At 40.1% G+C, this 132915-nt stretch overlaps 4 protein-coding genes across 17 annotated transcripts; 1 reads left to right on the plus strand and 3 right to left on the minus strand.

The window, feature by feature from the left end:
- Positions 1-1116: 1116 nt before the first annotated feature.
- Positions 1117-8734, minus strand: sdad1 (SDA1 domain containing 1). The gene is made up of 22 exons (XM_049604699.1): positions 8539-8734; positions 8327-8431; positions 7420-7518; positions 7177-7287; positions 6715-6786; positions 6507-6607; positions 6359-6416; positions 6202-6276; positions 5972-6073; positions 5810-5879; positions 5599-5702; positions 5302-5359; positions 5074-5132; positions 4899-4975; positions 4657-4754; positions 4454-4530; positions 3915-4044; positions 2433-2524; positions 2153-2343; positions 1924-2008; positions 1416-1577; positions 1117-1313 (listed from the first exon to the last, which is right to left on the minus strand). Exons 1-22 carry the CDS (start codon positions 8626-8628, stop codon positions 1266-1268), a joined length of 2064 nt encoding a protein of 687 aa, XP_049460656.1. The 5' UTR covers positions 8629-8734; the 3' UTR covers positions 1117-1265.
- Positions 8735-9308: 574 nt separating this feature from the next.
- On the minus strand, positions 9309-15440 carry LOC125906276 (uncharacterized). 2 transcript variants are annotated; one of them, XM_049604785.1, is made up of 3 exons: positions 15240-15440; positions 12607-12983; positions 9309-11397 (listed from the first exon to the last, which is right to left on the minus strand). In XM_049604785.1, exons 2-3 carry the CDS (start codon positions 12950-12952, stop codon positions 10400-10402), a joined length of 1344 nt encoding a protein of 447 aa, XP_049460742.1. In that variant the 5' UTR covers positions 12953-12983; positions 15240-15440; the 3' UTR covers positions 9309-10399. The 2 variants fall into 2 exon arrangements, with proteins under 2 accessions (XP_049460742.1, XP_049460741.1); XM_049604784.1 differs by lacking the exon at positions 15240-15440 and having other exon boundaries at positions 12607-13157.
- Positions 15441-16770: 1330 nt separating this feature from the next.
- Positions 16771-70102, minus strand: ptpn13 (protein tyrosine phosphatase non-receptor type 13). Of its 6 annotated transcripts, none has more exons than XM_049603696.1 (50): positions 69749-70102; positions 64313-64432; positions 60912-61078; positions 59002-59067; positions 56625-56810; positions 55775-55862; positions 52559-53191; positions 46678-46770; positions 44260-44359; positions 43368-43584; positions 42241-42315; positions 41950-42121; positions 39878-40028; positions 39588-39726; positions 38435-38587; positions 37765-37947; positions 37476-37638; positions 35816-36251; positions 34977-35083; positions 33347-33400; positions 32675-32764; positions 32403-32510; positions 32152-32283; positions 31171-31655; positions 30587-30703; positions 28543-28636; positions 28333-28418; positions 28067-28235; positions 26434-26648; positions 26224-26322; positions 25741-26123; positions 25486-25645; positions 25235-25390; positions 24867-25038; positions 24505-24715; positions 23485-23570; positions 23335-23396; positions 22876-23031; positions 21848-22013; positions 21563-21652; positions 21312-21418; positions 21163-21218; positions 20962-21059; positions 20487-20635; positions 20204-20284; positions 19724-19814; positions 19254-19591; positions 18963-19178; positions 18800-18862; positions 16771-17388 (listed from the first exon to the last, which is right to left on the minus strand). In XM_049603696.1, the coding sequence occupies exons 2-50, from the start codon at positions 64425-64427 to the stop codon at positions 17311-17313; spliced, it is 7812 nt and encodes a 2603-aa protein (XP_049459653.1). In that variant the 5' UTR covers positions 64428-64432; positions 69749-70102; the 3' UTR covers positions 16771-17310. The 6 variants fall into 6 exon arrangements, with proteins under 6 accessions (XP_049459653.1, XP_049459652.1, XP_049459656.1 ...); XM_049603695.1 differs by having other exon boundaries at positions 30572-30703; XM_049603699.1 differs by lacking the exon at positions 32152-32283 and having other exon boundaries at positions 30572-30703.
- A 7407-nt stretch (positions 70103-77509) lies between these two features.
- mapk10 (mitogen-activated protein kinase 10) lies at positions 77510-127653 on the plus strand. Of its 8 annotated transcripts, none has more exons than XM_049604301.1 (14): positions 77510-77819; positions 95474-95571; positions 97904-98073; positions 105335-105464; positions 105916-105974; positions 107141-107279; positions 108190-108355; positions 109832-109903; positions 114240-114422; positions 117396-117520; positions 118339-118365; positions 120876-120939; positions 121099-121176; positions 125130-127653. In XM_049604301.1, exons 3-14 carry the CDS (start codon positions 97952-97954, stop codon positions 125270-125272), a joined length of 1308 nt encoding a protein of 435 aa, XP_049460258.1. In that variant the 5' UTR covers positions 77510-77819; positions 95474-95571; positions 97904-97951; the 3' UTR covers positions 125273-127653. The 8 variants fall into 8 exon arrangements, with proteins under 8 accessions (XP_049460258.1, XP_049460259.1, XP_049460256.1 ...); XM_049604302.1 differs by having other exon boundaries at positions 95474-95562; XM_049604299.1 differs by having other exon boundaries at positions 95474-95545.
- Positions 127654-132915: the final 5262 nt, after the last annotated feature.

Consider the following 132915-nt stretch of genomic DNA (forward strand, 5'->3'; position numbering starts at 1 on the left):
ATTTGTGAACAATATTTGTGAGGAAATGGTCTTTTGTGTGTATAGAAAATGTTTAAGATCTTTGAGTTCAGCTCATGAAAAATGAGAGCAAAAACAAAAGTGGTGCGTTTATATTTTTGTTCAGTGTATTTGTCATAATTAACGTATGAATTCCTGAGCCACGTTTTGTGAGGTCACAATGACCTTTGACCTTCATCTGCCAAAGTCTAATCAGTTCAATCAGTCCAAGAGGATGTTTGTGCCAAATTTGCGTAAACTCCCTCATAGTCTCGCCACCAGACAATCAGAGATCTCCGCCTTCTGATTTAGTTAAGCAAAGCATCTAAAGACTGAGATGTGAGTCTAACTCCCTCAAGGCCTTCTTGAAATATCACATTCACAAAATAATTCGGACGCAATGTCACAGTGACCTTTTGCCACCAAATTCTTATCTGCTCATCTTTGAATCCAAGTTGAAGTTTGTGCCAAAGTTGAAGAAATTCCGTTCTGTTCTTGAGATATCACGTTCATGAGAATGGGATTGACGGATAGACGGACAACCCAAAAACATAATGCCTGCACGGAGGCATGAAAAAAAAAAAAATCTATATAGCTACAAAACACTGTACTGTTGGTGAGGTCCAGGCACATAGACATGAAACGGACATGCCTAAAATATAACAATTTGTAAGAAGGAATCACAGCAGGGTAAAAAAAAGGTTTGTGTAAATCTTAACCCTGTGTTTTATACATATATTATGACTATATTTGGATGGGATCACATTAGAACAAAGATTTGGCACAAAATTCAGATATCTGTAGAGTTTAAAGGTAAAGGTTTACACTCTGTCAGTGCCTGTTGTCTAATATACAACTTAACTAGGGGCATGTTCTCCGACAAATGGTAATACTCTATTCATCTTTGGAAAGGGAAACTAAAGCTGTCCAAACTATACTATTATAGCTAATTTTCTTGTAATATGAACTATGACCAATGTGAGGTCATTTATCAGCTGGAGAGAATCAGTCAGCTTTTGTAAGAGGGAGTAAGAGCCGCAGCATAACCAGAGCAAAATAAGATAGCATACAGAAACCTTTACACAATAATTATCAAAGTTTATTTCAGAACAGTGTGAATATATGCAGTTCATCTGCTGAGAATAATACATTAATAAACTATCCATGTTTTCCAGGCTTCTTGAAGGATGTACAATAATATATGGCATTGTTTGTGATGGCCATCGGATGGCCAGCGCGAGGCAAATATAACACTATGTCCATGTGTCCTACTTGTGCTGCTTCTTCTTTTTCAGGAGTGCATCCCGTAGAGCAATCTGTAGAGGAAAATCAAAATATTTTCAGTTGAACTTTGTATTCAATAAAATCAATGTATCCACAGTAAAATACAGCAGCTATTTCCAACAGGTGTGACATACCTGTTTCTCTCTAAAGGAACGTTTGCCTTTGGTTCTGACATTCTGACTGTGTCTCATCATCATGAAGTTCTTCGTCCTCCTCTTCTCCTTGTTGCTGGTGCTGGCATGTGGGTTCAGCTTGGTCCGCTTCCTGACAAACTCTTTCCGGTCGGTACGTCCCGCCTGGAAAATCAAATTCATCATTAGAGCTGAAACAGATAGTTGATTAATAAACTGTTTGATCAACTGATCATCAAAAACTATTTTAATCATCAACAATACAAAGAAATCATCTGATTTTTCGAGACCAAACATTTAATCAAGAAAATAATCTGCAGGCTTAAAGATAATCGAAATAATAGATATTTGCAGCCCTACACATCAGTACTTGCTGTCACAGTATATAGAGTGTCCATGAATGACTTTCCAGAGTCAACAGTGTTGCAGCCATATAAAACAACCATGATTTCACTGGACATGTGACTCTAAGAACAGTTCAAATCCTTCTATAGTGAGCATAAGGTTTTACCATTGCTGTTGCCAGGCGTGTTTCCTTGTCTGCTTTTGGTTTCTTATGCAGTTTCTCAATATTCCTCAACGTCAGCAGCTCCCCTCTGAAAGGTTTGGAAACAAATAACACAAAACACCTCAGTATGATCATCTATCAAAAGCAGTAATCACAAAAAATATTCTGAAGACAACTTCCTCTTTGTAAATGATGTAACTCTTTAAGCTCCATGTTCAAATAGTTTTCTAACCTGTTGTCGTCCTCATCGTCAAGTTCCACATTTTTCCTTTTCTGGCCCTTGCCCGGTGCAGCGTTGACCTCCTTGGCCAGCTGGACCAGACGGATCTTCTTGAAGTCATCTTGAGTGAGCAGTCTGCTGCCACTAACCGCCGCCGCTTTGGCTTTTCTTTCCTCGACTGGCATATTCTGAAGTTTCTCGGCCTTATGCAAACACACACATAACGCTCGCATTAAAACAAAAACATAATTAATTATCCACATTTTAATAAGCTGTGTGATTTTATACTCACCACTTCTGTCGTGTCTTCATCAGACGAGTGGTGAACATCCACCCACTCCCCATCTTCATCATCATCACTAATACTGGCACTCTCCCATCCATCTGTTGTACAATATTAAAAACACACTTTAGACTAATATTGACTTTCTGTATACACATATACACAAAGCTACGGCTAGGTATCGTTTAAAAAAAACATACGATACCATCATGAACACCAGGACCCTTTAAAGGGATAGTGCACCCAAAAATGCAACCATTATCTGCTCACCCATATGCCGAGGGAGGCTCAGGTGAAGTTTTAGAGTCCTCACATCCCTTGCGGAGATCCAAGGGGAGAGTGGGTAGCAACACAACTCCACCTAATGGAGGCTGACAGCGTCCCAGATTCAAACGTCCAAAAACACATAATTGAAACCATAAAATATCTCCATACTGCTTGTCCGTAGTGATCCAAGTGTCCTGAAGCCCTGACATAAAAAGGTGTTCGGAAAAACGTCATATGAACTCTGTTTTTAGCCTCACTGTAGCCTGTAGCTCTAACTGCCTCTCTGTGCACCGCGCTCATGTGTGTGCGCTTGCGCGAGACCATGAGACATGGGCACCGCGTTCATGTGTGTTCACGTGCTTTCACTGGTCTTGTGCGCACACATGAGCACGGTGCCCAGAGAGGCAGTTAGAGCTACAGGCTACAATGAGGCTAAAAACAGAGCTCAAATAAAGTATTTCCAAACAACGTTTTAAGGTCGGGGTTTCAGGACACTTGGATCACTACGGACGAGCAGTATGGAGATATTTTGTGGTTTCAATTATGTGTTTTTGGATGTTTGAATCTGGGGCGCCATAAGCCTCCATTAGGTGGAGTTGTGTTGCTACCCCTTGGATCTCCGCAAGTGATGTGAGGACTCTAAAACTTCACCTGAGCCTCCATCGGCATATGGGTGAGTAGATAATGGCTGAATTTTCATTTTTGGGTGCACTGTCCCTTTAAGTGATATCAATATCAATACAATATTTGTTTGTTACCTTTTTAATCTACTTCATTTAAAACCCATCATGTGATTAGAGTGGTGTGTAGTATAGATATACTTGAGAATGTTTTGATGGCATCTTGGCACACAGAACTGCAAACTCCATCAAAACATACTACTGTGGGAGTGTGAGTAGGACCATAAAATCTAGGCTGACATTGAACTGACAGTAGAAGAACTTCTCTGGAGACGGCAGCAACTGAGAGTCTGCTGATCGGGCAGGGAGTCTGGACAGTCTAGGATTAGACCCCTGGCGCAAAAAGGATTGCATGTGAGTATCATGTATCTGGAGACTTTTTGATCCTACTTGGTACTGGGTTATTTTGGCAGATAAGTTAAGGGTGTTGAATAGCAATACCCAGCCCTACACAGCGCACTGTATGAAACTGGACTTTGATATACAGCTCAGTTCAGCCACTTCCATCCCATTCTATGGATTCCATAATACAATAGCTGCTCACCTTCGTCCTCCTCTCCCTCTTTGTTCTCTTCCTCCACCTCCAGGACTTCAGCTCCAGGGATATAATCTTTAGCCTCCAGCTCTCCGTAGTCTTTGATCTTGGCCTCTGCTGATGCCTCTGTGGGTCTCCCCTGGATGACAAGCAGCAAAGTTCACAATTACTTACATGTGAATATACTACATAGTAGTGCTTTGTCAGTGTTGTATTTCTGGATCTATTGCCACTATTCTCCTCTGTTCTCAAAATAATAACAACAACATCTTTGTTTACTATGTGGCCATTATTTACCCACCATTCAACATCATATCTCAGGAGCAGAAAGGGATACATTTGATCAGATACTGAATGTTAAAACTGTGCTTGTTGTATTGGTCATTTATATTGTTGGGGGGGAAGATGTGTGTGAAGCATCTATGTTTACACAGACATGGATGTAAACTGTCAGAGAGACTTGACTGGTGCACAAAAGCATACAACTGCAGGGTGGTAATTTTTAGTTTAAAATGTGTCGTTTTCAGCCAAATTCACAGTCGGCTCACCCTGTCCCTCTTGTGCAGCATCTGAGGATTGAGACTCCTGAACAGCTGGATCAGCCCTCTGGCAGACATCATCACATCTGAGGACAAACACAGACAAAAACATGTTCTGTGAAGAAAACATATGTGCACACATATGCACATCTCCTTTAATTGGTACATTCAGAGCTGTGAATGTGCAGGCGCAAGAAAAAGCAGTCACTCACTCTTGTCTTTGTGGGTCTTGTACTGGGCCAGGTCCTGCAGCAAGTCTTCAGTGATAGCAAGTGGACAGCGGCCTGCCACTTCCTTAATGGCATTGATACTTGATCACAAAAGAGGGTGAAATTTATTAGAACAATGAAAAGCAATACTTGGTAACTACAAAATAACTGTTTGTATTTAAATCATTTTAACCAAAACAAACTTTGAATAACTGAAACACAAAGTAGACGAGGCTGCTACTCACCCCACAGTCATCACCTCCCCAGAGTTTCTGTCTGTCACAAAGTTGTTGGCAATGGTCATGATTACAGGTTCGATGATCTGTAAAGTGGGAGTGTGCAAGAAGTGTCAATACTGGAGTCCATGTGTTAAATACGGATGTGCTAACTCACAGAATAAGTCTGTAGATGTTAACGTACCTCTGGTGGGACGAGTTGATGGGAGGCCTGGGCAGCACACAGAAGAATCTTTGTCACCTCTAGAGAGACAGGTTTGTTTAAAGAATCTCATCAGAAGAGGTTCATTTAATTAAAGCCCCATGTAGCAGTGAGGTTACAGAAGTGAAACTTAAAAATCAAATAACATTTCTACCAACAGGTAGCCTTCAATCCTACACACTGGACCTTTACTTGGGGGTTATTTTTTACCTCTTTGATGGGGCTGTAGAAACCTCTGGACAAAGGGATAGAAATTGAAGAGGAAAAGCTGGAAGAGAACAGAGTATTCAGCATAAAATGTTTTATTCAAATACATGCGGAGTGCAAGGCATGAGCCCCATAACCCAGGAGCAGTCAGTACTGTTGCTATTGTCACGTGCTACCCTTGAAAAATGCTGGCAAAGTTTATTCCTTCACATTATTTATGTGCATTCTGCAAATATTCATGAGGGCCACCTCTAAGTCATCTACCACTGATCTACAGCTGATGAGAGGCACATCATTTACCTCGTGGATTCCAACCAGTCTGGATATGAGATCCATCATCATGATCTTGACCTCGAAGCGCTCTTTCGAGTTTTCCAACTGCTTCAAGAGTTTCTCTGAGAAATCTTAATAAAAAGACATATTTCAAATGAAAGTTTAGTAAATTGTAGTAGTAACAACACTAAAGAAATGTTTGTTCTGCAATTGTTATGAAGAAAGCAGGTGAGCCTACCTTGAGGATCATGAATCAGGTGAATGGCAGAGAAATTAAACACTTCTGCTTTCCTCTTTTTCTTGTGTTTCTGCCCAAAGAGTTAAAAACAATTAAGTAAGTGCATTTGAACACAAATGTAACAATATGAGCTATGACCCTGAGTAGATATGACAATGTTACCTTGAGGACTTTCATCGCCTTTTCCAGCTTCTTCTTGTTTTTGGATGTTTTCTTGCCAGTAGAGTATCTCACCTTCAGGTCTCGCACTGATGGCCCCTCCTCCTGAAAGAAGACTGATTCTTAACAAACACATTTGTACATCGTATCGTGTGCACTGAACAAAAATCACTCCCTTCCAGACTGAGAGAAGCATCCTTTCTCTAACTACTTCATATGTTTTTGGTACTTGCCTCTGAGTCTGAATCACTGTCATTTTTCTCATCCTCATCTTTGCCCAGAAAGAATTTAAGACCAGCAACAAGGATCTAAACAGGAAGAGAGCCAGGTGAGGATGTGCAGAGTCACCACAGTTACAATATGACAAGTAAAGCATTGCATTCAATATACCTTTGTCACCTTGGAGAAGCACGCTGTTGTAATGACATTAACTGTTTTGGCATCATTCCTGTGGCATACAAAAAGACAATCACATTAACGTAATGAAAAATAACAAGCATTTCTTGTAAAATAAGTCCAGTGTACAAATAAAACTCACCATATGTTTCTTTTGTACAGCTCCACCATTACATCTAAAGAGATCTTTGCTGCTATGGGATTACTGTCTCTCAGCATGGTGTACATGAAGTTCTGTAACGTCTGAAACACACATTAGATAGTGAATGCAGAGTATTTTTTTAGCTGCTGTATCACACAGTATTTCACACAGTCAAACATGTAGAACACAGGTGAGTGTGTGTACTTACTGTGTTAACCTTGTTGTTTTTGTGCTTGGCATTGATGTTTTTAATATCTGCTACAATGTGTGTGTACAGAGTCTGTGGGGAGAGAAAAGCCAGTGTTTAGTTTTGACAGGTGAGGAGGGAAACAACAGAAGAGCGCATGCATATGCCTATATTTACACTCACATAATTGTTTACCTATGTAAAAAGAAAATATATCAGTTCACTGATCATACTGTGTTATCTTTGTAATTATATACACCAGCAGAGTCATTAGAAATATTGTGTGTTTTATACCTCACTCATTTTTCCCCATCTTTCTTCAAAAAAATGAACTTGATTTCTAACTATTGTGGATATGTTTTTCCATTTGATTTATTTCATTTACAAAATCCTGACAATTAGAATTGATTGAGTTATTATTGTCTAACCAGTTCCAGAGAATTTTACTACTGTAAATATTTGAGGGCTGTGCTGTACTCTAACCTTTCTGAGAAGTTTGTCGTGACATCGCAGCAGCTCAAAGAAGAGCTCCAGGAGGCCGGTGGGGTCGATCAGATCTTTATTCCTGAGAAGAATCAGTGCTTTGCAGAAAGTCTGACATGAACATGAAACAAAAAAAAAAAACATGTCAATGCTAAGAGACAAGTCATTTGTGTAAGTGTCAATGAACTTATGTGTTGCAAGTATGAACAATTACTCGATATGGACAGCCACAGACGGTCTCACCATTCTTAGGTCTGGCTCGAGCATCGTGTGGTGACTCATTAGTAACTCAGACAGCTCTTGTGGAAAGGTGGACAGGTGCTGCAGGTAGCAGTGACCAACCTGAAGGACAAGAACAAATTTAACCACGCAGCATAGAGGAGGTACGAGGTACTTGTACCTAACTGAAGTATTTTCTCCTTGATACTTATATTTTACTACATCTCAGGAGATAAATACTGCACAGGATACTCAACCACATCTATTGGACAGATTAGAACTTTTTGGATTACAGTTTTTAACCTTCCTGTCCAGTGAAACCTATGTATCTCCCAATGTGCTGCTGTCAAATGTTAGTGGTAAGCTAAAGGATGTTTAAAGAAATTTCTCAAATGTATCAAGCTAAATAAACTCTTTAAAAACCCTCTTGAATCAGATAGAAAATGCATCATCACTAAACTGAAAACAATGCTGTTCCTCTGACACCAAAAAAATGGAACTTTTTACAAATATCTGGTTCTCACAGGACAGCGAAGCTACAAATATATGATGATCTCAGAATATGATGCATTGCTGTAGATTAAACAGTATATGTAGAGGTTAAAATTAGCAAAACCTTAAACATCTAAAAGAGTAAAATGCAGCATACACACTAATCCAGCAGCAGTATTAATCCAAAAGCATCATACATCACATCTTACTGCATAATGAGAATGTACAATTGATACTGTAAGGACATGATGCTGATAATAACGTAAGGATCTAAATGCAGGACTTTTACTTGTGGTATTGAGTGTTTTGTTTTTGTTTTTTTTTTTTACAGTGTGGAAATAGTACTTTTACATGAGTAAAGGATCCAAAATACTTCTTCCACCACTGCAGATCGCACATACTTATGAATACAAGCTTGAACACACACACAGTACGGTACCTGAGCGAGAAACATGACCAGATCGGCCAGCTCCTTGTTCGGCTTGTCAGGCTGCAGTTTGAAGATCTGTACATTGGACTGGTAGTGTCGGTACTGCTGCAGAAACTGTGCAGAAACCACAAGAGATAAACGATGACTGCCCAGCTTAAATTCACAAAAACAACAGGTCGACTGACTGATTGACTTTAGCACTGCTGGCTAACAACACTTACCTCTTCTACGTAAGACTGTGGATCTCTCTTAATAAGATTTTGCAGCTGCGGCAAATTGTTTGGCAGTTTGTTGTTTTGTCGCCCGGACATGACTCAAGATGATTTCTGCGAGTATGTTGAGAAAAAATAGGAAAAACGGCAGAGTTTACTAAGCAAGCGTGGCCAATGTGTAAGCTGCCATAACTTGCAGTTGGGATACAGCACGTCACGTCCGGTGAAATCGTAGGCATTTCCGGTTCGAGTAAAATGGGCTGTTTTTATTTTTATTTTTTGTTGCAGCAGCATTAAAATATTCAGTCTTGTGTATCTTTTTATACACTTCGACAATTATACTTGCCTTCTTGGTCCACGGGGTCGTGAGTAGTGACGCGATAAGCAGGCTAGCATTAGCATGCTACTCTTTCAAATACAGTAGCCTAATTGTGCCCAAAGGGATACGTGCTTACCTTCATGTTTAATAGTACTGTCAATAATAAGATAAAGGGAGAAATATTTAAATAAATAAAACATTATCAAACAAATTATTAAACACTATTATGGGGAGACACTACAGGTACAAAATAGTTTTTTCAAGCACTTGGGAATTTTGAGATTTAGGGCTACACATTTAGGTCTATATTTTATTTCATACTTATGTTCCAAAAAAATATATATATGCCAAAAGCACATATTTGGATTTCAGCTTACAATAATGCATTATTTGCATATTTAAACACACAATTAAAGGACCTTAGCACTTGTAATACAAAAAATAATGGGCCAGGTTTAATGCACATCTGCATATGGGTTTGATAATAAGTGTGCCATACATTCAGAGAATCAGAATGAAACCTTTGGGCTGTTATGCATACACATACTGTCACAGTTTAATTTCTGTTTTAAGAATAAAAAGATGCACAACATGTTGGCTACAGTATATTTTACTACAAATGAGAAGTACAAAACATTCACAGAACATGTCATATTTAAAAAGCCCATGACATTAAATGTTAAAGGTGGTTACAGATTTTTCATGTTCCAAGCAAAACAAGTTAGACTTTAAACAAATGTAAATACTATATAAACAAATGTAAATATGAAAAGTGACCAGGATTGTGTTGTTTAACAGGATCTGAGGGTTAATAAAATGCTGGCACTAAATGCACTTTTCACATTCTGCACAACAAAACAAAAACTGCTCATGTAAAATCCACAACTCCTTACGTTTTGATGACAGTGATTCAGACTCAGAGGCAAGTACCAAAAATATATAAAGTTGTTAGAGAAAGGATGCTTCTCTCGGTCTGGAAGGGAGTGATTTTTTTGGTCAATGTACATGTTAAGATATACAAATGCGTTTGTTAAGAATCAGTCTTCTTTCAGGAGGAGGGGCCATCAGTGCGAGACCTGAAGGTGAGATACTCCACTGGCAAGAAAACCTCCAAAAACAAGAAGAAGCTGGAAAAGGCGATGAAAGTCCTCAAGGTAACACTGTCATATCCACTCAGGGTCATAGCTCATATTGTTACATTTGTGTTCAAATGCACTTACTTAATTGTTTTTAACTCTTTGGGCAGAAACACAAGAAAAAGAGGAAAGCAGAAGTGTTTAATTTCTCTGCCATTCACCTGATTCATGATCCTCAAGGTAGGCTCACCTGCTTTCTTCATAACAATTGCAGAACAAACATTTCTTTAGTGTTGTTACTACTACAATTTACTAAACTTTCATTTGAAATATGTCTTTTTATTAAGATTTCTCAGAGAAACTCTTGAACCATTTCAGATTTTAATGTCACCGCTGCACAGTTTCATTAGTTGGTCCTGCATAATGTTCTTGACATTCGTGCTAATACAGTCCACTCATGTTGATCACTGGTACATCAATGTGAGTCACGAATGAATTCCTCCCTTAAATTGACGAGAGCAGAACATATTCTCAGGATCTTGTTTATTTGAAGAGCCATGGTGTTTGAAACCACCTGTGTTAAAATCTTGTAAACTTTCAAGCGTGTGATTGCTCTTTCAACATCAACTATTACATGTGCAGTTTGTCCTATGTATGTGTCCTGTTCCTCATTTCTGAAAGAGTACATTACTAAGTTAACATTTTTCTCATTAAACAGCAGATCTTTTATGGAAGAGCCATGCTCTGCCATGACCTCATCTCCAGGCATTAAGTAGTCTAATAATCCTGACTCAAAAGTTATATATTTGTCTGTGCATTGACCTAGATATGCGCTAGAGACGAACATGATAAGTCCACATGGAGCAACAGCGACCAGGTACTTCATTTTGTCATAATAATGGCTGTATGATTCCCCTTTTGAATCAAGGTCTTGGTTTTTTTGTAAGAGGCAATCAGTGCAGTGAACAATACATGTTGTATTAGGAAACTTCTCCTTAAATGTTTCAGGCATGGTTGCTTGAATAGTTTCTCTTGGAAGCCACGGAATCAGAGGTCGCAAAACTTCATCCAGTTTGTCAATCCAATATGAGATGATCTTGCTAGCCATGCTCTCTGATATATAAAACTGCTTGCTCAGATAACCTGTCACATGGTTGGTCCTTAATTTCATCAGTGTCATGAGAACTTGATCTTGCACTGACATTGGAAATGCATTGCTCACATTTTTTTCCAGTGTTGACACAAGAATGTCAAATACCTCCAGGGATATACCAGTGTGGCGCAAAGCATCAGAGTTGTTTTGAAGCATGGAGTACCTAAAATCACCACACTGAGTCGTCTTGTCCTGCACATTCTTCCTGCTGCCCACCATGCAGTAATCATGATCACGTAGTGCAGGGTCCATGGAGGGATGTGCAGGAGCTGAGACGCCAACACAGTCTGAGACAGCTGAAGTGACGTCCATCAAGCAGTCTGACAAACACACAAAATTATGGCCAGAGTTACACGCACACCTGGAGAGTAAACACTGCAGTCATTTATGTAAAACATATAGTGAACATCTGAATCTCTTCTAAGTGAATAAATAGGGGTTGACATAAACTGTGCTGACATATACAGCATCAACACAAGCTTAATATTTTAAGTTTTTAAAGGTAGGACTATAGGGCTCGAAAGGGCACGTGGTTGCGCAATGCATTGTGGGTCGGAAGCACTATTTTTACTGTAACTGTTGTTTTGTTTACGTTGGAAAGAGAGAGAAGAAGTGAAGCGAGAAATAACACAACAAAAATGGACCGGGCTGAGGGGAAGTCTGACGGATGGTACCGAGACAAGCTGGACCCCACCGAAACTGGACTCAGAATTTAAATGACCTCCCGCCGTTGTCTGAAGTGGGGCTAGTCCTCTATCTTGTCAAAAGAATAAGCTATTATACTGGCGACAAATTTAGGAACGCCAAGTCCTTCAGGGCTCATGGTCAGTCAAACTTTGGCTGGGTGCAGGACCTCCAAATTTTCCACTCTAAAGAGAAAATTCGTCATTTCAGAGGTATGTAAACTTTACATGCCTTGACTGCACTGTGTTTCACCTCCATGTGGTGCTGCCTGTTTGCTTGCTCAGTTTTTGAATAACATATCTTGGTGTCTACTGGACCAATTTGTTTCAAACAAAAAATATTTTGAAGCCTGAAATCCACTCTGCATTTATGTGGGAAATATTTAGAGGCTTCTCTGTGACTTTTTTTCAGAATTGGGGCATTTTCAGACTCCTTACATCTCTAACTCTCGTCATACAAAGGTGGGCTCAGAGTGGAAAATTTGTTGTTTTTTTATTTTCTTTCATTTGTTAACCACAATTTTGTATTAGTTTACTACTCCAGAAACCCCTGATAAAAGAGAAATATTGTATTTGGGTGCATTGTTAGTGACATCAATATGTGTATTTTGGGGCGTTTTTAGATGGGATTAAATGTCCTGACTACACAGCAAGTCTGCACCATTTTCACTAACAACAAAACACAACCGTAGTGTCGCGCAACGTAAACAGACTTTACAATTGCCCGCTAAACCCACAATGCATTGCGGGTTTTTCCCCACTTCCGCAACGTCACCCTTTCGAGCCCTATTGAAAGAAGGCTTGGTTGCTCAAAAAAATAAGCAGCCTAACGTAATAGAAATTCACCTGAGTTTAATCCAATGTCCACATCGTGGTCTCCAGCTTTGGACAAGATGTTGTTTCCGAGCAGTTCTTCCAGTATGTCGCAAAAAGGCCACACACGATTGTATTCATCTGTTTTCTTGACGTTGTGGTAGTTGTGTTTAAGGTGCTTCCACCGGACGCGGACCTGTTCTGCCGTCCTGATGAAACCGGCCTCATTCAATCGCTCAGAAGTTTTTATAAATATTTTCCCGTTCCGCGTTTTCCGACCATCCAAATACTTCAAAATGTTAAGCTCCTTTAGCTGTTGGAGCATGAATATAGTTTCCTCGTCCGACCAGAAGTGTATCTTCTGCTTCTCAGTCGCCATGGTGTTTGTTGGTTAGCTTTTCCCGGGGTTACTGCCATAGATATCACATACATGATTATAATATCTAACCGCACTGGTATGAACTGAACTGCTGCAACGTCATCTCCTTCTTCATCCGGGTGAAAGCCCGCGAAGGAAAAAGTGGCGCATGCGCATAACGCCGAGTCCAGTCGGACTGAGTGGATACCATAGACATATATACATAGACGCCGTATTGACTGCCGCTGCCAATCAGAGCCGACGTCCTCGCCGGCCGCCATCTTGGATGGGTCTCGCTTCGCCTCCACAGTGCATTCACTTCTATTGAGGAAGGAGCTGTATGCTCAAGTTAAATAGAATAACTCGCTGAATTTTCAACTGATTTTCACGCGGTTTGGTTTGTTACAAACGGCACACATGTAGTTATGATACAGGATGCTTTCGTACATTAAAATGCGGGATTTCATGCTTCAATACTTTCTGCAGATAGCAACAGCATGTTATTTAGGTCACAACAGTTATTTTATTCACCTCAACCCCAGAGTGGGATACACACACACACACACACACACACACACACACACACACACACACATATATATATATATATACACACAGTATTTATATACTGATAAACCTACTGTATAAACACAATACAAAACACAGCATAGCATATTACGTGTAGCACACCTTTGTGCACATATTCACTCTTCCACCAGCTGTGCTGCAAATATCCCCTGCTGCTCATCCTTCTGTATCTTTTTTCAAATTATCTTGACCACAGTCCCATTTTCATAGTTATAATACCAATACCAAAATTAATTTCAGTGTTTATGTAAATACTGAAAATGTTTTTTACTACTTTTGAGGGATCACAGCAGTCAGTGTAATAAGAATAAGAATTATTCTTATGATTATAATAGAAAGAATTATTAAGTCTGATGGCTGTGGGTATAAAAGAGAGTGTGTGTGAGAAATAAACTCAATCAACAATCAAGCTTTTTCTTTATTAAAATATATTAATAAATTTATTAATATGCTATACTATGTTTTGTATTGTGTATATTGTGTTTATACAGTAGGTTTATCAGTATATAAATACTGTGTGTGTACATATATATATTCCACTCGGGTTGAGGTGAATAAAATAACTGTGTTGTGACCTAAATAACATGCTGTTGCTATCTGCAGAAAGTAATAAAGCATGAAATCCCGTATTTTTAATGTACGAAAGCATCCTGTATCATAACTACATGTGTGCCGTTTGTAACAAACCAAACCGCGTGAAAACCAGTTGAAAATTCAGCGAGTTATTCTATTTTACTTGAGCATACAGCTCCTTCTTCAATAGAAGTGAATGCACTGTGGAGGCGAAGCGAGACCCATCCAAGTTGGCGGCCGGCGAGGACGCGCTCAGGCAGTCGATGCGGCGTCTATGTATATATGTCTATGGGTATCTCCTTCATCCTTCATCTCTGGCCTAAGGTTGCAAAGTCAAGGAAGATTTATGGTGGAAACTTTTTTTTTTATCAGAATTAACTGGTATTAAGAGGCATTAACGAAGAATCAGGAAAATAAAATGTAAATATAGGGATTATTGGCTCGAGCTGTGTTTACCATGTCATATGCAGATTAGGGCTGCATAATATGTTTTGTTTAGTTGTGATCACAATCTGTCAATTTGTATCAGTAGAGGACCGCACCTTAAAATGTAATTATCATTCTTGATTTTTATTGGTGCCTTTGATTATCAGTTTTATTTGATAATCTATTAATTGTAAAATTTTCATGCAAAAATGGCAGAAAATTCAGTTTTTTTGCCTCTCAAATATGAAAATTTCCTGCTTTGCTCTGTTTAATACTATATTACACCTAATATTAGAGGGTTTTTAGACTGACAAAACAAGACATGCAACGAAAGCACCATATGATAAATCGATCAATCCACAAAGTAAACGGCAGATTAATTGGTGATAAAAAATAATCCTTAGTTATAGCTCTAGTGCGAACTTGGGGTTTCAAGTGGTTACGGTTCATTGCATGTTGTATCACTGCAAATACACATTAATGTTTGTTCTCCCACATTAACTTAGAATCGTTGCTTTTAAACAGATTTAATATTAGTGAGGATTACAGTTATCTACATCAGTGATGGCTAACACAGTTTTGAAAGTTAACGTTACAGTATAAAGTTTTAGATGAATGTCATACATAATTTGGCAACAGATACGTTATTTAAGCGAATAAAACAAAAACTAGGTATGGCTTTTATATCAGCTTTGCATGATAATCCCCCCGCGAACAGTACCTAACTTAATGTTATCCTTGGTCTCTTTCAGGGAGATCGGTCGGGGTGCAAAAGAAAATCTTTCAGCTTCCTTGAATTGTTGTGGGTCAGGTTGAACCTGTGCTCGTTTTAAAAGCAAGATAATGTCATTTATGAGGTACGTAAATAGCTAATATTACTTTTTTTTAGGCGAGCTCTGTTCGACATTGGCAGGCTTCTTCTTCTTTTGATTATATGGGCGGTTGTTGAATCACTTCCGGCTTTCGGGCCTAAACGCTTGGTTGTAGAGTCCCTGCCATGACCACAACAGTCCACAAGATGGCGGTGTGGCACAACATGGATACTGCCAAGACTGTTCTTCATGACCAACCACCTTTAGGTAGTTTTGGTTTTCACAGGGTGCAGCCAATTTTAAAAGCTACTTACAGTATTATTTCTCCCCATAAATATTGTAATTATCACTAAACTAGTCTCTTTATAGGTATTATATGAGTATTTACCATTATATCGTCATGCCACTAAATTGTTTGTACTTTTAGTTTAATGTTTTAAAACGGACACTGGTAGATTATCAAGAACACCACCTAAAACTCTGAAGACTATACTTGAGTGTAACTTTTAAAACTTGTTATGGCTCTCTGCATTATTTCTACAAAGAAACTTTGTTACCAAGTAAAATAATTTAGAAACGTTGGACCTTCCAACAAATTAGGAACCCCACCTCACTCAGATGACATGCTCAGGAAATGGGACAGCTGGTAAGGTAAAATGGGACAATCACGTTTGTTTGTTTTGTAAATTTAGAAGCTGTTCTACTTGAGACCCTATAAAAGCAGTGTCTGTATTAACACATCAGACCTGCAAAGAGCCGAAGAAAGGTGAGATCCAAAACTATCATGATAGACTTTTTGGGGCACAGGGCAATGTGTCCAGGATTATTTTACAAAGATATGATCATGAATTTTGGCACCACATGGGGGTGAAACTGGGTTAAGACAACCTATTAGTGCAGCAGTGTCTCCTGCTTTCTGCTACAGTATTCATAGACAGTAACACTGTTCCATCAGAAACCTTGGGTGTGTATTCATTCATGTTTAATGATTTCATGCAGGTGAAACATAGTAACATGATCACCTGTTAAATATGCAGTCCAATGCAGTAAACAGGCAAAAAAATATGGAGCTCCCAATGTTTAATGTTTGTGTGGACTGTGACATGGATTTGTAGATTTAAAATACTTCTATGACAGCCTCAGCACAGGCTCCATATTATAAGCTTTATTATTGTATTACTGTGTGCAGTAACTTATGTAGAGCATGGAGTAATTTTCAAGTCATCAACTTGTCGTAGCTTCTCTTCCTCGGACTTTTCAGTGGCTTTTGTTGGTCAGGAGCTTGAAAAAGATGTAAGAGGTAAATGGTCCTATATATAAAGTTTAGAGTGTGATGGTGACCACTTTACACAAGTATGCTAAAAGACTATATGCACTAAAATTACAAAAGACATGGAAATATTTGCTTATATTAAAAAAACAACAACTTTCCTCTACACAACCTTTAAAATGTATCCAGTTTAATTTTCAGGAGATGAATATGTACACTTTTAATTTCATCATTTACCTCAGGCAGTGAGCAATTACTGTATAATAGATTTACAAAGCAAATACTGACATAGTATTCTGTCAAGGCATGTTCCAGCATCAGAATAGGATTCAAAATACACAAGTACAATTTTGTTCCACATAAAATACGAAATCATTGATCACTTTTATAATTATTTTAGAATATCCAAGAATCTGGGAGCAAAAAACCCCCCATTATTGTTCTCTTGTAGGTGACAATAAGAAATACAATCAGCAGTTCTTGTAAATGCATTGTAAAGGAGTAGCAGCCAAAGAGAGAGAGAGAACTCAAAAAGCAAACATAAAAATATAGACTTCTTTAAGGGATTTACTCTTGAGGAATATTTTAAGGCATTTTCAAACATGTAGTGTAATTTGGCAATTTCTGCCTGTATCAGCTCTCCTCCATTATTGTTTAGCTCTTGTAAAACAGTCACCCAGCCTACGTGATGGCAGCATGTGGTTTTCCTACTATCCTGAGATGTTTTCCTCTGCTTGAAGGCATCTGAGGACGTAGAGGATCACTTGATAGCAGAATATATACTGGTCCTGTAAAAAAGAAAGAGGGAAATGTGTGAGAAAACATAAACCAAAAGGTGTCACAACAAAACAGTTTAGAGCAAAGAGCAAAGTTTGGTACTCTTCACTTGTTTTAATTTGCTTTTAATGTTTAAATTCAGTTTAGATTCAGTTAGTTTCCTGAGTGGGGTTGCTCATTTCAGTTTAGATTTCTTAGTTTAAGTATTAGCTTTAAAAAAAATGATAAAATAAACCCTGAATATCAGGGTTTATTTGTCAGGGACAAGATTTAAGAAATCCAGAACAGGTATTACAACAAAAACAAAACACTTTGAGAAGGCGATTGACTCACAGTCATGTAGACATCCCATGCTAAATATAGATATGAACCAGTGCCTCCTCGTGTTTGTTGTGGTGACAAATTTGACCAAAGTGACAAAGACTAAAATTATAGACATTTTTTTTAATATTAGTTTGTTTTGTAAGTACACAGTATTGTTTCAGTTAGTTTTTGTGTTTGTCCATTTTAATTTAAAGGGATAGTTTAGAAATGACGTTGTATGAGGTACTTATGCATAGTCAATGTATTGACTAGTAGATAACAGTCTGCACACCTCCAGTTTGAGGATGCAGGCTGGAATCAGACATGAAAGCTAAGCAATGCACTGCTGTGGATGGGGCAACAACAAAACATATTTTAACCACCTAAAAAAAGTCCCATCTCCAAAAAAAAAAAAATCAATATCAGGTTAAGTGTATGCTATACCAAGAATATTTTCACTGTTAGACAGCGACTTCAGACAGGGAACTGAAGCTGTTACATTGCTTTCTCCAAAGCCAGACTCCATTGAGAAAAACAGTGATTTTACCTTGCTGAACACAGAAACTGCTGGTCTACCGCTGCCTTGAAATAGTTTTTTGTCTTATTGTGTGACATTAGTGTTTGGTTAGTTTGGATTCATTCAAGTCAAACAATAACACTAACTAACTAACCAATCCAGGCAGCGGTAGACCAGCAGTTCCTGTGTTCAGACAGCCCAAACTACTCTTTTTGTAAATGAAATCTGGTGGCTTTAAAGAGAGTATAGATGTGTTGGAACGGGCTGTCAGATTGTAACGTTAAGTTGTAAAAAATACTCTCAATATAGTGTACACTTAACTTGTTATTGATTTTTTTTTTAGGTGGGACTTGTTTAGGCAGCTAAAATATGTTTTGTTGTTGACCCCTCCACAGCAGTACATTGCTTAGCTTCCATGTTGGATTCCAGCCTGCCTCTCCTAACTGGGGGCATGTCAACTGTCATCTATTGTAGATAAAACATTGACAATGGATAAGCACCCCATACAACTCCACTTAAAAAAATCTGAACTGTCCCTTTAAGTTAACTAAAATAAACTCAGTTAAGAGTTAAGCTACTTAAAATCAAACATTAATACTCACCTCTGTCTGGATCATTCCCTGTCGCTGAAGTCTCATGTTCCTTACCACATCTGAAATATCAAACTACAACAAAATGTTAATTAGTTTTGTCCTACTCAACAAAAAACAAAACAAAAAAACAGAGGCTTCCTTATAAACTAATGTAAACAAGACGTCTACTTACATCAGCATCTTTACTGATGAGCCCCAGAACCACGTCGATACAGATGAGGGTTCCTGATCGACCGATGCCTGCACTGCAGTGTGTGATTATGGGCCCTGACCGATGAACGTGCCTCATGTAGGAAATAAACGTGAGCAACTGCTCAGGTTGTGAGGGCGTCCCGTGGTCTGGCCATCCCGTGTAGTTCAGATGAGTTACGAGCTGTGTTTCATTGGTCTGAGGATGAAGAAACTCTTAAGTTAACATGTCCATTAACAGTGTATAAACGTTTAAATCTGTGTATAAACTGACCTGGACATCTTTGACCTCGATGAGCCGGATGACAAAGTTGTCGAGATATTGGTCTTTGATCAGCATGATCTGCAACCTGTCGTCCACCATCTCTGCTGTCCTCGGCGTGTCAGGCCAGTACCGCTGACATTTCACTTTCCCTGCCTCCACTTCCTGGGTCATCATGGCGATTACATTAGACTTTTGCTCCCAGACCATCTGCCAGAAGTCACCCAGAGTGGTGGGTAAGGGACCCTGACATGCAATGTACATGTAGTTCTCATCCTTCACCGGCATCTTGATGAAGTTGGCGTTGATGTAGCCACCATCTTTGCCCAGCATAACGCGAGTTGTGTCAACTGGAAGAGAAATGTTCATAAAAATCTATTATTTCACATCAGGGCCAACATTTTGGGTATCCAAACTTATTGAAAAGCCCTAAAGTTGGCTATGACACACTGTACAAATAACACATTTATGACTTCTCTTACAGGGAACAATGTTCTTGTAACGGTTCTTCTTCTTGTTCTCCTTCGTCTGACCTATCAAACAGTCGTCCAGTGGCTGCAGATTCTGAAGATTCTGCCAGGAGGGAAAACAGATGTTCAGAAAAATCAGACAATTAACATGAGAGAAATGTGTAATTCTCAAAGCACCTGCAAAGGGAGGAATGCACAACTAACTGCACTGCCAAGCAAAAAGCATTTTGGTGCTCCTGTCCCAATATTGAAATAAGGCAATATGCTTACACTTGGCACAAATTGGACCCTTTCTATGCAAATGAGCCTCATTGCAAAAACAGGCTAATTCACAAAAGATCGGTATTAATAGTTAAACAGAGTTAGAGTGAAATTATTAGTGTCCTCAGAGAGTTAGTAGGTGTCAATTGCCAGATTTTCCAGTGATCAAATACAGTGCCTGAAGTTTTGAGGAATGCCTCCGCATCTTGTGGTTGAGGACCTGTAGCTTACACTCTGAAAAGTTAAGTTTTCTTTTTCTCTCTGCTGTTGTTCTTGGCGCAAAGGCAACATTTCTACTTGTAACATGGTTAACTGCAATCAAAAGAAAAAAAAAATAACAGGTCAACTTGCACTCAGCTGCAAAACCTTATGGCTGTGTTTGCATTGTAATATCATTAGAACAATATCTTTTGTGATTCAGACCTTAAAACAGGGCGAATACCAGATCAAAGTGATGCACAATTCATGATGCTATCAGCGGCCGCAACCAATTCGTAGTGAAATAGATTCTTACTTCAAACTCTTGCAGCGGGACTTTCTGCTCCAGGAGCCCCCTCATCATGCGGACCACAGTGTTGAGCTTGGGTCCTGTGTACTGGCCATCAGGGACCACTTTGACGAGGGGCAGAGAGGTCAGCTCATCCTCTGTGATGATTGGTCCGTCTGAATGAATGAACACAACAGTTAAAGCTGAATCACAAACTTCAGTGCTGCAAAAGTAGTGGCCCGAAGACTTTCTTCAGTTACGCGAAATCTGGAATTTTAACACATACTGTGTATTTTTTAACCACACCTGACCCTGTAAACACTACCACGAGGAGACAACAGACTGGCCTGTGTGGAACAGACCTATGACTTCCTCTTTATTTAGACTCCATGCTCATTGCTCTCACTAATTAATTAAATGTTTGAATCTAGGTCTCATTTGCCCACCTCAATTTTTAGAGTCAAATTTCAAAGAAAAGAAAGAAAGGAAAAGTTGCTCTTACCATCTCTTGATCTAGAGTTCATGTTCTCAATAGGCAGTTCATCACTTCCCCATGTGATTTCATCTTCCTCTGGCTGTCCAGCACTCATCTGCAGATAGCTGTTGATTCAAAAACACAAACAGCGAGATGATAAGAAGAGAGATGTGAATATATTCTTAGTCTTAATTGTGACAGGTGTATTTCCAAAATGCTAAATTTTACTTTTCATTCCTCGGATCATCAACATTTTCCTCTTGCCATTCCACTTTACGGGAACTCTATTGTGAAGGAATTAAACAGACAAAAAGATCAGACTGAGAGTGTATATATAGTTTCAATCTTTCATTGAGCCTGATGTTTTTGATTTGTACCTCAGGGGAGTCTTCGGGTAAAGAGGAACCATCACAGTCTGTGTCCTCTGAGAGCTCAGCACTGTGCTCCGTCTCTCTTTTCCGTTCTCGTGGATCATCCTCATAGTCTGTGAAACATGGTAGTCCAGTTTGTGATGTTTACAATTTTAAATTTGACTTATCAATTAATTCATTTTGTTAGGAAAATTTCAGAACATTCAACATCGTCCAGCTGAGATTTTCAGTACATTTTCCAGCCTGTGTGTAATTACCTATCGGTGGTATGGGAGGGAAGCTGCCAGATTTCAGCTTATCATGGAAAGAAAACAGCTTCGTCTTTGCTCCACTGTCCTCACTCAGATCTGAAAGCAACATGAAGGAGAGTGGGTTGAGTTCAAAAACAAAAGGTCAGATTATTACAAATATTAACACTAGTCACAATTATTTTTTAAATAGACAATCAAATTAAAAAAAAACCCGAAATGGGAAAAGGTAATTATCGGACAAAACTTCTGTCAAAGGCAGAGAAATCTCATGTTCTGTGTGTCTGCTTGTACCTGTGTTTCCATTGCACTTGTCAGAGTTGATGGGCAGATAGGCCAGATATGTGTTTGGGTTCTGGTCTGGTGGTCTGGACACTATAAGATGCACCAGGCCTTTAGCTTTACGGATGGTGGTGACAGCTTTGGTGTGGGACACGCCTGTCATCAGTTCATCATTCACCTGCAGGAAAAACACAGACAGAAAATTCACAGTATTTAATACATGTTGGGCACAAAAACAAAGCATGCATGCAGCATTACAGAAACTAGAAATACCACCTCGCGGTTGTATGCCTCCACAAACCTGTCAAATTGCACTTAAAGTTTACATCCATGTCTATAAAAACATTAATGCTTCACACACATGTTCCCTGCAGCAGCACAGAAGATCTATACAAATGGCACAATTTGAAGGTGGGCACCCAAGATTAGTGTCACCAAGTATCTGACCAAATGTCTCCCCTCCTTTTTCTGTGTTTTGACATTGAGTAATGGCCAGAAAAGTGTTTTTGCAGAACATTATGATGTCACAGTGAAGGTGACCTTTGTCCTTGTGATTATAAAATGTCATTACTTGTCACTGTTATATCATATTGGACATTTGTGTGAAATTTTGACATAATTAGCATATGAATTCTTGAGGTATGGCCAAAAATATGTTTTGTGAGGTCATAGTGACCTTTGACCGCCAAAATCTAAACAGTTTACCGCTGAGTCCAAGTGGACATTTGTGCCAAATTTGAAGAAACTCCCTCATGTTGTTCTTGAGATATCACATTCACGAAAAACAGACAGACAAATGTATAGACAACATGAAAACATAATGTTGCCTGTGCGAGGGCATAACACTGTTAACCACATTGTTCAGTTTTGTAACATTTGTCATTTTATTTACATTAAATTTAGTGTGGGCAGGCGTCAGCAGTTAAATGCATTTGGCAGAAATCTAAACAGTAAATGATATCCATTAAATCTTATTAAACAGAAGTACACATATAACTATGACCTTAAAGTCTGAAAAGCAAATGTTAAACATCACTCACTTTCAGCAGCCTGTCTCCCACTTGCAATTTGCCCGAGGCCTCTGCTATCCCTCCTGGTGTGATGGACTTGACAAAGATCCCCCTCTCCCCTCCGATGACAGAGAAACCCAGACCTCCTGACTGCAGCTTCTCCAGATCCAGCCTTATGATCTCCTCCTGTACATTTAACAATAAATATGTAAACACCTTTAATATGTGAATTAAGAACTCTTATAGCTTTGATAGCGAAGAAGGCAGAGCCAATGAGGTAATGAATGCTATTAGATATAAGCTTGGAGGCAACAGTCAAGCTTTCAGCAATCACAATATTACTATGATGACGAGAATATTAGTACAATATATATCCATTTGTCATAAACACACGCAATATTTTCTAGCTGTTTACTTGAAATTTCTAAACAAAGAAAAATTAATTAACGCACATCAATAGAGCAAAAAATAAAACTATTTTTTAGTCACCTCTAAAGGACAAAGTGCTGCAACACCCTCTGTATCTCTCGGATCTTCTCCTTTGAGAAACCCTTAAACAGAAAACAATGTTGCAATTATATGTTAAATAAAAGACAACCAACATCTTCACAGGTGACACCTTTAAGATCTGAAACATACCATTTATGCTGGATGAAACCTTGGGACTAATGTTGTTGTTGAGAAAAGTGACACTTTTCTGCCCAGGATAAACAGGCTTTCCATCCCTTTGAGAATGAGAAAAACATTACAATCACACACTTATAGTATCTTGAGCTTAAAATATACCTTTGTAAGATCAGTCAGATCAAAAACACTGATTATATTTACATGCACACTAATATCCCACTATTTTACCACATGACAATCTTCTGATTTTGATACAGGTCATGTAAACAGCATATTTACTTTGGATGTTCTGAATTATGCCTTTTTCCAAGTGTAGCATTTTCCGATTAAGACGTGGGATATGCTGTTGTTCTGGTTTTAGGAGCATTCTTTGGACATGTACATAACGCAATCGGAATATGCGTCATCACTGGGGTTTTTACCGCAGTTTGTGACGCACAGCTTCTTGCCTGTATGGTCACTTCTGTGCACCGTCATGGATGTGTTGTACACAATCAAACTACCCAACAGTTTGCGAAGTTGTGGGGTAGAAATGACTGCCCAAAAGAAAAGTCCACATTTCTGGTTGGAAAAAGAAACAAACCTACTTTTTAACATTACGAAAGACTTGGATATCAACAGGTTTTTGGATACAGCCTACACAAATATCACAGTGCCAACTTTTTCAAGAAAGTGGTTGACGGGTTAAAAGAGGAAGACTGTGCTTGCCCAGTCGAAAACAAGTCAGCCACTGGTGGAAAGCCCTGAAAAATTCCAATTTTGACGCAAAGAAGTGAAATGACACAGGTGGCTCAAAGCGTTCCACTATTCTTAATTGTGACATGATGAACAAAATGATAGGGCACATTAATTGGAGTATGCACAGCTGCATGTAAACAGGAATATTACTAAAATGTTCATGTTTGTTAACCATGTAAACACCTTAGTAAGAACATGTCTTTTTTGGCATAAGGGCAAAAACTGGAATATTTTGTGCAGGTAAACACAGTCACTGACTTAACAACATAGGCTACACATGTTCTGTTTGACTACCTTGTGGCTTTGAGAGTGAGGTTGTCGAGGGACAGCTCCAACAGTCTGGTGCTCTCACTGAGAGTCAGGTCCTGCGTAGGAGCACCGCTGATGTAGTGGATTAGATCAAGTGGTCTCAGGCTGCCCTCCTTAAAGGCCACTGAACCGGGATGGATGTTTTTCACAAACAAGACATCGAATACGCTGTCACTGCCACCATCCAGTTCCAGACCTGGTTACAGAACAGGGAGCAAAACACTTTAGACTTTAGATGAAGTACAGAATCTGGAAATGCTGCAAGACCTACAAACAGACAGTATACAGTGCCTGAATTTGAATTGTGCCAGACATGTTTAATCTTTTTAATGAAGTCTGAGTCTTACCTAGTGGATCTTGGCTGCCCTTAAAGCAAATGTCAGGCAGCAGGTGGGCCTCTATGGGGGGCTTAGGAGGCTCCAGGACCCTCCCCACCACCAAATCTACAACACGGGGGGCCGCACGCACAAGATTGACCACCTCGGTGTGGCCCATATTGCTTACGTCTGTGTTGTTCACCTGGAGATAGAAAATAAAAGATTCAACCATTATGAATTTAAAGGAATAGCTTGACAATTTGGGAAACACGCTTATTTACTTTGTTATAGAGAGTTAAATGAGAATATCTCTACTACTCTCGGATATACTGTGCTACTAAATTAGCTTTGCATAAAGACTGGTGGCAGGTTGGAACAGTAGAGGATTAGGAATGTACCATAATCATTCGGTCTCCAGGTCTGAGCCTTCCATCTCCTCTGGCTGGATCTTGGACAATGTCATGGATGTAGCACCCATGATCGTTACCTTTGGTGAGGGTGAAGCCCAGGCTGCCTTTTTCTGACTTCACCAAGGAGACCTTTAGCTCGACTTCCTAACAACAGAAATTAATCTCAGTTAAAGGAATTATCCTCACTCTAAATACATGTTTAAAATTTAGATCTGCATTTTCTCTTTCTCAGTCCTTACCGGGACAAAGTCCTCCATGTCCTGTCCATTGCCGGACACGGTGAGGTTTAATGGCAGAGGCAGTGGAGGGGGCAGAGGATCAGGGCTTGGGGCATTGGGGGACGACACCATGTGCAGGTGGGATGACTCCAGATCAGATGTCACAGGAGATGAAGGACCCCTACCCGAACAGCCACACAGATACAATTATATGACATATCAGAGAATATAATTAATGCAGATGATATGAATATTATTTTAACACTGTTCGTGTACCTCTTGCTGAGGTCTGATCTCGTCATCGACAGGTTTGGGGAATAGAAGGCTGAGGTGACGGTGTCGTCCAGCTGACCAGTGCTGTCGTAGCGTCCCAGTCCCAGGTTGCTGCTGGGGGTGTGGTAGACACTCCGATCCCAAGTTTGCCTGCTATGCTCCACAGGGCTCGGGCTGAAGGCTTCCTCCACCTCCTCATCCCCGTCGGTGCTGTCGCTGTAGCTGTTGTGTCTGCCAGGGGTTTTGTGCAGCAGCCTCTCCAGGGCTTCCTCCACGGGGCCCTGACTCCTCTTGCCTTGTATACCCGGAGGAGAGGCTGTCCTGCCAAAGCTCAGGCTGGACTCTGCCTGGGTCACTGGCTCCTTTCTGGGTGATGGCATGGGTGTCTGGGAGGAAACCAGGTTAAAGTAAGTTTCCAGCAATCAATAGTACTTGAAATGCCCACACTGTAGTAGGGACAAAAAAGAGCACTGTTCACTAATTCACCAAAGCTGAAGTGTCCATTTCGGGAAGAACTCCATATTCAGGTCGACAGAGGAGCAAAGTTACTTCCTGTCCTGTTCCTCGCAAGGCTGATATCACCTCCTATATGAAGGATTTAAAGGACACAGACATTACATTCCAAAACATTCTTATTCAACTTCATTACCATTTATGTGAGTGCATTGACTGCAGCAGGAGAGAAATCTTGCTTACATGTTGTGAGAGTCCTTTGAGGGGCGTCTGATTGACCCGCATGATGACGTCGCCCACGTTAATGCGACCGCTCTCTGCAGCTGGTTGGCCAGGAAACAGCTTTTTAACCCGCACCATGCTGGAGCCGGGAGGTTCGTCAGGGATGTTCTCCTCTCGACTGAAACTAAAGCCCAGCCCTGACGTGTTTTTCAGCAGACACACCTCAAACACATTATCTGTGGGGACGAAGACACGCAGGTGAACTGGATATTCTTTCCTGTCCAGATGTGTTAACACTGTGATAAACTGGAAAGGAGTCCAGTGTGTGTACCCTGTCAATCTATCTTTACTTTCACAAATGGTACAATCATATTTAACTTTTTAAAAAGGCTGCTTGATAGCACCAGTTTGAGCTCAAGCTAGATCCTCTATTGAAGAGAGTGAGTTACTGAAATTTAAAACACCTCTAAAACATATTGACAAAGCCCCACTATTTCCCACCATATTAAATGCTAGGTCCACATTTTCCTACCTCAAAATTACAATCGCAAAGATCTTTTTTTTAATTATTTTTGGTGGCACTCATGGCGATATACAGTAATTACATGCGTGTTTTTGGATCTCTGTTCTCAGTAAATCTGATCAGTGTCACCTGTGTGATGTCTGTCGGTCTTTGCTTCGTGTGTTTAAACATAGTTAACGTTCATTCACAATGCTAGCAGAGACAGGACTACTGCATTAGCCCCGCCTGCCCTCTCTAGAAGACCAACCATTGTTGGGTGATGGTAAACTTGAAGCTAACTGTGCACCGCTTATGATTGTTCTTTGAAATTTCACCACTTCAGTTCAGTTATAGGCTATAGATAGTGACTTAACAGAATTTTTTTCAAATGAAAAAAATTGAGATTATTACTTTCATACAATACCCACATGCCAATATAGACACTGAAAGCGCTACTGGTGGCCTTAAATGTTCCTCCTGTAAGTGATCCCTCCTTAAAACACTTCCAATGTCATTGATGGAGACAAAATCCAAAGTCTTCATTCTGAGCTAAAATGCCATCTGAAGTTCGGCTAAAGCTAATATGAGGTTTCAGCAGTCTGAATCACACAAATCAAGCGGGTGTCTTCCAAAATGACTGTCTAATTAGTAGCTAATTCCAGCTTTATGTTACTAATCAGCCAGAAAACACCGTCTGTGGCTCACTAAAATACAAAGTCAGAAATAGATCGACATAACGTGCCACATCTACAGCAGGAACAAAATAAAAACAGCTAATCTTAGGAAAGCAATATACTGGTCTTCTGGATCCAAACGAGCTACTGAGCTCTAAATAGGCAGCAGCATGCAGCTAATGGGTTGTACACACACACACACCCATTTTCTTTTAAATGAGATTACAGCAGGTTACTTTGTTTAGAGAGACCAAAGTGTTTTGTGTAACACTGTTAAAGAATATATGAGCTAAATAAGTGTTTTCCTGTTTACTTTTATTATTACCTTGTGGACTCTTAATATTTATACTGGGCAGGATGGGATTAGGGACACATTAGGGTATACTAAAATGGATTAGCTTTAAATATTTGTTACTTAAGAAATCAAGTTTATAATCTTGCTGCTTGAAAATCATTGTGTGCCGTGTTGTCGCCTCACCTTTCGTAACAAAGCTGTACTCTGGTTTTTCTTTGACCTCAAGTGGCTGCTCTTTACTCTTGGCCTGGTCTTGGTCGTTGCCAGAAGTTCGTGGCGTGCACTGAGGCGTGAGGGGAGCATGGACACTGTCTGCAGGCAGATGACCCTTCTCCAGCAACAAGTGCACCGTCTGAAGTGGAAAATGATTTGCTTAGTGTGAGTGACCAGCTGGGGTCACGACTAAACAGCTTGTCAGCAGGGCGCTCATGTTAAATGTCATCCCTCACCTGCCCAGTGTCTCTGAGAGCCTCTACTGCTTGTTGATGAGTGGCTCCCTCCAGACTTTTTCCATTGACGGCCACCACACGGTCACCTGAGCATAGGGCAGACACAAGAGGAGTCAAAACAGATGAAGACAGACACTCTTCTTTTGTTCCAATAATTCTGAATTAGTTTATAACTAAGTCTTTCTGTTTTATGTGTGTTTAGGCCGTCACCTTTCTGTATCCTTCCGTCGAGCTCAGCAGCTCCTTTTGGTATAATGGCTTTAACGTAGATGCCTCCATGTCGAACAGTCGTGTTGACTCCTCCCTAAGAAATAAACACACCTTTAAGTCCAATCAGCTAAAGTTAAAATAGCTCCTTATGTATTTCCTATGGGGTTTGATGGCATGTGTGGAGGTTTTGTTTTCATTGAGTATAACTGCTAAATGATAAATGCTTTGTCTTTACCGTGGGTTCAGACATACAATTTCAGTTCATTACAAATACTATTATTATAAAAAAATATACCAACCAAAGTTCACAAGAGAAGTATTTGAAAGCCACTTGGCAAAATCATTCAGGACCAAAGTTCCCCTAAAGTTCGTACTGTGGTTTGTTAGCATGCATGTTTTGTGGACCTGACCACAGATCGGGGTTTTGTTGATGCCCGTGTAAACAGCACAAATAACTGGCTCAGATTTAGGTTTAGTAGGTGTTGCCAGTTATTTAAAAATGCCATTAGCTGCTTCATGCCTGATGAAACACAATTCAGCAAAAAGAAATCAAGCGTATTTGTTTTCAGTAGTTACTTTTCTTTCGTTGTCTTTCACAGGCGCTTATCTCGTCTGTGTCAGTGGAAAAGCTCACGTTACAAAGAGGGAATTCATTTTTTCATGCTTCTTTTTTGATTGTTGTGTCCTAATAATGTCCTCAATATTTAAATTATGCTTTAGATTTTTAAGTTTTCATGCAAGCTAGACAAAGCTTTTATCATATCACAATTATGAATTATTCACAAATGAAAAAAATCCCCCACTGTGATGTTATTGACAAAATTACCGCAAGGTTAAATACTAATAATCAGAGACAATGTCCATTTGGTTATGGCAGTACTGACAATGGGTTTATTGTTAAGATGAATTTCATGGTGATTTCAATACACACTCAGTCTGTTATTATTCTCAAACATTAATATTTGACAGACCTCTGGTCTGATGACACACAGTCAAGAGATTTGTTATTGAGTGTTATTGTCAATCAATAAGGTGTTCAAATTTTATATTATAATAGTTTTAATTATATTGGTGGCACTCCAGTAAGTTTAGAAAGCTCATTAAAGGAATATGTTGAATTAGTGAAGAAAAGCTGTTTTCTTGCATGCGTCCACAGTGAGCGAAGAATCCAAAAATACAGAAAATTCTTGATGAGTTGGAGTGAAAGAGGTCTGTGTTTAACAACAGCAAAACAGCTGTTTCCAAACACTACAACTCATGCAGTATAACCTAAGTCTCATTTATCCAGTCGTATGCTCAGTACTTCCCAAACACATGAATCTTCACTGAAACCTTACTATTTAAAACATTTCCACATGAAAAGTCTTACACATGGACAAGTAGTGCGTCAGGGCAAGCACATGCATTTGTACTCTGTCAATGGAATGCAGAAGTGGAGTTTAAATGCAAGTGCTTGCCCTGATGCACTACTCAAATGCAGATGTATTTTATATGGTAAGGTTTTAGCAAAAATGCATTTGTTTGGGAAAAACTGAGCATGTGACTGGTCAAATGACACCTGGATTATACTGTACAAGTTATGTGAGAGTTTGTAAATAAATGTTTTGATATAGTTTAGCTGTTGCTCAATGCAGCCCTTTTTTGCTCCAATTCATCAAGATTTTTTTGGATTCTTCGTTCACTGTAGAAACATGCGAGAAAAACATTTTTCTTCAAAAATTCAACGTAACATGGGGTGAGTAAATGATATACAAATGATCGTTTTGTGGGTGAAGTATTCCTTTAACAAGTCCTGTTTAAACTGTTTATGGTTCTTACTGTAAATGTACTAAACATACTGTATGATTTTATTTTTAAAAAATCCTTATTGATTAAAAAAAAAGGCAGCATGCAGCAAGAATCAGGTGGACAATAATCTCACAAAAGCTTCCAGAACTGACAACAAACCGCGTTATAAAAGCAAACCAAAACCAAGCAACATTTAAACAAGATGAAGGGGAAAGGGGTCAAACAAAGAGAGGGTGAAAACCTTGCCGAACAGTACCGTGACACTTATGCCCAGGCTGCTGTCTTTTTTAGACAGCTCAACGTCAAATAGTTCTCCTGGACGGAGACTATTGACCCCTGGGGCATTACCATTTAAATTTTCCATGATGTATTCCTGCAAACAGAGAACAGGGTATTAAGTTGAATTATCACAAGCTGGAACATGCAGAAAGAAGAAAGGATCATGGGAGAGTGAGGAAGCTGAACTAGGTAACGCTGAGAGGAAAATGAGCAGATATCACATTCAAGGAATGACATGCAGTGTAAAGGTTAACAAACTGCCTTGCATTGACATTGTACGTGCAATGACAGGCAAAGGTTAAATACAACAGGCAGTTAGTTGTGCCAAGCATCTGACAGGTAATGTGTAATGCTTGTTTGTGGAAGAAGAACCACTCTTATCATGCTTCATTAACAAAAAACTTTCTTTTTTGCTCCACCAGGATTAAAAAAAAAACAAAAACAAAAACGTTTGTGAGTTTGATTCCTAGATCTCCTGAGTAGACTGACTACTCTGTAGGATGATGTATAAAAGCAAAGAATCCTTTTACACCAATGAATTCATAAACACAAAGGCCGCACCTTTTTGACTTTGAGTTTCTCTTGACTACTGGAATATGTCTCCTCATCCATGTCTGAATCCCCAAAATCAGAATGCTCAGAAACTTTGGGAGCTTCTGACACTTTAGCTTTTCTAGTTTTGGGTGGCAGAGCCGGCGGCATAGGATCCGAACCCACATTAGGTTCTGGTCTATGATGTTGGACAGCGGATGCAGGTTTGGCAGTAGCTGTAGCTCTTTCCAGACACTGCTGAACTCCATTAGCAGGGGGTGGGCTGATTTTAGCAAGACTGCTTTTCCTGGAGTCCTGAAAACTGGGGCTGGTGTGCTGGTGGACTGGGGAGGAGGTGGATGAAGGTGTGCCAGCACTGTGGAGGGTGGGGCTGGGGCTTCCTGTTCCCATCTGCTCCTCTGATGAGGTATCAACGTCCTGTTCTCTTTTCTGGCCAGAGTTAAGTATCTTCAACGCAGACTTGGCTTGGTAGGGAGTGTAGCCTGAAGAAGAGTCTGTCAAAACAAGGAAGAACAAAAATAGCTGCAGTTACATGGACACTAATCACAATCCAAGTGAATTGTTGACATGGATGCAAGATAAAGTTATGTAATAAAGCACCAAAAGCCCCAAAGCATTTAATCATAATATAACCTTTTGACTTGTGCAAACTGGTTCCACCCCCTGTGAAATGTCTACTCTGACAGAAACATAACAGAGGTATAAGTTTATTCTCAACCACACAGAGAAAATTCCCATTAAACCCCATTAAAAAATTCCTTCTAATCAAGCAGATCAGGTCAGTCTCTTCCAATTGAGGTGGTTACATGGTTACACAGTGCAATATTAGGGTCCATGTAAACGCACCTAATGAGATTAGTTGACAAGTCTAGAAGTCGGAGAAAACACTGGTGATAAAATCTTTATATTACGACAAGAAATAAATAAGTCCAAGGCATAATAATTTGTACAAATACTAACAAAACATCACACTCATATCCCTGCTTTTACCTTTGTAGAGCCTCTCTTTGGGCTGTAACACCATCAGAGAAACATCATCGGGAGCATTTTGGAGAATGTCAACCGTGGTGGCATGAGAGAGCCCTTCTAGCTTCATATCATTCACTGAGATCAGCCGATCACCTGCAGCAACATTACAGCTGTCACGCTCACGCTAGCACTGCTGACAATTCTCACAGCAGATAACAAATTTTAAATAACTACCCTTATTGAAGGAAGAGTGCAGAAAAACACTGTCCTACCAGGTTTGAGGCAGCCGTTGAGATCAGCAGGACCCCCAGGAGTGATGGAGCTAATGATGGTGCCGAGATCCATACGACCAGAGTTCTCCCCTCCAACAACCTGGAACCCTAGAGAGCATGCAAGCACAAACAGATGTAAACCTGTAAATATATTCACTTATTCAAACAAAAAACATATTGGGAGTATCTGTCAACTCTGACAGCTGAGAAATGGCAGCAGAGGTGGTGTAAAATTGAGTTGTTATTTTAGGAAAGTGCATATACACCCTTACCCAGGCCATATTTCACATCTTTCTTCAGATTTACAGTTGTGATTTCTCTCTCTGGAGATGGCAAGGTAATGAGCTTTTTCTTGAGGGACTCTGTGCAGCACAAAGACACATGGCATTTACTGGAAAACACATGGACTCTGTAATTTCTGATTGATGCATATCATTATAATTTGGATAAATTAATTTCTGAGGATATACAGTAGGCCACTCTGAGAGGATTAGTATATCTACACTGTAAGTATTAATCAGCTCAGGCAGGCGTACAGTTTTGCTGAAGGGTTCCTACTTTAGCACTGTTGGCTAATGGGCCTGAAAAGAAGGGTTAAGCTAGGATGAAAGGGAAGGTCATGGGTTCAGTGCCAAGCATGAAGCTATTAAATGGTGGGAGCGGTGCCAGCTCCACAGGCAGGCAGCGCTGAGAGGACAGAGACTCAATTCTGTATTATATAATTGTGATTTAGAACACAGACTTTTTTTAGTTGTATATCCGTACTTGGCCGTGCCACGATCAGCATATGGTTCAACAGATTGAAGAGGGGGGGATTAAAAATGTTACAAAATGAGTGAGAGCAGTTAGATATTTCCTGTGTTTTGACATTATAATGTATACAAAGCATAGAAATCCAGAGTCTATGTGGATAGGGAAATAAAAGACAGAATTCTGATACGTACCGTTAACAGAGGCTGGGGTTGAAGGTGGTCCAGAGGAACTGTGCATACTGACACCTGGGGACAGAAACACAGGAGATAAGCAAGGCCAAGCTTTAGAGAGCAATTAAAACTTCTTGTCTGCCTCTCTGCCAATTTACAGCCAATAATATAGGAACGTGTTTGTGGAATAAATAATCAACACATAAAGAAGCCCCAGCATGATCAGGCCATTATATAGACTAGACCAATATCATAAATTTGCCTCAGGGGGCTTTACAATCTGTACAGCACAATACACCATCCTCCTTAGACCTGCTTTGGATGAGGACCCCCCCCCCCAAAAAAAAATGTTTAACTGGGATTAAAAATGAAAGAAACCAACTGAATATGTAGTGAAGTAGTTTTCTCCTGCTGGAGTTCCCTCTCAGCTCATAGACTTTACATTGTGATGACATCACAGATTTTTAAATCGCTTTTCTGGAGAAAAGTTATACAAATATAAAACCTCCACTGATCAAAAATTAATAGTAGAAAGAGTCATAATTGACCTTATCTCCAGTTCAAGGTGTGCTGTCAGCAGTTTTACAGATGTTTCTTTTACAATAGTGGCGTATGGGGAAAGCAGGTGTTGTTTTCACTGCAATACCATGAGCGTCAACTGCAAAAATTTGGAAGCAAGGCTGAGCAGCGTCCCAGGGGTACTGGGATGGATCCCTCTCACAGGACAGTCAGATGTGCAATAGATAACATGTGTACAGAATATTCAGTACAATAAAATTACAGTATAGAGCATTGGTACTTAAGCAGTGGTTCGGGGGACCCCCGTGGATCCTTGAGGGAATTCCAGGGAGTCCCCAGAAAAGGGGGAATAGTTCATTTTCACTATTTATTTCACTGTTGATGTGAGCCCAGTGTGGGAAAGATTCATAAGGGAGACTACTCTGATCGTAAGTTTAACATCCTCCGCAGTTACTGTAGTTGACATTGGCAACTATAGAATTCTGGTCTTAATCATATCTGACGACCAATATCTTTTGAGATGGAGGTCCCTGAAGCCACATCTCATCAAATTGGGTCCATGACCTAATGTATATCAATTCAAAGGGCCTTGACACAAAAAGGTTGAGAACCACTGATACAGACAATCAGGATAGCATATTATGTGAAGTGAACAAAATAAACAAAAGCTAATCTTGGACACAGTAGGGAAGATATAAATATCTTTCTGGTGTCTGTATAAATGTCTGTTATTTTTTTTTTTAAACTGCCCTTATGAGTATTAGTTATATTCTCTAAATAAACTAAAGGGATGTTATTTCTTGCATTTCCATAAAAGTCGTTTTAAGAAACACAATGTAATGTTCCCGATAATGGAAATAGGTTTCTGTACACCGGCTAATAATATACCACGGATACAAAGTATTGAATGTAAAACATGCCACCTGTTTTTCCTACTTTCTGCTGACATGTCACAGTGGAGCCAGACAGGTGAGAAGCATCAGACTTATCTAATGGAATAGAGCTGGAGCTGCAAAGAACTACCATCTTAACTGCTGATTTATATAAGAAAAGGCGTCCACTTCAGATGGGAACTCTACAACAACTGCACTCTCCTTCACCAGAGAGATGCTTTATAGGTCAGCATCCTCACCTACTACATATGCTTGGCCAGTGTCCTCTATGGAGGAAGAGTCAGATTCTTTTTTGGACCTGCTGAGACTCCACACCGGGCTGCTGTGGGACACTGTGCCAAAAGATCTGAGAAGCCGGAAGAGAAAGAATAGAAGATTTAGCCTGAGGAACGGGGGCAGAGGAATAAAAAAGGATCCTGAATGTAAAAAAAAAAAGGAGAGCTTGGTTTAACTAAACACTTTCCATTCTTTGTGCATACAGAATCCTACTGGACTTATATCACACATGTCATCTGTAATGCTGACACGAGAGGGAGCAACTGGCATAAAAACAGTTTGTTAGTCATTTGAAATAGGAACACACACTGGTGAGCATAATCACACAAAAACACAGACATAAGGGTGCGCACACACACACACACACACACACACACACACACACACACACACACACACACACACACACACACACACACACACACACACACACACACCCCCAGAGGTTTAATTAGAGTCTTGAGGTAGAGATGTCTGTGTCTCTGTGGTGTTAGGCGGAGCTATAGTCCCAGTAACAAGTCCTCACTTAGTAACCTCAGCCTGTCCTTAAGTGAGCTTAGAGACTCTGGCACTGCAGGCTCTGCAGAGGGCCAACTAATAAACACAAGATCCCATTTCCTTAACTGAGCATGAAATATGATTTTTAAAGGAGAAATTAAAGGACTGAAATAAAATATTCTAGTTCCTGCATAGTCTGATGGAATGAAATACCAAAGAAATAACGTCATGATTTTATTGTGAACTGCCCCTACTCATATACGAGTGTATTTAGGCTTCAACTTAACATTTCACTTCAGCTTACTTGTCCTGCTGGTGCGAGAGGGAGTCTGTGTCAGAGCTGGCTCTCTGGTGTTGCTGGAAGTGAGAGGCCACTTGGCCGGGTTGTGCCTGACTCAGTCCACTGTGCGACTGGCCACGATATGACTCTGCCACCCTGTGCTCAGAGGACTCTGGCATTTGTCCCAGGTTGTGGTGGGAGCGGCTCATTATCCGTGGATTGGAAAGGACCGTGGAGGCCACTGGATTGAAACCTGGAAAGTGAAGCTCATCTTGGACCAATATTGGGCCAGACGGTGCCTTGTGGAGGGCCACCTCTGAGTAGGAGATCCTCTTCAGGTGGTCTGGGTTGGAGCGCGTCGATAAAGTGGGGGCCAGGCTGCCTGAGCTCACCGTCCTCCCCACTGAGTCTCCACTCCGAGGGTCAAGAGAATACTGCAAACTGCTCAAGGGGGAGTTCTCTGATTACCAGAAAGGACATGCAAAACAGAAAAGAACTGCTAGTTAATAAGAGTAATCAGGGTTCCTACAGCTTGAGGCAAGTTAGATTTAAGACTTCTGAAGACCTTTAATGCCACTTGGAATGAAATTTAAGACAACAATTACTTAGGATTAGGGACAGTTTTGTCCAAATGTTTATTGTAACATAGAACATGACTTGATGGGGTAATATGTGGTGTTTGTTGGCGAATTTTCTTGCCTTGATCCAATCATGACAAGGTTGGAAAAAGGTTTTGCTTAAAATATACAGAGGCATTTTAAAACCACTCAAGGCCTTTTCCTAGATGAATGAATTCAATGCCTTTTAATACTCTTTAAGGATCCATGGGAATCCTGATAATGATATATTTGTTTATTAATATAGAAAAAGTAGGAGGCAAAAATGAAAATATAATAAAGCAGGGACATTCCAAAGAGCTAAAGTGTTGATCTGTGTCATTAACTCAGCAGTCTGATGGAATTTATTGTCTAGACAGATAAAGCAGGTACTGTCCTCTGCATCTTTAGCTTACTTTTTTTTGTTTCTGGAGATATCCATCTTAATCACCGAGCTAACGTTCGAGCCCATCATCAACTTATAAACCTAGCTGGAATGTTAAGTCAGCAATCTGGTGGGAGCATGGGTGTGATGTAGACAAAGTCGTTCTGCCAGATGAAACAAATCAAACCAAGCAAGGCGACATGACAAAGATAAATCAACAGTAAAAGATCGACCCACATGTTTGATTCATAACTGAAATAGGTTTCATAGGTTAGACAACGGACATGATGATTGACATAAAATGGCAAAGACTATATGCATTTCTATTGAAAGCAGTGGAGTTTCTACAGGTATAATAACTACTTGTATGTGAATTCATTGAAATAAACTGCAATTCTGAGAAACGGAAATGAGTGGGCATCAGCTATTATCTGGAGAGGATATGTGGGATGGCTGACACATGCAGCTGCTGCTGGAAACAGTGTAGTTGAGTGTTAACATCATCAAGAGCTTTGTCTTTTTCAGGACACTGTGTTAACTCAATTTTCAGCTTTCTGTGTGAAAACATTTCTGCTGCCTGTTGACCTTCCTCTCAGTGAAAATATATGTCACTCCTAGCTGGCTAAATATTCCCAACTGTCCGAGGCCATCTCATGTGACCTCTTCCCACTTTGACATGTACAGCTGCTCACTTCTTTCCTACCTAGGTCTTGCAGCTCCTGGTTGTTTTGGCGGGCCTTCATCTGCAGGTGGAACTTGTGCTGGTCAGAGCAGAGCTGTAGCAGATACTGACAGGTCTTATTGCTGTCTGTCTGAAACAGGTGCTTAATCCCATCTGATGTATTCTGGAGGCAAATCTTCTTTTTCTTTAGGGTGACAAGTTTAACATTTAAGTGAAACGGAGGACCATCTGGGCAAAGTTAAAGTAAATAAATCAAATTTAATATAGTGGGGCATATTTATTTCTGATAATAAAAGACACAAGTACGTACTATGAAGGAAATCTTCTTTGTCTCCCTCCAGGGGAACCTTAGCACCGGGGTACGATTTCCGTTAAGCACCTCAAAGATGAGCACCCCCTTGGAGTAGACACCCAGCATGATGCCCGTCTGGGACCGCTTCTCAGGAAGCACCCGATGGAAATGGACACCATACTCTGTCAGCCTCTGGCTCACCTTCAAGAAAATCAATACAGAGTAAGAGAATCTTGAATTCTCAAAAACACAGTTCTGAGAGAAAGGGAAAGGATGTGTTTGCCATGCAAAGAAGAGGTCTTTCATGAGGTCAGTAATTCAGTTTGAGTACACCGATTTTTATCTGATTACATGCATTATGATGATATTATTCAATCTGGCTCAGTGACATGAGGAAAACAGAGCTGCTCTGGTAACTGTGGACAGAATAAAATGCAGTGGCAAGACACAGTCACTTTTGTTTGTAGTTGACACTGCAATCTTTGGTTTGCTGTGAAACAAACTCAGATGTATTACTCTTTCTGCCAAAGTAAAGTCTTTGGCACTTTTTACTGGAACGCCTGCCATTTTGTGCAAACAAAATGGCCACTGTGTTTGTCACAAAATAAACACTCATGTGGCAATAACTGAAAATATTTTGGTTCATCTGTCTGAAACCGTGATTCCTATGTAGTGTGGTCGTGCTGACCTTGAGAAACTCGAACTCTGCCTCAGACTCAGATGCTCCGTAGTAGTTGCTGTGAAGTTTTGGCAGCTCCTCCTTGATGGTCGTCTGGTCCACCTTATCCAGGACAGACACGGGGAGGTAGTGTTCCAGTCTGAAGTAGGTCTTTCCATGGAGCTGAGGAACAGAGATTAACAGCATTATTTTTAAGATCAATTTGTCGTTTCATGAAATTTAATTTCATGAGGCAAGGGAAGTTAAATTTATTTCTAAAGCACCTTTGGCAACCCAAAGTGCTTTACAGATTACACAGGTAAAAACCCAAGAAACAAATAATGAAAACAATAAAAACAAGCAAGCAAAAGCACATGGAATAAAAACACTAAATGCAAATGGGCAAAAGCACACAGAGTAAAAATATAATAACAATCGAACACACGATCATAAACACGCAGAATAAAATCAATAAAACTAACCAATAAATTTGATTTAAAAGAAAATTAAATAAAAGCAATAGTAAACAAGTGGGTCTTCAGCTTGGATTTGAAAGTAGTCAGCATTGTCTCAAGTCTGAGCAGCACAGAAACTAAAGGCAGCTTCACCATGTTTAGTTTTGACTCTAGGAACAACCAATGATCCAGAACCAGTTGACCTGAGAGAACTGCGAGGTTCATACTGGGTCAGGAGGTATAACAAGTATCTTGACCTAAACTCTTCAGTGATTTATAGATAAGCAATACAATTCTGTGAGAAACTGGTAGCCATTGTAGTGATCTGAGAACTGGAGTTACATGCTGAGCTTTTCTGGTCCTTGTTACAACCCTGGTAGCATTCTGGATCAGCTGAAGCTGTGTTACTGCTGTCTTTGATAGACCTGTAAATGTCCATTGCTCTGGTCCTGCCTGCGTATAAAAGCTCGTGCAAGTTTCTTTGGATCATATTCCAACATCAATTCACAATTCACAACATCTTTGATTTTTACAGTATTTTAAGGTGTTAGAAAGCTGAGACCAATATTCAACTTCTTTAATTTTTGTTTCTAAAAAGTTTTACAAGTCTTTATCTCACATTCCACTTCAAATGTGTAGATTCAGCAATACTCTTTCATTCTTAAAAAAAATCAAGTGTTGTTAGCTGACTGATGACAAATACTATATGTAGTGAAGAGATTTGGTACCTCAGGTTGGTAGTCACTGAATTCAGCCTGCAGTGCCAGTGAAGCTAACAGGATGGCATTTTCTGTGTCACAGCGCATCCTCTCCTCCAAGATATCCTTCCTCAGCTGTAAGTAGTACTGATGTTTGGTCATAGCGTGCCTGATACACACAGAAAAATATAGACATTTTGGATTATTGCGATTTATTTTTATGTAACATGCTATACCAACACATGGGTCTACTGTTATGTAACATTTGTATCTGTAATATGGTATGATCCTGGGATCTCACTAGCGAAATATACACTTACTGTATGAGGTTGACGTCATCAAGAAAGAATTTGATGCGTAAGAAAAGATTGAAAGGCACATCAGATTTCTTCTTCTTAGGATCCTCCTTCCATCCCTCTGGGGCCACTTTGGACAGTTTGGCATCAGGATCAACGAAGAAAAACTCATTTTCTGTTTGTAGGATTTTCAAGAGGAGAAGGTTAGGGCAGGTGAGAGGAGTCAAAGTGAGAAGACATTAATCAGTAATGTCTTTCCGCTTGACACAACATTTTGCATATTCAATGAGACATCAGGTGTAGAAAATAAATTTATATGTAAATAACATGATCCCCTGCACTAAAAACTAATCAGATCACATCTAATATGCTTGAGATGTGATCTCACGGTTTTATACCTCGCATTTAAAGTCCAGTGTGGAAGATTTAGGGGCATGTATTGGCAGAAATGGAATATAATAATCATAACTATGTTTTTGCCAGTGTAAAAATAACTGAAACTAAGATTTGTTGTTTTCACTTCCTTAGAATGAGCTATTTCTATCTACGTTGAACAAAAATTTAAATGCAATGCTTGTGTAGTTTTATCTAGAGTGAAGTGTTGAGTGTTGCGTTTAAATTTTTTGTTCAGTGTACATACTGAGTGGGTCCCTTCCCATGGTGTCTGCACTGTTGTTTCGACAATGGCCCAGAAAAGACAAATCAGACACTGCTTTGGACTGTTTGCATTTTCATGTTGGCCACCGTAGTTCTCCTACATGCTTGGCACAAGGGAGACATTTTAATTGTTTGCAATCTGGAAACTCACCACTAGATGCCAATAAATCCTACACACTGGACCTTTAAAAAGAGAAAACTTGCTCTAGAATAAATAATGCGCCATTTCAAAGTAGAGCTGTAATTTTCTGCCAAAGCCCAACGAGGTCCAACCAATTTTCCAGTATGCGTGTTTTTTGTTGTTGTCATTTTTCATGTAACTGTGCATTCTCGTGTGTATATGGCAGGAATTTGAATCAAGAGAAACGGAGAGACAATGAGGGGGGAGACTGTGGCTGAGAGAGGGAAGTGACGGAACAACGGAGCAATATAGTGGTGGAGAACCAGGGTAAACCTGGATCAGTGACAAAGCTTACACTGGTTAAATAATAAGAAATATGGTTACAAGTAAGTGCACACAATAAAGAGGACTGATCACCCACGTATACCTGATAGTCTAGTGTTTATTTTGTCAACTATTTTTTTATTTAGTCTTAGTCATGTGTGAAATGTCCTTGTTAGATTTTATGTAGTCAACCACATCCTGTTTTTTAAGTCAAGTTTTAGTTTTATTATCAATATTTAGTTTTACTGTAGTTTAGTTTTAGTCAATAAAAACTTTTGACATTTTACTCCTTTCTGTTCATCGTATTATATGAACCTTTTTGTCATTTATTTCAAACAAAATCCTTATTATCCAATGAAAAACACAGATTGAATGATTAAGAATGCAACTTTGCAAAAAACATCTGGTCTAGTGGCCTGACGGTATCCATTCAAGGAATAAATTCAGACATGGAACATGTTCTGATTTGCATGTTTATTCTGAACCAACATGATTCAGCAACTAGCCTATGGCTCAATACTGTGAACACGCAATGGGCCAAAACATCAACTTGTTTCTTTCTCATAAGCCCTGTTTTTGTCACTGTTACTGTAACTTTAATTTAACGACAAGTTACTACAAGTCCCCCTGACTGTGCTCATTTTGTTCTGTCAAGTGTAGTCCTGATAAGATGCACACTGCACAGGAAACTCACTGCTGCATTAAAAAAAATCCTCTTTTTTTGTTAACAAAACTTAAGAGAGATTTTAGTACTTTTTATTTTAAAAAAAAAAATACATTTTAGCCTCGTCTTAATTTGTCAACAATATTGCATGTTTACATAGTCCTTGTTAGTGTTTAATGATGTCAGTGCCATCTTGTCTTAGTCATGGAAAAAAGGCCATTGACGAACATATTTAGTTATAGTTTTCATTAACGAAATTAATGCTATCTGACAAACACATGCATACATGCAACTCAGATCACAGTCACACACAGGAGCAACATACAGTACCTCTGAGGTATGCTAGGCTGAAGAGATGGTGCTCCACAAGCCCGATGTGGGCCACCACCATATCAAGAACATCTTTACACACTGCCTTGATGTCACAGCTCAGCTCCAGCTTTTGGCCATTCAGCAGCACGACACCCACCTTCCTCTGCACTTCCTCCACTTTACCGCGTTTCTTTCAGGTAGAGAAAAAAAAGGAAGGAGTAATGGATTTACAACTACAAAATAAAGTAGTTTCTGTGACAACAATGTGAAAACATTGGCTCAAAGGTGGCATTACATTTACATCCTCACCATTATTGAAGAGGGAACAGATAAGGCAACAGGGGGCTCACTGGCCATCTTCACAAACTCAGGCCCAAGGAAGTTCTGTCATTGGTGTGATGAAAGAAAGAAATTGTTACCGGGCGAACATTTATTTTCTTTAGGGATAGTTTCAACCTGGTTCTTTGTTCATATATTTTTCAGTTATTAATGAAACTGATTGTGTTTACGATGTAATCATTTGTTTTGAGTGATGAGCAACTGTACAAAACATATTTAAAACACATTCACGGCCTACTTTCTTTCTACAGAATAACACTCGCACTGCAGGTTCAAACCTGTTTTAGTAGCTGCTGTAATCATTAAATTTCAATGACAACAGCTCATGTGATGCTTTTTTAAGTGTTGCGCACACTTCCTTGTAGCTTTTCTGTTGCAATCATGTCTCACCACAAGTGGAGGAGCAAGATTCCTTTGCTTCAGCTCAAAGGTTTTTGTTTTACCAATAGAATTCCCCCCGACATCCAAAACTACATCAATTTAAAACCTACCATAAACTATATAAAGTATAATTTAGCTAATCAGAATATAACTAATATACAGTATCTGAGGTTTACTGCCTACATCAGCAGAGTGCTGCTACATTTATCACTTGTGTTAGCACATTTGTGACAGTAGGTGGGATAAATCCAGCTGTACCCAAAAAATCCCACTAGCACCACAATCACATATAGCTGTAATTAATGTAGTGACGCTGACATGAATTATGTTTTCAAGTCAGCAATTTGTATTTACAGAGCACGCCATCAACAACCAAGTTGCCAATGAGCTCATGTGAGAAATTGTACATCAATCATCAAATTTTGCAGTTTTAACAAACGTCAACAGATGAAGAGTCAGGCCTTGGATGTAGGGAGTTGCCATGGCAGTGTGTGTGTTGAAAAGATGTCTTTTAATCACTTTCAGGAGTTGGCTGAGTCATGGGTGTGTATTTATAGGTTGTCTATATTTTTATAGTAACAAAGGAAGTTTGTTTGTGATCAAAATTAATGTTTATGAAGAAAAAATAAGACCCAGATAACTGAAATGATCCTCAGCATCACAGATTATCATTTAAAGCATATCCTTGAGTCTGCTAAAACATAAAGAGTAAAGACCTTGGGTTTGCGAAGTGGCACAGAGGAGGTGTGGAGTGGGTCTCGTAGGTCGAGCATGGAAGTGCGAGATGGGGCCAAGGGGTCATCTGTGGGGTAGAGGTTTGCCCTGGACAGCCTGCTGGCCAGGTGGGCCTGGAGCCGCTGCACCTCCTCCTCCTGCCTCTGGAGGAGCAGCTCTGCTCCGACCAGACCTTCATCAGCTGCCCCCTCATACAGCCTACAGGCAGAGGAGAGCAGAGAAGAGGAGAAAAGAAGAGGAGAGCTAGTGTCAGTATGATATCGTCAAAAAGCTTTACAGAAACAAGACTACTGTTTGGATGCCTTGCGAGATTTGTCTTTTATTTACTGAGGTTCTTTTTTCTTCCTCCATAAAATAAATACTTAAAAGTGGCAGCAGGAGCGGGGTATGTCAGACACTGTTTTTACACACAAAAGACACCAAATACTAGCTGATTTTCTTTTAGGGGAAACAAGCGCTCTGTGCTTGATTTTGATCTGATTTTTCTGTTAGCAGGCATGGCAACAGCAGGCAGCAGTTCTCTGTAATGCCAGAGATTAAAGAGATAGAGATTGCTGAATGTGGATGTCACACCAGATGACCTCACTTGCAAAGCATGGAGCTGACCCTGCTGAGCCACAACAGTTGTGTGTGGCCCTGAGGACTGAACAGGACTACTTCATTGGTGGCATCCCTGTTCTGTGTTCTCTGTAACCATGGATAGATTTCCATATGGATCAAATAAATAGTACCTGTAGATTGGATGCTTAGAGGGGAAAACATCACTGGTAGCTTGTTTGTTAAATTGCCAGCTGTATACATAGTTTGTGTGTGTGTGTGTGTGTGTGTGTGTGTGTGTGTGTGTGTGTGTGTGTGTGTGTGTGTGTGTGTTACCTGTGCCTGTGTGTGTTGTGACTCGTCAGCGACAGGGCATCATGTTCAGAGGACAGGGCCGCCTGGGAGCCAAACCTCCTCACCTCGCCTGGTTTCTTAGCTGGAGGAGACATGGGAATATTAGCTGTGTACGCACACATAAACACACGCACAGACACACACAGGAAGGAGTAAATTGTGTTTTTACACTATGCAAGCAAACACACCCCTCCAGATGCAGACACCCACACTCGTGTAAAATGTAGTTTCAGAAATCATGTCAAAACAGCACTACAAATGGGATCTCTGTTGACGTGAGTAGAAATTCTGCACAAAGTACCACCACTGCATTACAGCAACAATATGTGTCAGCCAGTACTGAAATAGTCATTTTACACATTAAGAGCCTTTCCATTTCTTAGAAGTCATGACTTATTGCAAGTTTCAGCTGACAGTAATTCAAACAGCCTTTCATTTTGGACCACCTTTGATATATTTTAGCCATTTCCAAATAAAACTGGCACCGCTTCCACTAGTAGATCTGAACTCCTCACAGCTGTCCAAGCTCAATGTCAAACTTTTGTGCAAGGGTGCAACCAGTGGATATATTGATAAATGGAGCAAGGGTGTGAGGCCATGTTGAATAAATTTGCTTGGCTTCATCTCCCACTTCACTGACAGTTGAGTAAATTAGTCATAATTAGTGAATATTATAAAAACAAAAGCACATCTGAAATCCCACTGCATTTAAAACTGCCTCTATGAGTACTGTAACTAATATATCTTGATATAAATACATGAGTGTAGTTACATATTATGAGTCTATTGTATCCCAAGCCTCTTACTACCCCCTGACACTGTGGTTGAGTATATATTTTCTCTAATCATGTACAATATCTCTAAACCAATAACAGGTTGCACTGAACTCTCATATTAACCAGTGAATCAATATCCATGGTGAATTGAAACATTACAACTCACACAACAGATGTTCTGGATATTTCTGTAGCTCAGTTTCAAAAGATTACATCTGAGGTGAGTTTTGCTCAACAGCCAGACTCATGTTTTCCCACACTGTTACGATATTGAAGTCTAGTCTACGTCATCTACTGCAATTTAACTTTGCATTGACACTGAAGGTATGTCATCTTGTGCAATCCTACTTCACGAAGGACATGGTCTAACTCCATTAGCAGCACCAGGTACGTGACTGACAGCAGATGACTTTGCGGTTACCTGGAAACAAAACGAGAAAACGGAGAGTGGTGCACCTCACCGTATTTAGGCTACAAAGTGTGCCCTGTGAGGTTTGGCAATAAGACAGCGGGGAATCTGGCTTTGAGCAGGACAGACCACAGTCAGCGGTCAGCGGAAACAAAGAATAATTGATATCCTTAGCCAGTGGCTTTCAATCCCAGCCTTTGCTGGCCAGACTGCTGCTGGTTTTCCTGTTAAATGATACACTCACCGTTCCAGGTGTAAATCTGATTAGATTTGCGAAAGTGAAACCCAGCAAGGCTCCAGATCAGCAACATGACTGAGAACCATGAAGCCCCTGTGTGGCTATTTCCTTTTTGCTCTTTGATGATTTATTTAGTCTATGGTAATGGGCATGATATTACTGGACTGAAGAGTTTAGCTATTCTGAAAATGAAGCCTACTCTGGTTTTGCATTTTTACTTCTGTTGTGTAACAAACAGGGTTCCCACATATTTTATGGACAAAATTTCAAGACTTTTCTGAGTTTTCAAGGACCCAAAATAATTTTATTTTTTATTCTTGCCAAACTTGCATGGCGGTTTTTAAACATATCAGACTCTAATGCTATTCAAACATAATTCAAGCTAGCTGACATACACAAAGGGAGAGACGGAACGCAGGGAGCAAATGAGGAAATGTATATGATGGTTAACAATACGTCACACATCGACACATATTAGAGCTAAGTTACGACAGCCACAGAAAATAAACACACAATTCCATGACTTTCTCGAACCAATCAATGATTTTAACTAATTCCATGACTTTTACAGGCCTGGAAAATGTGATTGAGAAAATTTCTTAATTAATTTCCAGGTTTTCAATGACAGTGAGAACCCTGAATAAAGATAAACAACATGACAGCTCTCCAAAAGTGAAGCCAAACCATCTTGCTCGCCCCTGGTGGCTGGCAGCAGTTTAGGTCAAACCCCCCCCACCCCTCTTTATGTTAGCGGATGGGTAGTTTCGCCACCAGACAATCAGAGATCTCCACCTTCTGATAGTCTGAGGACACTCCTTTCTAAAGTGTGTTTAACACACTGGAGAAAAAGCAGTACCTGCTTCCTGTTGCTAAAGGTTTGCACTCGCACATATGCCACACATGACAGAGTAAACCATAAACGCCTCCGTGAAAAGAAAAACAATCACGATAAAGAACTCTTCAGGGGCATCTTTTACCTTGTCTGTAGTCTGGATCAGAGGAGGCCACTGAGGGGCTTTCGCTGGATGAACTGTAATCACTGTGGTACCTCTGGTGGGTGTGGACCGGGTCTGAGGGAGGAGAAAGACCATCAGCCCATCTTTGAAAAATAATATAATATGAACCATGCAGTAATATAAGGGGATGTCTGCGAAATGATGAAATGAATCAAACATATACGTCATGCACATGAGTCAACTTCAAAATTGTTATATGGACTTGTTTTCTGTTGTGAGGGATGTTAAGGTGAAGCGGTTTCTTTTTCAACACAGACCCTTACAAAAAGTTGCATCACTTTTTTTATTAGATCTGAACAGCAGGTGAACTGACAAGCTACTGTTTTCTCCAGCAAGACTTCCTCCAAATCCTACTGAGACTGATGGCAACCCCAAACCAGACTGAGGCACACAAAGTAGGTATTACTCATGCTGTTGGTAAACACTCTTAATGAAAGACATATGTAACTACACTGAAAAGCAGCTTCAGCACAAGTGTACACAGGCATGCCTCCTGTCAGGTTAGAGAGTGTTTTGTTGAGGGTGGAATCTTTTGTCTTGCTCACTAAGATGATTTACTTTTCTCTGAGCCTCATAAACTCAATAATGTACTGAAAATCTGTGGTAACGCAGGAAAACACCATAAACAATGTTCAAAACACACTGACCTCGTGTGTCCTGTTTTTCTTTGGCTAGCACACAGAACTTGAAAGTCCTGCTCCTCAGTATCAGCTACATAGTTTAAATGAATGGCATTCCCTTGTCACTGCCAAGGCATTTTACTTCAGAAGAGTTTCACTGTACAGCATCTCTCAGATCATAAATAAAAGCAGCAGCTATAATCTTACTAAGAAAGAGGACAGCTCTGATGATGACCCAAAATAGTTTTCCATCTTTTGTTGGTGAGTGAGTCATGAGATAAGTGTCATCTGCATTAAAAAGGGTCACAGATAAACTTTCTTTTGTGCCACTCACCATCTTAGCTTTACCAAAGCAAATACAAAGACTTACAGATTGACACATACATGCACAGATACCCACAAACGTGCACAGTCACCTGTCCTACACTGTCTGCTGTATTGCTACTGGGGAGGCCTGACACATTTGGGGACCTAAAGGGTGAAGTGAGGAAGATCATGCGGTGGAACAAGAGCACATCACAACCATTTCTGTCATCATGGCCCACCACTATCAACAGGATTTTCCAACAGGGGCAAATAAAAAACTGTTTATGATGTGATAACAGTTTTCTAGTATTTTTATGTGCTGTTTTTGTAAAACTATGTTTAAAGACGAGGAAAATAAACAACAAAACACACTGGCTTGTCAATAAGCAGGAAGCAATGGTGGGTGATTGTATTTGAGGTTATTCCAACAAATCTGCCATTAAATGAACATTAACCTTACTATTAAAGAAACATCCACAACAAAAATAACAGAAAAGACCACAATGCAAACAATAATGGAAAAAACAAATTTGCTGGTGAACAGTTTGAGGTAGGCTGTCTAAATATATAGTTCAGGGGTATTATGTTGCATTATATTAAGTTGCATATTGAGCCCAACAGAACCAAAAATGTACCTTCCGTGATTTTTTTTTTTAAATAACTGTGGTTTATGGAGTAACAAAATTCTAATTTTTCATCAAGCCACAAGTGTCTAATGTGTTTGTTGCTCAGTCACAATTAACCTGAGGGTGAATGAGTATGCTTGGAGAAATCTCAAATAAACCTGGGACCGACATTTCATCATGCCCTCCAAACACTCACTGTACCTCAAAGCAATAAGAGACACAAAAAGGGTCAAAGCTAAGTCCAGAGATGAACAGCAATACCTTGCCAAGAATGTATGTTTAATTAAGTAAGTGAGGCAGCATAAGGGTAAAACAGAGGGTGACTCAGATAAACATGTGCTGCATAACTCCTTCTCAGTGCTGCTCTTCAATGAATGCTATTGTTTCTTTTCCAGGAAGTATAAATATATATTCCTCTTCCACCTTAAAGGAGTACAGTTGGTAAGTAGCAAACATGCGCGCGCACACACACACACACACACACACACACACACACATACATACACATACACATAAATTCAAATAAGACAATGAAATAAAGTAAAAATAGAGGAGGATTTCAGTTACTGTCAACACGTTTTAGTGGTAATTCAATACTTAAGGTTTAACAAGCCAAAAGATCAGGAGTTCATTCGTTCATTCTTCGACTTACTGCCAACTCGGTTTCATCATGTTTTCTCCTCAGTGTAGGGAGTCACGTTTAAAAACAGTCCGTACAACGAGGAGAAGCATCATTTCCAGGGAAAAATGAATGCAACCCACATTTATCTCCTTACTTCTCTGTCCTCCCTTCACCTTATCTTCCCATACCCTCTCCCACGTTTTATTATTCCTCTCTCCTTGATTCCTTGCAGAACTGCACAAGCTGTCTGTGAGTACACAAGCAGTTTCTATAGGTTATGGCCTTCTGGGGTGCTCAAGCTGAGAAGAGACACAAACTCGGGCTGTGAGGTTACTTAAAGTCTGGTGGTCCCAAGGAGAAAGAAGGAACTCCCTTTAAAGCATGGACTTAAATGGATAATAGCTTACAGAAACCTCCACGTTAACATGACTCAGAGGAAAAACATACAATGTAGATTTTGTGAAGGTGAAGTTTTATGTGCACATAGTGTGGGAAAACAGCCCACTAATAGAAAAATGTCTATTCATGAAATTTCTACACTGCTTGTGTAGCTTTATAGTGTTTGTTTTAGACATTATGCATAATGTGACGATGAAATGGGTCAGGCAGTTGATTAAAATGGATCATAAATAAACCTAATGGTTAAATGCATTTCATAAAAGCCTTACAAACACTATAACCTTTCCTACTGCAGCCTTCAGTCAAAAAATCAAACTGTAATATAATTATGAAAATGTGAGGGTTAGCTTCACTTTCATGAACACCTCCCCTTCCCCTGAGGCAGCAATGTTCTGTATTGTTGTCCAAACTGGACCCACCCCGGCCCAAAGCCACATGACCCGCTGCCAAGTGCCGGAAAAGTCCAATAATGTTTGGAATTCCCTCATCCGCTACGCATGACTCCAATTACAGCCTCCAGGTCTGCAAGGAAAGTTTCTACTGATTGAAGCACCTTGGCACCAAAGGAGGAGGAGGAGGGGGAGGAGTAGGGGTTGCAGGCGCACTGGGGTGAGACATAGGGGACCAGGTATAAACATGCCCATGCACACACCGGCATGCACACACACAATGTTTAGTTATGTTCATGTAATACATATTCAGTTGAGCGTGATTTGCAAATGCATACACACAGAAGGCAGAGAACCAGTGTGTAACTGGGTGAAACCTGAGAGCACTGACCACTGCCGCGCCATCACTTTCCTGCAGAAAAGAACAGAAAAAAGTAAGCGAAAAAGGAAAGAAAAGAAGGTCTCTGCCAAGTAACACATCCACACCGCCCTGCAAATGGTCTGTGCACAATTAGGCTCCATTCATACTATAGCGAAAAACTCTGGGAAATATTTTGGCTCAGTCTTCACAGTTGACCTCAGTGAGTTTTGATGGGAGTAAACATTCCTTTGCGTCACCATGGTGTCTGTCATCAACCATAAGTTAATACCAATTAGAAACTAATAACATGAAAAATACACAAAGATAATCCTCTCGGTTTTAAACAAGCAAACACGAGCATGCCCACAGTGAGATAGGTGGGACAATATACAGAGGCTGGCCATCATTTTTATTTCTTGTTCTAACACTCTGCTAGGCAGAGAGGCTCCGCTCTGCTCTTCACACCATCAGATGAAATAAAAAATGCCAAGCGCCTCTGATTACAATCAGCTAAAGGCAAAGGGGAGGGAAGGAAAGGAAAGCAGGACTTGCTGGGGATAAAAAGCCACAGTTGAGGAGAAGAATGCCGTCGGTTGGTGGCTCGGTCAGCATTAAAAATAGCTGCCAGCAAAGTAGGGAGGCTGGAGGTTGGAAGGGGCTGAAGAGTGGGGAGTATGGGAAATCAGCAGGAGGAGGAAAAGGAAGAAGAGGCAGAAGACAGTGGCTTATTATATGAAACCATTCATCCCTCGTTCTCCTCCACTGTCCCCAGGTGGCCAGCAGAACCGTATAGCCACTTGTGACTCTGCATAAAACTAGCCTGCCTATGGAATCCAATAAGCTCCTGAGAGAAACATAAAGCTCTTGGGGCTGACTGCTAAGGTGTTAAACAATTGTGTTGTGTGTGCTCAATCTAAGCCTGTGATTACACAAAGTGAGTCTGTAAATACCTGGCACGTATGCGTTCCTATGTCTGTGTGTTTACAGTCATGTTAGCAAAAAAAGAGAAAGCGTCCTGGCTATATAGCATGTGTGACAGTTAGCAGCAGGCTAGAATTAAGCTGGCCTGTAATTAGAATCAGCCATTTGGAAACCTCTGTACCAGTGACTCATACATTCTGTCTAAACACTGCTGCACAGCCACCACCAGCGATACTTCACTCGAGCCAGCACCCATCCCACATGGTAGTTACAAATGGACACACAACCTGTAACTAGTCCGGGTGTCTGTCTGCTCACGTCATCTCATCGCTGTCACATTTTCATCTCTCAGAACGGCACAGCTGATGGCTCCCTGCAGCCTTTTCACCCAAGCTGCCATACCCCCTTTTATTGCTTGATGAATTCAGTTTACAACCCAGTTCGACATTTTTCTGTGTATCTCAATGACAAAGCTGGGCTCTGTTTTACTGAGATTTTATTCATTGTCTCAGTAGCAGAATAAAGCTGAAAACGTCTGTGGGATTTTCCCCTTTGAAATTGTGGGCTACCAAACACATGACATTGATGTAGTATCATCAACTGTTGAAGCCAACCCGCTACATGTTCTGACAAAGTACCGGCACCACACATTAAATGCTGATGATGACACATGACCAAGCTGTTAGCTGTCACCAAAATCCCATTATACTGCAATACTTATGACTAGGTGATTGTTGAGTGTTATCTGTTGCAATGAGGAAAAGGCAGAAATAAAAGATCTGAATAAAACTGTGACTGCAAAACAAGGTGAGCATGGTTTTTTTTATATTTTGCAGTGTGTTGGAAAGCCATGATATTAGAAGTGTCAAGACTGAATCTTTACACACCTAACACTAAAAAAATATCAGATTATTCTTTGTTAAAAGGTGCATTCCTATCAAACTATCAGGAAAGGACAAAACTAAGATCATCCACAATGTGTCATGTGCACAGTAATTGTCAGGTTATACTAGGATGGAACTGGTTTATACATCATGTTGTCTGACCCCAGCATAGGGCAAACGTTTTCATGGCTGTTCTGAAGGCAGGGTGAAAAGCTGGCTGGCAAAGACAGGGGGAATGACATGATATTGTTTAAATGTGGGAATACACACAGTTTCTCCTGGAAGGCTGGTTCATAGTGTTGCTCAGAGTTGAAAAATGACAGATAGGTTGTGTAAAGTATGAAAACAGAGAGCTTGACAGAGATATCCAAACCCTGACTTATTTTTCACCTCCACACATCTGGCCAATCACAGCATGAAGTGGGTGTGAATGTGAGACTGTCAATTTCAGAAAGTTACACACGTTGGACAAAAAGGTGCCTTAGGAGGAAGCCTTACATAGTCAAACCTATGTACCGCTTTGATTTATATACTTGTGGCATTAGACATGCTTTGTAAATGTCACCAGGAATTTCTCCAACATATACACTTAAAACTTTACAGTCAACCCGGAGGACTCAAATAAAAACTTAAGAGCACATTTATCTCAGTCTAGGGACTGAAAAAAAAAATGCTCCTCTTTACTGCACTTTTAAGTGAGGAAAGTATACTCACCATCCACTGCTTGCCTTAGCACCTGAAGTTTCCTCTGTTTTTCCCTTATCCTGTCATAGGCTCCAGGGAGGCCCGAGCCTACCGATAAGGCTGAGTGGTGATGAGGCTTCCTACTCTTCAGCCCACCAAACTCAGAGAAGTGAGAATCCCTCTCCCTGGATGCCCGCAAGGGCGACTTGCGCCTGCCTATGGATTGGGTACTTATGGCACTGCTGCCCCTCCGCGCATCCTCCAACGCCCCAAAACGAAGAGCCTCTGGGTCAATGTAAGCCAAGTCCACTGAGGAAGCCCAGTTCTTCCTGGCCTGACTAGTGCGCACGTCCCCACTGTAGAAGGGTAAAGACCTCCTGTCCAGTTCTACAGGTCGCCCCTTTTGCTGGGGGTGAAGGGGGTGCAGATAGGGATAGGAGTGCTGGTGCTGGAGTGAGGGGGGTCTGGGGTAGAATTCTGTGGGGGATTCGGAGTTAGGGTGATAGTCAGATGGGGAATACTGTAGGGCTGCCCCCTCATCTCCCTTCAACAGGTCCTGGATTGGCAGAGAGCCCATGGAACGACTGAGGCCCCGGTTAAGAGACGTCTGCTCCTGAGTCCTGGCTTTGTAGCGCTCTAGAACCCTGGGGGCGGCACTCCTCCCTGAGAACAGAGGAGAACCAAAGTTTTATTGAACCATGAGTGGAAGCTCACACTGCCAGAACTCAAAGCTTTAAAACACAGAAAAACACAAATCTCCATCTTGAATACCAGCAAAGTAAAACAATTCAGTAGGTTATCAAAAGGAAATAAAACTGATTGTGAACAGATGACATTATCTGAAATACACATCACTATTAACACTACACTCAATACACAAAGTGGTATTTATGATGAGAGAAGGACCTAGAGAGGATTAACAAGGATTTTAATTTAACTAAATACAGTACGCTTCATTATGCCTAAGTGCCTGTCCAACCTGGCAACCATTTCTAACAGCAGCAGCAGGACATGACAACTAAAAACGGCACAGTCGACTGCTGACTCCCCCTCCTTTGCTCTGATACCCTGGCTTGGCCTCAACAGCCTGAGCACCTGCTGCAGGCCTCTCATGGCCTCTCTACTAAAAGATTAGACTAAAGTAAATGAGTAATTGGGTGGGCGTATAGCATGTCCTCAGATTCCCCAGTCTGTCATAATTAGATTTGTAGAATACAATATATTATGATAGACAACCCTGACACTGCTTACATAACATTTAATAATCCAGTGCAAAAACACAACTGAGGGTTTATAAATGCTGGTTAGATGCTAAAAATCAGCTTAAATTCTTATATCAATGGTTTTAATCATGCCCCGACTGAATTCCCCTTGGTTATTTGTTGGACTCGATGGCATTTAATTAGAGTTAGTAGTAGCAATAAGAAGTTTCTGATATACAGCCCCAGGGGTTGAAATGTAACAGTCATTAATGGCAAATAAAACTTATTAATTTCTAAAGTAAACCCACAACAGCACAAGGAAAAGCAAATAAAGAAAAATGGCATGTTGCTCTTGTCCTCAAGAGGTACCAAGTATTTTCTATATCTGTTTCGTTCAGTAGCTACTGCATTTTCCCCATTATTTAAAAACAAACTATAAAACATATGGCGCCACATTAACTAACAATTTCTGGCACAGGCGTCCAGCTCATCCATCACTGTGTCTTTCTTCAAACTGAAAAATTGATGTTGCTCTCACTGTCTGTCCATAAATTTCAAGTTTGCCTTTCCAGACAGCTGCATATACACTGCTGCCAGTGACAGCTCTTGTTTTAGAGAGAAAGAGATAAACAGAAGGCAAACATGTGCATGAGCAGGAGCGAAACACAAGAGGAAGAGACGCAGAAACGGGAGAGCGGAGGGAGACGTTAAGTCCTGTAAAAACGCTGCATGTGGTGATTTAATCTACAAAGCATACGCTTGGTCTTAACAGGGAAACACATCAAAGACAGACAGACTGTCTTCCAGGAACTGAGGGAAGCACACAAAGACTAGATTGAGCAAAAAATGATCGGGATGTCTTTTTTTTTTTCTCAAAGAAGTCAATTGTTGCCACAAGTTTGTTCAGTTAAAGCCTCATTTCCACCTAGCAGTTCGATTAAGTTCAGTTCAATTTTTACATTTTCATTGTCACACTGATCCAATACCAAAAGATCGAGCTAGAAACACTGTGTTGATTGGTCAAGAGAGAATAAACACACACACTTACGTTATGGGTTCTAAGGGTACTATACTGAAAGTGTTTGGCAGAAACATGGCTTAATACTAGTGTAGGGTAGCCAATAAGTGGACTACAGCAGTGAAGAAAGGGCAACATAAAACGTCCAACATGAAAAAAGGGACAATGACTGAGTTCCGCTAGCAGCAATTACAACTTGGAACTACTGGCATACGGGAGGGAGAGAGCTGCTCCTTGAGAAGAAAGGCGCTTAAGAACTGGATAATACTCTTTGCATGTACTTTCCCTAGGGCTGGCTGGTGCTCAACTGGGGAAACAAAGCACTGATACAAACAGCCGACCAGCAGCTTCACTGGTGACTCCAAAATATGCATCTGTAATCAATGCCATGCCGTGCTTACATAATCGGGACGACAGCCATGTTTGTGCTGCGCTCTCCTTTCCATGGCCTGGAAAAATGCCGGAGTTCGCTCAGAAACCACTGGGAAGATTTGGTCATATTTTCCTGAATTAAATCCGATTCGGGGTTGCAGCGTGTTATTCCTCATCTACTTTCGATTTTTTCCCACAAAGTCAGAGAGCAAGGATGTAAGGGATGAATAGCTCGACAACCAGGGAAGGCATTTACATCCAACTTTTCTATATTAAAGTAAGATCAATGCAAACAACTTCCAAACAGTATGTCCAACTACACTCAAGCATTACCTCAGTTTATCACTGGCAAGAAAAAACAGATAATACAACGTCTTATCCAAAATATTTTCATCATTATCTCAACAGAGCCTTCAAATCCAGGATGTGGGGATTTGTCCTTGCTCCACACTTTGTGCCATTTAAATTAAGAATACTAAGTGTTTCTGAAGACTAATAGAAACCAGACTTATCATGAAGCACTGGCAGTCTAGAAATCTGAATCACTGCATAAATAAAGATCTCTCTCTACACTAGAGAAAAGTTCCTTTGACAACACACCAAGAAAATATAGCTCTGTATTCAATGTGTATATGTCAGTGCAGCTCATCTTACCTGAGGGCAAGCCCTTGCCCCTTAGCCTCTCTCGAATCTCCTTACTCCGCTCCGGAAGAGACTCTCTATCAGTCAGCAGACCGTCCAGCTGAGAGAAAGCCGGCGACGAGTAGAAGTAAGAGAGAAAGAAAAACAAAGAGCGGGTGTGAAAGGAGCAGGGCAGAGCAAGGAGGAGGGAAAAAAAAAAAAAAAACAGAAGTTAGAGGGTCATTCCCTCTGAGTCATCCATCCTGAACTCATGTTCTATCAGCATGAACCCCATTATCTGTTGCGTAATTCCACAAATCTACTGTGTTTTCACAGAGCAGATAATTGTCTTTTAACTTGCACTTAGCTGGGATAAAGCTTAAAGGGACAGTTCGACCTAAAATCAAAAATATTTATTTGCTTATTCTCTTACATGTGGCGATATTTATCAATCTAGTTTCCTTTGATGAGTTGAGTTGGAGATATCCGCTGTAGTGATGTCTGCCTTCTCTCATATGTAATGGAACATGACGGCACTCAGCTTGTGATGCTCAAAGCGCCAAAAAAGTACATTTGAAAAACTGAACAGCAATGGTCACTCAAGATAATCCACAGACCTTGTTAGCAGTTTCATGTAGGATCTATTTTCTTTCTACCAAGCTACATCTGCCACCTGTATCTGCACAGACAAACATCTCTACTGACAATATCTTCAACACTTGGCAAAACAATCCAGACTGAGAAATAGCACTACAGTTAAGAGGAATATACACATTTTTGATTTTGGGGTGAACTGTCCCTTTAGAGTGTGGGCTCTACTTTAGCCAAAATAAAAGCAGACTGGAATGTTGTTTTTGACCCACATAAAAAAAAAAATGCTTACCTGAGAAAGGCTGCCCAGTACCAACCGGACCAGTTTTCTGATATAGGAGAAGGGAGGGTCACAACTAGAGTTTCTTATGTGTTTGCTGCAGATGTCCAGCACCGTGCGCAACGACATTCGACTCACTGTAACATCATCACACATGTTGAGGAGCAGGCTGTTTAGGTGTTCCCCCAGCTTCATAGGCTGCACAGCAAAAAGAGTGAAGACAGTCAACACACAAACAGTGACCAGAGCAGAATAAACTGTAAAGTATTGAGCTCTATTGGTATGTCTGAATCTGATATCTGTAATATCATGTTGACTTCCATTGTGTTCAGATAAGAAGGCAGAGCTCAGCCTTGCCAGCACAAACCCATCATCTACTTTAAATGTCTACCTACTAAATCTTACTTACATACTTTGCTTTGTATGTCAAAAACATATAAAAAAAAACATGGCTGTTCAGTATCAGTGTACATTTCTTCAGAGTTTGTGTTTGAGCATCATTTAGGTCCTGGTTCTTCAACAGGGATGCGCAACCTCTAGGGAGTCTTCAGAGTTACTGCAGGAGGCTGCCAAAGTTTGTTTGTTTGTTTGTTTGTTTGTTTTATTTTAATCAAATTAACATGTATCCAACCTTTTATTAGCAAAGATGAATTGGCTTCTTCATAGAAAAAAGCAACAACAAACAAAAATTTCATTTACAGCACACAACAGCAGTGATGGGCTAATTGTTACCCATGAATCCTTGTGCAGTCATGTGCACTAGCTAACACTAACCTGTCTGACGACGATGTGAACTAGTTCACTGACAGTTACATACTATTGAAACATGTTAGCCATTTAGCTCTATTATTATTCCAAGTGAATGGACATTCTTATGAGCTGACAAAGGATCGTTTCATAACTTTTCGAGCAAGAGACATACCATCCACCTCACCAACCACTTGTGAAAGCGCAGAGGGTGAGGCTAATGCACCTAGCCATGTTAGAACTGCTGATGACTTAGTAGCTATAGGCAAGCGCAAAGGAGAGAAGACTCAGAAAATATTAACAGAATTATTTCAAGTGCAACTCAGCTTTATACAATATATGTATTGCTCTGTCCCTCTTTCATCTAAGGGGTTCTTGTCCTGTAAAACACTTAAGACCCCTGATTTAGGTATATGACTCTTGGGGTGGGGATGCTGATTTGAATCAGTATCACCAAGATATAATACTTTTTTTTTATACTCCTGTGCATAACTGTCAAATTTCACTTACACTTACTGGTGCTACCATGCTACATTGGTTTCATTTGCAAAGTTAATGAAATTAATATATTTAAATGCAAAGAAAGCTGCAGGTACAAAGATGGCACTGTGAGTAAAAACAAACACCTTAAGAATAAGGTAATTAGTTGTCTATACAGCCAGTGTGTCCACTTCATTTGACACTTTACATGCCTACTTCGGAGACAACGACGTGTTGCATTTGGCCTAATATTTGCTATAAACTGCACTAATATAGCACCTCCTTCACGGATGAGGCCTAAGCCCTTCAGTGAAGTGACGTGGATGTCAAGCATGAGTGTGAGTCATGCTATCTCCAACCTGTGGGCGGTACTTTCTCTCTCTTACACCTGGCTGACTCTTGCAGAGATATGAATGCACTCTGAGCAAGATCATCTCTAGGTTTAGGCAGATTCAAACACATTCCAGAGTGCATTTAAAGCTAGCACTGTGTCTTATCCAGATGTTGTATTCAGATATAGATCTTGTTAAAAGGCAGATTCCACTGAAAAACATCGTGTCTGCTTTCAGTGTGGGTGTGTGGTTTCTGGGCTGCAAATTAGAATGATTGAAGTGTTTATCTCCTTTAAATTACCAGTACCAATAAGAACTAAGAGTTGTATTTTGCCACGCACATAAGTGCACCATCCACCATCCACCATCTTGTTGTGCCAGTGTGACTGGCAACGTCTGAGTAACTTTGAGCGCTATGTGATGCCAAAAACACTAAAACGGGAGATACTGTTAAACCTTGACAAAGCCTACTTTGTGTTTGCACAGCATTATTACCTGTTTCAAGTCTTAACATGCGAAGTATGCTAGTTTAACAACTGATGTCACACAAATCTTGAGTCAAATCACAGGAGTATCAATTTTCAAGAAGACATCACTTTAATATCACTTAATGCTAATGTGTTAGCAGCTCGTTTCCTTGTACCTGTCTGTTTGGTACAGCTTTGTTTGGATACAGTATGTAGCAAAAGTTATTTTTTGTAAACACAGAGGCGAAATGATTTAGGTTTACTAAAAACAATACACATTTTATGACCTCTTGTTACCAAGTGTAAATATGGTCCCATATTATAATCCCTATCCATTTGGAAGTATCCTTGGTAATAATTTACCTGACTTTGGGGGATCTCGTAGTCAGCTCCCCAGAACAAGGTCATCCCCAGAGAGTACATGTGCATCTGTAAACAAAAACATCACTTAAGATTCATATGGAACATTACACTACTTTCAATCTTGTTGTCTTGAGTCAAAAAGTACATAAATTTACAAAAACAAAAAACGAGACAAGAGTGAGCGTGTAGGAAGATGAGGAATTTAAGTTTTGTTTCATTCAGATAACCAGGCACTAAACCATATTGAAATAAGTCTGTCGTGTGTGAAAGAAAGAGAGACAGACTAAAGCTGGAGTGTAATAAAAGATGAATTCATTCTTATTTGGAAAGGAAAAAGACAGGGGCTTTCAACCTTAATCCAAAAACATTTTTCCATTTTCCTCTCCTTATTACTCTGCACTCATTGCTTGGAAGAGAAATCACTTCCCCTGAATGTTGGGCTTGGTAGAGGAAAGAATAATTCGGGGATTGCCAAAGAATGCAACATAGCCTTCAAGGTCTTTCAGGAACAGAGCTCAAGTGCAAACTTAAAGACACACTCGCACTCTCTCTCAAAAAAAAAAAAAAAAGGTGGAAATTTAAAAGCCGCCCATTAAAAGCAACAATACCATACCAAATGCTGAAAAAGTGAGAGGAAAATTGTGGCACTCGCAGCTGACGTATATTTACCCAAAGTCTCTGATAATGAGAGAAACAGATTAGATTTTCTACACTGAAATAACTCAGCTGGGGAGACGCAACCAGGGCTGGAAAACTGACTCAGCACAAAACCGTGTTGAGGTCTGTGGGGCCGTGCCAGAGACGGGAATCCAGTCATGCAAGATTTTAGCTCTTCTACCAGAGGGGGAGAGCCGAATAGAGGGGGTGTGGTTTTGTGCATATGTAAAACAAGTTGTGCACTGCAGGAGATTATATAGTTGCTGACATATTCAGTTCTGCATGTAACAACTGCACAACAGATCTGTGAACAGCCAGGATGTATCTCCAGAGTTCTGCAGTGTTGTGTTACTCATGCAACAATGTGTTCTGATTTAACACCTTATTGCCCTGTCACAATAAACAAAAAACACTGGTTTCTACACCAGCCTTTTTGACAAATAATCATTAGAAGAACAAGGCAAGCTAGCAAACATGGGTATCAACAATGCAGGTTTCCACACAACACGTGTTTTGGTGTGAAACACTTAACTTAAGCATGACGAGAACTGAAGAGAACTGTACAGTAACCTTTAAGGTACTCAATGGGCAACAGTAAAAGGCTTAGTTTAAACTACAAGATATCACCACAACAGGAAAACACAAGTGTTTGGAAACAGGTGATGAAACTGACACCCTTTTAGCCTTGGAAGATTAGGGTAAGGGGATATGACAGTATACAGTGTGTGATGGTAGCAATGTATTCACAGGTATAGATTTGGCAACACCACAGGAGCTATTTAGGTCAGGCTATGTAGCAAATCAAGTCTGGACTCTCATGTTATCTTGTGAATCCAGCTACCTCACAGGATAACATGATTTGGGCGAACATGAAGGAGGAGAGTGAAGTTGTAAGTACAGAAACCTGCAACACTTGAAATTGTTGCTCTCAGAAACCTTGAGGCTTCCACTTCAAAAGAATTGTAGTTTTACTATTTTGAGTCTCTTGTTTTTAACTTAAGTGGTGTCTTGCGTGAGGCAGTTGTCTGTATGGGAGTTCCAAATAAAAGAAGAAAATAATCACATGTGATGAAGTATGGTATGGTATGGTTATTTTAAACCATTTCTAAACTGAATTTACAGAACAATTACTGTATCGTGATATAAAAGTACACATGCCATGGTGAAGGATTTTGGCCATATCGCCCACCCCTGATGTAGACTAAACAGTTTGTAAGGTTCTGTCACCACATGGGTTGTGTAAAGGTTGATACCTTCTCTATATCAGAGACGGTAGTCAGGGAGACCCCTTCCAGGACCTCTGGGGCTGTGAAGGCTCTTAAGTCCTGCTGGGTGACATACTCGTCTGTGAATGAGATGTTGCCAGAGGGCATGAGCAGGAGGGACCAGGGAGAGATGATGAAGCCCATGGCTGCAGGGTCTGGAGAAGGAAACAGACAATTCAACCACTGGAGATATGATCAGGAAGGCAAACAAGAAAACAAACACAACAACAATTTGGACTTCCATGATTTAAATTCCCAGGAATTATCTCTCTCTCTGTCTCTGTCTCTCACACACGCCCACACGCACACACGCACGCACCCAGCTGCGTTTTCAAGCTCGATACTAGCATCAAATTTTGTCTAAGCAGTCTGAATGCAGCAACTGTAGACATATCCAACCACAGTGGATGTTTCTTGCTAAGGCTTCAGCGTTTATGGAAACTCAAGATGATTGAAGTAAACAAAAACACATGTTGCTTTCTTAGCCTGCAAGAAAATAACTGTTGAGGCATAGAAGCAGAAAGGAATGGCTACACAGCGTAATTCTCTTTTCCTACAAAGCCACAGCCAGCGCTATGGTTAGAGAACATTTTAAAAATATACAAAGGAATGTTTGAGCAGCGCTGCAAAATTCTTCTCTTTGACTGATACTTAACTCTGAGAGGAGCAGTGAGACGAACAGAGGAACTGGATTTGAGGCACCAAATATCTGCTTTCAAAAGCTGGAATCCACTGTGTAAATATAAGTTTCCTGTTTAAAACTCGTGTGACCATTTGAAGCTCTTACTCACAGGTAGACTGGGTTACCAGGTGTATCCCACACAAATCTTTTGCCAAGCAAATAATAGAGCAGAGTAGAAGTGCATGACTCAACCAGAGCAAACTGGTTTCTTAGTGGATAAAAAAAAAAACTTATCAACAGATTCAATAAACTGCATAAATAAGCAGAAACCATACCTAATGGTAACTGAATGTCCAATCTAATAGAAGCCAAAAATTTCTAAAACACAACTCGGACATGCCCCATTTGATTCCCCACTCACTTCAAAGGATAGCAAATTGTACAACTGTAAGTTCTTTATCCTTTAACAATGTAGTCTGTCAGTCTGATAAGCTACGACCTTAGCTATTAGGGGCATGGGATAATTCTGAGCTATTATACTAAGAGGCAGCCCTCGAAAAGTAGATGCCTAATCACTGTAGATTGAACCATGCATTCAATGCCACAGCAAACATGCCATTAGAGTGACAGGCTAGCAGACCAAACAAAGAAAGACGACAAAAACAGCAATCAGTTCTGGAAACACTTTGGTGTCTCTTTGGCCAGCTTTGGTCCTCATGTGTGTTAGCATGTTGTCCCTGTGTCAGCTTGGGTTTTCTCCAGGTACTACAGATTCCTCCCACAGTCCAAAGACATGCAGGTTAAGTTGATTGTTGACTCTAGGTGCGAATGCGAGCGTGAATGGAATGTCTATCTCTGTTTGGTATCTGTCCCTATGTGTCAGCCCTGTGACAGTCTGGGGACCCATCCAGGGTGTGCCCCGCCTCTCACCCGGGGTCAACTGGGATCGGCTCCAGCCCCATCGCAACCCCACATAGGATAAGCAATCAATCAATAATGGATAGATAGAGGGTGTCTATCTGATCCTACATATTCTGTGGACAAAAGCATGAAGAGGGAAACCTCTAACAAATCAGAATTATTCACACATTGCTTGTTCAAACACATCAATCTTATACAAACAAAGTAACTAACCGCTACTGTTTACATACAAGATAAAAAACTGTGCTGTAAAGGTTTGCTAAATAAACTGTAGATTAGGAAATAGCCCGACGATTACTTTCACAACAGCACAGACAGACAGAAACAAAATACATCTACAGTAAGAAAATGACTGCAAACATCTCATCTGCTTCGGCGAAACAAAGACATTGACTCTTCTTGTTTTTATGCTTTTTAAGCATAAACCAGCAAAAACTCTACAATAACTTTCCAAAGCAGCTAACAAATTGTCTGACAATTCTAAGTTTAAATAGTTGCTGTTATTGATCCACTCTCATGATAAACATATTTCTATACATAGCTCAGTGACTCTATAATAGTGTTAAACATCTGCTCTTCAAATTTTAGCTTCACTCCAAGGTCTAAAACAGTACACACAAGAGGCCAAGAGATAACACAAGGATGTGTTATCTATCAATGTCTCTGCAGCACAATATCATGTAAAGCTAAAATTGACATAATTTGAAATACTCCAAGTATCCAGCCTTGCATTTTTTCCTCAATATCTTCACAACTTTATCTCAGTAGCCTCCATATCTGAAGAACATTTGCACACTCTCTCTTTTTGTAATGTGACCTCAGCATAAAAGGCATATTTACAGGCCATACTGATGACAGGGAATTCCTCCAGCATGCCAGGATTGTCTGCAATGACACCCAGTCAGCAAAACTGGAAGTTGAGGTCAAGCTGGTTTATGCACACAACGGCATCTTGGTTATGTGCTTCATGGAAATTCACACGGTCAATGGAGAAGTGTTCAGATGACACAAGTCAATTATGGTCAACATAATCAGGTGCGCTGGAGTTTCACATGAGACTAGGCACCACCCAAACTTTTTAACAACAAGGAGGGCACTGCGGTGCTCGCTGACTCACATCCTGTCCAATGTCTCCAGAGTTAAACCTCCCTTAGTCACCCACTGTTGGAGTTTACTTTAGTTGCAAAGACACTCTGGAATTGGGACAGCTTTATCTATCTTTGGCTACAAGGACAATCACAGACACTTACAGGCACATATGACTCATACAAATGATTTCAACATAACAGAACAGTCATCAATTGTACTAATGATGCAGAGCCAGTATGCAACATACTGACAATAAGGTGAGGGAACGGACTGAGTGTTGTGATTTAACTAACAGCCACCAAAACTTTTACACATTCTAGAGTGTGAGTGTGACTGAATCTTTAGTACAAAAGTGACCCAGTAGAAAAGCGTTCATCTTGTTTGTTTTGCTTGGAGTTGCTTCTTTTTATTTCTGTGTTGATGTGATGGATTGGTTGGGTTATTCAATCCACTGCTGCAATAAAAATGTTAACAAATCATTTCAGACAGAGAGCGAGAGAGACGGTAAACGATACTATCAATATGTCAATACAAAATGGCACCTGCAGTTTATGGGATCTGGACACCAGAACATTTTCATTTAGCCCCTTTATTTAAAAAAGGTAGTTTGGACAGGTTTAGAGAGTAGGCTGTTCAATAACAGGACAGCAATGGAATAAGAAAGCATGCAAGACAAATAAAAGTGAGCTCTGTTTTGTGTGTATGTACAATCATTTCTAGGAAGCGTCTTTGGACACTTGATTCCACGTGTTCATACCTTTGTGAAAGAGTTCTTGGAGGCTCTCAGCGCTCTGGCTGAGCACTGCCCAGACCTCCTCCTCCTGGAGTGGCCCTCCCCGAACCTCCAAGGCTTCTGCCAGAGACACATGCATCTTCCCTGTGCAAGCAGAGACAGAGAAAGAGAACATCTGATTAACATCAGAAAATGAACACAAAGTAACACAGAAATAAGCTTTAACCATAGTTTGGAGAAAAGGGCACATGCTTTCTTTATATGATAGGAGCCTCTGGTGCAAGATAAAATCAGGCTGGAAAACACACGGAACATCTGCACATCACATCTCTTAGTCCAATCAAAGCAATATATACCTCTGAGTTTTTAATTCAATTTCTAAGGCAGGTCTTGAATTGATTACTGTGTCAAAAGTGTCTGTTAGGCCACTGACAATAAACACTCATTTTTTTTATTTTTCATTTTAGTTCAGTTGAGAATTATAATCCTTACACAAATCTAATCCTGTAAGAATCCACACCCTACTTGTCCTGACTGGCCTGACAGTCTAACCATAAAAGCACATAAGCCCACACTGCCATATCACCACAATAATGCTTAGCATTGATGCACTTAACATCAACATTTTTTCCTCTAGCATGCCCTTGAGAGAACTCCCACATCTTCCAGACGTAAGCCGTCTTATCGTCCTCTGCAATGGAGGACGCAGTGCAAGCACATGATGCGAGCATACACACACAGACACACACCCCGCTTTACTTGAGTTATAATCAACAAAGTAGCAGTTTATTACTTGCAGTCTGTACCAACTTCTGAGAGTTAAGATAGCAGCTTCCAACTGAACTGGACACTAATCTAGAAAAGCAAAACACCACTTTTTTTGTGTGGTCTTAAAGCTGCTTGCTGCTCTACAAATAAGTTATAACTCACACTTCTGGTTCCTGATTACATGTCATAAAACTGTAACTGGGTCAAGCTCAAGATAGGTAGTTTACATTATCTTGTGGACAGCAGTGATTCAGCTTTTGGTGGAGGATATATGTAAACATATTATCTCATGACAATGTATCCACAGTACTTCACATGGTTTAGACTGCACACATGACACAATGCACTATGGCTGCAGCGAAACTTGGAACTCATGTGACCCATGGGCTGGCTGTCTTGCATGATTTGATTTGACTATGATTGATTTTCAAATTTCAATATGATATGAAGGCAGAAAGGGAAGACATCCATTTTAGGTTTTGATGTCTTTTTTCAGCTGTAACCGTAACTGTCTACAAAGAAGTCAAACCAGTCATCCAGCTTTAATGGGGACATGTCTTAAAATGCCATAAATCAGATCAAAGCCAGCTGCATGGGACACTGAGTGAGAGAAACTACATGTTAAATAAATCTGTAATCTATCACAGTATTAAATATTTTAAGTCCTTTGAGCTTGTAATATAGAGATTTAAGGTTGGCGTAAAGCCAAAAAGGTTACTGAAATGTACCTTTTAGTTGTAGTTTTACTGCCCAACCAGACTTGGTTTGCTCGATTAACTTCTGAAATGATCTTTACCTCTTCCTCTAGAATAATAATAAGATAATATTGTTGTATATCATAATGCTGACAACCTACTGTTAGTAATAGCCTTTTTATTTTTCCTCCACTTTTACTCCTGTCCAATGGTCTAGACCTCAAAGACTCAAAATTTAGTGTGTAGCTTCTAAATTTCCCAATACTTCGCCACAAAATTTGACATTGACAGACAGTCATGGTACAATACAACAAGGAACTGTTTTTAGCCAAACACTTGTGAAACTCGATGATACCTCGAATGAAAACAAATCCATATTTTCAGTTCTGACAGATTTTCTGATGTTTTGAACATTTTGCAGTCTAGCCTATTTTTTCTTAACTTTTACCCAGAAATTTGAGCAAACCCACATTAAACACAGCAAAAAGTATTTTGGGCTTGCTAGATGACAGCTTTTACATCGGAATTTATAAATCAAAACAGAAAATCACAGCAGATGAAAACACAGGAAATGAGGCATAATTCCTATGCACGATCAACCAAACATAACTCGTGCCTGGGACAGGCACCAAAGTACATGAGGCTACATTTCATCAAGGTTATTTTCTATAGTACCACTATCCTTAAAAACAAGCAACGACACATGTTTTCTAACTTTTTTTAACACAAAGCCAGAACACAAAGCGTGACAAAACTAAAGACATCATGTCTGTTCCATAGAGACTGGCAGGAGTACAAATTTGGCTAGGAGACACAAAATGACTTCACAGCAAAGATGCCCAAATGTAATATGTCTGATGACATTTGGCTGTGATGTTCATATATACACTGTGGTTTACATTTATATTTATTCACAAAAGTGTAAAATTGACAATTGATATCGGCCATAGTCACAGGAACAAACAAGACTAAAGGAACCAGTGTACCCAAACAGCTTGATGGATGCTTTGACAATGTTTCAAATTCCCTTCCCCACACCATCCTAACATAAGAACTGCGCTTCAATATTTCTGTGACTTTCTGAAACAGACAACTGTATCATCACATAGCAACTTGACAGGTCAGTGGATCGCTAAAGACACTCAGAGATATCATCTTACAACCATTACTGTCTGTGCTAAATTTTGTGATAATCCATCCAGTGCATGTCGAGATATTTAAGTCTGGACCAAAGTGCCACAGTGGCTGACAGACTGACAGATGAGCATCCCTTTCCCTAAAGCCATGTTGCTAGCCAAAAACTACCAAAGTTGACTCAACATTATAAAAAGAAGCATTGCACCAGTTTCGCTGCATTTTGGCATTATGAGCTAAATCTGAGTTTTCACTCGTCCATGAACTTTTAACATAAACTAGGTCAGCAGCCTCATTAGCACTGGGCTTTAATTCTGACAGCAGTATGTGAAACAACATTGTTTCTATGAAACTGAGTTTGGAGAGGAGAGTTAATGAGTAAGCATGTCACAGGCCTAAATGTTTATGCAGGAATGCAGGTTAACCATTCTAGTCAATGGGAGGCGTGAAGTCTGAGGCAAAGTGGGTTACTACCCATCTTGCTCATTACCCATGAGAATGGGGAGAGCGGGTGCTGTGAAGACTGATTGTTTTGCAGCCCTTGTTATTTCAACAGAGACCTACAGTGGAATGTTTTTTATCCACACTGAGGCTGCTGCGCAGGCCAGCTCCTCTCGCATTGGACTACGGTCCTGCTCATTATTGAGGGGGCTTAGGAGGCAGCGGCCCAATACAGCAAGAGCAGACAGCCTTCACCACTTCAGCGCCTCATTCTCTTTTTCTTTTTCAAACAGTGGGGATGTTTGTTCCCAGGTATTCCCATGTATTCCCACACTATAGCTAGAAAGAAATACCTAAACAAGGTTTAGTCTGCTGCTGCTAAGTGTTTGAAAGTCTTAGCCACAGTCACAAGGATTTTAAAGAAAATAATCCTGGAAACGTGATAGTGCTCTTTACTCTGCACTTAGGTCAAGCTTTTCCTTTCCTCCCACCTTCCTGTCTGTGACACAGCTACAACCCATGAAATGGATTTGAAAACAATCCCCTGAAAAACTGCACTTCAGCTGAGTGAAGGTACAAATAATTTCATTTTCTGCTGCTTTCTATTCCTGCTCATCTCTCCATATGTGCCAGGAACAAAATGATCAGAAAAGCATGTACGTCTTGCTCTTTTAAGCTTTTCTTTGATCCTAAATCTTTTGAAAACTGGAGTAGCTTCACTTTTGAGGTCCATAAAAACGCCAGATTCCACTTCTACTTCCAAAAGCATAACTCGTAACATAAGATATGAGAAGGAATTTGTTCATATCCTCCAAACATCAGAACTGTGGTCTCAGCTGGCAAACACATTTGGAACAGAAGCCGACGAGAAGAGGTACTCTTCGCCAGCATTGAGGTGAAAATCTTCCTGAAGTCATTCATGCCAGGAAAATTCAACAACAAACTCTGAGTGAACCTCTGTTCCCAGAATCATACTGTATTATGCAGCCTGCAAGCACACAATTCAAATTCAAAACACACACGGTGTCTAGGAGGGCCTGGATCAGAATATCTTTTGAACCAACATGACTGATGATGTAAGAACTGATGTTTTCAAAATGTGTATAGCATAACAAAACCAGACTGTATGCTATTAAACAGATCAACTGAAGATATACAGCTGAAGAAACTCCTCCGTTATGTATTCTTCCTTACTGCAAAGCTGTGACAGGAGTGGAGAGATTGTGGTTGCATTCACAGCCATGACTTGTGAAGAAAACAGTAGCGGGAATTACACAGAAACTGTGACTCACCTAAATAAAAGGGAGAACCCGATGGTTGGTTTTCATGAATCGTAACCCTCTTACAATTCAGTCAATTAGCCGACATGCTTTCCCAGATTATCTTACAATGAGTTTAACACAGGGGTTGTTGATGGACACTGGCCATTACAGTACTGAGCCTGGTACCTTCCAGTTATGGATTGGTTTCCCTGACCAATAAGCCACCCTGGATGTTGGTGTTGTGTTTTTCAGCTCAACCAGGGTCAGGACCAGCCAGAAAGAGAGCCATGACTATTCCATGATTATCAGCCCAGCTCTGGACCAACAGCCCTCACTTCTCATTTTGGTCTCGACCTCATCCGCTCCATTTCTGTTAATCACAGGGTTGCTATGAGTACCGTGACATGCAGAGCATGGTTTTGCAAAACCTCACTCCACACCCCCCTCTTCCCAACACACACAAACCCAACCCACTGACTATTTTCCCCATTTTTCCTATGATGATGCTCACACCATCTCCATCATAACCACTTAAGATGTTCATCTTGATCAATCACACAGACTCCTCACCTTTCTCTTAAGCCTTGAATGAATATTCAAAACCCTCATGACCTTTGACTTCAAGCTAACTTTACTACTTTTCCATGGTAATGAAGGGGGAGGGGGGCACAAGCTGCCTTCCTACAACCCCCATAAAACCTTCAGCCTGCCCTGCACTGACATATTATGCCTCTAAAAGACTTTGTTAAGCTTTAACACGTTGACAAAAATGTTCCTCGATCGTACACAAACAGTACTGGTGGCAGTAAACTAGCCAGACAGTTATTTCTGTGGTGGTGCCTGCTCCCTCCCAAACTTTTAAATACAGAACTGCTGTGGTCAAAGATGCCCCATGTCAGGCAGCAGCAGGAGCAATACTGTTGGGACGTTAACACAATACGTAGCAATACTTGAAAGTAAAGACATGGTACATATGAACAAACCGTTTATTAGCATTAAAGTAGCTAGCTAACAGCACTGTCAGCGGTTTTTAGATAAAAGGGGCATCGGCGTTTGAGCCTCGCCACAACAGACACAACCCCTCAGCTTTTCCCGCTGGCAAACGTTACGCTAAAGTTAGCTAACTTTTCGTACATCACGTTTTAAAGGCTTCAACTTACCAGTCGAGAAGAGCTTCAAAATCACTTGTACGGGAAATGTTCGGCACTCCGACGGAGGCTATGAGTGCGCACACAAACGGGACCAGCGGCCATCCCATCCACAAGGCAACATCTTGGATAGTAGTTGACTATGCGGCGAGGCAGGCGAGCAACAGGTCTCCGCGGCGCGTTCAGCTACAAAAATCCACTAAACTGGCAGGTATTGTTATCCGAGCCGTCCGCAGTTAAAAAAAAACCTAACAAATATCTTCTTCGGAAATCTCTCAGAAGTCGTGTTGGATGGCCACAACACAGCATTGAGCTCCCTTCCAGCGCAGCCAAGTCACCATTACTGCGGAGGAGCGGAATAACTCCTCCTTTAGCCCAGCTAGCGTGGGCTGACCGGGAGTAACAAGACACCTTACTATGGCTGTCCATTGGCTCTCTGCTAGGGGACTGTCATTTAACCGTTTCTATAGTAACACACACAACTGAGACTGAAATGTACAGTGGTCCTGGATGCAGAATCAGGTTTTTAAAATGCTTTTTATATAGTTTGTACAGACAGGAGACTCAGGAAATCAGTTTTATTTAATTTTCTCAAATGTAGAAGGAGTCAAAGAGGGAGCTAAGGTGCAGATATGGTTATAAATCAGACCAAATGTGTCACCCTAAAGCTATTTAACTCCGAAATCATGCACATATGAAACTGCATAGGTAATTCAATGTTATTCAAAAGCTGAAAATCACCACTTATATCCATAACAGGGATGCTTTCAACATTAATTACTTGTATTGTGTACGTGATGTCTCCTTCACCCCTGGGATTGTGTGAAGGTGCTGGCATCTTACAAACTCAATAAAAATCAAGCTTATCCTATATTTTAGTGGCCTATTTCCCACAACATCAAAGTTGTCTCAACAGTCAGGAAGCAATTCACTGCTGAGTACTTCCTTCCTATGGGCCACTTCAAAGCAGCCTTGTTTATGGACTGTCTTGTGCCACCTAGTGGCTGTTAATCATCATTACATGGTGCCTTGTAAATGGTGGCTGTGTTGAAAAGGTTATCTCTGCCTGTCTGTGCCTGTCAATGCTAAACGGCATGATTTTTATCACCAACCATGGGCTGGAACGATAAGACTGCATTACTTGATTAACACGGGGTTTCCCTCTAGATGGAGACAGCTGATATTCATTTTGTTGAATATTTCAGAAGCAGAAGCCATTGCACATAATGTATGCTATCTATTTTAGTATACATTCCCTACTCTGAAGTGTTTTGGTTCTGATATTACCTTTTGTTTCCATGCATGCATGCCTACACACTTTTACACAGGCATACAACATTTAGGATGTAATTTCTGAGTGCAGTCTCACAGTCCTTCCACAGTCATTCCTTGTATCATCTTACTATTCAGGCCAATCTAAGATCCCTCATCTAGATGTAATAGGTATTGTACACTAATACATATGAGCACCCATTTTAGTTTTATTTTTATTGCATAAATTTAAGAAGATGCAACAGAACAATTCACAAACATAGAGGAGATGCACTGTAATATTTGGAGGTTGTGGCTTTAATCAGACTGTGGTCATTTTTGCAACCTTAAACAGATAATTTATTATTTGGTATGATCCCAGGGATGACACCAAAAACTAAAAAGTGTTGGGGTCAGAGTCAGATTAATACTGAAAATCAACGTAATCTCTCTTTGATCAATCTGACAATATTGTAAAGGTGGGTAAAATATGATTTTTAAAGCTGCAATAAAAATAAATCAGACCTTAAAGCAGATACAAAAAAGTTACAAATAGAGTGTGTTTAGCCCTTGCTAGCTTTATTTAAAGCAGGCTTTTTTTTTCTTTTTTTTTTTTAAATCACTTAACATAACTTAAAAAACAAGATTCTTTTTAAGTCATGTTTGATTCGGTTTTTAACTATAATGAAGCATAATGATTGTCTCACTGTGGGACCCTGAGGTACAGATGTCCTATGGCCCCAGCACTGCCACTGGAACCCATTCTTTATTATAAATTGTACGTTTGCATTGCCAGGTTCTTAACATGCAAGCCCTTCTCTTCTGATAAACAAATGATTCAACTGTGATTGTTATTTATCACAACTTCTAATGTCACTTTTATCTAATCACAAAATTAAATGACTCAGTGAGGTCCGTGCTTTTACACAGGGGTTAAAAATCAGACAGATTTAATTAGGTCACTGCACCTTTCCTTTTGGTAATATTAGGAGTTTAGACTTCATTAAAGCTAACTGCTCAGTTTGTTCATTGCATTACTATTAGCAAGTCAAATCAAGCTACAAAGCCTAATGTGTGATGGGCTGGCATAATCAAGCAAAAAATGTTTCTTAAAGGGACAGTTCACCTCAAAATAAATTGTTTTGGTACAAGTTGTCGAGTGTTGGAGATATCGGCTGTAGACTGTGAGACTGTGATTAAAAGTTAAAGACTGTCAGTTAAGTGTATGGTGAGGATCAGTAGGTATAGGGGTGTGACATATAGGCTCTTAAAGGAGCAGTTCAAACCAACATTCTCTGACCTTTTGTGCTGTTTATCCATCTAGATTTTTTTGGTGTGAGTTGCTGTGTGTTGGAGATATCAGCCGTAGACATGTCTGCCTTCTCTCTAATATGATCAGACTGGATGGCACTCAGCTTGTGGTGCTCAAAGCGCTAAAAAAAATACATTTAAGAAACTCAACAGCAATGTCTCTTTCCAGAAATCATGATCCAGTTACTCAATATAATCCACAGACCTTGTTGTGAGTAGTTTCATGTAGAAACTATTTTCTTTGTACCAAACTACACCCACCAACCATATCACTGCGCAGAAGGAAGCGCGCATCTACTGCTAGCTCACCTAGCAATACTGAACTAGCTAAAGTTACAGCTTAGCTGAGAAGGACGCCATCAATGTTAACAACTCGCACTGTCACGAGCACAAGCCTCTTGTCTGCCATCTAGTTCCATTATATTGGAGAGATCTAATTAAATAAATAGCACTACAGGTGAGAGGAAAAATATGCATTTTTGATTTGGGGTGAACTGTTCCTTTAACATCCTTAATAATCAATGCTGGTAACTAGTCTCAACTAATGTACCAAATGTCTTATAAGGCACTTAGTTATCATGCCTGGTGTTAAATAAATATTCCTACTAGAGACAGCAAATACTTTTGCAGATAGCTTTAAGCAAGATCCAGTCAAGGTTGTGCAGTGCAGACAGTGTGTGACTGGCATTTAACTACATTCACTATTAGTACAGGGTGAATGGCTAAAATGTGGTGAATTTTCTCACCTCAATCAGAGGACTGGAATGGAATGGCAAGACTTTTCAAGGAAAAGAGAAGAAGAATAAGTTAAGTCATTGGTTAGTTGAGTAGTTACACCCTCCTGAATGTCAGCGTGTCTAAAGAGAGAATGGTTGACTTCGGAAGGAAGCCTGACAGAGACTTCATCCTCCTGAATAGCAACAGGACCTCAGTGGAGAGGGTGAACAGCTTGAAGTACCTTGATGTCCATATTACAGAGGGCCTGACCTGGGCGCCGCATACTAGTGGCGACACTGTTTCACCTCAGACGCTTGAGGAACACAGCTTGGTACGGAAACAGCACCAAACAGGATCGCAAGGCCCTGCAAAGAGTAGTTTGTTCAGCTGAACATACAACAGGTGGTGCTCTACCCTGCCTAAAGGATATTTACACCAATGTTTGCTGCCAACCAGATCTGTTAGTCTCATTTTACTCAAGAAGTTATTCATCTGTATTTATTACTAGAAGCAAAGAGCCCTTTTCAGGAGACTGAGAGGGGTAGTAGGGTCTGGGTAAGCAGTGTCTCATAAAATGCAAACCAAGGGGCTCTGATTTTGGCTTTTCTTCTCCCTTCTATTTCTGTCAGTACGGTCCTTAATACCTCTTCATCAGTCCTGGTCTGAGCCCCAAGGGCGATTTGCACTGAAGCTTTGAAAGAGTGGCTATGCCTGTTCTGACAGTCTTAGAAATGTGGGGCACCTGGTAAGATTGAAGGCATGTGGTTTGCTGACTTGTGAGTTTAGCCTTTGGGTCCAGCTGGAGAACATTAAAAACTTTCCTGGAGCCTTTGAAATTAGTTCCTCAGTCTGTGAAAAGTTTAAATAAAATCCAACGGCAATAAAATATCCATCACAGAGAGAGAGAGCCATCAGAAATTAATGAACACTTATGAGGAGGCTGGTGTTTGTAGCTGTGGTGGTCATACATGTAAAGGTTTTCTCAGGCTTGTGCCTGACCTTAAGCTTCCAAATCAGTTTAACTGAATACAGAAAGCTTATCTGGATCTTGGTAAGGCAGACCTCTGTGTTTGAGACATCTTCCCTGGAAATTTTTCATAGTTGTGGCCTGATGGGGCCACTAAAAATCTTAGGGTGGTACTCCAAAACCAAAACCCATGACTGAATTTCAGGAATTCTATCATGCTGTTGTATTATATAGGCTTGTTAAAAACTATGTCAATATGAGAGTTAAGGAATTGCATACTGATATGCCTTGGTATTTTATTTTACTTACAGCAGTTGTATCAGGTTGGCTGTGGCCACCCCTTAGCAACGCCTCTGCATCCAGCCATGATGAGTGTCGCTGAATTTAACTCAGAGGCATGTTAGGTGAGCTGACTTTGCTGGCCCCTGGCAGTTTTTCAAGTGGCTTATCTCACTGGAGAACTAGTCTACAATGGATTGCAACCAGCAGCCTTTGGCTCTGAGCTGCTGAGTATTGTCATTTATAAACTCAGGCAAAGACAGTTTTTTGTGCTACAACAGACTGGCTTCTTCAGGTCATTTTCCCCTTTATATTGGGCTGGGTGTGGCTCACCCAGTTGTTCTGATTCCAGCTTGAGGAGCATCAGTCCTTGATTTTAACAATCAGCTTATAGAAGAGACAAGTGCACTAAATTTCATATTAATTTCAAATTTACCACTTATATCCATAATTTTGAGGTAAAGCTAAGTTGGATGTAAACCTGGCAAAGCTTTAGACTTTTTAATTACGATTTTGCATTCCCCTCACCTTCACTGGTATGCTAGCATTTATGACAATCACCTACATGGTAAAAGAAATGTTGTAAGACGAGTCATTTAAGCAAACGTGATATACAGCAACAATGCTAGACTCAAATACAGACAGACTGCAGCCGCCTGAGGAGGAGGAATCCATAGAAAAAATATTTCAATTACCCTTCACTGCTGTAGAGGTCAACAATGTCATAAGTTTTATTAATCTTCTTATTAAACAGAGATCAGGACATACAGTAGCTCATTGTCAGCAGCCAGACAACCCTGTAGCCTGACTTTAGAAAATTATATAAGCACCTCCTTTTGAGTCATCTTCAGACTCATGTCTGCCATGTTTTTAATCAGTGTATTGTTATTCCATCCAGCTGATGGCGCGAGGAGAAACACTGAAATGCTCTTTAGTTGGTGGCTCTGCTCCTCATACACTGATGCTGGGGTATGTTATTCAAGTTTGTCAAGTTGCAACTGTGCTGCTAATGCTGCCTACCTGTATCACATCAATACATAATATGTCCATGCTACCAGTGTTGTCTGGTAAACCAAATCCAGATGAAATACATCAAGCTAAAAACACCAATATTTCCCCCAGGAAGTCTGTTGAGACCAAAACAGAGCTAAAAGTGAATAATTCAGTGTATTTGACTTACACTTAAAAAGAGATTGCAGCTTTAAAAAATTATTTTAAAATTATAGCTTTTATTCAGTATAGGCTACCAGGCAGATACCAAGGCCTTGTTGACCTCCAGATGTGACCCGAGGCTTTCTAAATAACACTGTGAAGGTATAACTTTAGGCTCTGAGTAACTGTGATGACAATTCATTTCATTTTCTGAAATTTTTAATACCTAACAATCAGTCAGTTAATGGAGAAAATTATCAGCAGATTAATCTTGATTAACTACAAGTGGTAAAATCCTGCTTTTGACATTAATGCTTGAGTTATAATAATCGAATGATGTAATATATATAAAATAGTATAACAGTCCTTTTTCTATGGCTTTTAATATTTTAAATATATTTCTTGATACTTACCTTTAGTTCAGTAACATTTTCAATGCAGGCCTTTCACTTGTGACAGATTATTTTACAGTGTGGTATTAATACTGTTACTCAAGTGAAAGATCTGTACTTCCTCCACCACTTCCTGCAGGTTATGTTCGTGTGTGGGGGTGCGAGTGTGAGCAATGACCTCTCAGCTAACGTAAGCTGGGATAGGCTTGTATTGGTTAAGGCATATACATAATGGGTGGATTTTTTTAATAATGCTACACATTCAGAGAAATACAAATCAATCAATAAAACAAAAAGATGAAAAAGAATATTTTGGAGGAATAATTAAACCTATAAAAAAGACAGAGACACTTCAGTATCATAATAATGACAAAGATGAAAAGGAAAATATAATACATGAATGTATACACACACAAACATAATATTACTGTAAAGTTGCTCAGAAAAGTAGATAATAGTAAGAATGGTGTAAGAGTGCAAAGGTAACACTATATATCGTAGTGGCAGGGGTGGCAGGAGGTCCCTGACCCTGAGTGAATTTACCCACAAGATCAAAATGAAAAAATGAAAAGTTAATTCTGTAACTTTGCATTTTTCTATTACAATAGGTTCCGCTAATTTATGAACAATTTCATTGCTTCAAGTAGGCATATTTTTCAATGCAAAAGCTATAATAAATCATTATGCTGTACATGTATACATATATGGGCAGATTATGAGGCAGGGGGAACCGGGGCACAGATATGCAAAGAACCCCACCACCTCTCCTACCCAGGAGCCACACCCAGAATTTGTGGTGTTTTTGCATCTCTTTGTGGTTGCTATGCATCTTTTTGTAGTTCTGTGTGTCTTTGTAGTCATTTTGTCTCCCAGTGGTTGTTTTGTGTCTCTTTGGTGTAATTTTGTGTCTTCTTTGTTGTTTTGTGTCTCTTTGTAGGCATTTGGGTCTCTCTGAGATAAATGTGTGTCTTATTGGGGTAATTTTGTGTCTCTCTGAACATTTTTTTGTCTGTTTTGGTCATGTTGTGTCACTTTGTGGCCATTTTGTGCCTCCCTGTGGTTGTTTTGCCTTTTTCTGTAATTATTTTGTGTCTCTTTGCAGTTTCTTTGCATCTCTTTCTGGTCTTTTCATGGCCCTTTTTGGTCATTTGAGTCACTTCCTGCTTGGTATTTGATTGACATTTTGCAGGTGAAGTCCAGGGGGGCACTATCACTTTGGGCCTGTGGGCCTGTGTCTGGTAGGCCTGTATGGTAACCCATCCATGGGTGCTTGATGCAGTAGCCTATACATTAAGTTAACTTAAAATGGTGAATACTGAAATGTGCTATAAAATGTGAATTGCCTTTATACACTTTTTTTTTTTTTTGCTTTCTTTCTTTTTCTTTTTTCCCTTTCTGTTTGCTGAGACGGATGACCATTGCTGGCTGACTGAGCTGGCTGATGAGAGATGTGAGATGTGGGCAGCTTGGTGACACAAACCGGACTAATAACACCCGGCTCCATACCCTCTCTGTGCCTCATGATCGCAGTGGCGGGACGGTACAGGATGGGATCCGAGATGCTCCTACACGCCCCTCCCGTCCAGAGACACAGCCTCCATGTGATCTCCTCCTCTCTCTTTCTCTCTCCGGGTGCTCGGGCTCTGACGTCAGACGTGCTCCTGATCGGTTGCTATGGCAACATATTTCCCTATACCCCCTTCCTCTTCCCTCCCTCTCTCTCTGCTCTGGTAGGTCCACAATGGTACAGCCAGCATCTTGCAGCACAATGGTTGCAAGGTGGTGAGCTGAGGGAGAGTGATTCAGCATCAGCAAACCTCGGTTCCGTCCACCTCTGCTTTTTTTCTTTCCTCATCGCCTTTTTTTTGAGTCGTTTTTCCCCCCACCCCTTCGCCATCTTTATTTATGATCGTTTAAAGTCAGCCTCCAGCTATGGTCCCCGCAATGTTTCTCGTCGGGATGTTTTGAAAAAGACTGTCACCGGACTGGGATCGTCATCAGCTGGCACGGAATGGTAAGGCCGGGTGGGTTTGTTGAATGTGGGTGCGATGCTTGCACCCCAGCTGCCTGGAGGGTGGAGTGATGAATATTGATCGGAAGGGAAGGTTAATGAAGTCCACTAGCGATGCTTCGGTGGGAAAGGGACAGGGACAAAAAAAAAAAAAAAAAGGAAATCAACCCCATCTTGATACAGTCACGGCCGCGGATCTGTTGTTTTGTAACAACTGTGCGGGGATTTCATTATGGCGTTAAATGTTGTCCATCCGCTCTCCATCTCCCTCCACACAGACACCCTGCAATAGGCTTTAACATCACTACTTTGTCCCTAAACGGACATCTAGATAACATCACAAAATAGCGTAATATCCAGACCACTTCTTTGTTGTGTAATATTCTGACTTTAAGATCTGCACCATTTATTTGTGTGAGCCACATATCCTGGTCGCTCTTAGGGCGAATAAACACTGTTATGAAGCACGTTATGCATTTTTGATTAGGAGTGCAGGGGTGGTGCAAATGGATGATGCTCTTCAAAACACAAGGCTTACATGGGCTACATACTGTAGGCCTACATGCAGAGTTTGTCCCTCCTCCCCCTCAGAAGTCAGCTGCGCACCTTGTGCATTATGCAGACCATCACTACTTCACCAGGGATGTGGGACCAGCCTCAGATCCATCACAAGTGCCGGGAAAACAGTCCCAACAGTGTGAATTAAGGATGATTTTCTTAATCAGTAGAGGTGGTTTTGATGCTGGTGTTTGTGGTACATGTTAAGTGAAGTGAATTCTGGAGGCTTTGTCATTAAACTGAACTCATAATGCAGAGGGGACTGGATGTTATTCACCCTAATGTGGGTTACATTGTGTGCAGGACACACTGGATTAAAAGAGATGCAGCCACAGAGGAAGGTAATTTCTCTAAATTTGTTTTGGGCATTCATCTGCTCATGGATTATTGGAAAGGCATTTCTTTTGACTGTAAAACAGCCTTGCCAGTTATGCTGATTGCACAGGTACAAGTACACAGAGGTGTTGCATCAACTGAGCTTTCAGTTATTTTTACACAAACAACAGCTTTTCGTTTTGTTATTTGGCTTATATATGTTTTTAAAATTTCACATTCTCCCACCTAGTTGTTTTGGTGCATGCCCACAGTCATGGATTAATTACTGGTGCTGTGCCGTGCTGCTAGTGAGTCAGTGATGGTTTAAAGGAGTCACAACAAACTCTCCACGTACAGGATGGAAAAGAGAGAGGTTTTAGCGCTGTGACCTTGGGTGCTGAATAATTCAGGAGCAGGCTTCCATGCTTGTGAAAGTGCTGCAGGGAACACGCTTAACAATTAAACAAAGCTTTTTATGGGTGTTTCTGCAGGGGGGCTGAACGGAGCAATTTAATAGATAAACAGATTCACATTACTTCTCTTCATCCTCTTCAACATCATTGGCTTGTGGCAAATCATGTGTCCTGAATAGTTCTATAATATTCCTGCTGAAAGTAGCTTCAGTTTATAAAACAATCTATTTTATTGGGCCTCTGCAGGTCTACACAAAATGATATTCACTGGTATTGATTTTTAGGTAGGCAACTTGTTTATCCAATACAGAATCATCAATGGAAATAGCCAACAGCAGACTGATGTTTTCTCGCAGTAGAGATCATGCTTGCATTTTAATTCCATTTTGTTTTGCAGACTTTAAAGCATCAGTATACTAATCCTTTGTTATGTAACAAAGTAAGGCAATGCATTAAGATGAGATAATGGTGGGATCGCAGGCACGATTAATCAGCAAAGTAAGGAATTAGAGCAGTAACTAACGGTTATGTTCACTTAATCTGCTGATTATTTTTCTGAGTAATTGATTATTTGTTTGGTCTGTAACATGCCAGGAAAAATGCTCATCCCAGTTTTCTGGAGTCCACCAGTACATCTTCACATGTCTTGTTTTGTCCAACTGACGGTCCGAAATTCAAATATATTCATTTTACAATGGTGTAAAACAGGGAAAAGCACCAGAAAATAATACTTATAACTATGTTTTCATCAGTGTTTGATTATCTGAAACTAAGAATAATCATTTTGATAATGAGTCATTTATACAGTTTAACTGGAGCATAGGACCATTAGTGTTTGGTGTCAGCCACCGTAGTTCTCCTACATGCTTGACGCATGAGAGGAGTTTCAGTGGGTTGCAATCTGCAACTTCACCACTAGATGGCACTAAATTCTACACACTAGACCTTTAAGTAAACTTATACTACGGGGAATGTTGGGAGTTTTTACTTGAACAAGTTATTAGACTAAGTTATTGCCAATTTCTGTTGTGATGATTGACCTGATCTTTAAAAGAAACATAAAAATGTAGATATAATGAGAAACTGATAGGAATTAAATGTATTAGAAATTGATAGAGGTCATGGTTTAACTATAGAGTGAGGTGGATAAGGAATTGTCTATAGGATTTAAATGAATTCTGGTGTTGTGGCACTGCCTGGAAGACACCAACCAGCATCCTCATTAAAATGTAGGATTCACAAAGACAATTAGGAGCTAGGGATGGGAAAGGATATGATTTCGTCGCAGATTGCAAAATCAAAAAGTAACAAACAAAATAGAAATTCATCACAAGAAGTTGATTGTGATGAATTTCCATTATCAGGGTAATTGTGAATTTTGTGTGTCAAGCAGCACCAAGTGGTTACAGCTGGGGCTAAAAAATGAAGCCAACACAGAAATGCCCAAACTTGCAGTTCTTTGAAGGGCCACTTGAGGCCTGCTCTGGATCCTCTTACAGACCCCCATGTTTAAGTGCTCAACTGTACACCAATAGTAAACATGGTTACAGCTTTGTACAAAAACAGTTTGGTCTTCATAGATAATTTTGCTGTTTATGACAGCTTTACAGGGGTGAATTTTTATATAACTCACCTGTTTAGCCTTTATTTTATTACCTGTCAAGGTTATGGATATTTAAGGGTGCAGCCGCTTGGGTGACAGACTGTGTGTGTTGCTATAGTCTATGAGTTAGATCCACCCCTTGCTCCACCACAGCCCCACCCTCTTGTCCAACCGAGATAGCGACGGATGAAATACTGGACTCAAGGCTGCACAAACCAATGGGTGACGTCACGATAGCTATGCCCTATACAGTCTATGAACAGCCCCAAAGATACTGGAGGGAAACCAACAATAAAAGACACTTTGCAAGAACAGGCTGCATACATACTGATCTAAAAAACATTCAAAATATGTTAATTAAGCAGTGGCATATTTCATATTGAAAGACATTATGCTAATTCAAATAGTTAGATTGTTTGTTTTGCATTAAAAAAGGATGTTCACAAAAAAAGTGTGTCCTATATGAGATGCAATAGAAATATTTGTTTTTCAACAAAATGTAGGGTAAAGTGATTCCAGTTGTGGTGCCATTTTTAGAGTTTACGCATATTTCAACAACTAGCGGGACAACATTGTGAATCACAACTATTTATGCTAGGATAATCGTAACATGAAATTTTCATGTTGTCCCATGCCTATTAGAAACATCGATAACAGCATGAACTATCATGGTAATATAATGTTTTCAGAGTAAAGGAGCCTAACCAAACAAAATAAATGACCAAAAAAATAAATAATCCTGGTTCAGGATAGTTGGTGTGAAGGTTTTTAGAGGCTGAATATGAGAAGTTGCGGACTTTCTCCAAAACAATTCTTGCTGACCATCAATTAATTACACGTCCTCATCAGTCTTTTGGGGGCCATTCTGCTGTGGCTCTCATGATTATATGGAAGGTCAAAGTCGTCATTAGAAGAGGATGGATTACTGAGGAACACTGGCATAGTCTATCATGGCCAAATGACCCTGACTGAGTATTGTTCTTTGCTGTGAATTATGGTGGTCTGTCTCTGTAGTAATGGTAGCTCAGATATTAAGTCAGATTAATTCAATTTAACTGATGTCTCTGTACATAACTAAACAAGGAGGAGAAAAGAAGCTAGATAGATATTTTAGTTAAGAAGGAGGTTGTATGAGAGATATAGATATATATGTAGGTGAGGACATAAGTCACCCAGCATCAACTTTGTGAAGGAATAGTAACGTCTTAAGTTTGACTTCGTATTATTAAGCCAACACAGTGGCACAGTATTATACATTTTTTTCCACACATTTGAGTTTTATTTACCCCGCTGGATGTTGATCAAAATGTGCCTCTTAATGCTTTTATGATCGTAACTGCTGGCATTAAATTACACATAATTATTATTACTATAAGGGACAATTACTGTTTTGTCTGACCATATTAAGATCTGATCTGAAAGCTGCATGTGGGGACACTCTGTCAGTGATACTACAGCCTTATTCTTACAAATAAAATTAAATTCTTGCTGCATGAAAGTTGATTCCCCCAGGCTGCACCACGACAGACAAACAGAGAAATGTGCCCACAGAGTGAGATGCACAGTTACATAATTGAATTTGATCGGACAAATATGCAGCTTTTATTTGCTTTTTGCAGATTGCCGAGTGCAAGACTTTAAGCTGTGTTAGATTCTGTCCCAATCTCCTCGAGGCACATCTGTAAAGAGACTTAAGAGTCACAGAGGGTCGGACATTGTAGCAGCTCAGAGGTCATCAAAGGCTTTCGGAGGGGGCATTAATTCCAGACTAAATACAATGTTGGAAAAATGCCTTATATCGCCAAACTTTGTCTCAATACACTTTCGTTAAAGATGGTTGTTATTAAACACAGCTGAAGTTAAAGGCACAGCAGCAGATATGGAAGATGATTCATTTTGTTGTAAGAATGCACATATGAGTGATTTGGCCATTTGAGAAGCATCAATACATCAAGTATGAGGTGTAGAAAAAATATATTGAGAGAATAGTTGGCAGCAGTGGTCTATTTTAGAAAACATTATCTTCTGTAACCATGGCATCAGGACAGCTCTGTGATGTCAAATGAAATATTTCTATCATGTTATGTGTTATAGATGAATATTCAGGAGGTTGTTTTACAGAGAGCACAGTGGTTCAGTGCTCTGGTCCTTCCTCTACCTAATGTGTTTCTCATTCTGTAGATTCCGTAAAAAAAAAAAAAAAAAAGCTGTAAGTGAGATGACTGGGCTCATGCACCTGCCAAAGCTGTACATGTTGCTACCATGCGGCTTATCAGAAAAATTGCAGTGTAAGCAGTTTTTCAGCTAACATGACTGTTGTTTACTTAAAGTGAATCAGGGTTTGAGAGTGAGGCGACAGACAAGAGCACAGAGAGGATGAGCGTATTTTCTTCAGTAAAGAAACAAATCGATAAGATGTCAGCGAACATTCAGATTCTCACAGCCTGTAGATGAGCTCGGGAGTCGTCGCTGTCTTGTTTTCCTGGCTGTATCTGCAGTTTGAAGTGCTTCCCTTCCCCTCCCCTGAGCCCAAACGGGAGGCTGTGCTGCGTTTGGCTCGGGCTGCACAGCAAAGGCAAGGCAAGGCTGCATACTGCAGGAGAGGCTGAGGCTGCTGAACCAAGCACTCACAATGGAGCTCCGAGGGAGGGGGAGGGGAGCCGGTTGCAGCGAGGCTGGGAGCCTGGGAGCAGGAATGGTGGGAGCGAGGGAGGGACAAAAGACAGGCAGGAAAAGGGAGAACACAGGCTCTCATCGGATGAGGGGAAGAATGAAGACATAGATGGAGGTTGTTGTGGGTGTGCATTGTGACATTCACAAAATGTGTATAAGCCTGAGCGCATGACAGAAGGAGGAAGAGTGGTGAGAAGAGAGGAAGCAAAGATGGATTCGACAGGAAACAATAACACTTGTGTGCAGTGGATGTTTAGATAGGCACATTGTGTCTTATCATAGCAGTCAATCAAGCTGATTACACGTCCGGTGTGTGGGATTTAGGGGAGCTTTCTGAAATGTTTTCTTTCGCGTATAATCACCTGAAAATAAGAATCGTGGTTTCCTTACCTTAGAATGAGCCATTTATATCAACACAGGGAGTGAGTCCTCATCTACTGACATCGCCATGTTGCACCACCATGTTTCTACAGTAGCCCAGAACAGACAAAACAAACACTGGTTCTAGATAGGGACATTAAGATTTTCTCAGTTAGAACCCCATTTGTTACAAGAGTGTCGTAAAAACACTGATTTTTTTTATGTGAAACTGCTTTATCCAGTGTTTTTACTGGTTTAAATCACTGGGTCTGTTTGTTTTGGAGAGGAAGTGACCTCTGAATACAATTAGGCCCATGTTAAAAACCTCTTGAATGTTTGGACCTTAAGTTATCAGAGAAAAAAGGTGAGCACACATTAGCAGGTGCTGGACTAGCGGTTCATCTCCGACATGCTGAACAGCATCGGAGAAACACTGATTTGTAACGTCTAACTGCTTTATAAGTGTTTTCACCGGTTTTAATCAGCTGGTCCATTTGTTTTGGAGAGGAGGAGATCTCTGTAGATAATTCGGCTCTGGATGAAAACCTCCTGAACGTCTGGATCTTAAGTTATCAGAGAAGAATGGTGAGCACACATTAATTAGCAGGCGCTGGGCTAGCAGCCCATCTCAGACATGCCAAACAAGGTTGAAGAAGAACTTATCTGTAACGAGAAATTGCTTTTTTTTCCCCAGTGTTTTTTACCAGTTTTAATCATTGGGTCTGTTTGTTTTGGAGAGGAGGAAACCTATTCAGATAATTTGGCTCCCGGTAAAAACCTCCTTAACAAAGACCACTGAAGGAAACCTGTAGACGTTTCAGCTGGTTGCCATCTGCAATCCTCACCACTAGCTGCCACTAAATGCCCCTAAATCTCACACACTGTACGTTTAATGCAGACATAAAACATTGTCTGTAACTGTCTGTAACATTGTCTGTTTAAATCCTATTAGGCTATGAGGACTGCAGTGACTGAAATATAGAACCATGACGTCTTCCTGTATATGTGATACTGTGGGCTACGCTGAGTCAGGAACAGTCTGTAAATGCATACTGCAGGCAGGGTGAGTGATAGTGGATGCACCTCATTATTGTAGATTTCAAACACCTGCTGTCACACATGATGTTCCTTCACCCAGCAATCCAACAAAAATGTTAACTATATTTATACTTGAAATATTTCACCAACACTGTTTCTGTGAAATCAGTTTCTAGTCAAACACACCTTTCAGTCCAGAGGCATTTTCAGTAGATATTGGCATGACATGTTCCCCTGGCTGCACGTCTCTAACAACTAATGAAACAGACTCTCATGACACACGGGAAATATCTCATATCCTGTGCTTCAGTGATAGTGTGTAGGTTTTTAACCTTACCGTACCTCTAAATCAGATGTTGGACGAAGGTGCCCACCTGCTGTGCCAAAGCAGAAAAACCTCCCACTTTTACTGTGAGAATTTCATATTAATAATTAGTCTGCAACAACCCATATAGCATGTTAGTCTTATTTTGTCTGCTGAGCACACTCATAGATCCACAACTTTGTTGGCTACTGTCCCTGACATAGTAAAATCTTTATATGGGTGGTTTGCATTTTATTGTAGGGTCTGTTCCTTCTGTTGTGGCTGATTGAACTGGGTTCATCAGACATAAGGCTACATTATGCGAAAACATACTAGAAACCTTTCCGAATACAAAGACAATAGCTGAAAACTGTCATTCATTTAGGACTGATTTTCTATTTACTGATGGGGGTTTTGCGTTATAGTGTGTAATGTGATGCTTGGGAGGAAATGTGTGACCATTTAAGGGATGGAGATGAGGGCGATTTGTCTTACTTTTAACTTCTTATCCCATCAGACAGAGGGTGTTCTGTTTCATTGCCGAAAACATATTTTCAATGCAAACATTTTGATCATTACAGAAATACCACAGGTGCAACTAATGTTCACATTAATGTTAGCTAATAGAGCAGACATTTTGACATGTCATAGCAGGAAAACCACATTTGTAGTAAACAACTTTCCCTGGTATTACACATCCTGGCTCAGGCCTCGTCTACATGTATACAGATATTTTTGTCTTCATCAGTCTCCCCTCATCGCAAAGGTAGTAAACTGTACAGGTAAATGTTCAAAACATCTCATTACTGTTCCCTTGTTCCTTACTGTTCCCCTTCGATATAAGAACAAGGGAGCTCACTCAAAGATACAAATGATGTTCTGGACATGCAAAGTTTTCCCTCCACTTCTCACTGATAACAATCCCACTCTGGAAAACAGCCCACAGTCTGCTGGTTCGACCGGGCCTGATCCAAAACTGTCGTTTCTGGCAGACTTTAAACCGCAGATGCTGAGGTGGAGCACATAACACTGGGCGCAGCAGACGCCTCCGTTCATCAGTGAAGTGGTGCAGCAATGCAGAGTTAAGATGTGAAATAGTCATTAGACCAAGTAGTGCTAACAGAACGTAAACAAACAGGTAGTCCGCCATTGTTGTTACTGTTTCTGGTGCATGCTCATCTCACAAAGCAACTGTGGGCATGCGCAAGCTGACGAGATGACATCATTGTTTCTCGAATGCTCCATTTTGCATGTCCAAATGGATACACAGAGCATTTTAAAAAATCTGTTGTTTTAGTGACCTAAAACCTAAAAATTTGCGTGTGGATGAGAGCCAAAATGTAGAGGAAAATGTACGTTTTCAAAAATATATGCACACGTGTAGACGGGGCCTCAGTCGTGTATCTTATTTGAGCTTTTAAATGTCATTAGTTACATTTGTGCTGAACCTGCTGTAAGTCAAAATTTCTGTTACATAGCAGCCCCCTGTCTCTGACACACCATAGTTTATGTTGTTAGTGGCACCTGTGTTTGACAAATCAGCAATGTCCAGAGTCTAAACAGCAGCCCAACATTAACTCTAATAGAATACAATTTATAGAAGCTTTCCACCATAACTCAACAAAAGTAGATCATTTAAGCTGTTGTATATTTTTAATATCAGTGGCTCTCAATCCTGGTCTTCCAGCCATTCAATTAGAGGCTGATACACACCTTAGTTGCCAGGTGTGTGCTAGAAAACTAGCAGGTGGAACAAAAACGAAAAGTGTACTACAACAGATCATGCTGGGATTAAGAGCTGCTGCTGGCCCAGTATGCAGAGTGATCATTGGTTTGCCTGAGGCATTGTTGTGCTCATGAGTGCAGATGTAACAGAATGCCCAGGATCCAAATACCAAGGACCAGCCACAACTGCAGAGTGCTCACACAGACATGCACACACACACACACACACACACACACACATATGCACAGCACAATTCAGCATCAGCAAGGCCATGCAGCACTGGAGATTAATGGTCTGCCGCTGTATCAGTAATAAGCATTAGCCCATTCAAGATAATTAAAACCTCCTCTCTCGTCTTTTCTGTTTCATTCTTGAATTTCTTTAGTGTTTTTCTTAATAATGGTTGTCTCATCAGTGAAACAGGCCCGACCTTTTGTGATTGTGTAATACATTTGTGTCTGAATGTGTATTGTGAGACAGAGAAAGAGACAGACAAAGACTGTGAGTGTGTTGCTTTGGCTCTAAATTGTCTCTTAAACTGGTTTGAATTTGTGATCACAGGCTGGTAAATTCAAAGTACGCTATCAGACATGAGCAGTCAATTCCAGCAGAAGGAAACGCCAGCGCTGGTAACATCCAACAGACTGCTTCAAATTGGCAATTTTACATACAATCTATACTGCAAAGAGTCTGGAACTCCTGTACATCCTGCAGAAGCACCGTCACTTTCTAAACTCTGATGCAACACTCAGCAATGCTCTGTAGCAAGACTCAAGAGCTGTATAGAGGAGAGAAAACTTTTAAGAGACCATGGTTGATGCTCATATCATGCAAAAGTTAATTAATACCAATATCTTCCTCTGATTCTCTTCTCCTTCACTGAAGATAAAGCTACCATGTCATCTTTTCACTCTTTTAAAACGGCTTTTGAGATGGCTGGAATATTTTGGCAACAATTAAATCGTAGGCAACTGGACTTTGATTTTGTCTAGAAGACGTTTCGCCTCTTATCCAAGCGGCTTCATCAGTTCTCAACGCATCGGTCTGACTAGTCCTCACTAGTCTGACAAACAGTGGAGTAAGACTCAGGTTTTTAACCTCTGTGGAGGTGTACACCCACCACCCTCATAAGACAATACTTCGTTAGTGGAGTTTCACTGGACCATTGTTTGGGTCAGGTGAGTCACACTAGTGAACGACAGTCGTTAGGAGTGAGCGGGGCCACTGGTGAGCAACAGTCGTTAGGCATAATGTGTGGTTACCAGTGAACGACTGTCGTTGTGTTTCTTTGAGCCACTTGAGGTTAGTTTCGGGCAGTCTTTGTTGTTCAATCTCTTAGGTACAGCAGCAAGGGCCGCATTGTAAATGGGGGATAGGTGGTGTCTCAGGCCACCTCCCCTATTTAGAGACGGCTTCTCTATTTTAACGTAGATGGATTCTTTCACCCCTCTTTCGAACCATCTGTCCTCTCTGTCCAAGATTTTCACATTGCTGTCCTCAAAGGAGTGAGCCTTCTCCTTTAGATGTAAATAAACAGCAGAAACTGGACCTGAGGAGTTTGCCCAAACTTGGGCAAACTCCTCCTGAGGAGTTTGCCCAAGTTTGGGCAAAGGAGGAGAGACAGAAAGGAGGACAGATGGTTCGAAAGAGGGGTGAAAGAATCCATCTACGTTAAAATAGAGAAGCCGTCTCTAAATAGGGGAGGTGGCCTGAGACACCACCTATCCCCCATTTACAATGCGGCCCTTGCTGCTGTACCTAAGAGATTGAACAACAAAGACTGCCCGAAACTAACCTCAAGTGGCTCAAAGAAACACAACGACAGTCATTCACTGGTAACCACACATTATGCCTAACGACTGTTGCTCACCAGTGGCCCCACTCACTCCTAACGACTGTCGTTCACTAGTGTGACTCACCTGACCCAAACAATGGTCCAGTGAAACTCCACTAACGAAGTATTGTCTTATGAGGGTGGTGGGTGTACACTTCCACAGAGGTTAAAAACCTGAGTCTTACTCCACTGTTTGTCAGACTAGTGAGGACTAGTCAGACCGATGCGTTGAGAACTGATGAAGCCGCTTGGATAAGAGGCGAAACGTCTTCTAGACAAAATCAAAGTCCAGTTGCCTACGATTTAATTGTTGCCAAAATGGAATTGACCTGGATAAATGAGAATATCCACAGGCTGGAATATTGAAACTCAGTATTATTGGAGAAAGGTATCAAAAATTAGTAAAAAGTAGCAAGTATAGTTTTACTATTGGTTCCAACTGGGCATTGTATTTTCACTGGGATTAAAACAGTACACCACTAGAGTTAATAAACAATTTAGAAGCACTGACTAGACCTATGAAGTTAGGAAATACTGTTCCTTAGGGATTTTTAACCCCACATTACAAGATGGCACTTGTGGTTTTCAAAATGCCAAAACAATACATCTTAAAAACTCAACAGGATTGTCTCTTTCCAGGAATCGTAACCTGGTTACTCAAGATAATCCACAGACCTTGTTGTTTCACCAAGGAACTATTTTCTCTCTACTGAACTACACCAGTCAAATGAATCGCTGGGCAGAAGGAAGTGTGCATCTACTGCTAGCTCATTTAACACCACTGAGCTAGCCAGCGGTACAGCTGGCTAGCTCGAGGACACAATTAATATTTACATCTCACACTGTCATGAGCACGAGTCTCTTGTAATGTTTGTTTCCACAAATCATCAAGGAATTATTTCCTTTCTACTTAGCTACACCCACCAACTGTAACACAGCGCAGAAGGAAGTGTACATCTACTGCGAGCCCACCTAACACGACTGAGCAAGCTACCTAAGAGGACACCATTAATGTTTACATCTCGTGTTGTCACGTGCTTGAGCCTCTCTTCCATGAGTAGATGCACACCTCCTTCTGCATGGTGACACGGTTGGTGGGTGTAGTTTTGTAGAAAGACAGAAGATCCTACATGAAACTGCTCACAACAAGGTCTGTGGATTATATTGAGTAACTGGGTCATGATTTCTGGAAAGAGACATTGCTGTTGAGTTTTTCAAATGTATTTTTTGGCACCTTGAGCACCACAAGCTGAGTGCCATCTAGTTCCAATATATGAGACAAGGCAGACATGTCTACGGCTGATATCTCCAACACGCAGCAACTCACACTAAAAAAATCTTGATGGATAAATAGCACAAAAGGTCAGAGAATGTTGGTTTGAACTGCTCCTTTAAGAGCCTATATGTCACACCCCTATACCTACTGATCCTCACCGTACAGTTAACTGACAGTCTTTAACATTTAATCACAGTCTTAATGGAAGGACTAGGCTACATGTTCAGCTGAAATGTGGTTGAAAACATAACAAACGATGCCCATACCTCTCCATCACCTGTCATTTGCTTGTACTACTGATGAGGCATATTGTAGTCAGAATGACATCTGGGCATTTTAAGGAATGGTGCTGAGTGTAGTTTCAGCTGCAACCAGGGCAGCATTTCAAACCACTATCAGCAGAATCTGGTCAGAGCAGGGCCGAACAAACAAGCACAGAACCTGCTGTCGGCTCCACAAAGGGAATAAATAACTGTAGTGTCACTTGATTTTCGTCACATCTTTGTTCCCGTTAATGACACAAATCAGTCCGTCTATTTCTCATTACTCATCTCATTACTGTTAGCTGTGTAAATTATCCAAAAACGACAACTCCAACGTAATATGTTCACGGTCTTATCCAGTTGAGATGCTGCATAGTTCATGTGTTGCATAGTTTTATGGTTTGGCTCTGTATTTTCTGTTCAAACACATACAGGGTTTACATCACATCGGAAATAATCCACCAGGGTTTAGTGAATACAAAAGACCCAGTTCACTTGAAATGAGAAAAATATTTATAAGGATTTACATGCACATTGTTGTAAGTTGATTTTCTCACTAAAGGGGTGCGAAATTATACCATGTCTTTTATTAGCACAGTACTAAATGTCATTATACTGTATATGAGTCACAGATGGATTACTAAACAGGCTTACTGGGCACAGGCCCAGAGGCCCAAAGTGTCAGGCACCCCCCTGGCCTTCACCTGCAAAATGTCACTCAAAATAACACATACTGATCAGGAGGAAACCACAAAGAGGTACAAAGAAACTGAAGAGGAAAAAAAAATACATGGGCAAAACAACCACAGAGAGACACAAAATAACGACAAAGAGAGATGGAACAACCAAAAAAAAGGACATAAAATTACCATAAAGAGACACAGAACGACTACAAAGAGACACGAAACCACAAAAAGATGCACAGCAACTACAAAGTCTGTGCTTCCTGCTCCTGAGAGGTGGTGGGGCCCTTTGCATATATGTGCCTTTGCCTCATAATTCACCTATGATATGAGCATATTCTGGTCAGGTATTTGTTCTGTTGGTGGTGACAGGCCGATGCTATAATCTGTTGATCCTGATGTCAAAATGTACTCTATCAAAAACAGCATTTAATTGACAGCACAGTTACAGATATATTTGTCCAGTGTTAGTGTATGAATGGAGCACTAACTTGCATGCTACGTACGTTCGCCCACACAGTCTAATATCATCTCCAGAGATGGTGGTGTTTGAAATATTACAGTGTGTATTGCTGGAAGACAAACGTGAGAGGTTTAATATGTTATGTACACAGATGGCAAAAGATTAAAGCACACAGATGTAGCTAGCTAGGTGGCGGGGCTTATTCCAGTGTTGGCCTGTTAGATTAATAGCAAATATTGTGCTGGTTAATGTGGTGGCAGTGATGTTTGTCATACAGCTGTGATGTGAAATTACAAAAGTGGGTTGAGGAATTGGGCACAAAAATCACATCTTAAGTCCTCTCTCCTCTCAACTGTACCATCTTTCTAACTTTGTACTTCCTTTTAGTCTCATTTGAGTCTGTGTATTCTTTTTCTTCTGGGAATGCAGGCACTGTAGTGAATCAGTTTGTCTTCATTGCTCTGTATATGGATCATACCAATGCAGCACACTCAGTGGTAAAATGCAGACAGTAGGAATGTCAGCCATCACTTTATACTTTGACACCGCAAATGTTTGAAGGAAAAGGTCGGGCTAAATAGGCCAAACCAGAAATCTCTCGCCTTTGTGTCCCACATCTCTTTTTTAACGCTGCCCTGCTCCCTTTGGATTTAGCAGAGACACCAAAGCCTCGACTGTGACATTATTAGAGGACTGGTGGGGCTAAGTGATACATTTGTGTCCAGAAAGCTCTACATTTACCTCCTGAGAGCAAATTGGAAAAAATCCACATCCTTTCAACTGCTAGATTTTGTGAAAGATGCCAAACCACCTGGGGACATTTGTCGCCACACAGCCCCTCCAGCTAGACCAGCAAACATTGTTTTTCAGTTAGTTTCGATACCAACATTAACATCACATATCAATTTATTCAGGAGACATGATCATTAGCATACTGTGGCTTCATTACCTGGAAAACCCTTGAAGTCAGAGTCATTGTGGGCGATAGATAGGCCACCTGTCTAGCTCCTGCTTAATGTGGGAGCAACTGTTGTTCAGAGCTTCCTTCTTTCCTCTTTATTCCTCCCATGCAATCTTTTGAATTGGTCTGCCAGCAAAAAAAAGCACCAGAAAATGTACAAATCTACATTTAAACCAAATTGACCCATTAGCTGCTCCTCCACAGTAAAAGCTTCCCAGCTTTGGCAAAACTTACTGTGCTACTTTTATGCAAATGTGATGCCGGGTGGTACAAGCTCTTTGAAATCTTGCTTCATGTATGATAGCAGTATTAAATATAACCCAGGGAAATTGCACACATTATCTAGTGCATACTTTCTAAACAAACTCATGACTCATAGTTCCCCTGAAGGTTCAAGAGGTTAATTAGTTTACTTTCAAAGTGATAAAATGTAAGTGTGAATAAAATATGAAACAGTATGTGAAATGTTTACCAGGCTATTTTTTATGTATTTGTGTGGTGCTAAAATTGTAATCATCCACAGATATATGGAGCTGGACAACTTATATGTAACAGATTTTATTAATTTGAATGATCAAAAGATATAGAGGACATGGAAACATATTAAAGCTTATGGCTGTTTAAAGGGGAAGTTCAACATTTTTTGAAACAAGCTTATTGGCTTTCATGCTGCACTAATACCACTCTAATGTCTCTGCACTAAATATGAAGCTACAACCAGCAGCCAGTTAGCTTAGCTTAGCATAAAGGCAGGAACCAAAGTTTGCTTACCAGCACCTTTGAAGCCAAAACTGTTGACTGTGAATGATGGACATACAAAGTGCAGCACTGTGACACCAGAATCCAAGGGCGTAGGTTTTGTTTTAACATTGGACAGTGGACGGGGGTTTTGGGGTCCTTTGCCAGAGCATCAAACATTTAATTTCCTGCACTCTGGTGAATTTTTACGCACCGTTTTGTGCCATTTCTGCATCAATTTATGGTGTAAATGTCTTTAATTTTGTCAAAGTAACAGTCCTCTGCTACTTTCATGTTTTCATTGGGGTGGACATATGCTCATGTTCTAAACATTAAAGGGAACATGTCCCCTCGCCCCTGAAATTTACACCTATGCCAGAATCTAAGATACATGTCCAGACTCCTGTCTTGTTTAGGCAACAAAGCACTTTGATAACAGTTGAGGAAGATCATGCTGTCGTCACTACCAATGGATAGTGTATGCAAGATTGCCTGTTTTGGTGGAAAACAGATGAATTAGGCTCACTGTCATTGAACGTTTTGCTAATATATTCTGTATCAATGTTTCTGGGACTTGCTAGGTATGTTAATCACTAACATTTCCTCATTATGTTAATAGGAAATGTAATTCGGCATTACGTTTTCCCTCAAAAATGCATTTGTTTTTTTTCAAATTAGTTATATATAAACATAATTTCTAAGAGACAGAGCTGCTAAAGGCCAATAATTAGTATGTTTGTTTAATCGTGCAGTCATTAAACCAAGACCATGCTAAGAAATAGTCCCGCAAATAACCCTTTGTAAAACCTCAACTGATTGTTTTTGCACGGATTACACAAATAAGACTTAAAGTGATAATTAGCTCACTGTGGGGGTGCTGATAGGTGGATTTTGTTTTTTTCACCTTTGGATAAGGCCAGGCTACCTGTTTCCAGTCTTAATGCTAAGATAAGCTCAGCGGCTGCTAGCAGTAGCTTCATATTTAGCGGACAGAAGTGAGAATGGCATCAATCTTTTCATCTAACTCTCAGCAAGAAACTGAAAAGTATTCTAATATAATGAGGCTTAAAACAAAAGGAAAGCAGTGACATGTTGACAGGATGTTCTGATATCAGCCTTACTGCAGATAAACAGGAGTACGAGGAGGAGATATATTAGGCTTCAGCTTGCCAGGAAGTCATCAACAAACATTACCATATAATCTTTCATTCCCCTAAGGCTGCAGCTATATTCAGGGCTGCTTTTTCAACCCAGGTCACACCAGCATCTTGAAACACAGAGACATTGGTCATTGTAGCCATGCTATATTGTAGTCTGATGAAGAATCGATTATATTGGCCTATTCTTGTGTTTCGAGGAATGGGCAGCGGCAGGTAGTTGTTGTTTTTCTCACTTTTATTGAGAATAATGGGGACAGAGCAGGAAGAGCACAGCAGTGCATTCAATGCCACGTCAGGAAAGATGGAAGTGCAAAGGCCCGAACAACTACTTCATCACGGTGCACAAGACTTTATTACGCAGAGAGACCATGATAAATTCAACGACTCTAATGTTTGTTATATGTAATGTGTCTCAAGTGATTCAGAATAAATCCAGATGGATGTGTCAAGCACAAACTGGGGATGGACTCACAAAGCAGACTCACAGACTTGGATAAAAGTTTAAGGTCTTTCATCAGGCTTAGGTTGGTACAGGGGTTATCAGTAACACAGGCAAAGGTGTCCAACTCGACAGGCAAAAAGGGTGGTCAAAAGGCAACAACACACAAGGAACACAAGGGAAACGCAGAAACTCTCACTCAAAGGTAAAAACAATCTGGCAACAAAGGAGAGGAAGACAGGGACTTAGATAAATAAAGACAATGGAGACAATGAGACAGGTGAAACACACTGGGGCGGGGCAAGAAATCACAAAGGAGGGAAACTTGACAGGACATGGGATCCGAAATGAGTCGAGACAATGGTTGCCAAAATAAAACAGGAAACAAAGGGATAACAAATAAACACAAATTTAGGTAGCTTGATGCGTCAAGATAGAATATACATGCAGATGAATGTACGTGTTGAGGAATGTACCACTACTCTTCATTGTCTGTGTCCATCTAGACTGTAGAATTTATATGTTTGGGATCAGTTCATTTCCCATTATATGCAAGTATGTGCAGCTCACATACTGTAGGCTAAGTTTCAACACAGCAGGCACCAATTTATGCCCTTTCAGCGTGCATTTATGGTATAAATGTCTTTAAGTGTGTCAAAACAAAAGTCCTCTGCTACTGTTATGTTTTTATTCGGGGTAGCAAATGCACATGTTCTAGATGTTGAGGGGGACAAGTCCTTCGTGTCGCCCTTGAAATCTATGCCTAGGCTGTAAGTTACTATTACTGATGTCCACACTATACACACACACTCACTTTGTAACTCTGGCTCTCTCTGTTTGTGTCTTCCAGGTATTTATGAGCAGACATTTCTTATATAACTGCAGCCAACCAATCCTGGATGTGAAGATAGCCTTTTGTCAGGTGTGTGTTCCTTACAGGTAAAAAAGGTACAGTACTCATTCACTTCCATTTCCCCTTCATTGCTCTGTATGTTGTGGTATTGTTGTGTTTCTGTGTGTAAAAAGATAATTAATAAACAGTTTGGGTTAACAACCATTAACCGCCTTTTTCACAGCAGATATTCTGACTGGTCATAGTAGGAAAGGCACAGGTAAAAATGATACAATTAACAATGGCTCAATTCCATTATGTGTTCCAGTAAGCTATTCCAGCGAGCCACAATGGATGATACCAGGGCCTTCCCTAAATGGAATGCAGCCATTGTTAATGTTATTGAATACACCTACACTTTTCCTACTATGATATATCAAAATGTCTGCTGTGAAAAAGTCTATTATTTACGTAAGAATAAAGATTAGAGGATTTTTAATGTGCAAATTTCCACTCGTGATTAGGAGCTGCGGTGTTAATATCCCACGGTAAAAAAATGTTTTCAAAAGATGAAGTGTTTGCAAAACTCCTGCGGGGATGTAATTTCATGAACTGTGCATTCTATGTCACAAGAGTGTGAAGACTGCTTGGTTTGCCACAGGCTTTTCCACTGTAGCTCAAATTATTTAGAGCCTTTGCATGGGATGACTGCTTTAAACATGCATGTGTAGCTTGATATTTAATAGCCACTATAGCTAGCTGTACAAAGGCTGCAGTCCAGTGTATTGAAATAATGAGATGATAGCTTTGGGTGACTTGCCCGCCATGTTGAATTTAAATGTATTACATCACACATATAAATTTTTCATGGCGTCTGTGGGAAGTGTTTCAGACCTGTGCCCCTCAGTGAGACACAGTGGCACAGCTTTGTTTGGTTTGTGAGCTGTGTTGTAATTACTCAGTCTGTAATTAACTGATATTTTTGTTGTGGCACCGTTTGTTCAACTGCTCTGCCCAAGTAATTATAGCCTGATTATTATTATGTGCACATTCATAAAAGAATAATGTCTTTAGTCTAGTGAATACAGTAAAGACATTAGTGGCACTAATGTCTTTACTGTATTAGAAGGCTATTACAGAGTTTATATTTCTGCATGGAAACAGTGTAAGTGTAAGCTCAACTGTACTGTGTGTCTTGTCCTGTTTAGTCTACCTTTCCAGTTTTACCACTAACACACTTTTTTGTTGTTTGGAAAAATTACAAATATAGACTGATGTATGGATGGATGATTATTTAAAGGGACAGTTAAACCCCCAAATCAAAATTACATATTTTTCATCTTACTTGTAGTGCTATTTATCAGTCTAAATCAGTGGTTCACAACTGGTCCAGCCATCCAGATTTTTCCTTAGTCATTAGTTCGGGGTCCACACAGTTTAATATATTCAGCGTCATACTTGCAGTTTGCTGTCTCTGTTAAGTAGCTGTTTGTTATTCACTCATGCTACAGGAGGAAATTGCATTTCAAAATAAAGCTTTGTGCTGGAAATTTCAAAATAAAGTGTGTTTTTTACTAACTTGACACATTTGCAAGTCACTTGCAGTCCCTTGAATATAATGGAACTAGATGGCACTCAGCTTGTGGTGCTCTAAGTGCCAAAAATTACATTTGAAAACCTCAATACTGATGTCTCTTTGCAGTTATCATGACCTAGTAACTCAAGATAATCCACAGACCTTGATGTGAGCAGTTTCACATAGGAACTATTTTCTTTATACCAAACTACACCTACCAACCGTACAGCTGCACAGAAGGAAGCGTGCATCTTCTCGTGGACAAGAGACTCTTGTTTGTGACAGCATGAGATTTAAACATGAATGGCGTCCTCCTTGGCTGAGCTAGCTCAGTGGTGCTAGATGAACTAGCAGTAGATGCATGCTACCTTCTGCACAGTGATATGGTTCAACAGCAAAAAGAAGATTCTACATTAAACTGCTCACAACAATGTCTGTGGATTATCTTGAGTAACCAGGTCATGATTTCTGGAAAGAGACATTGCTGTTGAGTTTTTCCAGATATATTTTTTGGCGCTTTGAGCACCACAAGCTGAGTGCCATCTAGTTCCATTACATTTGAGAGAAAGGGGACATCTCTACAGCTGATATCTCCAACACTCAGCAACTCACATCAAAACAATCTAGGCTGATAAATCACACCACAGGTAAAATCAAACATATGTATTTTTGATTTTGGGATGAAATGTTCCTTTAACAATAATAACTTAATAACATAAAATGTATAATATGCATTTCACTGGTACCTTTTACTGTTATTGTGCAAATTGATTATTTCCCTCCAGATGTTTTATTGCCTGCCAGGTAAGTAAACACATAAATCTTCTTTATCATCACTAATAGAGTTTTTTTGTTGTGCTTGCCTCTCGCAGGGTTTTGGAAAACAAGTGGATGTGTCATATATTGCCAAACATTACAACATGAGCAAAAGCAAAGTGGACAACCAGTTCTACAGTGTGGAAGTGGGAGACTCCACCTTCACAGTTTTAAAACGTTACCAGAATTTAAAGCCCATCGGCTCTGGAGCTCAGGGAATTGTCTGGTAGGTGCTCAACAGTGTGTTTCTTTTATGTCCTGTTTTAAATCATATCACGCTATTTGATGTGTTTTTTAATGTACTATTTAATGTGTGTTTATCTCATTAAGCTGTTGTTTTTCTAATTGTCTTGTAGTTTATTGTTGTGGGAGATTATTAAGGGAGGAGAATCTCTGCTTATTGTTTTCACTGTTGTGCAGCAGAAGAGCTGCAAAATGTAATTTTAGAAAATTGTGTGAAGTTTCTGTGATTGATTTGGCAATCAGAATGTCATGTTTTCAGTTCATTCGAAAACCCTGATGTGTTTTCATTATGTCTGACCAATCATAACATCTGAAAACACAGCATGCAGCCATGTGAGTCATCTCTGCAGAGATGTTGTGATGAGCAAAATGAAAGAAAAGATCAGCTCAACGTAAAGCTTGTGAATGTAGAAACGGTTTCATTTCTTTAAAGGATGATATTTCCAGGCTTTGGGTTTTAATTCTGTAACAGCAAACAGATAGAGATTCCTTTAAAAGTGCAAATTAATCTGTCAAACTACTGTTTTCTAATGCTGATGAATGGGCATATTTTAGATCTTGATTATTGAGGACAAAAATTCTCATTTTATGAGACAACATCTTCAATTATCCCTGTGAATACACTTTTAATGAATATGGTTAAAAAGAACTGATTAGGCTTGGTTTTTCACTATTGTTATGCATGCAGGAGCACAGAATTTAATGTTGTTTTACAGACTCTCTTTAGTGCAAAAAAAAATAAATAAATGAGACAAAATAAAGTGATTTATAAGATGGAAGCCTTATGCTGTATTCACACTACGAGCGACACAGCAACAGCGTGACCAGCTAAATTACCCCAGAATCACCTTTAAAGTGCTGCTCAAACACTCATTAACTTAGTTACATTGTGACAGGCGTGTGTGTGTCTATTATTTGCCAAAAAGCACCTTGACTAAACGCCATCTAAAGTTTGTATTTGGGCAAAAAAATGTCTATGCTTGAGCCCCATTTTAACATCACATTTTGCTGCTCCATTACATCCCTCTGTGTGCACAGCAATCCATCATAGTGTCAGCTAACTAAGCTTAATAACACAGTACCACAGCTAGCAACAAAAACATATGATTGGTTGAAGTCTCACCACGTCCCCTGAGTGCTGAAAAAAAAGTTAAGGTTAGTTCAGCTTTCATTTTGCAGGTCGTCATACCTGTCAGCAGTGACAAGTGTCCACAAGTGAACACAGCGTTAGTCACGCATCACGTGCTCGAAGACCATCAGAAATTTGAAAATGTGACGATAATTTCTGTTTTTACAGTTTCTGGCAGTGACAAATGGTTTTATTGAGGAGATTTTTAAAGAAAACATGCCTTTTAAACCCGCCAGCGGAATTTGGGGTTCAGAGAGTATTCAAAATAAATATAACCATGTTGAGTTGTAATTCCCTTACCTCAGCCAAAATAAAAAACACAAGTCCTTCCCCAGCCCTTAAAAAATTATTTGATATGCCTCTCCCGTTTTGCACCACCCCCTCTTACCCTTACAAATAACCAACAGTCCCTTAGCTTAACCACAGCGTAATTTTCATGCCTTGATCATTTTGGTAATTTTAATAATGTGCTCCAGGAATGAATCCTAAAACCCAGAAATTATTTAACAAATTAAGTGCTCAAGGTTTCCACATCTTGAAGTCAATGGGTTTTTGATAGATGCCTGAAATAAGGTCTGACGTTCACACAAGCTCACGAGACTGTCATATTTTATTGTATAACATGAAGTACGACAGTAAATACCCCATTTATGAATTTTGAAGCTTTTTGTGTGTCTTAAAATGCCATTAGAGCAAACACGGCTTTACAACCTTGTTGTGATGGCAACATTAAGTCATGTGACAGCTGTATAATTTATTTATGTGAGCTTTTTACATCTGGTGATTGCATTTAAACTTTAATAATTATGAAAGTGGTGTTCATTTGTGAAGATTTTCTGCAATTATCAAAAATCCAATTAAAAAAAAATCTTTAGGCTTTTTGACAAGGAAACCAGGATGATGTTAACTTCTGCGTCAGCCTACAGAAATAACATCATCCCTGGAGCACTCTGTTGCAACTGACTGACTGATGGACCTTTGATGGACCACTTAACTGCCAAGTGCACCTGTTTCTTTTTATGAACCCATAAATAGTGATTTTTATTTTATTTTAGAATTAAATAAGTTAGAAGGGTAAAGAATAAATCAGCTAACAAATCAAAATGAAAACCAAAAGAAAAGTAAAATTTACTGTTGCTTCTATTTTTAGAAAGATAAAGACAGATATCAGTAGTGTTTCTCACTATCGCTAAACATTAAAAAGGTGTTAAATATATGCAAAAACAAATACCTGTATTTAGTAGAGGAATAATAGCAAGCATTTTTGGCATTATGTAATCATAAATGTAGACTGTACATTGTGGCCAACTATAGTATATGGATTTAATATAGGCCCTTATCCTCTCCGGTGCTATGAGTTCAGGACATACAGTAACTGTTAGAATATGGACGTGTGGGCTATAAGGGCCTTACAGGATGGGCACTTACGGGAATCCTTAATCCGGATTGCAGAGAGAGCTCGTATTCATTGTAATTCATCTCACGCCTGCCCTGTCAGAATGGTGCCACTGCCAAGGCTCCACTTAAAGGAATGCATCTTACAGTCTTTGTCAAATGACCAAACAGATCTATTAGTTACATTTATGTTAATGCAGTGTCACAGTGGTGATACACCCGCCTCAGAGACGCTTCTCGGGATGAGCCGACTTGACGTGTTTTATACCTATGTTTCTCATACAGTGCTTGAAGAATCACTGGCCCTCAACACTCTAAACCCCCTTACCCTCCACTCGCCCTCGCTCATTGTCCTTCCTTTGCTTCCCATGCCCTCAGCCCTTCTCTCCTTCCGCTCCAAAGCAATTTTGTGCATTTGCAAAGGAGCTTGGGCAGGCTGTAACTGCTAATGCTGGGATTGTGCCCATTTGAAGGATATTGTCGAGATGGATGGCAGGGAGACAGTGCAAATCTAATTTAACCTGCTCTGCTGTGTGCTGCTTGGCTCTGCCCACAGCTGTCAGCTGGTGTCATATGGTGACGGCATTACCACGACCGAACCACATAAAACCCCAAAGGCTGACATAATATTCTGCTGATTATAGAGATCAAATGGGACGCACTATGGTCTCATTTAGATGTAAACAAGCACATCAACAACATACCACAAGAACGTGACATGTGTATTTATACTGGAAGAATAATTTTGTCATAATGCAATGACAAAATAATTAGAGTGACTTGCCTGCTGTGCATTAATATCAGCATAATCCCCAACTGGATGACATAATCTCGTCGACGTAAACATCTGTCTGATTTTGCACAGACAGTTGAATTCCTTTCTACTAACAGTTATATACACTCACAACAGCTTGTATGCAAATTACAATATACATACAAGCAGGGAGTTATCCCAGTGATTATCAACAGTGAGTACAGTAAGTATGCATTTATTATGCAATCAGCAGACTCTTGCCCCTGTAATGCCTGAGAACATGGTAATGAGAGAACACTTGTATCACTGGCTCAGCTAAGACTCAACTTGCCAATGTTGTCACCCACAAACATCACAGTCCATGCACATCTCTGCCCTTCTGACTTGTGCGCTCGGTCACGATGAGCTTTCAGAAGCATCTTAGCAGGGATGAAGGCTTTAAGTAGTTTAGCTGGTCATGACATCATCTCTCACTCAGCTAGAAAAGTGATGACAGGCTCACATCCCTATTGGATCAATGCTTTTATGAAGGCTTCACTGTTTCCATGGTCACACACGCCATCCCTGGCCTGCAGTCTCCAGAGACATAACGAACCGCAGTTGAATCCCACCCAGCCGTCCACAAACCCACACACAGTGTCGTCTTGGTTAGGGTTGTTGCAGTAAGCCCGCATGCAGCACTGATGCTCAATTTGTAGCTTCTTTTAGGGAGAATTTATCCGAAAATGCACTGTCTAAGATATAGCTGAGACTGTGATATGCATGGCATCTTTATTGCTTATTTTTGTCTAGGTACTGCTTTTCATTGGGAATAAATATAAAGAGGCAAAATCGCAAAGGCTCTCAAGGGTTGGGGATTGTGTTGAGTCAGCAAAGAACTCACTCTGTGTAATGACCTCCAAAATGGGTTGAGCCACTTTGTGGAAAAAATATATGTCTCATTCCCTTCTCTACTTCATTGCATTGTGTTTTTATTATTGTTTATAATACAGTAAAACAAATATTTCTCATTATATTAGAGTATAATGACATAGACTGTAGACTGTACCATTTGTAATGGAATAGTTCAGCTTTTTGGGAGGTGCACTTACTGTATTTGCTTTCTTGCACAAAATCAGATGAGAAGATCAGTGACATTTCTGTGTCTGTAAGGTAAATATGAAATGAGGGTACATATACAAACCAAGGGACACAAAGGGACACTTTGCTAATTGTCAACAAGCTTTGTGTCATAACATTGTGGGTAGTATGTGTAAATGAAGTGTGGTAAACTTCCCTTTATCTTACCAGTGCCCTGATTTCCCCGCTTATCTCTCAGCTCAAATTTTTTTGCCAGCTTTAGGGCTGTTGCCCAAACTACAGATCATACTTCTGCATATCTGTATGCCCCTCACCACGGACAAAAAGAGTATAGAAGCAGATTGAGAGACCCCCGCCCCCCCGTAAATGTAGACCAAACTCAGATCACATGATAAAACCAGGCAGTGCTGATCAACTAAAAGATACTGAGATACAAGATACTGTTACTGTATTGCCTAAATTGTCTTCAGAAAGATATTGAAGTGCACTGTTCAGCTGTTATTGTTACAACTGTTGAACTAGGTGTGGTCTCAAACACAAGACTCTGGAGTAAGTTCAGGTAAAATAAGTCTTTACTGGTCAAAAGGTCGGTTCGGTACACTTCAGTGAGGGCAAACAAATCCAATAGGGATGAGGCAGAGTCAGTCAACAGGCTAAATCCAAAAACCAAGAAAAGGACACTGGGAAGCAAAAGGTTAGAATGCTAAACACACAAGGAACTAAGACGAACTGGCACTGAGAGAAGACAAGACACACACTAAATACTCTGGTGAGGGGAAGGCTAACGAGACACAGGTGAAGCTGATCAGGGCGGGACAGTCAATCAGACACAGGTGAAGTCATTAAGAGGAAGGGAAAACACACAGGGGCAGGAAGTGTTGTGATCTGGCACGATAGTAGATGTGAGTTTCAAAGTGGTAAAACCTAGCAGTGCTGATCAAATATGAACCAAGATTCTGCGACGTCGTAGCCTATTTCTTGCCTATAATGATTCCAGAAACATATTTCAGCTTAACTTTTTCACTGTAATTCAAGATTGTTTGTTACCAGCTGGCTGCCATACTCTCTGTAGAAAAAAAGCCAAGGTTGAATTATGTTTCCCACTAGAAGGAGCGTTGGTCCTGCTAGTGCAGTGCATTATGGTAGGTGTAGTTTTTCTTACCTCTTGAGCAAAAGTGAATGCAATAGCCCTTTCCCTCTGTTTTCTCTGGTCATGTAGCACCAGTTTCAAAAGTACAAGCGCCCTCTTACTGCTGCATAGGCAGCCTAGTTGTCACTGCACTCCAGCAGTGAAATACTTTTTTAAAGGATATCCTGAAACATGAATGGAGAAATAATGCAGATGCTTCCACACAGGTGCACTGCATGGTACAATTAAGCAATTAACATCCATGCTGTGTGACATGTATAAAAATGATTTGTCACCAGATCTCAACTCAACTGAACAGCTGTGGGAGATTTTGGACTGCTGGGTCCAACAGCACTCTCCATCACCATCACCAAAACACCAAATGAGGGAATATTTTTGGGGAGAATGGTGTTCATCCCTCCTGCAGAGATTCGTAGAGTTGTATAATCAATGCCAAGGTGCACTGAAGCTGTTCTGGCAGCACGTGGTAGCAGGACTGGAGGACAGAATTCTGGACCCTGTACATTTAGGCATTGTCTGTGGGCCCCTCCCTGCATCCACAGCCAGTCATTATAGTATCTTTGGGGTCAGTCATATGAGGGCTCCATACTCAGTGCCCTTTTACCCCCTTGTCCAATGCCACTGGGTGGTGGCCAAACACCTTACTATGATACCTAATGTCGGTTTTTATTTAAATTTGACACCCGTCTGTAACTGCCTACCGACAGCTCTAAAGCTAGCTAATTAGTTCAATCTGTACAAAAACCAGAAGTGTAATAATGACAAATAATAGTTTTCTGTCCATTAAACATAAATCTGGAGAAGCTTAGCTTAGCTGGCAGCAGCTAGCCCAGATCTGTCCAAAAGTAATATGGGTCAGACTATTTCTTGGCCGGTCACAAGGACTTCATTGAGTCTTGTGCTGTACTCATGCAATGTAAGCAGAATGGGAAGTACAGGAAAACCTTTCGTTTTTCCGACTTGGGAGCATTCACGCACGACTGCCAGATGGTTACCCCCACTGTTTGCCTTGAAGTGACATCATTTTAATACTCTAAATCAGCTGCTTTTGTTGTGGTGTTTATTTGGAGCATTACCAAGCGACACCACTTACAAACAAACTGTGTATAGCTCCTCTTAAATAGCTGAATTGATTTTAGTCATATCAGATTTGATGTAAATGTCAGTGTTAGTCATGGATAGATTACTGAACAGGCCTACTGGGCACAGGTCCAGGGGCCTCAAGGGTCAGAGGGGTGACTTAAATTAACACATACTGAACAGGAAGAGACTCAAAATGACCCAAAATGGATACAAAGGAACTGCAAAGAGACACAAAACAACCAAAAGATGTGTACATTAAATAACAACAAAAAAGAGAAATAACTACCACAAAGTCTATATGTCTATCTCCTATGTGTGGGAGGTAGTGGGGCCTTTTGCATAGCGACCCATTTTCTCATAATCTGCCCATGTTGTTAGTGATATCAGTCTTCTCATCTAATTTCTTTTTAAAAGAAAATGAATATGCGTATTTCAAAAAAAAGTTGAACTACTCCTTTAATATCTACACACATAATTTCAATGAAGTAATCTGTCATCATTTCATGAGTCTTTTTTTGAGATTTGAAAAAATAATCATTTTGTTTTTGTGACCAATGATATTCAGGGTGGATTGTCACAATGTCATCCAAAGTAATTCATCCAACCATGAATACTAAAGGAAAAATGTTTCATTGTTTTTATTCCCTCTGCAGTGCGGGCTATGATGCTGTTCTGGACAGAAATGTAGCCATCAAGAAGCTGAGCAGACCCTTCCAGAACCAGACCCATGCCAAGAGGGCATACCGGGAGTTGGTGCTCATGAAATGTGTCAATCACAAAAATGTAAGTGATTCCGCTGAGGGGTAACAGGGGTAAGAATGAATGCAGGAAGAATGAAAATGCAACCATTGTCAGAATGAAGCACAGCTTTAAACTATACCCCAGTCAGTGTCTATTTTTGGTTCTCGATAAATCCCTTCGCTACAAAACGGAGACAACGTTGTGACCGTGCTAAATTCGATGCCTCCAGAAATGTACCGAACTGGCAGGAGAGTGAAACAGAGAGCACTTCAAGGCATGAATGTAATCTCCAGTGCTGCAGTTTGAGCTCTTTTCTTCTTCTCCGTCTCTTTTTCCCCTCCTCCTCGTTTATCCCCACTCTTTTGTTCCACCTCACTTCGTCGGTTTACTCAGCAGTGTCCTTCATCAGGGTCATCCCTCTGCTGTAACTCTAATTTTGTCTGTATATTTAACTCCTACATCTTGATCCTCTCCGTGCTCTTCTCTCTTTCAGATTATCAGTTTATTAAATGTCTTCACACCACAGAAATCATTAGAGGAATTCCAGGATGTGTGAGTATAGTAAACCCTTCTTTGCATAATTACATTTCCATCAAAAATATTAATTTTGCTTGTGTAACAGGCGACAGAGAGCCACTTGTTTTCATTGAGTCTCGCGCCTCAAATAATGGTGAAAAGAAGGAAACTGAGTTTTTCTTATGCATTACGTGCGAATTATTCTGTTGCATCTGCAGTTGTGAGAACTCAACCACTGGAGTGTAGTGAGTGAAAGTACTGTAGGTGTAACTCGAGGCTGCTGGAGGTATCCTGTTCTCATACTGAATGATAAATGAGAGTGTGCTCACGTTTAGAACAATCTGCAGAGGGATTCGTATGTCTTTGTGGGACTTAATTCAGCCAGAAATGGTACAGTGGTGCCCACAGAAATTTTTCATTTCAGGGATGGCCAGATGGGGGTGGTACTCCAAAACCAAAAGCCATAACTGAATTTTAGGAATTCAATAATGCTGTTGAAGTATATATGGGCCAATGGAGAACTACATTATTCTGAGAGTTAAGGAATTGCATACTGATTTACTTTGGTTTCTTATTTTACAGTTAATGTTGCTAAATATCTGATGTGCATAGGCTTATACCAGTACAGTTAACATTCTGAGTTCCACAACAATCCTGTTTTAATGCGTTATACATGTTAGCGGATAAATTGTTCTTCAAAAAGGCTGGTTGTTGTTTTCCTCAAAAAGACGAATATACAGCTTTCCTTTGAAGGAGTACATTGATTGTAAGGAACAAAACACTTACTGGATACAAGCCTTTTCAAATTTAGGGTAGACTTGTGGGCACCCATAGAACCCATTTTCGATCAGATATCTTGAAGTGAGAGTTCAAGTGACCCCTTTGAAAATGGCAATGCCAGTTGTTTCCTCGCCAAAATTTAGCCTGAATTTGGAATATGAAATAACCCCCTTCCAGACAAGCTATACTGACTGGTTGGTATTAACGAATGCCTCAAGTTGTCTGGTTTCACAAAACACCACTAGCTTTGCACTAGCTTAAAAAATTAGCACACCGCAGCCTCAGACAGTAAAGACAGTAACATCAGCCTCCAATTGTTCTGAGATGGTAGAGGAATGCTCAGTTTATGACCTTCACAACTCCACAGTCACTCAACTGATAATTCATGCAACCACTCGTAAATCAATTAAACCATTTCTCAGGTACCTAGTGATGGAGCTGATGGATGCCAACTTGTGCCAGGTGATTCAGATGGAGCTTGACCACGAGAGAATGTCCTACCTGCTCTACCAGATGCTGTGTGGTATCAAACATCTGCACTCAGCTGGCATTATTCACAGGGTAGGAAAACAAGACATCTCAGTTTTCTTTTGTTTAACTACTGAACATGGTTTGGGTTGTGTGGTTTTGTTAGTTTTGGGATAGCAATTTGCAGTCTTACATCAGTAATCTACTTGACATCACCTTGGTTACCCATTTGGCATTCAGAGGGCACAGAGGGAACATGGGGTTTAATCCTCGGTGCATTACCTTGCATTGTTTATAGGGTGGGAAGCCTGTGAGGGATCGTGTCCTTGTCCATGCACCAGCAGATTTGACTGGTTGGCTGAGTACAACCTAATAATTGCTTCTAGTTTCACTATTTGCAGTTTCAGGTAGCTCTGATTAAAATTTGAATTGAACCAACACAGGCAGGTTTTCAAATTTAAAGCAAAGGTTTGACATTGCAGTGCTACGTATCGGCCAATCATCCTTTGTTTCACCCATTAGCCCTGTTCATTTGTATGACTAGTGCAGCGCCTGTTCAAAGCGTGCCTGTTTGGAACGGGGCTGATTGCTTGGCCTCTAGTATTGCTGTTTGCAGCTCTACAGACGCACTCATCCGAACAACTTCACACTTGACGCTGCACTTCCTTGGGTGCTGAGCAATAGACCTGCCATGACCTAGTAATGCTAGAGTATACACATCATTTGCTAACAGCTAGCTTTTGGGGCTCCGGTCTCTCTTTCTTTATCCGTTCTTGAATGTACTGTAACAAACTGTGGAGAATGAGCTGTACATGCCGTTCTGAGGTGTAACAGTTAATAGGGACCCCTTCTTAAAGGTCCAGGTTTAGAGGGATATATTGGCAGAAAGTCAAATAAGTCAAAGTCAAATACCAGAAATCATTGAAACTTACCAACAGAAAAGAAGGTTTATAAATTACCAAAATATCCACAGTTTCTCACATCCATCTTTTTCCATCACCAGGACCTCAAACCAAGCAATATAGTGGTGAAGTCAGACTGCACCCTGAAGATCCTGGATTTTGGTCTGGCCAGGACTGCAGGCACCAGTTTCATGATGACCCCTTATGTGGTGACCAGATACTACAGAGCCCCAGAGGTTATCCTAGGCATGGGATACAAAGAGAATGGTGAGAAGTCAGCATAATTGAGTGTTTGAGCTCGCATGCATCAAATTCAGACATATTTAAAGGATAACACCGGAGTTGCTCTATTTATTGCTCGCTTTATGAATGCACACAAAAAGTCTGGCACCCACTTTGCCAGAGTCAATTAAAACAGCTCACAGAAATCAATTAGTGCGTGTTTAGCAGTATTTGCTAATATAGTGCATCACTAAATGAGTTTATTGGAACTATAAGCTGAGCTATTACTTTCTTGTCGTGGCATTGAAGAGGGGACAGTTAATGCAGACTGGGAGCCAACCTGTAGTCAAGTAATTAAAGTTTTGAAGCATTTGTGGAACAAAGTCATTTTAAGAGGTGAAGTACAAGCCCAGACGCCAGAAAAAAATGTTAGCATTGTGCATTTCTATATAAGCTGCCTTTGTCATCAGGAGGTGGAAGTGAGGGTGGATGGCATGTCATCGAGGTGAGACGCCTAGAAAGCTGAAGACATCTGTTTGAGACAAAAAAGATTGTTTTTTTTGTTAGTTACTGCTGTGTCTCTAGCAGCTTTTTTAAGGCACTGATAGGCAATTTTTTTTAGCAACCCATTACTGTTTTTCCACCAAGGGTAATGGCTTGAAAAGTGATTGTCTTTTACTGAGACCTCACTGCTTTTCCTACTCGAATTGTGCTGCCAAAACTGGGTATTTTAAGCCATAATCAAGTGTTTTCTGTGCCTTAATCTAACCATATGTTTACCACAGCGTTGCTGAAGTGTAAAGTTTCAATGTATCCACTAAGGTGTAAATGTCATGTATCTGTGATCTGCAGAAACATTCAATGCAAAAAAAAAATTCTGGCAATTGGGTTGTCAGTACATATAGTAGCAGTATGTCTATTTGAGCTGTATGCAGTGTATTTGTAATCCAGTGGGACCCAGTGACTTGCCTACAGTATAATCTGCAGTGGAACAGACAGAAGGAGCTTCTGACTCTAGCAAAAAAAATATTTGTTTATCTTTTAATAGGCATTAATGATCAGTAAAAAAAATAAAATTACAGAGGTGTTATCCATTAATGATCCCAATTATATGTGAAACCTCACAAACAAATCTGGTGTAGTCGCACTTTGCAAACGAGCTAAAGTGAATTGAAGTGTTGGCGGTATGAGTCACTGATTAAAAGCCCCCAGACATCAGACATGTGATTGGCTGCCAGCCTAAGCTATGATTCATTAGCCATATTCCTCCCATGGATAGAAGCCTGCAGGCTTTGAAATTTCCTGCCGCTAGTTAGGCTCATCCTCTGCTCTCTGTCTATATCTATTTCATTCAAGTTTATCTTCATGTAACATGCTCCTCACTAATTATTTCTCCCTCGCTGAATGACAGCTAATCACTGTTGCCTCTCCCAGAAAGCTTGATGTGTCTAACACTAACCTTTGCCTTCCTCTCTTTTCTTTTGCTCCCTCTCCGTCTTACTGTCACCTCTGTGCGTGCAGTGGATATATGGTCGGTGGGGTGCATTATGGGAGAAATGGTGCGCCACAAAATCCTCTTCCCTGGGCGGGACTGTATCCTTGTTATCTGATGGTAACACAGTTTTTATTTATGGGTTTATGTCTGCTGTATGTAATGAAGAATGAATTAAAAAAATCAATCATTCTTTGTTTTAAATGCGACCATCCATGTTGGGTTTCAAGTGTCTGACTCAAGATGGATTCAATTGCCTTTTAAAACACTTTCCCAGTCAAGTGCTTGGAGAGTAATGAAACAGTAGCCACAGGCGGGTTGTCCATTATTCCTTTGAAAATGTATTTTATTCATACGGTAATATCCACAACACACTTTTCACATGGTATTTTTGCTTTAGTTCCATCATTTCACATTTCTCAGTTATATTTACTTTGAAGATTATTCTGGCCTGATGTTCTCTGTGTGTTACTGAGGTGAACTAAACCACACTCACACCTGGCTGTCTTCATAACACATGTCCATATCAATTCCAGCTGATCCTCTTTTAACGCTTTTAATTTATCTTGCAGTAACATCCTAAAACAAGCATCATAAATTCTTGTTCTCAAGGCGGTATGTCTGAATCCTAGGCTTTATTCAGTCTCATATTTGGGCAAGAGGAAGTTCTCTCTCTTTGTGTCTGAATATTTAAGTGTGTGTGCTATTTCTGTGAGCGCTACCTGGTGTGTTCTCCTGCAGTGAGGGGGCTGTAATTGCCCAAGATGATTTCTTTCAGTGGGATGGCTTTAGATAAATAGTCCTCATGCTGAGTTTGTGCGCATGTGTGAGTCAGACAGTAAGCATTCAGTGAATTAATAATGAAGGATTTATTCATTTTAAGCTTCTGTGGATCCCACGTGGTGGATCCCACGTGGTGTGAGGAAAGGTCAGAGGTTAAAGGTGTAGACTGTTAGCATGTTAGCTTGAATAAATGTGACAGCTGCCATGATGGTGGATGGATGATGTCAGGTAGTAAAATGACGGTTTGTATATCAATTACTCACCTCGTGTTACTTTGAATTTGTGAAGGAAATTTTTCTCACATGCCTCCAGTGAACAAAAAATCCAAAACAGAGAAAGTCCTTGTTGAATTTAAGTCATACCACAACTATTTCAAAACATTCATTTACAAACTCTCACACAGTTCGTATAATCTAAGTTTCATTTATCTAGTCAAATGCTCAGTGCTTCCCAAACAGACAGCCCTTTCCAATGGGTAACTGAACTGAAAGTGAAACTTATCTATGCTCTCTTCAAAGCCAGACTCCATTGACAAAAACAGTAAATTTACTTGCTGAACACTGGAGCTGCTGGTCTTCTGCTGCCTTGATCAGTTAGAGGGTTTGTTCAGATTCACCGAAGTCACACAATAACACAAAAATAGTAACTGATCGAGGTGAATGTGGACCAGCAGCTCCCGTGTTCAGCGAAGTAAAATTACTGTTTTTGTCAATGGAGCCTGGCCTTGAAGAGAGCATAGATCAAGTTTCCATTTCTGTTCAGTTCCCCATTGGAAAGAGCTGCCTGTTTGTGAAGTACTGAGCATATGACTGGACAAATGAGACTTAGATTAAACTGCATGGGTTGTTGTGAGACTTTGTAAACAGATATGTGAATGTAGTTTTGCTGTTGTTAAACATGTACCCCAATAACTTCAGCTAATCAAGAATTTCCTCCTTTTCGGATCTTTGCTCGCAGAAGGAATGCAAGAAAAACAAAGTTTTCTTCATAAATTCAATGTAACACTAAATGAGTAATAGATACACAAATGGTTATTTGGAGGGTGAGGTATTCCTTTAGATGACTTTCGAATTTTCATTGCATTTGTTGACAGTAACTTTAACATAACCAATCGCCGGCATCATCTTTTACAATGATACATTTAATGTAAGTTGTTTAGAGGCAGATAAGCAGTGTGTCTGCAGGTGCTTTTGTTGAACACTGTGGTCTCCACATCCCTGAACATGCAGTCCCTGAAAGATTAATGCTCTGGAGAACTAGAAAACCCCTGCAGTGAGCTCTGCAATATCTCTCCCCTTCTGTCTCTGCTCTCACAAAGACCTGAGATTCTTACCACCCTAACACTCCATCCTTTCTTACTGTAGATCAATGAACTGTAGTCATGCACACTTTTGTTAATCTTCTGCTTATAGATGAGTTCTGGACTGGTACGCTGTCACTGCTAATGTTAATTTACTTCATAGACTTTTCGACCTGAGGTATTGACCTGGCTAAAGTTATCTGCACCTTCATGAGTGTCTGTCAGATGATGATATAGGAGAGCAGTCTGTCTACACGGGTCACAGCACAGTGAGCCTCAGGGTGACTGGGTGTTCGATGGCCATTTAGCACAAGAGCGTATTAAATAAGTGGTTATGAAGTGATGGCAAGGGAATTGAAGTTGTACTTGTTTGTGGCTTACATGTCGCATAAATAAAGACAAGTAATAACTGGTAAAATGCTATGCAATAAAATTTAATACATATTGTTATGTTGCAGAAGAAGCACTGTGTTACTTAATTTTAGGAACTCCTAAACATTTAGAACAACTTTAGCTTCAGTAACATGGCGTACTTCTGTGTGAAATGGCACATGTGAAGCAGAACATGGGTTTAATTATGACATGGGTTTAAATCAAATACTACACATTTGATTGGATCACTTAAAAGCCGGCATGGCCTAGTGAATACAGCACAATGGGGCTGCAGAGGACTGTTGGCCTCCACACTAACCTCCCTCAACCGCACTGTTAGGTGGACAACTCCAAAAACAGTACAATTCTTAGTTTCAGATGGTCATACATTAAAGAAAGCATACTTATTATGTCATATTCTATTTCTGCCAATACATCCCCCCAAATCCTACACACCGGACGTTTATAGTAATAATAAATAACCCTAAACCCATGCATAGGGACAATAAAGGAAGCAACATATCCCACATATTGGGACCCTACTCTTTTCCCATTGGCTCTCACACCTCAGACCTGGTCCTCAAAATCCAATTTGATTTTTGTAACTCCAAATGAGTTCAAGATGAGTCATCAAACATTTTTACAGGAAAAGAAAAGAGAGGGATTCTGACACATATTTAGCCAATGAATAATAAAGCATACTGGATTAGAACTTCGAAAATACATTTATATGTTTACGTATGTGTAAGAGATTTAGGAGGTAGAAGTGTCAAATGATTATTGATAGATGATGGTAATGCATGCGTGTGTGTGTTTGTATGCTTGTGCATGTACCTGTGTGTGTGACCCCAGTGGACATGTGGTCAATCGGCTGCATCTTTGGAGAGGTGATAAGAGGGACAGTGCTGTTCCCTGGGACTGACCGTATCCTTCTGACCTCTCGTTTCAAATGTAAACCTGAATATCGTAGAAACCTTCAACATTTTTCTTGCGTGCGGTTGCATTCAGGTGCATGATGCTCTGCTTCAAGACACAAATAACTCCAAAGCTCCACAGTGGAGCATCATGCTTTTCTGGCACTGTTGAAAAAAACACTTCTAGCTGTCGGAGGGAATCCAACAACTTGCTAAAGAGCCATGGATAAGAACCTTAGCAGATGAAAAAAAAAAAAAAAAAAAAAAAAAAGCCTCTCTGAGCACCGGGTGGATCATGGCCAATGTGCAATGGAGACAAAAAGGAGGTGGAAGTGTGTGGCGTTCCAGCAAGATGAAGTAATGGGGATCTCTGGTGGCCCTGGCAGCTAACTGCCTCAACTGGCACCATCTGTGAGAACACAGGGATGGGAGGGGGTCATTCGGAGTGTGTGGAGGGGCAACACAGGAAGTATTTGTTGCCAATGAGGAGGGGAAACACAAGCTGACACACCCTACAACTGTGTTTGCACACACAAACACAACCACATGCTACAAGCTCAGCAATGTAAATCAGATACACAGTAGGTATTTCATATATTTTAAGCAAATGTCAAAGCATAAAGATAATCACATGGGATCACTGGAGATTTATTTGAGTACCAGGAAGCCAAAAGCAGTGAAAGTAATAGAAGGGGCGAAATATTGATTGGCTGCGTATTGAAGCCCGTAATTCTCAAAATTTCTCATGGATGCTTCTTTTGGGGTGAGATGATTTGTTTTGAGATCAGAAACACATAAGTAACTTGGTCAGACTTGGTGATCGGGCTCTTTAGTTCATTTGTTTGTATCTTTGCTGATGATACTCTGTCTTACAGGCCCAGTTATTTATTTATTTATTTTTAATTTTCTTTGGTCTCACAACCCTCATTATCATTACTCCAACCTTTTCTGAATCAAAAGTTAATCATTTTTCACTTGTCTTGGGAGTAGTACCTGAATGGACACTGAGGTGTAAAGGATGCTACATATTCCATGTGTGTTTCCCTTAATCCTGACCCACCACACCAGACATCGACCAGTGGAACAAGGTGATTGAGCAGTTGGGCACACCCTCACCAGAGTTCATGAAGAAGTTGCAGCCCACAGTGAGGAATTACGTTGAGAACCGGCCAAAGTACGCAGGTCTCACCTTTCCCAAGCTCTTCCCCGACTGCCTTTTCCCTGCTGACTCTGAGCACAACAAACTCAAAGGTGAGAAACTGAACTGAACTGTACTGTTGACCGATTATTTGATTTTGTTACCTTTGCATGTGTGGTGTGATTCTGTAATGTACAACTTTGGATCCACAAAAACGTGATAACCTACATGTGTCAGATTTCTTATGATGCCAGCTTCTTTGTTAACTACAAAAGCCCTGAAACTTAAGGTCTAAGTAATTTAAGTTTATCTCCCATGTAGGACATTATAACATACAAGATAATCATGTGAGAGATGAAGTTTTGTTGGACCAGGGCAACCATAAATGTTTTTAAAACTTACACCTGGCATGAGTGCTGGCAATGCGTAAAATCAGTGGCTGCTATGATGAAACATGTCTGTCCATTAAATGTTTCAATAAATTACAGACTTGACTACCTCTGCTTTATAACACCTGTGCACACTCTGACAGGAAATGTTCCGTTGCTGTATGTTGTTGCATTGTCATTCATGCACTACCATCAGATTCACATTTATTGTTCGAGTGATATCCGACCATTAGATGGATTGCCATGAAACCTGTGACAGACATCCATGTCCCCCTCAGGATGAATTGTAATTACCATGGTGGTACTTAAGTTTTTCGCTTGGCACATCAGGTCATCAAGTCAAAATTGTAATTTGTCTAACACTTTGGTTTATACCTGCAAAACTAATGACATTCTATCAGCCTCAGCTGTAATTTGTATTTAGTGCTATTTAGCACTTTAGTGCTATTTAGCACTTTGCTAATTAGCAAACATTAGCATGCTAACACTACAAGATGGTGAACGTGGTAAACATCATACCTGCTAAAAATCTTGTTAGCAATTAGCTCAAAGCAGCACAGCTAGAATGGCTGTACACTCAGTCTTGTTTAATTTATAGATTGGCAATAAAACTTTTATTCTGGTCAATTTATACCTCAAAAAACTTTTATCTTACATTTTTCATTTGGGCCTCAACATTAAATACATTTTTTAAATCCCATTCTTCGTGAATACATCTATTATTATGCAGAGGGTTAACCAAGACATCATATCTTTCTTCATTCTCAGCTGAGATGTGCAATCTCTCTTCACAGTATTTTTAAGTGGAAATTCCCTCCATTGAGATACAGCAAAATATGCTTTTTCTGTTGCCCTGCTCCTACATCAGAGCTCCCGTCTGGTAAAATCCTCATGAATCACTTTTGTATTCTAGCTGCTCCCTGCTGGAGTGACAGTGTTAAAGGAAATGCACCTAGAGAGAATGTGTGGGAGGGTGTTAGACCGGGTTGAAGTGCTGCTGTTTTGTATGTTTTGTACTGTCACAGGTAGGAACTGAGGCAGACATCCTTTGGGCTTTGGTTATGTTGAACTGTGGGAGGAAGAGACAGACAGACAGCATGTGGGAAAGAGAAAAGAAAGACAGATAAGGAAAAGGTGGAAGGAGAGCGATAGAGGAGTCATTTTACAGATTTACCATCCTTTTGTTATTGACGTGTTGATGCTGAGGCAAAATGCAGCGGGTGCACCCGGCTCATCTGTCTTCCCCTGTTCAGTTTCTTCAGCCCTTTGCTGCTGTAGAGCTATTTATAATAGGGTCAGTGTGAGTAGGAGAGGAATGGTGTGTAGTTTAAGGGTTCTCGATTTCAGATCAGTCCAAGAAGGCCTGAGGGTAGAGAGACTGAGCGACTGCTGACGCTGATGGCATTTTTGTATGTTGAGAAGAGGAATGTTTTTAAAAATACAGTTATTGTACATGGTGATGCCTTCAACACTACATTTAGACAACAGTTGGAGCAGATAATTTCTTAGATTTCATACATTATACTAGTCTGTAACAAAAAGATCAGGACCATGGATGTAGAAAGAGAACTGAATGCAGCGTTGGAGGCAGGACTCTGTTCATTCCTATTAAAAGTTACTCAGTGGAACGTGAAGCCAAAAAAGCTCTCTTTCCGTGGTATAAAATTACCCTGATGTTCTGCATCATGGGGCCCATAGAACAAGCATACTGGAGACTTTTGGCAGCTGTGAACAGGCAGCTTCTGGTTTAGCACTTCACTAACTTGAATGGGGATAAAACAATTCAATCTTGCGGCTCTTCTAGGCTTCCCAAATCGGTCATTTCACGGGGTTGTAAAGCTCCAAAAAATGTATCCATTGAATTACAGATGTCTCTTTCACAATATGAGTCAGTGGGAAAAAGTCTTTTTGGGCCCCATGGCATCATGTGAGAGACGTTCAGTGGTGGATCTTCCTATAGGTGACACAGCAAGCTGTATAGGGCACTTCCTGTGTGGTCTCCATTTTTTTTTTTTTTTTTTTTTAATGTCGAACTTATAAGGGAAAATTGTCCAAAGATCTTATGCTAACATTCAGTCTGTAGTAGGGTTACCACATCAAGTCCCAGCAATGCAGTTTACCTTAATGTGTTCATTAGATGATGGGTAAGGTGGAGTGTATGTGGAGGGCATGTGAGTGTCGATTTCTCATTAGCTCTTGTTCCTGTTTGTAATAAATACCATAAGTATAAATTATAATGTTTTAATTTTTTTTTATAATGTTGGGAGGTAAAGGGAGTTGAAGCTGAATTTGCTAGCTGCCAAACTGCATACGTATATGGGACTAGCCAGAAACTTGAATTTTAATTAGATAAAAAAGGCAGCGATATCTGGGTGGTTGATAGTGTTATCTGTCCTACATTATCAATTCTTAAAAGAATGTCCAAATGCTCTTTTCCAGAGCTCTCTTTCTGTAAAAATGGTGAGTATATTTGCTAATCCACATGTGATTGAGGCTTTGTGAGATCCTGGTTTCCTTTGAAAAGCTGCTGTTGTTAATTATTCTCTTTAATCCCTGACATTTCTCTCTCTTCTCTCTTTTTTCCTCCCTTTCTGCCTTGTTGTGTTCCAATTTCCTTTTGGCACATTAATAGAATAGAGGAAAATTTCCTGGTCTTATGATCTCAGACATGTTTTTTTTTTCTTCTCCAAACCACAGCTAGCCAAGCCAGAGACCTGCTGTCTAAGATGCTGATCATTGACCCTGCTAAACGGATATCGGTGGACGAAGCCTTACAGCACCCCTACATCAACGTGTGGTATGATCCAGCTGAGGTGGAGGCGGTGAGTAGGCCTTTGGCAGAGCTGTATATTGATTACCATCCTGAGCTCAATCCTATCCCCTCTGTCTTTGATTGATCAGCACTGTTTACTTTGTATTTGGCGTACAAAAACAATAGTGATTCCCCTCATTTTATTTTGATTTACAACACCAATAATACATATTAAACTACAGTATGTTTTGTATCAGTGATAATTGCTGCATCAGTGCATTTATGATTGTGTTTAAAATTTTTAGTTCACATCTCATTTTCATTTTTCTCTCACTTTTGGTTTCATTCTTTATATCCAAACTTTTATAGTTTTATGTTCAGTAAAAACAACCCCAAATTTTTGCTCCTCGTCAGATAACATAGTGCATTTTCGTGCTATTCATGAAAGAGCGACTTAGTGCATTGTTCTGTTTGGTAGCGTAAGAGTGGTGGTGATTCTGGTTTATTTGGTGAAGTCTAATTTCTTCATCAGTGCCTCATTAGTATGAGGTGACAGTGAGATTGGGAAAAAGCCATCTGCAGCTCGATAAAGCCTGCACAGATACCACTTCTACTTGCAGCAATACACTAATGTATGCATGACCAGGTGATGAATTTTAGCGTTTGATATCTTGTTGGTTGTAAAGACACTACACGACACGACACACCTCCATTGTAGTTCATTTTTAGAGGATTTCATGACTTGTCTGAGCTGTGTAGTTGTTGATGGTTTTTATTGATGATATTGTTGTTAGAGCTGATGTGGTGTGTATGATATGGCTGTGAATGGCATTTCAACACGTTTTCTGCTGTTTTCCCTTTCTCTAATGTCATCTCATGCTGATGAAGGCCAGAGATCTCATCCAAATATCCATGGTAAATAACAACCGCCCTACATCAAAGAAAATGATTCAATGGGACTTTTGTTTGCAAAGAGTGAAGATTAAAGGAGACATATTTGGTTCAGCACTGTCAGCCATCAAAGCTACAGTTGGTAACTTATGAAAATAATTTTGTGTCATATTTGCTGAAACTGTCTCTATATTCTGAAAGAAGAACATAAGACAGATAATCTGTGAAAAAATCATGTCCCTCCTCTTCTTAGTGTCTTTAATGGCATTGCTAGAATCTACCACGACCCACTGTCAACAACCAATCAGAGCCAAATAGTCTCTAACGCAGCTGTCAATCTTATCAGTCACTGCTTCTGAACTTTAGTCAAACTGTCAAACTAGGCAGCACTGATCAAATATGAATCAACATTCTGTGGCAGCATTGTCTATTTCTCTCCTCAAATGTTATCAGAAACATAGTTTAGTGTACTGTTTATCTGTAAAATGAGAACATTTGTAGCCTGGCCACCATGTGGGATACAGTTAAACGAAGTACCCACTGACAGGACCAACTTTCTCATTTGACAGCTAAACAGTACACTGAAATATGTTTCTGAAGACATTTGAGGTGAGAAATAGGCAATGTAGTATCAGAACCTCGATTCATATTTTAGCACTGCCTATAGTTTGACCGCAGTTCACGGTGCGATTGATATGATTGACAGCTGTGTTAGAGACTCCTCAGCTCTGACTGATTATTGCTGACTGTGCAGTGGTCTGATTCTAGCAAATGCCAGGAGGCAGTAGGAGGGGAGGAGGGACGTGGTGTTTTTTTTTTCTTTTTCATGTACTTCTTTCAGCATATAGTGACAGTTTTATCAAATATGACATAACGTTATTTTCCTAAAAGTTACCAGCCATAGCTTTAAAGGAGACATGTTTGGTTCACAACTGTCATTCATTAAAGCTACAGTTTGTAATGTTTATGAAAATAACTTTGTGTCACACTTGCTGAATCTGTCACTATATTCTGAAAGAAGTACATGAGACAGATAGTCTGTGAAAAAATTATTTCCCTTCTCCTCGTCCTGCCTCTAATTTGCCATGGCACACCAGAAACCACCAATCAGAGCTGAGGGGCAGCTGTCAATCATGTCAATCACTTCTTGTGAACTGCTGTCAAACTGCCAACTGCCAGTGCTTGTCAAATATGAATCTTGATTCTGTTACTGCATTGTCTATTTCTCACCTCAAATGTTTTCAGAAACATATTTTAGTGTACTGTTTGGCTGTAAAATGAAAATGTTTGCGATCTGGCCGCCATGTTGGAAACAGGTAACTGGAGTACCAAACACCACCCATCAGTCGGACTAACCTTATCATTTTACAGCTAAACAGTGCACTAAAATATGTTTCTGAAAACATCTGAGGTGAGAAATAGGCAATGCAGTAACAGAGTCTTGATTTGTATTTGATCAGTGCTGCCTAGTTTGACAGTTTGACCGCAGTTCACAAGCAGTGATTGAGGTGATTGACAGCTGTGTTAGAGACTCCTCAGCTCTGATTGGTTGTTTTTGGTTCACATACAGTAAGGCCATTTGAAATGCTACAATACAATAGAGTAACCAGAAGAATATAATTTATTTTGATGGATTGTCTGTCTCATTTAGTGCTGTGTAAATATATGGACAGTTTCAGCAAATATGACAAAAGGTTTTTTTTATAGAAGTTACCAACTACAGCTTTAATCATGATAAGCATAATTATAACACACACTTGTACACACTCTGCATATTTTGATGAATCTTTGTATGAGGGAGAACCTCTCCCTTCTGTCTTGCTGTAGCTGCTGAAGCAGACATGTAAGTGTCCGTCCAAGGTCACAGCAGAGAGGTTTATGGGTGGTCCTGTCACCTGCAGTGAGATTATGGTGTCAGAGTCTGGGGCAGGATCAGGAGGGTTGACTGAGTGCCAGACAGCATATTTGTGTCCTGTTAGATAAAATGACAGTCCTATGGCAGAAGGACATCTCAGCTGGACAGCCCACTGGATTTGTTCTTATCTCACTGTCTGTCAGTTGTTTAAGCCTGATTACTGTGTAATATTTTGATATATGTGTGTGTGGAGACAATGTATTGATATTTAAACTATGTAAATCAATCATCATTTTATGTGAGTACAACTAAACAAAGCTGTTTATTTTCCTTCATTCACATTATTTATTTTCATCGTAATCCACATGTGCCTATTTTGTATCCCAGCATGTCTTTGTGTACATACGGTACATGTTAAAGTGTCAAACTGATAGTCAGATGCATTTGTCATGTTCAGATTTTTTTTTTCATCCCCATATTTGTATTTATTTGTCCACAATTTCATGTTGCTGAATTAACATAAACTTATTGAAGACATTTTTGTATGGATATTTTTCACCTGGAGGTATCCAGTGATATCAGCCATTGATTGACTGATTTGATTTAATGTGAAATTAACCTTGTTCACTGGGTTGTTTACTAAATTGTTACCAAAATGTTTGTACTTTGTTTTGTTTAGCCTCCACCTCAGATCTACGACAAGCAGCTGGATGAAAGAGAACACTCCATTGATGAATGGAAAGGTGAGAATTACTTTTTAAACCTCTAAATAAATACTATATGTTGACAGGAAATCACCAAAAGTGATAATGTCCGACGAACGGTAGGTCCAGTATATATGTGTATATTTGTATCGCTTTGCATGTTTCAATGACTTCTCCACCAACTTTGCTCCTCGGCAGAACTAATTTACAAAGAGGTGATGAACTTTGAGGAGAGAACGAAGAATGGCGTTGTGAAGGGACAGCCTTCACCTTCAGGTACTCTCAGTGCATAACCCTAATCGCTCTGTAAGTGAATTTACTATAACCTTACTGGAGTTTACTTGTAAATAGAGAACCCCATCGTGTTGTTGACCATGTGTCCCTGTCTTTTGCATCTCCTGTTTTTAAAGCTAAATGTTGTTTAGTGTTTGTGCCCAGTGTATAGAAATCGTATTGATGGACACCTAATCTGTAATTGTTAAGACTGCCTCTGAATATATTGAATAGCAGATGGTGTGTGCACTTAAAGGAGTGTGTATGTGTGTGTGTGTATATGACATGTCATGACTTAAGATTTGGGTCCTTTTGGGGTCCATCACAGGACAGTTCACTCCTCAGCTGCAGCTGACATCTCACACTGTTCTATTGTCTGCAAAGGATCTCAAAGCACAGTGAGTGCTGCTTTCATAGTTTGCCACAGAGAGGCAGTATGGAGTCATATTAGCAGATTGACCAGACCACCCAGACTTCACTGCAGAAATAGCTTTTTGTGAGGTTGAGACAACAGCCATTCTGTTTTAAAAAGACAAAAACAGGTCCATTTTTTACAATTACAAAAGCAAACTGAAACCAAATCCTGCAAAGACAGTAGCATCAGGCCTGACCAGGACAGAAAACTGCCACATGTGAACATGAAGGGAAATGAAAGTGCATTCAAAATACAATGAAGTCTTTCAGAATATACCCTTCTTATGGGCAAACCAGTATTATGGAAACCTTCATCTTGTAGAGAGTTTATACTAAAAGCCTTCTGTCTTCAGTAACTTAGACAACTTTTAGTTTAAACAACATATAAACAGTGTCGTCTTGTTGCAGCTCTTCAAGCTGAAATGGTACAGATGAAAGATGAGACTTTTAGACTCAATAGTCAGGAAAGAGCTCATTGGATGAAATTAACATAGCATGTGTGGTTGCATCCATTTCTTCTCCTCCTCTTTGCTCTGTTTCTCACAAAATAATGATTAAAGGGATAGTTCACCCAAAAAATGGAAAATACATATTTTTGATCTTGTATCTATAGTGCTGTTTATCAGTCTAGATTGTTTTGGTGTGAGTTGCTGAGTGTTGAAGATATTGACCGTAGAGATGTCTGCCTTCTCTCCAGTATAATGGAACTAGATGGCACTCGGCTTGTGGTGCTCAAAGCGCCAAAAAATATGTTTGAAAAACTCAACAGAGATGTCTCTTTCCAGAAATCATGACCAGTTATTCAAAATTATCTACAGATCTTGTGAGCAGTTTCATGTAGGAACTATTTTCTCTCTAGTGAACTACACCTGCCAATGGTATCACAGCACAGATGGAGGCATGCATCTACCTCTAGTTCACCTAGCACCACTGAGCTAGCTAATGTTACAGCTCAGCCAAGAGGGATGCCATCAATGTCTCCATTTAGCACTGGCACATGCCTCTCATCCATGAGTAGATGCACCTTTCCCTCTGCGCAATGATACTCTTGGCATGTGGAGTTTGGTAGAAAGAATATTTCCTACGTGAACAGTGCTTACAACAAGGTCTGTGGATTATCTTGAATATCAGGGTCATGATTTCTGGATAGAGACATTGCCATTGAGTTTTTCAAATGTATTTTTTTCTGGCACTTCAAGCACCACAAGGAGAGTTTTTGGGGTGAACTGCCCCTTTAATCAGAAAGGCTGGTGTCTGATGCTGAGTGTAGCAGACTCAGTGCAGTGTAGGAGCTGCAGACAGCAGTGTTTTACTGCAGCAGTAAAACGGAAGAGCTTAGCACACACATGATGCCTGAGTCAGACCCATCTTTCTGTGCTACTAAGTGTGTGATGGAGAGTTTAACATCTACTATCATTCCTAGACTGCAAAGATGAAAAGGAGTTCACTGAGTGCATAGGGCGGCTCTACAGTACAAGATTGAGAAATGGTTGAGACCTAATTAACGGTGCCAAGCCAGCACACAAGAGTTATAATCTCACAACACAACTTTGGCCAGCATTTCTCCCAAGATTAGCCTTAATTAATTTATGATGTAAAAGCCTTATTAATTATTCATTTCCATAATCTGTCTCACTACTACCAGTTTGGTTCATGCTCAAGTCATCTTTCAAGATTTAAACGTATACTGCGCCCACATGGTGACTTTTAACAGATATTTCTGATGTATTTACTGTAAGTAAACTTACAAGTGAAGTGACTGCTGGAATTAATGCCAGCCATTAATCCTGCTTTGTTCTCCGTTTTATTTTGGGTCAGCTGAAGTGCCCACCAGTCTCCATTAAGCAATTACCTCCCACAGGGAACAGACACAAGCAGCAGATTTACAGTTTCCCTGCACTGTACATGTCTTCTGTAGAAATTAGGGGAATGCTGGTACAGTGTGCTTGAAATTAAAAGTAGTTGTTCTTCATATTGGCAACACCCATATATTCTCATCCTTTTTAATCAGGCTTTCGACTCCCATGGTAACGGCAGACTGCCTATATTTATATGGATTTGCTCATAAAGTTATCAAAGACAGCAAAATCCACTCACTGGGAATTCAATGAAAGTGATGTACAAACCCACAGAGGTTGAGCTGTTTGGTTGTTCGACTTCTTTTTGAAAATGAAGATTAATGCCCCTGCCTCCTAAGGTTTACCTCCAGATCCAACATCGCAGAGATGTTTACCCTTTTTATGCCTCTGTGCTTGCGACAGCCGTGGCTGGAGGCATTATGTTTTTGTTCTATACGTCCATCTATCTGCCCGTCTGCCTGTCTCATTCTAATGAATGCAGCATCTCAAGAAAGCTTTAAAGGAATTTCCTCAAATTTGGCACAAACGTCAACTTGCACTTAACAATGAACTGATTAGAATTTGGTGGTCAGATGTTAAAGATAACTGTGAAAGCAGGTTTTTGGCGATAAATCAAGAATTCATATGATGATTATGACAAAATTTCACACAAATGTCTAATAGAATAAAATGATGAAGGGATGACATTGTATATCCAAACCGTCAACGATTATTGTCACTGTGTCATGTTCTGCAGAAAGACTTTTCTGGCCATTATTTAACACCACAACTCAGGAACAGAGAGGAGAATTTGGTCAGGGACCAAATTGGTGACACTATCTTGGGTGTCCACCTTGAAACTGCAATGATTGTATAAATCTTATGTGTTGCTGGCAACATCCATGTTTGGCGTTTTCTCTACAGTCATGACACATATGAGTCTGGACAAACATGGATGTAAACTGCAACTTTATTGGTTGGTGGAGGCATATAAGCATAAGGCGGTAATTCTAATTAATTCTGGATGTCAAGTAGATCATTTACCATGATGTGTCAGGTCCAGAAAGAATCTGTTTATGCAAGAAAATAATTAGAGATGAGGGTTTTAAATGAAGTGTTGATCTAATTACTAATGACAGAATAGCAGCTGAGTAGACTGAATTAAGAGTTCTTTAATGAAACCTTAAGATGTTTACAGCTGGCTGCTTCCACCTTTGACTTCAAAGCAAGATCAATATCAGAAAACTACCTGGGAAAAAAGACAAGGCATAACATTGCACTATTGAAGGTTGCTAACCAATAGGCCCAGCCATCGACACATTTGGTGATACATAAATCAAAACACATGTTTATAACATCCAAAATGAGTAAATAAATAAATAAAAGAAAATCCTAACCATAGGTATGATATACTGATATAAAATCCCACTCTTATGGATTGCTGAAACACTGCCTCTTTCCTGTGAAACCCATTGGACCCAAACCTTACTTACCCCTGTCTCATTATAGACACACTGTGATTGTGGTCTCCCACAGGTGCTGTTCATGTTGTTGATGTCTCAGTCTCATACTAAACAAATTCAGCTGCAACTTTCCTCTGTGTGCACTTCCAAAATATCTCTTGCGACTGTATTTTCTGCTCCCGTCTTTGCCAGGACTCTTTTACGTTGTAACCCCCTGCTGCTGTTGATTCCCTTAGCACAGGTGCAGCCGTGAACAGCAGCGAGAGCCTCCCCCCCTCCTCCTCCATAAACGACATCTCCTCCATGTCCACCGACCAGACCCTGGCCTCAGACACTGACAGCAGCCTGGAGACCTCTGCAGGACCCCTGGGGTGTTGCAGGTGACTAGCCGCCTGCCTGCGCAACCCCATGTTCTTCCGAAGGTGAAGAACCCAACCCGAAATGACCAACTGAAAATACAAAAAAGGAAAAAAAAGAAAAAAAGAGTAAAGATCAAAATTAATATATTAAGAACAAAAACATCGAGTCGTGGAAACACCGAATCTGAAATGATGAAATCTAAAGCCTGTGCATTGTCATACAAAAACAGCAGTGGTATTTAAACTGAAGTAAATGAGCTGAGATATATGTTAATGATCCTCTAGTTGCTTTGCTTATATTACCCCACATATCTTGTATATGGCATCCAAACAAAATGACCAAATGCTTCGACTTGCATCTCCTGTAAAGTGCATATTGGCTGGCTGCTGGTCTCCCAATTCCTTACAAAAGCATTTATGCTCCAATCATTGTGGCAAGGTGGGCTGCCATTTTGCTCATCACTATTGTACAATACATCCTCCTTTCCCCCCTCTCCCCATTCACCCCTTATGTAATGACACTGCTGTATTTTAACCTCTAGGCTTTGCCTTAGGCACCCTCATCCCCACCCAACACAATCCCCAATGTAAGGTTGCCTGATTTGTGTGTTTTTATGTGGTTATTCTGCAGGGAAATGTAGTCGCTCTCACCCAGGGTGGCGCTCCCTGCGCTACTTGTAAATAATGTAATTCTGTACAGCTGAAGGGCACACAGAGTGGGACTGATGGCCAGTACACTGGGAGTTTTTTTTCTGACTAGCGCACCTTGCCACATCACCGCTTTCCACCTCAGTTGCCCCTGCCTATTGCTGTAGTCCTGCATGATTAGATTTAAAACAATGCTAATCTCACTGTATGCTAAAATGAGTCTGTATAGAGACTTTTGTTTATATACGATGTAAACTAACTCAACTCCAGACATGGGGGGGGGTCTGGGCACAGGATAGGACGAGTGAGTGTGAGTGTGTGTGTGGGTGTGTGTTTGTTAACCACAGGCAAGCCATTAAGACATTAGTAAATGTCAGGGCTGAGTTCGGGACTTAAAGGGTCAGTACACTCTGAGATAAATTATTTTGATTGTGCTCAGACTTCATAAGATTACCTTTAAGGGGTTTTAAAAAAAAAGTCTGATTTGTGTGTAATGTCCCTTTTATTTCTCCTGGCAGTGTATGATCGGTCCCTCCACCACCCCACGGGCTGGCCCACAGCCCTGCATGTCATTGTGTACCATTAACCCCTCATAGGCACAGGAGGTTGGTCTGTTTCACTGTGGTGTTACCACAAGGGGACTATTCTTATTTATTTGACTGTCTGAAACTGAGGGCTTATGGAAAGAGATACAAATGATGCAGTGGGTAGTTTAAAGGCGGGCGATGAGTGTTAACCTCGTAGCAATGTTTTATTCTAAAGTCATGTACATCATTTCACTACACACGAGAAAAAAAAAACATGTTTTTGTTAATAATAAATGAACTGGATACAGGCTACCCAACAGTTATGTTGACTACATCATTTCTCAGCTGGAAGATTTATTTATTGATTTATTTATTTTGATAGACGAAACCTGAATATGGCAAGTGCCTTTTGGAATGAAGCATTGCAGGTACAGAAATGATATTATTTTTGGGTATTTTTTCCTTTGCTTCTTCTTTTTCTGCCTTAAAACTATCCGTATCCCCAACGCACCAATGCTGGTAGAAACATTTAAGCAAAAAACACACAGTTTGGCCGGATGTTGGCGCTTTAACTTTAGGTTTTATCCAGTGACAGGGACACTTTGGGGTGTGAAATCGAACTGCTTTGTTCAGATCAAATGGCTTAACACATACTTAAGATAGGTTTTACACAGCATGGAAGGATTTCTGTCATTTCCCATATTGATTTATCCTTCAAACTGAATCTCCACAGTGTGTGACCAGATTTTCTCAAACTGGGGCACACGCACAAACACTCGCATGCATTGTTCGCATTGAACTTTGCAAAGGCTTGGCAGCTCTAGGGCACTCTGTCTCTCACTCCACCGTCCAGTTACAGCCCGTCACTGTAGGTCACATGTAATCTTTGATATTTCACTCATCCCATTCAAAACACGCTATATTTTTACTTCTCACAACAACAACAGTTTAAGCTACAGTTGTGAATATGCAATGGTTGATTGCAACTAAGGTATTACTACAGCTTTCTTTTCATGCTTTAAAACACTCCAACTAGAAACAGGTGATCTACAGTGAGTTGCTTTATTTGTGTTTGTGTTAGTAGTTAGTTTCCTTAGGTAAATAATTCTCATAATCTTGGTTTCAAGTGCCGTATTCCGTGTTCTTATGCAGGTTGTGTGGGTTGATGGGCAAAGAACCATTAACAGATGCTGGGTTACGAAACCACATTTTGCAAGCAAAGAAATAATTTGTGCTTGAATAATTCAGATGGAAAGACATTCTAGAAACTGTGAGCTGTTTTTGTGAACAAAACATGGATTTCCTCCTACTTTATGTAAAGTTTACATAACAAATTGCATAACTTGTCATCAGTTGACAATCAGGTAACCAAAAACATAAAAAGATGTTTTAACACACTCAAGGATGCTAACGTTGGCCCTTAAAGAGGACCTATTATGCTACACTGATTTTCTGTCATATATAATGTTACAGTGCTTTTAAAGGTTTAAAAGTTTCAAATAAATAGTTGAAGAAATGTATGTCTTTACTATCTTTAAATGGTCATCTGCTCCAGGCATGCTACCGCAAGTGTTTACATAGGCCTATTACATACACTGCTACATGTAGCTACATGCTAACGTCGGGGAAACGATTCTGGTTGCAGTTTAGAAGCTTTTAATGGTCATTTTTTATGGTAGAAAGTGCTGCTATACTTTGTTACAGTAATTCCCCAGCCACAAGTACACTGCTACATGTAGCCACATGCTAACATCAGGGAAGTTTCGGATCATATTCCTGCTGGAACATGACTGGTTGTGAAGATTTTGTTTTAGAAGCTTTTATTGGGGATTTTACATGTTAGAAAGTGTTGCTATACTCCAGTGGGCTCAAGATGGAGGCTTAAAGAAATAGACGCTAAAATGGAGCGTTTCAAACTGACGGTGTCCACAGGTGCTCCGGCACGCACATGACGAGGAAAAGAAAATGTTTTTTGTGCAATAAAGCATATACACATTATAGTAGACACCCAAAATACATGTTTAAACTTGAAAATGAGCATAATAGGTCCCCTTTAGTGAAACAAACTGGGACATTTGAGTTTATTTCTAGCATGTTAAAACACCATTTACAACAGTTTCTATAAATATCACCATATTTCCTACATATGGAAATTGCATGGATCATATGTCCAGTAGTTTAGAATAAAGGTTCAATTCCAGTCATGTGACGGCACTATTTAGGTGGACATTTCACATTTCATATGTTTCTTCCGTGTCTCTGTACTCTCCGGTTGAGCTGCTATAGCACAGTGGCTTAATCTGTGCATGGAGTCTACCCAAAGCACTCTGTCACTGTACATACAATATCTCAAAATCTGTTCCCACCAAAATTATATACATAACTTGTAATAGCTACTTTGTTAACACTCTATCTGCCTGTGGCTCGTGTACAGTAAACCACACACAGACTTGCAGTACCTTCACAGAGCTAAGAGGGTAACTGAGGGTGGCGTCTCCAGAATAAGCTATGGCTAGCTTGGCTTTCTGTTCAGGGTCTGGCCAGGGCAATCTTTCAGAAACAGGGTGCAACTTTGAACTTCTTTGTGTTTTGAAAATGTTCTGATGAATCTCTCACAAAAGGGGTCTGTCTCAAGTGGACTCCTGAAACCACAAATACAGTACTGTTGCAGTTATTACTACAGGGCATTTTTAACCATCCAAACTACATTCTTCTTTTCGAGTACAAATATGGAAACATTTTCTATTTTTCTTTCTCTGAATGTGATCTTTTTATAAAAACATCCCTCCAGACAATTCTGTTGTAATAAACAAAAAGGTGCTTTTGGTCCTGTTTAACGCGCCTGAAGGTAGAGATGATTCTTACAGCTGGGTTGTCAGCACTGAATGTAGAAATGAATTGTTTCACTCACATCATTGCTGCTCTGCTTTGTCATCAGTGTGTGTTTGCGTGCGTGTGATTTCAAAATGACCAGCATTCAACACAAACTGTCTGTAAGGTTGAACTGGAAGATGTGATCTGCAATCTGGACAGATTCTTTATCAGTTCATGTTTTCATGTTTTGTTTAGATACGAGATTTTGTGGGATCACTTTTAAGAATGTTGACAGAGAGTCGGTGAAGTCATGTGTTTGGAAGTAGTTCATGTGTGTTTTCATGTTCAGTCACATAAATTTTAGAATTAGAAATGTGTCAGCTACCAATCCAAGGGATTTAAAATGATCTCTTGTGGATTCAGGATTTAGCCAAATTCATTCAGTCTGTTAGCCATTTATTTGTAATCTGAAGGCGAGTGACTTTTCATTCAGCCATAATATTTTTGCCAACATGAAGTCACAAGTTAGGCTACATCTTGTATTCAGCTGTGCCAACATAAAATCATTGGACTCAGTACTTGTGACCCCCATCTTTTCACCTATTTCTTTCAAATTATATTGTAAATAACAACAACCCAACAATGCAATAAACACTTTATTGCACTCAGACAGGGAGGCAAGCTACAGCGAGGGTCAGGTGATGCTAAAATCTTTAAAAGTCTTTTAATGTGGACTGAAATGTGGAACTCTACAATGATGAAACCCTGTATAGCTCATCTGAATCAGGTGATGTCGTTCTTCAGTTCTTTTTACAATTTCCTTCTCTCTTGTTTCTTTTACTCCGTGCTGTTTTAATGAATCATTCTTTTGACATTGTCAGGTTAAAAAAAAAAAAAAGAAATGAGAAATTGTATCTGTTTCACGCTGATCTCAAAGCTTCAGGCTATAGCGTTTCAAATAAAGTCAAAACAAATGCAAAAGAAAAAGAAAAAAAATTACTGAAAGCTATTACTGTAAACACAACATTTTAAAGGAACTGTGTATGTAAAAATAGTATATGTATGTGATTGAAAATAAACAAAATCTTTGATCTTGGACAAAGGTGTACTGTTTTCTTTTAGTGAATATGTTTTTTTTTCTGTGTGCCTCTGTTTGTTCCTGTCCCTTTCCTCCATAACACCCATCTGACCAAACTGTCACAGTGACACTGGGTTCCTCCTACACAGACTCAGGCTCCAGTAATCGCACCTGCTAGACTCACAATTTAAAGGCTGGCATCCATTAGTAAGTTTTCAAGCAGAATGAATAAAAAATTCATTTGTGGTGGTGCAGGATTAAAGCCATGTACACCGACTTTTCCCACTTTAGTGTAATGTTCATGTTAGAGGTGGGAAATATGGTGATTTATACCATGAAATAAGGTAAATTTGTCAAGGAAGAAGTATTCAGATCTTTTGCAAAAAGCAAAAGAGGAGCAAAAAAAACAACAAAAAAGTAAAACTAATACAGCAATGCTATTGTGTAGAAATAAAAAATCCTGCAAACTTTAAAAAGTACATAAATATCAGCATCAACATATAAGAAGTAAAAGTGCTCATTATACAAATAGCCCTTTTCAGAAATATATATATATATATAACTGGATTATAATTATTGATGCATTAATGTGTTCATTACTTTAATGTTGCAGCTGTGAAGGTGGAGCTTATTTTAATTACTTAATACATAATAATATATCATAATTTATTAGTTGATTTATATTTTATATAAACAATCTGAATCTGCAAAATAACTATAACTAAAGCTGTCAAATAGATGCAGTGAAGTGAAACGTACAATACAGTATGTAGCATAAAATGGAGATACTCAAGTAAAGTGCAAGTACCTCGAAACTGTATGTAAGTACAGGAATTGAGCAAACGTACTAGTAACTCGATACCATCTCTGGTTGTATTTTAGGCAGTTGTAGGCAGGGTTGTAAGTCCCTGAGCCGGACAATTTTTCTGCAATATTGGATTTTTATAAAACTTTTTGCATCAAGATATTGAAATATTTCTAATTATCAGGTACTGAATTTGCTAAATTAGCCAACAAGCTGATATTCATGTTTTTTTTCTTCTTCAGAAAATGTTACAATATATCAATATCAAGATACAAAATAAATTAGTATTATCATCCATATCAACTGTCACTTTTTTGCCACTCAAAACACATCCTAAGACAAATTGTTAAGTTGTTAATGTTTTGCTTTTATGGGCTGTTTCAGTTGTGAAAATGTTTGGACAGATGACAGTCAGAACTCCTCATATGAGATGTTTCTATGAATCTGTTTGCCCAGCTTGCCCATCTCACACTAAGTACTTAATAATAAGACAGCATTCAATTATAAATCCACAATAATCATTAAAAGAAACATGAAAAAGTGATGACTGAAGCTTCTCCAATGTGAGGATTTTGCCACCATTGTATGTTTTACATTATTGAAAATTTGACCTCATAAACTAAACCACTACTTTATGAACTGAAAAATAAAATAGGATGAAAATAGTAATTTGGTCCCAGTCCAAATATTCACTAAGCCATGGGTCTATAACAGGGGGTCTGCAACCTCTAGAGGGTCCTCAGAGTTACTGCTTTGGGACTGCTACATTATTGTTTAATCTTTCAAAGCCTTTTTTTCTTTCAAAAATTAAAAGATGTCTGAAAATATACATTAACATGCATCCAAAATATAATTAGGATAACATAAATTGACCCATTTAATTTACAGTTCACAATACTGATGATAGCCTGTTACTGTTAAATCTCTGCCCTCCACATGCATAATTAATATTAAAACATGATGTATAAATACATGTATCTGTCAATAACCATAATTTGTAATAGCTTAGTACTGTATGTACCATAACAAGGTATGTTTATACATGACAGTTTATGCTGCCTAATATGCAACTAAATTTTACACAGTATATGTAGTAAGGGATCCTTGCTCCCTCTCTCTTTCAGCTAAGGGGTGAAAAACCTCAAAGACCCCTGCACTAAACACTAAATGTGGGACTAGCTTTATTCTGTGTCTCCTCCACACCTGTTAGAAAAGTTGCAACCCTAAGACGCTCTAAAAGTAAACAACAAAGGGAGACTCACATGAAAATGCACTTTTATTCATATTAAGTCTTTTTTTTAAGTTCTTTTGTGTATCAAGTATCATGTCATGAAAATATTCCACCATCCCAGTCCTGCTGTCCCTCCTGCCCTGCGTCCATAATCTGCTCTTTTGTGTGGAATTCACAGAACGAGGTGCCACTGTCAGCTTGGCTTAAGCCTATTACTTCCCGGTGACGGGTGCAAAATGAGAAGCACAGGCTCTCCCTCCCTCCTTCAGTTGTTCAGGCACTTTGTCCCCCCGTGTGCACCTTCCAGATGTCCTGCATTGACCAGCAGCAGGTTTAAATTGGACCTGGTCTTCAGAGGAAGAGAAGTCCAGTTCAGATCTGTACTCAGCTGTTTTGTACCCATCAGCAAATCCACATCGTGTGTATACATTTGGCTTCAAGCTACATAAATACACTCATAAAGACTTCATCAATATGCAGTCACTTCACAGACATTCACTTATTGTACACCGGCTTGCATGGACTCATGCACCATCATGCACACACTGCTTGCTACTGACTCTAG

This window comes from Epinephelus fuscoguttatus, linkage group LG18 (genome assembly GCF_011397635.1).
Source record: "Epinephelus fuscoguttatus linkage group LG18, E.fuscoguttatus.final_Chr_v1".
Lineage (NCBI taxonomy): Eukaryota > Metazoa > Chordata > Actinopteri > Perciformes > Serranidae > Epinephelus > Epinephelus fuscoguttatus.

Bases quoted from the DNA above. Each gene is read 5' to 3' on its own strand.
- sdad1 (XM_049604699.1), bottom strand. From the start codon at position 8,628: ATGTCCGGGCGACAAAACAACAAACTGCCAAACAATTTGCCGCAGCTG. The intron at 6,417-6,506 runs GTGAGTTTTATT...TGTATGCCACAG, and splicing joins CTGTACAAAAGAAACATATG to GAATGATGCCAAAACAGTTA. The intron at 2,009-2,152 runs GTTAGAAAACTA...CAAACCTTTCAG, and splicing joins GACGATGAGGACGACAACAG to AGGGGAGCTGCTGACGTTGA.
- LOC125906276 (XM_049604785.1), bottom strand. From the start codon at position 12,952: ATGGCGACTGAGAAGCAGAAGATACACTTCTGGTCGGACGAGGAAACT. The intron at 11,398-12,606 runs GTGAATTTCTAT...TGTGTTTGTCAG, and splicing joins GGACATTGGATTAAACTCAG to ACTGCTTGATGGACGTCACT.
- ptpn13 (XM_049603695.1), bottom strand. From the start codon at position 64,427: ATGCATGTGTCTCTGGCAGAAGCCTTGGAGGTTCGGGGAGGGCCACTC. The intron at 46,771-52,558 runs GTGAGTATACTT...CTCCTCCCTCAG, and splicing joins GCTAAGGCAAGCAGTGGATG to ACCCGGTCCACACCCACCAG. The intron at 25,039-25,234 runs GTACATTCCTAA...TTCTATCTCCAG, and splicing joins CTGGAGACCGAATGATTATG to GTGAACAACACAGACGTAAG.
- mapk10 (XM_049604299.1), top strand. The intron at 114,423-117,395 runs GTGAGAAACTGA...TCCAAACCACAG, and splicing joins TGAGCACAACAAACTCAAAG to CTAGCCAAGCCAGAGACCTG. The intron at 117,521-118,338 runs GTGAGTAGGCCT...ATGCTGATGAAG, and splicing joins ATCCAGCTGAGGTGGAGGCG to GCCAGAGATCTCATCCAAAT.